General features: G+C 42.0%; 2 long non-coding RNA genes across 2 annotated transcripts; both read right to left on the bottom strand.

Annotated features, from left to right (window-relative positions):
* Window positions 1-35,293: 35,293 nt before the first annotated feature.
* On the bottom strand, window positions 35,294-79,996 carry LOC144587857 (uncharacterized). The gene is made up of 2 exons (XR_013543041.1): window positions 74,865-79,996; window positions 35,294-36,370 (listed from the first exon to the last, which is right to left on the bottom strand). It is a non-coding gene; the product is annotated as an uncharacterized LOC144587857 (long non-coding RNA).
* An 8,784-nt stretch (window positions 79,997-88,780) lies between these two features.
* Window positions 88,781-106,383, bottom strand: LOC140705514 (uncharacterized). The gene is made up of 2 exons (XR_012084909.2): window positions 97,920-106,383; window positions 88,781-96,109 (listed from the first exon to the last, which is right to left on the bottom strand). It is a non-coding gene; the product is annotated as an uncharacterized LOC140705514 (long non-coding RNA).
* Window positions 106,384-144,179: the final 37,796 nt, after the last annotated feature.

Raw genomic sequence — 144,179 nt, 5'->3', positions numbered from 1 at the left:
CTGCAATGTCACATTTGCCTGCAAAATTACTTGAGTTTGTCCCCAGGAAGCAACTGAGTTGTCAAAGCAACAGCAACAGCAGGAGAATAGGGTCCGACTGCAAGGTGCTACTAACGGTGGTTAATTAGGGTGGTCACTGGGCTTCTTGAGTGGAAGATCAACAGTTCAAATCCATGCAATGGGGTGACCTGAGCTCTTGTCCCTTGTTCCTGCGTCTGCCTACCTACTGAGTTAAGCTGCTGCTGAGTCACTAGGCTTGTTGATTGGAAAGTCTGCCAATCTACTCAGGCAACAGCCTGAGTGGACTTTGGAGCACTGTGTTGGCATGAGATGACAGGACAGGCATTGGGTGTCGCAGAACCCAACCCTCTTGGCACAGGGATGCCTGGACAGGCTTGGGGGAGCAGAGGAAAAGGAAGAGGCAGAGGCAAAAGGAAGGAAGCAAAAGGAAAGAAGACTCTTGTCTTCTTTAGTGCAAAGGTAGTTCAGTTTGCCCCCAAGAGGCAACTGCGGTTACACAACTGCAGCAACAACAGCAGATGAATAAGGTCTAAGGTGCTACTAATGTAACGGCCGTTAATCCATGGGGCCGCTGGTGAGCTGAGCTCCCGTAGTTTGTTCCAAGTTCTGCCTACCTACTGAAGCTGTAGAATAGCTAGGAAGCTCGAATGAACAGTGTGCCAGTTTTGGGTAGGTCTGAGACAGGCACTCTTTGGCACAGGGGACACCCTGACAGGCTTGGGGGGCTTGAGACAGGCCTGGTTGGCGCTTGGATGCCCAGACAGGCTTGAAAGCAGACTCTTGACTTCTTTGGGAACATCACATTTGCCTGCATAGTTAAGTTTGCCCCCCAGGAGGCAACTGACGTTGCACAACAACAGGAACAACAGATGAATAGGGTGGTGGTGCTACTAATGTAACAGTGGTTAATCCACAGGGCCACTGGGCTTCTCAAGCAGAAGATCAAATCCATGCAACGGGGTGAGCTGAGCTCCTGTAGTTTGTTCCAGGTTCTTTCTAGATGAGGCAGTAGGAAGCTAGAATGAACAGCCAGGAATTAGGAATGAATTCCAAGTGGACTTTGGAACACTAATGTAGCCCTTTGAATACACAGACAGGCAGGCAGGCCAGAAAGAACTTGGCCCGATGAGCCAACTTCACCCAGTAATCAAGATCTGGAAGGCCCCTGGCCCGATTCTTGGCACAGAATCAGCAGCAGGCAAGCCCAAGGCAGCTGGAGGGGGATGCAGGATTTGGGGACAACATGGCCCAAGGAGGCTGGAATTGATGCCTGTTGTGGGTGGGAACACCCACGCAGATTGCACATAGCAGCAACATAGACTGTGGCACTACAGGTTAAACCGCTGAGCCACTGGGTTTGTCCATCAGAAGATCAGCACTGTAGTTTGAATCTGTGTGACGGGCATGAGCTATGCCCCATTGCTTTTCACCCAGCTCCTGCCAGCCTTCTGGGGCAGTAGAGAAGGCTAGGAGGCTGGAATGAACAGTCATGAATAATTGGAATGAAGCCCAAGGAGGCTGGAATCATGAAATGCATATAAATATGCATTGCTGAGATTTTTCAGAATAAATGAATCAGCGGATACTGATCCTGGAGATAGGGAGGGGCATGGTACACACAGCACATCTCAGGAGGAGGAAGCACATTGATCAGGTTCGGGTAGGGCTGAACCTGGCCCTCTTGGCACAGGGACTCCCGAGGAAGGTCGGATACTGAAGTCAGCAAGCATCAGTTGAGAATCAAGCCTGATGGAATGAGCACGCAGGCCATTTGGAAGCAGAAGGAGCTGCAGGACTTGGAAAGTTGTCACGTAGCCAGCAACGTAGACTTTTGGAGTGGACCCATTGGGCACTGAGGAAGTTGGCAGCAAGGTAGACAGTGGCGCTGTGAGTTAAACTGCAGTGCTGCTGAGCCACTGGGCTTGTTATAGGTGCTGTTGTTGTTGCTGTTGCTGTTGTTGTCCATCTTGGTACGGGGGATGCCTGGACAGGCTTTGGGGGGCAGATCCCGGCTTTTGGGGAATCAGTAGCACCAACAGGAGAAAAGGTTCCAAGCCTGATGGTACTAACGGTAGTTAATCTGCAGGGCCACGGGGCTGTCGGAAACAGATGCTCTGCAATCGGAAGCCGGACGATGGGGTGATGGGGCAACGCCCAGACAGACTTTGGGTGGGTCTGAGAGAGGCCTAGGAAACTCAGCTGTCACAGTCACCAGCAACGTCTAACTAGACTTGCTGAGAATTTTCAAACAAAGATGCTCATTTAGAATTAGAAAGCTTGGGGGTGTATTGCAACTTGGCTGCTGAGACCACCCGGATATGATAAAGATAGCCCTCAGAGGTTTTGGGGGGCTGAGACAGGCTGGCCTTCTTGGCATGTTTGGGATGCCAGGACCGGCTTTGGGTGTGCCAACTGACAAGAGGCCTGGCTCACCCAGCAGGCAGTCAAGGAGGCAGAAGGTGAAACAAACAGCCTGCCAGGGCTGTGTAATCCAGAACACAGTTAGGGAGGCAGAAGATTGAACAAACAGTCCGCTGGGACTATGTAACCCAGCAGGCAGTCAGGGAGGCTGAAGGTGGAACAAACGTAGCCTGCCAGGACTATGTAACCCAGCAGGCAGGCAGGGAGGCAGAAGGTGGAAGAAACAGCCCACCGGGACTCTGTAACTCAGCAGGCAGGCAGGCAGGCAGGCAGGTACAACGTGTTTGGAACTTGGCCTGAGGAGGCGACTGGAATTGGCAGCTGGAGTTCTGGGGCAGGTTTACAGGCCAGCGGGCAAGTAGGCAGATCTTTTTTTTCCCAGGAGGACTGGAGGGTGGGCAGGTGGGCAGGCAGGCGGGCGGTGTGTTAAGGGAAAGACTGTCATTGGAACCCTACCTCTTTGGGTTCAGTGAGGGGAAGCCCAACAAGGGAAGGTTCACCTTGATGAATGACAGTCTCTCCACAGTAACGGGATCCAAATGTGAGCAGTGTGGTCAGAGTATGTCTCCGAGATGGGAAAACATGCGCTCGCTCTGGATGCTGGTGGGGGGGATGGAAAGGAGGTCCATGTCCACATTGGACAATTCTGGCCATATGACTAGTTTCCTAGCCCAGTAATGGAGGGGATCTGACTGGTGGGGGTTAACAGGACTCAGCCAGATACTCCTGCACCATTTGCCAAATCCTCCTCAGCCAGTTGTCTTTCCTCTGAGGCAAGTGCCAAGGTCACCACAGAGCTCCAGTAATGTTGGTGGTGGTGAATTGAGCCTTCACCAGGTGAAGTCTTTCCCTGTGGTTTGGGGAAAACAACCTTGCCCCTCATGGCCTGACATTCCCATTGCCCCATGCAAGCGTTGTGCCCTCAATGCCCTGCAGACCTCAGTGGACAGCGCCATTCCCCACTCCTTGAGGTCTGAGGTGTGTGCTGCCAAGCCCCCCTTGATTCGAGGAACACACCGGCAGGCCATGCGGTAACCTCTGTCCCTGTGGACAGGATGGAATCACTTCTGCACGCCTGCCTGCAACCTTTTCACCAAAGCCCTGGTTTGTGGAAGGAGGGAGGATCCTGGTGCCACAGCAGTTTCCAGGGACCAATCGAGGGCATGAATCAGGGGGATGACCCACTCCAGGCTTGCCGTATAATCACACAATATGTCCATGGTTTCCAGGAAGGGCTTGAGCACCTCCACCATCTGGGAGCGGACCAGCCAATCCATGGCACTGATGCCCATCTTTTTCCCCCCAGGCAGAATGGACATGGAGGACATGATGTCCTCCAAAATGGCCTTCTACACCACCAGGTGTATGTGGAGTTCCACCTGGTGGGCAGGTCTGTCAGTAGAATGTGGATCTCCTGACCAAACCCCTCCTGCCTCTCACGCAGCTGGCAGGCAGCTTTCAGGCTGTGGGAGAAGTGGCCCACCAGTTGGCAGCATTGCTCCAGGAGTGTCCACATCTCCTGGGTGCCTGCGTCCCACTTGGATTTGACGTGGCTGCCCAGGCTTGGGATTCCATGATGGACAGTGGAAGTCTGAGCAGGGTGATTGTCTCATCAATGAGACAAGTGGCTGCCTGATGGGCCTTGCCCTTTGACCACCAGCTGAGGGTCATGGCGGACCCAACAGATGCCACTTTGTAGAGCGTGGCTTGCCTCATGCTCCTGGCCACAGAAACCCCTGTGGCTGCCCTTTTAAAAGGAGGCACCTCCTCCTGCCTCCCCTGGAGCTGCTCTTTTCCTTCTCCCAGATGGTGTGTATGAAGTGCCTTCCCTGGACAGAAGCCTTGGGTGGTGCCTCTCCAGATGTTGGTGGAGGGCGGTGGAGGACAGATGCCTGGGGTCTGACCCCCTCTGGACCACCCCAAGGCAGGTATTGCAGCATGCCAGCCGTGGGTCATCACTGAGCACCATGAAATGATCCCACATGGCCCCTCTGCCAGGTTTTCCCAAACGAGGACCCACTGCCTGCCCCTGACTGCTGGCCTAGGAAGAACTCTGTGTCCCAGGGTTGGTGCTAGTCTGGGAGGAGGGAACAGATGACTCTGGGGGCGGGGAGGGGTCTGTGAAGCCTGCCCTGGCATTACTGGTTCCAAATCGGACTGGGGATCTTTGGAAACCAGTAACTCCTCAGATTCCTCTAGGAAGAAGAGCGGCAGTTCTTTTGGCACCTCTGGAAGCTTTGGTTCCCTGCCTGCCTGCATGGCCACCGGAGGAGGGACAGTAGCAGCACTGGTTATCATAGACATGGTTGTGCATGTGGTGGTCATGATGATGGTGTTGCTACCTAGCCTGCGTAGCTTCACAGCCTTTCTTCAGATTGCCCCTGAAGAAATTCCTTCATTTTCTACTGCCTGCCTAGCAAACCAACTAAACAAATAAAGCAATGGAGACTGAGGAAGGAAATAAGTACTTTGGAAGAAAAAGGATTGATGGATCCAGCCACCCACCAAATTCCCTGAGAGACAGAAGCCTCTCTAAAATGAACATTTGAAAACTGAATATAAAGGAAAAGAGATTCCACAGTCACCCGACGACAGTTCCCACCCCCCACCGGACGTTACACACACACATACACAAGCCTTCAGGGGAAAAAATGTCAAAGTATTGTAAATTTTATAGGACTGAACAGGTCCAGGCTGTAGTATTGATGAACTGCCATAATGATCACCTGTGTAAACTGCTGAGTCACAGTGACTAAGAAGAAGATGATGCAACATCTGGGAATGATGCAACACCCATGTAAAGGAAGGTGATGCAACCCTTGAAGTGATTGGGCAGAAACATCAGTTCAACTGTATATAAGGAAACATTGTGAACATGAATGTATCTCCTTCTTTCCTCTATGCTACTATCCTCTATGTACTTTACCTCTATTTTTGCTGCCACGCCGAAGGTCTGCTGCTTTGTATATTTGTATATATTTTGTTAATACATGAGTCTTTTTGTAGAAGAAGAGCGTGTGTGTTTTTCTTCAATCAGAGAACTCTGCACATTAGACAGCAAGAAGCTGACAAAAAAAGGTTTGATTGATTTGGAAATAAAATTAAGCCCATTCTGAAGAAGTAGCTTAAGCTACCTGAAATCCCTCCCCAAATTCCCAGTAAAGTTGTTGATGATTGATGAATGATGATGATGAAAAAGAAAAATATAAGTCTTTGATTTGCTGCCACAAAAGCGAAACTGCAAGAGCACCAGCAAGCCAGCGAGCAGCAACTGTTCTCACTCTGGAGAGCATGAACAGAAGTGGGGGATGGCCAGACAGGAAAAGCTTACATGAAGTGTCTGTAAAAAGTAGATACACCTTTCAGCAGTGCTATTGGCTGCTGGACATGCCAATCCAGGATTTCTGTCCTGATTGGCCAGAGCTTCGAATTGGCGCCAGCAAACTCAGAGAGGCACCCCAAAGGGGTAACGAATATAGACGAATATGAACAGATTGACGAATAAAACTGAGGAAATATTCGTCAAGCCATATTTGTCCTGATTTAAAATTTTACAAATACGGATCAACAAACATATGACGAATTGGCTATATTCATCAGAAAAACTGATCCGTTTTTATATTCATCCCCATCTCTAATAAAGACTCATTAAGCTGAAATCCATTTGCGTTCATTGACCATTTCATAGACTCTGAACAATAGCATGTTCTCAGAGCATCCACAAAAAGAGCTCACATGCCTACATTAGTTGGCCTGGTTAATAAGATTAGAGCAGTGGCAGGTGAACCCATTAAGTCAAGAACAGGCATAACTCTGGAGATGCAGAGATGTGGATGGTTGCAGCAAAACACTTAAACATGGTGAAAATGTGCCAGGGACCTCATCCAAAGAATGCCCAGGGCTGAAATCACTTTGGGGAAAACTTTTGGTACCATAGGTAAAGGTAAAGATTCCCCTTGACAATTTTTGTCCAGTCGTGTTCAACTCTAGGGGGCGGTGCTCATCCCCGTTTCCAAGCCATAGAGCCAGCGTTTTTGTCCAAAGACAATCTTCTGTGGTCACATGGCCAGTGTGACTTAGACACGGAACGCTGTTACTTTTCCACCGAGGTGGTCCCTATTTACTGTATCTACTCGCATTTGCATGCTTTTGAACCGCTAAGTTGGCGGGAGCTGGGACAAGCGACGGGCACTCACTCTATCATGTGGATTCGATCTTACGACTGCTTGGTCTTCTGACCCTGCAGCACAGACTTCTGTGGTTTAGCCCGCAGCGCCACCACGTCCCTTTTTTCCACCACGTCCCTTTTGTACCATAGGAATAGGTAATAAAGGAGTACTGAGTCTGGCAGAACACACACGTGACAAAACAAGCAAGATGCACCCTGAGTATATAGTGCATGCTTGTGTGCATGCCTACATATGAAAAATATATGTACACTCAGCATAGATAAATTGCATTTCTTCATCTTTGCCTGTGAAGATGAAACAAGCAGGATTTACATCTTTAACCAATACAGTGATTAGTTTTATTTGCTAATTGTCTTTTTCTATGGCACATAATACAGGCATAGAGACAATTATGTTTCCTTTAAGTCTGTCTTGGCCCTTCCTTCACAGCCTTAATAGACGGTTCAGTAGCATTTCTAACAACAGTGGTTTGCTGTGCCTTTCCTGCAGTCATGTCTAACCAATGGAACAGCAGTTCATCATCACTACTTTTTGAAAAATACCAAACTAAGAATATTGCCCATTATATGGACACATTTTATGGACTTGTCTACTTGCCTCACAGGTTATTCTTTTTCTCATGTTTTCTTGCTACAGTGAATCATAGAAATGTACATTCCTGGTATACTAAAGCAAACTAATAGCACCAGCCAACGTTGTGGATTTGTACAACTGTCCATGAGCAAACTAGTAAACAAAATCCAGCCAACTAGAACAGCCCACAGAAAATGAAGGATATGAAACATCTTGGAGATGCAGTTGTTCTTTGTGCCATACTGGAGGTGAAAATATGTTACACTCACCTATCAGCTTCTGTTAACTTTCAAATAAATTACAAAATTAGTTACTTTAATAGCTGCTAACACACGATTAGCACTTTAGTTTTATTGTTTTTCAAAATCAGCTTAAAGTTTTTGGCTATCAGATATAGCCAAAAATGGGCAGTTTCTTTTCCAAGCATCAGTCTGTTGAATAATGACATAAATTAATGCAAAATGTTAATTGTTGCTGGAATACTATCACTGATATTTAACAACAATTATAATTAATATTAAATTATTTGAAAACTGTGTATCAGGCAAAATGTGTAAAATATTGACTGTATGTGGGATTGCTGCCTCAGTAAGTTTTAAAAAGTGTGAAAAGGTAAAAGGTTAAATATTGATGTTTTGATTATAATCATTATAGATCCGCTTTAGCTAATCAGTTACAGTTGTAAAGCACTTAGCATACTATCTAAAGATCCAAAACTGCTGGGTCTTAGCACACTAAGTCAACACTGTAAGTGCAAAATTCCATCCAGTAGAAGATGTTGGTTGAAATCCAATGGTAACATTATGGCCCATAATGTTATGACTACTGGGCTGATTTCCTTCACAACCGACATGTGATCATGTATACCTGATAACTCAATTGAAAGGCAGTGAAGTTCCAGCAGAGGAGTTAATTTGTTTAATTTGTTTTATTCCTAGATATGTTCTTTCTTACAGATTTTTTTAATGTTATGGCTAGAATTATTAAGGTAATCACCCCCTGTATTGATTAGCAATGTCTTGCCTTTGCTCCAGCAACCTTTCCCAGGACATTTTGCCCCTGTGAACGCAAATGTTAATGCACCTGAATAGCCTTCAGGTTATTATTTTCTACACTGATTCTAGTAGAGCCAGTTCCATATACTGTATGTGGTAAATATCAGGGCTTGTTTAGATGGAGCACAGCACCAGTAACCAAGAAAATGACTCCCACTTCCTGGCTAAAATGAGAACTGGAATCTCACACATCTCTTCATATGGAGATATGGAGATATGAACAAATGCATGGTGGGTTTGCATGTCTCAGTACAAGGGGAGGGTTAAAGTTCTTTCTGCACATATCAAGCAATGCTCAGGATGAAGCAAAGCAAAAGCAAAGTGTGATGTTTATATACCGCCCCATAACACTTCAAGCACTCTCTGGGCAGTTTACAAGTTAATTATGTAGGCTACATATTGCCCCCCCCCCCCCCCAGTGAGCTGGGTACTCATTTTACCAACCTCGGAAGGGTAGAAGGCTGAGTCAACCTTGAGCCGCTACCCAGGATTGAACCCCAGGTCGTCAGCACAGTTTTGGCTGCAGTACAGTATTTTAATATATTTTATTTCATAGATTTTCCATTTCAAGAATCATACCTATGTACTCTTAGTCCTTTTTCCTTGAGAAACAACCAAGTTAGTCTTTATCCACACTCTTTTAGATTGTGTTTCAAAATTCATGGTTACCTAATTTTTGGAATATTATACTGGGAGCTGCATGATGGTGGTGATGACAACAATAATACTAATTGTAAAATATGACATATTTTTACATGAAATGCTGTCTTGACACATCTCAGTTTGACCTATCTTGGGCTTTCTTTCTTTCTTTCTTTCTTTCTTTCTTTCTTTCTTTCTTTCTTTCTTTCTTTCTTTCTTTCTTTCTTTCTTTCTTTCTTTCTTTCTTTCTTTCTTTCTTTCTTTCTTCCTTCCTTCCTTCCTTCCTTCCTTCCTTCCTTCCTTCCTTCCTTCCTTCCTTCATTCATTCATTCATTCATTCATTCATTCATTCATTCATTACTTTAGGGTAAAAGTGAGATTAAAAGTTTAAGTAAGGCTTCTGAAGAACCAGAGCAACAAATCCTATTAAGTCCCAATTTATCATCCAGGGCCTTTTATGGACATGACCCATAATGGCAGACCACAAAACCCATGGTTCAGTTAGTCTTTGAGGGAAATGTGCATGCACAAAACCATCCAGAATGAAATGTGTAATGAAATGAGGAAACACAGCTTAATGAACTGCACTGGAATCTGTTTGCACAGATGAGTTGGGGTTTAAATCCAGAGGCTATCTTGAAGATACAAACTTTTATTTCCAAGAGGTTGCATGCAGGAGAAATTTGTCAGGATGGGTTTTTTTTGCCACACTTGATCTTAGCCAAAAGGCCAAAAAGTGATGAGTTTTTTAAATGAATGTTTCAAATTCAGATTTGCCTAATCTTAATCTATAAATAAAACATAATGTTCCCACGTATAATAATTTGCACCTTTCAGATTTCCAAAATCTTCTTTGCAACTCAAATGTTGGCACATTGGGATATACATATTATATTAGCAAGAAAAATATAACAAGCATACAAACTAGGAGAGTTGTGTTCAAAATGTGTATATTGTGAAAAATGCACATTAAAATGTGCATCTTTTGCTGCGGTGAAGGGGAGAAAACTTTGACCTGTTCACAAATGAGTGTGAACAGGGATTGAAAAGGACTTCCAGCCAGTGAGGAAGATGAAAAATCTGGTAAAGTGAAATACATATATCCACCTATCCTTACTTTCAAATCCCTCATTTTTTTTCTCTCACATGAAAAAATGTTAGGCCTTGGTCACACGAGGGGAATATTTTCTAGTTCTTCCAATACTTTCCATACCTCTGTTGTACTGAATCATGGTCACATGGTTTATATCCTGGGACGAACATCCCATGAACTTTTAGCAGTATTGATTTATTTCCTCCTATTTGAACTGTTATGGCCGGCTACACCATGGTACTGGTTTATTTTCTCTCTTGCTTCAAGGGGCAACTTATATTTATAAGGCCCTGGATGATATATATATCTCCCATGCACTCACAGCTATAGTTTCCAGCCCCTTTCATTCTGCTCACAATGGAACCCCATGAGGGGCAGGACAGACTCGAACAAGGGGGGTGGAATTAGAGGGAACATTGATCAGGAAAGTGGTTCTGTTTAGGAAAATGTCCGTCTGTTGCACTGGCTGCTCCTGCAGAAATGCATTGCACACGATGGACTTGGGATATCCACTCAGCAGTACTGGCAATCACCCTCCACCCTATAACATTGGCATACCAATGTTTCAATGCATTTTCCCACAGGAAAGAAAAAAAATGATTACCTGCCAGTAATGTAATGGTGGCAGCCCCCCCCCCCCAGTGACAGATTTTTACGAACATATTGATGTATCGGGCACAAAATATAATAATAACATCTGCACTGCAATAATGGCATACACCTTCCTGGCTTCGATTCTCAAAAGACGCAGGGCAGGTTGTGCACACAGGCAATCCCAGTAAGGAATGCACCAGTACAACAAAGGTACAAAATCACACAACCCTCCTGGTGATAGGGAAATGTTCCTCAGTAACACTGCCAGCCAGAAACATGTCTGGGTCTTGACTTTGTGTCATGTGACCAGGAAAAAAATACCTACATAACTGGTGGATAACTACATAACATTTCCCAGAAGTGACCATGGTCTCATACAAGAGAAACTAAAGGACAGTCAAAAGTCTATTTCTAATTTTTCTTATTATTTGTATCAGAGCACTGCAGAGTTCAAAATCATGGATGCACATGAAAGATAGACAAAATCAGAAACCAATTAAATGTCAAGACAATCAAACTATTGGACCAGAAGTGGTCAGAGCCTGAGAGGTGTGTAGAAATTTCTCCTTGACTGCAGCTGTCATCCAGGGAATGGGTTCCAGTGGGTGGGTTCCAGTGCAATACTTCTGGAAGTGAAGGATTTTCTGGCTGCACACTATTGCCCAGGAATGCCCGAAAATACTAAAAAAAACCCCACCCTTTCCCCCTCTTTCAGGAAGCTCCTTCCATGTCCTCTATTTCTAATTTGAGAAGCTAATTCAGAACTGTGGGAAACTTCTGCCTAAATGTTGCAGCTGCATTCTGTTCCAGTGCCATGCACATACTCCTAGCAGGAGCAGGAGCTGCCAGCAGGCAGGGTAACTCCTCATTCTGCCCTTTTGCTTAGAGGTAGAACATTAGATCAAAGAGTTTCCTCAACCAATCCTGGTTACAATTAGGTAACTAGTATCCTATCTGAATTCTCACAACATACTATGTAACTCATTCTAAGTCAATAAAGGGAGCTCTCAGGGCATTGCCTGGAGGCTCTGCTGGCTCAGAAATCTGCTTCTTGACTCCTTTGTACTTTCTCTAAGGCTAATTGCTTTCCTTTGTTCCGTGATCACCCACACAGAACCACAATGGTTGTCAGGTCTTGGCACTCCAGCCAATGTCTCAGGAAATCGTTTTGTTTCCCTAGATCTCCAGATAGGTTGACAAATCTGAGATGAAGCAATGCTGCAAGGGAGAGAGTTTCATTTTTGTGTGTGAGGTGCCTTTATAGCCTGGGCAGCCATTTCCCACCATTCTAAACTGTTGACAAGATTCACTAGCTCAGAACATAGATGTTTATATGTGTGTTGCATTTGCTCAATGTAAGTACCTTGGGTGCAATAGGTGACAATCGCAGGTACAGTGGTGCCTCACATTATGATGTTAATTCGTTCCAGCGAAATCGCTGTAGAACAAAAACATCGTAAAGCGAAATTTAAAAGCCCATAGAAACACATTAAAACCCAATTAATGCATTCCTATGGGCTTGAAACTCACCGTCCAGCGAAGATCCTCCATAGCGCACCCATTTTTGCTGCCCGTGCAGCAAGGAATCCGTCCCAGAAAACACCGGGGAGCCATTTTTTTTAACCCGGCGGCCATTTTGAAATCACCAATCAGCTGTAGGAAAATCGTCATTTTGCGAGAATCGGTTCCCAAAGCAGGGAACCGATCATCGCAAAATGAAATTCCCCCACAGGAAACATCATTTTGCAACTGCTTTTGTGATCGCAAAAACTTCATCGTTATGCGATTTCATCATAAAACGGAGCGCTTGTCTTGCGAGGCACCACTGTAGTTGGGTTCATGGTGCCCTTTGGATCAAGGTGGGGTTTGAGCACCCATACTGCAACTTGTGAGCTTTCTTGTTGCACATGTCCTGGCACCAATGTGGCAGGACCTGGAAAAAATCCACAGGTCATGTGTGCTGTAGATATGGCCATATGAGATGGGTGCATTAGCCGAAATGGCAGTACTATTGGCACTGCTGGGTGCCTTTTGCCAGATAGCTGGCTGCTGAAACATGCTTTTCTCCTTTTTGTTCTGGTTTGCCATTTTTTCCTCATTAGCTGAGTTTTATCTGGATTCTGGGTTCATTTATTGGAATTCCTTTGTGCCCCTTTCAACTGTCAGTTGGCCCAGTTGGCCCAGTAGTTCTCTTCTGACACTTGCCTGCCCTCCCTCTGTGATATCACAAGGGCCCACCTTATAATCTCAGGTTTGGGCTCTGAATTCTTAAGGAATAGGATGCTGCTGATGTGTCAACTCAGTGTTTTAGGCATCTGGCTGTGGAGCCAGGGGTAGGGAATTCAATTCCCCACTGTGTCTCTTTGATAGGGGCTGGACTCAATGATCCATAGGGTCTCTTTCAGCTCTGTGGTTCTAAAAATGACCACTAATAATATTATATAATACTATCTTTTAACTGACTTCATACTTTCCAAAGTATAACTTGGAATAAAGAGAATAAAGAGTTTTAAATCTATGAAAGTTGCTGTGTTTCTGTGAAGGAATCAGATATATAAAAATGTGAAACAAATGCACCCAAATAATTTCACCCAGGATATGATTACAGAGGGAGGGTATTCTGTGTAGATTTGGGTGGATTCAAAGTATCCTATGGAAGTTAAATTGCTTTTGTAGTGCACATAGTCTATTTAATCATCCTAGGCAATTGGGAGGTAAGAGTCCATAGAACACCTCAAATTGCTACAATTCTCACTGTCGTCACAGGTTGCCCACCTTCCTCTGTCATTAACCCCACCCTCCCCACTGCGTCTTTAAAAAAATTAAAAAGCAAGTGACATAGCACTGAACTCATATAACAGCTTAAGGAGCTGTAGCACTTACTTGACATAGCACTAAACTGAACAAGCATATACAATTTTGTTTGAAGGAAACACAAGACATGCATACAGCGGGAATATCTTCCTCAAGTTAGTGTTGCTTTCTCCTCCTCTGAACATTTTTTAATTATGCCTGCCCAGTTTGTTCCTCTGTCAGATAAGGTTTGCAGTTCTGTAAGTTGTTATATATCAATTTAGTGCTATATCACTGCTTTTTTTAAAAAAGGCACCCTACCCTCAGTATCACCATAGGATACACCTATTACTGTCCCTTTGGACCAATATAGACAACAACACATTCCAGAAACTGGTGAAAATGAATGCAAGTGAAATTTCTTCAAAAAACAAACACACAAAAACATTAGACCCTGCCAGCAGAACAAAAAAGGAATAAGTGGCCATTAAAAAAGGCCAGGCTAACCTGTGAATAGCTTTATGTCATGTAGCTAACAGGACATACAGTATATTTAATTTAACCATGTCAGCTTTGGCACAAACTACAGGGTAAAAATTACAGTGTAGTCACACCCGCTTTAGAATAGAAAATGCAAAGTTAGTTTCACAGCCAATTTAGGTGAACTTTTTGAACTTTTTGAATTAATTGAGTCAATATCCTGTGGTTCAAGTGGCAGAATTTCACAGTAAAGGCCTGGAGCAAGCTGTGTTCAAACCTGCATTTTGATGCTGTAATATAAAGAGGTATGTCAATGAATACTTTCCTAGATACAGTTTCTTTTAAAATAAAATATGATTAGCATTAAAAAGGCAGTTAGAACACATGGGAGGAGAAACATTAGCTTGGTTCAATTTGGCTGAAGTATTTTCTTAAGGCAGCTTGCTTGACCTGAAAATGATTTTAAACAACAACAACAATATTCTTTGAATAATCTGAAATGACTAAAATCAGACTGTGGCCTAATTGTGTGTCCACAACAGAAAATATTCAACAATTTTGTGTGTTATGTTTGAGCAGCCTAGCAGATGAATGCAACACGCAGATTTGCAAATGAAAGGAGCAATGGGGCTGCACGCATCACAAACTAACTATGAGGCTTTGGGTTTTAATTTTGTGTTGTTTTTCCCCCCACTTTTGTATTCTTTGCCTTGGCACAATGACTGGTCATCCATTTTGATAGCCTGTGTCAGCGCTTCAAGGGATGTGAATCGCAAAGTAATGACAAGCATTAGTGTCCTATAATTAGAACCATAGCAAACAGATTGTGAAATAAAAGGGATTTGATCATAGCAGGCATCCAGATGGGATTCGTTGGGCTGCATTTTCGCTTCTGCTACACCAAGTTCACGTTACTTAAATGAGAGTGTTATTAGCATAATTCTGAACTGACACCAGAGCAATCTATCTACCTTTCTTTAGACTGTTGCCAACAGCATTAAACCAATGGGCTTTATTTTGTGGAAAGCAGGAAGAAGATCTTTGGTTGACACCAGAGCAGGATATGAGCCATTTAAATTGCAGTGGAGTAACCTCACTCCATCACTAGATGCAATTCAGTGTTCATATCCCCAATTTAAATGCCAATCGTCTGCATTTAGTCAATTTCTGGAACAAATTCCCACCTGGGAGCAATTTTATTCAGTGCAACATCTCATTTCCTATGTAGACTAGGGATGGGTAATATTTGTGGGTCTGGCACAGTGGTTATGGGACACTCCTCCCACACACATTTCTCTTTAAGAATAAGGTATACAAGAAACATACAACTTGCCTTAAAGCACAATAATCCTTCTGGGAATGCATCAACTGTGCTTCAAAATAAGACACATGCTCCCCATTCACCTTGTTCTTGAAGGGAAGTCAAGTTGTGGTTGTTGTGGGTTTTTCGGGCTCTTTGGCCATGTTCTGAAGGTTGTTCTTCCTAATGTTTCACCAGTCTCTGTGGCCAGCATCTTCAGAGGACAGCACTCTGTGCTCTGGTGAAGTCAAGTTTTTGCTGTTGTTTTGTGTTAGCATTGTGCTGCCAAGTGATGGTGACAGTTTTGGCAGCAAAGGGACCCTACCCTAGGGAGCACAAGAGCAAGAGGGAGGTGTAAACAGCTGCACAGTATGTGTTGACCACCTCAATGGAGGCTGTGAAGTTAGCCCTGTCTGAAGTGTTTCTTTTTTTTAAATTCAGCTTATTGGCTCAGTGTCCTGGGTACCAGATTGCAGAGCCAGCACGTTGCAAGTTCACTTTCCCACTGTGCCTCCTGGAAGTAGTTCCAGCCTGGTTATCTTTGGGCAAGGTAGGCTGTTTACCTTGAGGCCCTGGCAGAGTTGCTATTGTTTGGACTTGACTTGAAAGCATGTAATAATTATTATTAAGAATAATCCTTTTTTTATCCATCAGTATTGCAAATGAATCATACTTGTAAAAATCTTATTCTTATTCTACGAGCCCTTAGGTCTCTTTCTTGTCTCTGCAAACCAGGTAACACAGAGGTTAGGAAAACCTGTGTTTTTCTATACAGATACATATCACATCACACCAACTGGCACTAACAAGTACTGTAGGTTGATGTAGTGCATATACTGTATGTAAAAGACAAACCTACACAGAGTACTGAACGTTAATTGTATAGTACTTTCACACATGGAAGATGAATGGAGTTCCTGAGGTGGCCAGACTTGACTTGAATTAAAAGATTTCAGATAGGGTGAAAATTCATCCAGGGTTTGTGTATCTGCTACCGGTACAGAAGCCATGACACACAAAGCTGGCAGCTTCCCATTTTTGCTGCACAAGAAAATAGATTGAACAAAAATAAAATGAGATGGGGAACAAAGAACAGGAATGAGTGGCTTAACCCAGAAGTGGGCAGAATGTGACCCTTCTGCTGTTGTTGGATTACAACACTTCTATTTTTTTTCTTTTATTCTTTTGGAAAGTAATCATTGTTTTTTTTTTAATTGTGTTCAATACAGCTATGAATGGGCAATCTTTTATAACACTTTTAAATTCTTCAGATGACACTAGCTTGTGTGTTTTCAGATAAGATAAGTCAAGTTTTCAAAGCAAAAAATGAATCTTTCCTTTATTTTGTTTTACCAATCTATCTTCTTTAGCTTGTTCCTAAGATTGCCCATTATTTATTTTCAGGGAGAAAGATAAGTTATTATAATGTGTGTGTGTGTGCGTGTGTGCGTGTGTGCATGTGTGTGTGTGTGTGTGTGTGTATTCATATATATATATATATTTAAAAAATTGTACTTCGTAGAGCAATATATTTTCTCCTCAGTTCCTTGCAAATATCAATACATGGAATGTACATTTTGCTTTACCTGAGATGACATTATTTATCCAGAGTAATTGAGTATTTTCATAAATGGACAATGAATTGAGTTACTGAAGTAGCTAGGTTTGGAATGAATCAAAGGATTTCAGATGGGGTGAAAAACACCCATGAACTCTGGTGGAGTTCATGTATCTGCTACAGGAACAGGAGTCCTTTCATTCAGACCTGGAAGTTTCTCATCTTTACTGCCCAATACTAATCCTTATTTTGTAGGAGGATACTGGAGTAGGATGGAAAACAAACAAGAGTATGTAAAATGTGACTCTTCAGATACCATTAGGCTGCAGCTCCATTCAACCCAACCCAGCATAACCAAGGCTAAGAACTACATATAAGGAGCTTCCCCAAAGAAAAGCATTGCGAGTACACTTGGGCATCCCCAGGGTAATGGTGTGCAGCCAGCAAATCTTTCACTTTCAGAAGACATGCACTGGAACAGCACGAAATCCACAAATCTAAGGGATGCCAACCCTTTGGATGTCAAATCAAGCTTGGGAATTTGTTGCATGGTATTCAACTCCAGTCTGCAGGGTGGGAAGGTCTTGCATGGAATAGATCTCTAGTCTGCAGTCTGGGAGGCTGCTGCATGCAGTGGAACTGTGTGCAACAGAGCAAGAAGCTGTTGTTCACAGGGTCTTACTGCTCTATGGAGAGGTACAGAATGCAATTGTGCTTTGGAACCTGGGAACCTGTCAGATCAGGGTGCATTTTATCTCCCTGTCGGTTTAATCTACATGCAGAGCACATCATGCAGAAAAGTGGACTAGATTCAGAGAAAAGAGAAGGAAAAACTGGTGGAAGAAACATCACAAATTCAAGCTACGCAGATGATATGCTGCTGGAAGGAAGCAGCAATGATTTGGAACAAGTATATAGATAGAAAAGAAGAAAAAATGCAAAAGCAGGCTTAAAGTTGAATATTGAGCAGACAAAAATCATGACTGCAGCTGAATTGTGTAACTGTAACATTGAAAATGAAGCAATCAAAACTGTTAAAGACTTTCTATACCTTGATCCAAACATTGGCCCATAATTAGCTCTTGTGTAAAGGAAGTCTCTCATTGACTGTGCAAAAGCCTTTGACTGTGTGGACCACAGCAAACTATGGCAAGTTCTTAAAGAAATGGGAGTGCCTCACCACCTTATCTATCTCCTGAGAAATCTATATGTGGGACAGGAAGCAACAGTTAGAACTCAATATGGAATAACTGATGGATTCAAAATTGGGAAAGGAGTACAACAAGGCCATATATTGTCTTCCTGCTTAAGTAACTTATATGCAGAATTCATCATGTGAAAGGCAGGACTGGATGAATCCCAAGCCAGAATTAAGATTGCCAGAAGAAATATCAACAACCTCAGATATGCAGATGATATCACTCTGATGGCAGAAAGTGAGAGGGAATTAAAAAACCTCTTAATGGGGGTGAAAGAGGAGAGCACAAAAAATGGTCTGAAGCTCAACATGAAACAAACGAAGATCATGGTCACTGGTCCCATCACCTACTGGCAAACAGAAGAGGAATATATGGAGGCAGTGACAGATTTTAATTTCTTGGGCTCCATGATCCCTGCAGATGCTGACAGCAGCCACAAAATTAAAAGACACCTGCTTCTTGGAAGGAAAGAGATGACAAACCTAGACAGCATCTTAAAAAGCAGAGACATCACCTTGCCGAAAAAGGTCCACATAGTCAAAGCTATGGTTTTTTCAGCATCAATGTATGGAAGTGAGAGCTGGACTATAAAGGCTGACCACCGAAGAACTGATGCTTTTGAATTGTGGTGCTGGAGGAGACTCTTGAGAATCCCCTGGACTGCAAGGAGATCAAACCTATCCATTCTGAAGGAAATCAAGCCTGAGTGCTCACTGGAAGGACAGATCCCGAAGCTCAGGCTCCAATACTTTGGCCATCTCATGAGAAGAGAAGACTCCCTGGAAAAGCCCCTAATGTTGGGAAAATGTGAAGGCAAGTGGAGAAGGGGAAAACAGAAGATGAGATGGTTGGACAGTGTCATTGAAGCAACCAACATGAATTTGACCCAAGTCCAGCAGGCAGTGGAATACAGGAGGGCCTGGCGCGCTCTAGTCCATGGGGTCATGAAGAGTCGAACATGACTTAATGGCTAAACAACAACAAAAGGAAGTCTCAGATAAATATCTGTTATTTTCACACCTTTATGCCAAGACAGCTACCCAGAATGCTCTTGTGGGCAGTGTGATGAACTAGGACTTAGGGGCTGCTGCTGGGTATAAATAAATAAATAAATGAATAAATGAATAAATGAATGAATGAATGAATGAATGAATAAATAAATAAATAAATAAATAAATAAATAAATAAATAAATAAATACTGAGCCATGGGTACTCAGTAAATATCTTACTTACCTTGAAAGCTCTATTAGCATTGCTATATGTCCATTCTAATTTGGTGGCACATAACAATATAACATACTTTCCGCGTTGACTTCAAAGTGTTAATGATTACATATAAAGCCCTAAACGGTTTGGGACCTCAATATCTGGCAGATTGTCTTCTCCCACCCAGATCTACCCGAATCACCTGACATAGCCAGCAGGAACGGCTGAGGGGTCTGACGCCGAGGGAGGCCCGGAAGGAAAAAACAAGAAACTGGGCCTTCTCGGCAGTGGCCCCTCGGCTGTGGAACACCCTCCCTACCGAAATTCGGCTGGCACCCTCGCTGGGTGTCTTCAAAAGCCAGTTGAAAACTTGGCTATTCAAGCAGGCCTTCCCTTCAGTCAATTAAGTGACTCTTATTTTTTTTCCTTTTGATCTATGCCATCTTGGAACTGTTTACTTTAAATTAATTGTTAAATTGTAAACTTATGATTTATAACTTATATTGCCTTGTTTTTATCTATGTAAAATTGTGTATATTTTAAATTGTTTTTATTGTATATGTTGTGAGCCGTCCAAAGTAGACTATGTCTAGATGGGCAGCATATAAATAAATAAATAAATAAATAAATAAATAAATAAATAAATAAATAAATAAATAAATAAATAAATAAATAAATAAATAAATAAATAAATAAATAAATAAATACCAAGACAGCATAGCATTTGTTTAAAATTAGCGGGTGAAGGCAAAATTACCATTTTATGAGTGTAAGATGAATAAAAGTTGGGTTTGGGCTATACAAAACTTCAAAGCTATTTTGAACTGAAACAATGGAAGGGTATCAACAAACATAAGTATGTCTACTAAAGCAAAGGTTTCCAGTTTGGGGTAATGCAGGTGTTCTTGGGTTGCAACTCCCAGAAATCCCAGCTAGCACAGCTAGTGGTGAAGACTTCTAGGAGTTACAGCCCAAGAAGCACCTGGGTCACACAAGATTGGGAACCACTGTGCTAGAGGAAATAATGGCTCCATGAACATTTGCCAGCATCCCTGTCAAAAATAAATAAATAAATAAATCCAGATGTTGCATTAGTTTATCTGTGCTCTCTTCTCACAACAATGATCTGCTGATTTAGAAGAACTTTCTGATACTCAAAGGAAAAGAGAAAGACCTGAAGCTAGTTAGAGATGGAGGTCTGTTCAGGGTTCCTCTCTGGGGAGCTCATTAAGTTGTAGTTCGCCAATCCCTTTTGATATATGAGCCCTCTTGCTTTCTGAAAGTTATCCTTCCTGTTGAGATCTCTCAGTCTGGGACTTCTAGTAGTTGCTTGGCTTTGTCAGAAGCTGCCAATTTCTTAATATATGCTGAAGTCATGGATGGAAGGTGCTCTCTTGACTCTTGCTCATGAGCTGATGAGTGTATAGTAGAAATGTCTTCCAAAGCTGCCTCCATCGCAAGTGCACAGCCTTTATAGAGGCTTGCTCCTGAACAAGTTGACAGCTTACTTGCAATCAGTCACAGCTGCTGCCAAGGGAGTAGTTGTGGTGTCTCCACTTGGCTGCAACGCAAGTCCTACTTGCTAAACTTTGAAAGCTATATCCCTGGTCTATGACGAATGCCTGCTTGAACTAGATTTAAGTTTGACCTGTGTTATATAAAGGGCAGCAGTTATATCTCTGGAGCTCCACATCAAAGTCAGCCATCCGTATCAACAATTTTCTTCATGCTGAAGCACTTCCCTGGGCAGAAAGGGGGGATAAGTAGTGATTTCAGCTTTCAAGAAAAATAATCTTGCTATGTTTAATAGAAGCTGCTGCATGGGATACAATTCTCTGCAAAATCCCACTGCCCCAAGTCATTTACATCACCTTCCACTGATTCAGCACATAAGAGGTTCCAGTCTCATCACCTCTTTCTGCCAATAGCCCCCCAAACCATTATTTTTATGTAAGTCATGTTTTCAGCATGGAAATTCAGATGTGTTTTAAGGACCACAATGTTCTTGTTGTAAAAAAATCTGTTTTTCATCATCATAGTAGGTGTTCTCATGTACAGAACTGTTCCGTATTACACATAATGTTACAGTTTGCAAGCTGGAAAAGCTCTCCCGCAGAGAACAGAGCAAATTAGGTAAATACTGTTATAGTTAATCATCACCACTATTTTAAAATTCAGATTTGTAGACAAATTTACCAATCTGTGTGTTTACTCTCTCAAAATAGAACCTTAATGACCTACCCACAGTTTATATTCAGTTTGTCTGTAAAATTATATACAATGCTGCCTTTTTTTTAAAAAAAAAACCATCCTTTTTTACTTTCAACAATTTATTATCCTAATTATTATAATTAGATTTACATTCCAAAGATAAGACTGTCTTTGCAACAGTAATCATACTTGTGTGCCTAAGGCCTGGTCCACAGGAATAAAACACACTGCACACTTTGATTGGAAGGAAAAGGCCATAACTTTATTGGTTACAATAGCAGGTTACCTGGCCTAGCATTAGGAGTACATCCAGTTCATTGGGAGACCCAAACGCCACCCACTGCACACCACCATTTCATCCAGAATGGTAGTCACTTGGAAACCACAAAGCATATGCTATTCTATGGCTCCATGCCATCCAAGGGCACGGCTGATCTCCTGGATTGCTGTCAGGCCATTTCATGGCCCACCTCTGGCTCTGGTAAAGTACCCCAGTATCAACATTCCAGCAGCTCCTATCTGAACCACGTATTCAAGCCACTTCCTGCAATTTTGGAAGAGGTAACCTTTACAGTTTATTGACTAGAGGTTATCCCTTGAATTTTGGGAACACTTGATCAGGAGTCTCCTGGATTTTGCTGCAGGTATAAAAACACAAAGGATGGATATTAAGAAGGAAAATGAATACTAGTAAACCCTTGATCATATAAAGAATAAACCTATGACTCCTAGGAGGGCATTTCAAGTGGCATGGGATGGTTTTTCAAGTGGAGAAGGAGGAGCACTCACTGAAAGGGAATTGAGGTGTTTTGAGTGGATGGGGGATCTCTCTTGACTTGATTGACAACAAAAAAAATCCATCACTAAAGGCCAGGTGCAGATCAGCGACATCTTAGTTCTTGTATTTTCAGGGCCAAACCTGAAACCTGGAGATAAATTGTTGTGATATCAAAGGGGAGGATCCTTTTGTTGTCACAGACATGATGTAGGCAAGGATTGAGAGGAGGCCAGTGCCTGTTAGTGAATAGATTGTGGAAATATGCATGAGGAGAATCCAAGTAAATGGGCCCAGAAATCTCCTGTGTTATGTAGTGGATAGAGTGATGGACTAGGACTGGGTTTAAATCCCTCTTTGGCCGTTGAAACTCACTGAGAGAGTAGAATTGGTAAAACCACTCTTTAAATACCTCATTTACCTTGAAAGCCCTATTAGGGTCACTATAAGTCAGTTCCAACTTGACAGCACAGAACACACACACACAGGATAAGCAAGCAATATGACCATTTATGGCAAATTGTGCCCTACTGTTAGATAATGGTGGAAATGAAAGCTCAAACTAACCAGCTATACAGGTGAAGAAGAGCCTGCACATTTCCACAATTTGTAGAGATTCCAGAATGCTTTACAATCTGGTCAGGTTTCTGGGTCACTGCAAGGAGTGACGTTCCTCACTCAGAAATGGATTCCATGCTTGGTACCAGAAGCCAGGGAGGCATGGACTGAAGTATTTGGCTCTTCCAATTTTTTGTGAGAAAATATTCAAACAATTATGCTCATCTTCATAAAAGGCTCCTATCTGCCAAAATCATGTGGGATAACGAAATCCTAATAAGGGGGGGGAAAGGGATTAAATTTTTTCAAGAGCAAAAGATAAAAGATATAAAAAGTAACAAATATTTCTAATAAATATGAAAAGAAATATAAGAGAATATGCTTCTCACTTTCACTGTGTGAACAATCAGTTTGCTTCATGAATATTTTAGAAACAGAAAGGTTGGCTCTGACCTATTGTATAAATTTGCACAGTTCTTCCCTTTAGAAATATTACATTTTCTTCTCAGAAAACAAAATGAAGAAACATGACATAGAAGGTTTCCCAAACCTTTCCATGTCCTCTTCTGTATTGGTTCATTTTGGACTGTAAATGATACATGTGACTGCATAATGAAGATGTTTTGCTTCTCTGATCTTATCAGATTTTCAAAGTTGAATGATGTGGGACTGGAAAAGAAGCAACATCATAAATATTTCACATTCATCACTATAGAAGGAAGCGTAAGTGAAAAGAAGCAAAAATGAAATATCAAAGGTATATATGTCTTAGTATTCAAACATTTCAACCTTCTTCCTCCCAAACAGTGCTTTTAGAAATTAAAGGAATTGAATTTTTAAGTCTATTACAGGGCAGGTGTGAAATTGAAAAGCAATGTTTTAAGATAAAACCCCAAACAGGGTATGATGCACAATATGGGTCTTGTGCTTCTGAAACATTACAGTAGTTTCACAGTTATTTTCCATTATATTGCCCTCCTGAAAATGCTAGTTATGATGGTGCCAAATTCAGAATTAAGGTGGAGACAGAAATAGGTAGCTGAAGAAAAGCACAAGCAATTAGTTGTTCTGACACTCAAGCATGGAAATGAGAGGTGGGTAAATCTCCAGGGATCTGAGGGCTCCACACCCCCATCTCTGGACTTAACTCACTCCCATGATTCCCACCCCAAATTATTTTTCTTAAAAAATTGTTTTTAACTTTTAAAAGCCCTCCTGCGTTCTCTCATGAACAAAAGTATATTTTTGTTTTTTAAAGGAAGATGAGAGCAGGGCTACTCTCAAATATGCAAAATTATCCTCAGGCACACCAGAGCCCACCAGAGAAGCCTCCAGAAATAAGCAGTGTAATGACCATTTCATTCAGGCTTGAGGCATGAGACACAAAGAATGAAGGAAAGAAGAAAGGAGGAGAAGTAACATTTTAGGATTCACAAAGATAGCTACAAAATCAAGCAGAAAAACCCCACAATAACACTTTACTCTGCAGAGCTTCCAGAACATTCCCATACACAGTCATAACTGTGTTCCAAATGTTCAGAGTTATAGCTTAAATTACACTCCTTGACACTAATTGAGTGTCAACAAATTACCAATAGTAATCATTTTAGTTCTTATAATGATCTCATCTAGGTTAAGACAGATCACATAGCCTGTGGGAATGACTATCAGTACGTGAAAGCTGAGGGAAACCCAGAGCAACTAATTGTAGTGTAGTATTGCTTCTATTTTGTCTTTCCGCTCTGCAGAGTACTGTGAAGTGTACCAGCATGTGTCTGTCTGTCTGTCTGTCATGTTCATCCACATAGTGATATTCTGTTGCATCCTTTACAATATTCACCAAATGTTCACTCTTAATTCATACTGCTTGTGTTGGGTTGATAAACAGGATCCATTATATCATTTCCTTTTGTCTCTCAGTATATTTGCCAAAAATCCTGATTTCTTAATCTTGCAGGACTAGAGAAAAGATATTATGTTCTGGCCTGAATGCAGTTGAATTCCTTGACACTGAAATCTTGAAGGAAACACAGATGACAAGCATTTTTACAATTTTTAAATGATGACAACTTTAGTGCACTGGACATGTTGTCAGGATGTCAAACTACCATCTCCCCAAACATTATGTTCTACGGAGAGCTTGTTGCGGATGCTCAATTGTCTCGTAGGCACAAGAAATTATTCAAGGATACTGAAGATGATATCGAAAGAATTTAATATTGACCATGTCAGTTGGGAAGCTCTCACTCCAAACTGAAATGCCTGGTGAGGTACTGTTGAAAAATGCGCTAAAGGATTTGAAATAAAAATAGTCAAAGGTGGATAAAGAAAGAGAGAAAGCAAGGATGTAATGTATTGACAGCCCACCAAGCTCATAATCAGCTAACCTACTCCCACTGTTCTCATATCTTCTGGGCTCATATAGGGCTAGTTAGTCACTTGTATATCATTCAATATGCCCCTGCAAACCTTAACTGGTCACTTCCTCTTTCCCTAGAGGGTGAATCTGAAGGCGATGGTCTTCTTTGAAAATGAAGGATAAACTATTATAGACTCCCTGCCAATGAATCAATGGGATTTATATTTAGTATTGACTCACTATTCAGCAATTGAGTCAGTGTTTGGGACTATCAATTAGATTTAGGCCAATTTCTTTCTTTCTTTCCTACCTGTTCTTTAAATAGCTGATGAAAGTACCAGGTGATTTGGCCTACCTACCATTTCAGTTTCCCACAGTGTGCTGGAGCACAAGGATAGCATGTTTAAAAAGTCCTAAGGCAGGCATCAGCTATGAGCCCTGTTGGCTGATAGGTCATTGGCAGTTGCCCACACAAAGTATTGGCACCATATTTTAACATGCACAAGATCAGAGTGTCCATGTTTCATATGAACCAAACTAATTAAATAGCAAAAAGGCAGGGATTTGGCTATTTCTTTCAAAAACGCTTGAGGCAGAGATGTCAAATAAGGAAGAGAGACCTTATTTGAGTTTATGGCTTCCCCAGTCAACCTACAGAAAATTTAATACTCCTTAAACAAATATCATCTTTGGACGGAAGACTCTCCTCTGCAAATTAGGACACAAGATACAACCACTTTGCTCCTCATGGGAAGAAAACACCATTCCATTGCTACAGAAGCTGAACCTGAGTGACATTCTCAACTCACTTTTGCCAGCTCTCTTTCCATCCACTTGCTTATGCTATGTGTCAATGGCTTAACTTGGCTTTATCCAATCCCTGTTCCTGTGTTTGTAATGACTGTGCCACTACAAACTCCTATCACAGAGTATGCAAGAGTGAGGTTTGCCACTGTGTTCAAATGCACCTTTTCACAAAAAGACACAGGAAAATCCCTCATGGTTGATTTGGTTCCTCAAAATATTTCAGCTTGAGGGGAGGAAAGGGTCTACTTTGAATCAACTCAACTATTTATCAAAATCTGTTCAAGTCTTTTCGAGGACTTCAGGTTTCCTCTCCCTTTTTGTCTGTCTGGTTCATTAGAGAGGAGAGGAACTTTTGCTTCTCCAAATGTTTTGCACTAAGTCTTCACAGTACATTGGACTAATGGTTATGCTGGATGGAGTAGCATAAAAACAAAACAAAATAGTATAATATAATATAATATAATATAATATAATATAATATAATATAATATAATATAATATAATATAATATAATATAAAATTCATTCATTCATTCTGCAAGGCACTCTTCTGGCCAGTAAAAAAGTCAAGAAGAAATAACAGTAAATCGAACTGGAACAAAAACAAACAACAAATCAACTGAACTCAAGACATCACAAACAAGGACTCTGTAAACAGTAATCCATAACACGAGAAAGTTTCACCCAAGCAAGGAGAAATTTTGGCAATTGGTTTTGCCAATTGTGTATAGGGAAGTCTAGTATATAACTATCCATGATCTTACATGTAAATTCACCTTTGCCTGTTTTTCCCCTCTCAACTTTTACGTTACATGTAAGTTAAGAGGGGAAAAAGCAGGCAAAGGTGAATTTATAGATATATGAGGAACAATGTACCCTCTAATTTTCAGCCCTTCTAGGCAGGTCTCCACCTCTCTCGCTTGTGACTCCACTCCTCCGTGCGTGTGCGACTTCGCTCCCCATGTGCTGGGTTCAGTTACAACTGGAACCTAACATGATGGCTGTGTGGAGGAGGAAGACAGCTGCACAGAGAGAAGTAGAGTCATGTGTATGTGCGTGTGCAGCTTAGTGGAAACCTTGATGTGGAGAATTTATCAATTTTGTATTAATATTTTTTTAAAAAAATTATTTCAAGGATAAAGGGAAATAGCTCGGGGTAACAGGGAATATATCATGCTATATGATAGAAGTAAATGTTTTGACTTATTCAATTAAGGCAATTGCCTCATAAAAGATTGTTCTTACTTGAAAAAGAAAAACAAGTTGTTTGGTGTGTGTGTGTATTCAGAAGAGATTAGCCAGCCTTGTAAAAACAGGCTGGACCCCCCCTTCTCCTTGCTTCCTTTCTTCATAGCTCAAGGCTAAAAGCTAGATAAGCATGGAATGTTGAGACAAAGGGCCAATTTAGGGAAAGTGAATTGTTCTGCGCATGTCTAAAATGTGTTTTCACTAATCCAATGAATTGTTGCTAACTAACTTAATGACCTCAAAGGCCCACCCCTCTCGCCCTGAGGGGACAGCTATAAGATTGTACCAACTCCTTTGTTCTTTGAAGAAATCCTAATCACCCACAATTAAGGTGAAATTGGTTTTTCTTCCCGCCAACTGCAGTGGCGTATTGTTTTTGTTTTTCCTTCTCATGTAAATAAAATGAACTTCAATAGAAAAGCCTTCGTGTCTCAGTCTTCTGTTTAAGGTAAATTGTTTAGTATAACAATTTGGGGGCTCGTCCGGGATGCTCTAAACGCCCCGATTGGGGCTGGATTTTGATCCAGTTGAGGTCAGGCAGAACAGGCGGTGGTGAAGTGAATCGGAAGGCGCCCCTGCCTTCTTTTAAGGCAGCCGCTTCCTTGCCGACGCTTTGGCTGCTTGGCATCAAGAACTCGGAAAGAGGCACGAACGCGAGAGTTTTTTTAAGCCGGCCGGCCAACGAATCAACGAGCCAGCAGACCAACGGACCTGGTAAGTCGTAGTGGGAAACTCTGAAAGGGTTGGTTGTTGTTGTGTGAATGAAGAGTGAGAGACCTTGCGGTTCCCAGAGGTGGCCGTTGAAGTAGTCCGGGGCCCTGGGCCAAGGTGTGCGACTGTTGTCTGTACCCTCCTTGTGTCTGCGTCAGAGAGACCCCTTACTCTCTACGCAACCTCCCTATCCTTGTGTCTTTGTCTCCCGTGGGATGGGAATACAGACTTCCAAAACGGGCCCGCGGGGGGGTCCAGAAGGTCCGGTGGGGACCATGGAAGGTCCGGTGGGGACCATAGAAATTCCGAGGGGGACGCCCCGACTCCAGGCCCTTGTGGGGGTGGTAATGAGTTAGGAATTCCTGGCAACAGTGCGGTGGGCAAGCTGTTGCTGCATTGGGAGTCTGTAAAAAGGTACAGGAGTTTCAGACAGAGAAGGAAATGGTCCATGTGCTCTGAAGATTAGACACAATTTGATATTCGTTCTAAAGGGCCAAAATTTGGCCCATCCGCCCCGCGTCCCTTATGTAGATTTTTGGATATGGTACCTAATCAAATTTGGAGAAGAAATAAAACTGGCAGTAAGTAGAGACTTGATAGGTTCTAAGTTACAAGATGAGGAAATGACAAAATTGGAGTTTGTAAATTGGACTGCTCCACCTCAGTAAAAGAAAAGGAGGGGGATGGCGAAAATAAAGACGGGACGCTGTCCGAGGGACTAGTGACCCGCTCTAAGGCACGACAGATGAAAGAGCAGGGAGTTAGTGCCCAGTATCCACTCAGAGAAGTCTCAGAGATGCTTTAGGGACTATGATTTACAAACCCACAGAGCTGCTGCACATTTGTAAGCAGCTGGCCGGAGTCACATAGGAGACTCTGGCAATTGCCGCTCGAACAGAACAGGCGGCCGGGGAATCCCTTCCAGAAGTAACCCCTGGAGATTGGGATTTCCAGGATGAAAATATCAGAGGGCGAAGTGCAGAAATGAAAGAGTTCTTGTTGAAAGGGTTGGAGGCAACAGTCCCTAAGACTGTTAGCATGAAATTGGCTTTTTGGTTAACCCTAAGGAAAAGAATGAAAGTTCAGTTGAATATCTGGAAAGGCTAAAACGCAATGTGCGAAGGAACACTGGGCTGGACCCAGAAGATTCAGGAAATGAAAATATTCTGAGATTGGAATTTGTGTCAGGGTGTTACCCAGATATAAAGTCCAAGTTACAGAAAATGGATGACATGACAACCAAACCCATAGGACAGTTGCTAGCGAAAAGCTCAAAGGTGGTAGCAAGAAGAGAAAACAGGAGGAGTTTTTCTCTGCCCTACCCGCTCAGAAGAGAAGGGAATGAAGAAGCGGGGGGAAGAGAAAGGAGGGGCAAGGGGCCCTGATTGTGTTCACTTTTAAGGTGGCTCAGGAAATACTTAGATGAAGCTAGGCAAATAGAGAGAGAGTAAGGAAAGGAGGGAGTAATTGGAAATATTGTAAAGAAGGCAAGGAAAGTTGTTGCAAGATCAGGTAAAGAGTTTTGAGGGGAAATGGGAAAGGAAAGGCTAGAAAGGAGGGAAAAATAAGCGTGTATCAACAAGCGATGCAGCTAGAGGAGGAAGGAGATTCAGGAAAGGAGTCCTTAACAAAACTAATAGTGCATGCCAGCTCGGACAGCAGAACTGTTTACTCTAAACTGAGCACTATAGTTAGCTGAAAGGAAAAAGGATTAAAAGAGAAGAAGGAACGTAACTTTCTCAAAGTTCAGGAAAAACACAGAGAATGTTATCCAAAAGTGTATATGAAATGGAATCCTCAGGAGGAGTCCTAAGAGAAATAGGAGCGAATGGAGAACAGGGAATGAGAAAAAGCTCTTTTGGCTTGTTAAACTTACTGGGGTATAAAGGGTTAAGAGTAAGAGTAGGCACAGAGTTAGAAAAAAAAAATTGCCTGGTGTTGAGGGAGGGAGATCCCGGCCAGCGTTAGGACTCAAATGAATCTTTGTTCTGACTTTAGTGATTAACAGGGTAATTCTTTTCCATCTAAAGGGACTGTAAAAGCCTACTGGAAAGCTAAGGGAATGGGTTAAAAAAAAAAAAAAGGGAAAATCACGCACACACACACACACAAGACACTAGGGGAATTGTTGACTATGGAATCCCACAGAAAAACATGCGGGAAAATGACAGATGCGGTATGTGGATTGATTGGCAGAAGTACGTGTTTAAAAAGCCTTTATTGAAAAGGAGGCTTTGGAGGTGTGAAGGGCAAAGCGCAAGTTATATAGAGAGTTTGGAGACAGGAGAAAGTGGGAGCTAAAAAAAAAAAGGGGGGGGGTTATTTTGCACCGGGAATGGTTTGCCTGTTTTACATAGGCACTTTCTGTGGGAATTCCTTAGAAGTCACTTTTGCATTCAGGGGTCACTACCAGTTCTAAGAGGTTAATATGTGTGGTATTTTTATTAAGAGTGAATTATCCAGAAGCCACAGAGGATCTAATCATTGGCATGGATGCCTTGCAAACTATGGGTTATGGTTTAATTCCTATAACAAACAACTACATTGAGCCTAAATCCGGAAATCGTTAGGAGAATATATTTCAGTTTTAAGGTGAAGAATTTGAGAACAGGAGTAAATGCAACATAGGAACAAAGGAAGCGATTGTCCTGCATTCTTCACACCAGCATAGGACTATCCTTGGCGGTGGATGATGGTCAGTAGGCTGCTACAGATCGAGGCTATTCTCCTTGAAAAACTCGATCTAATACTGAGGGTTTATCGGAAACTGTCAGGAAGGAACTGTGTAATGAACATGATTGTATTGCCCTGACTGGTCTACAGATAAAGTTTAGGGAAGACCTACAGGAAGAGGCAATAGAGGGAACATGGAACTTGTACACTGACGGTTCCTCTAGAGTAGTGAATGGGAAAAGAATAACGGGATATGCGGTGATAGAGGATGGGGGGTTCGAAGTTGAATCTGGACCCCTTCCCCCGTCCATGTCAGCTTAGACAGCAGAATTATATGCCCTAAAAGAGCTTTAGAAATAAGCACAGGAAAATCTGTAAATATCTGGACAGACTCTAAGTATGTATGTGGAGTAGTCCACGTTTTTGGAAAAATTTGGAGTGAAAGAGGACTACTTACATCCCAGGGAAAGAATCTGGCCCACCATCAGTTGGTACTGGACACTCTAGAAGCGTTGAGCCTCCAGTCCGAGGTAGCTATTATCCACATTTCAGGGCACCAGAAGGGAAACTCCCCGGAGGTAGTAGGAAACCGGCTGGCTGACAAGGTAGCAAGAAAGGCGGCAGGAAAAGAATTGAATCCCGCCCTCTTAGCAGCCCTTATTCCTACCAGTAAAGAGATCATTGCCCCTTTGGTGTATTCACAAAAGGAGCTTGAATTAGCAGAGGAGCAGGGAGCTACAATGGTGAACGGCACACTAAAGTTGAGAGATGGAAGACAATGGCTGCCCGAGGGGGTGGTCAGGGAAGTCCTCAAGGTATTGCACGAGGGAGGACACTGGGGAGTTAAGGCTCTGGTCTCTGCCTTTCTGCAAAAATATACAGGGAAGAAAAGTGTGGTCACACGCCAACACCATTTTAGCCCACTGCATTCCTTGCCAGAGAGTAAATAAGAATAACCTGAGAAAAACAGAAATGGGAGGACGACTTCTGGCCATCCACCCCTTTGAACATTTGCAATGTGATTTTATTGATATGCCAAAGTCAGGACTTTGGAATCAGTGTTTGATAATAACTGATCAGCTCACTGGCTGGGTAGAAGCATACCCTATGGCTCGGGCAACGACAGGGACAGTTTGTAAAATCTTATTGGAACAAATTATTTGTAGATATGGGTTAATCCAATCAATGGTTAGCAACAGGGGTAAAAACTGAAGGGATGAACCAGACTTTGAAAGAGCAAATTAATAAGTTGATGCAACAAGCGCAGTTGCCCTGACCGAAGGGTTTGCCCCTAGCAGCTGCATAGCATTACAGGACTCTCGCCCTTTGAAGCCTGTGCAGAATGGAAATTTGGGATGTTAATACACAGAGAGTGAGCCTTAATAGATTTGTTCAAGGATGCCTTTATAAGAAAGTATTTGCTGGCTCTGTTCTCTATTCTTTCCGATGACAGGGAGCAAGGCATCTCAGTGTAACGAACGAACGCCATTGGAGGTAGCAGTGCATTCCTTCCACCCCGGGGATTGGGCTTATATCAAGGCATGGGAGAGTGAACCGCTCGCCCCAAGATGGCTTGGTCCGTTCCAGATACTGTTGACAACAGAGACTGCCATCCAAACTGAGGAAGCTGGTTGGACTCACTATACCAGAGCCAAGTGCGCAGTCGACCCTGAGGGACGGTGAAAAGTTGTGCCTGTGTCCAAGGACGCACTAAAAGACTATTTTTAAACGACATATGTAATGTCCATTAGTCAGTTGGCGCATAAATATTGTCCTTTCTTTAGTGTGTATATAGAAGTAAGAAAAGTTAATAATCTGGTCCAAACTCGGAAGGTGAATTTAAAAGTAGACAGAAACAGGTAGGGGACTCTATTTCTTTAAAGGATATTCAATTGGTGATCAAGTAGTGTTGGAGGACGAGGGGACCACTGATTGGGAGGAGGAAAGGAAAATCTTTAACGGAGTTTTTACAGATTTGTGGGATTCTCGGTGGTAATGAGGATTGTCGGATTTCATTGTCCTGCCCAGGTTACCACTATTTGGGTAATTGCTGTCAGAGTAATGTCTATAACTCCCTATATAACAGGTAGAATTTGTCCCTGGTTTTCCTGTTCAATTAGTCGAACACCAAAAGGGGAGGTGGAAGAGTGGAAGGTACAAATACAAACCACTTCCTATTGGGACACTGAATACAAAGGGTTGGCCTGTGGTAACCAATTGATGGTACGCAAAGAGGTACGAGGTAAGGGCCGTGGAACTTTGTATACTAGCACTGAGTTGGCTTCAAGTCTAGAGTTCTGGCATAACCGAGATTGCAAGCAGTGCCCCCTCATTAAAATCAGAGATAGCAACATCAGCCCTGGATCAGAGTCAGACTCCGACTAGGTCATTTCCCCAGGAAAGTGATCTTTCTGCTCTCATACTTTCACCTCCCGGCAGTTTACTCAGAGTATCAGGTGATATCTGAAACTTAAAAGACCCCCTGATAGGATTGGATCCTTTTGAGTCTTACTGTTATTTGTATTGCCATTTTTGCCCTCACCATTGGAGTGCCAGAATAACTAAATTTGACGAAAACCCGGCTTTGAGGTGGTATGTGCTTAAGCTTGTAGGCTGTAAAAACGCCAATTGCAAGCTGTCCGTGGAGAATTCAATCTGATAGCTCGGCGCAGGCAGAGACCAATTTCCAAGGGATGACTCCGTTACGCATCTTCGGTGCACCACGAAACGTGTTGGAAGTGCAAAAACGCAAACCCCTGGTCAGTACCCAGTCCGGACGAAGAATGGAATTCCCACTACAAGCGGAGGTAAAGCCCACCCCTCTAATGTCTTGGAGAAATATCAGGCAAATGTTTATTGGCAGACCACGGGTTGATGGCAAATTAATGATAGTGTTAGGGCTCTTCTTGAGCCTTGTGCTACAAGCTACAGGATCCACCTGCCCCTGTGTAATAACGACAAGGCAGGGAAGCAGGGAACAGCAGACCTTAACCTATAAGTCTATCTTCAATTGTGTTGATAATATTGCTTCCTGTGCATTTGGCAAGGTAGAGTACAAAATTTGTCAGAACTCCCTGGGAACTCAAACTTGTTATGACCCTAGAGAAAACCCCGAGAGAATTTGGATTGAATTCCGTGTTACAGTAATTAGTAATGGAGGCTGGACTAGAATTAAATGTGGTGGAATAGGCTGGGTTCAGCACCACATGGTATGGAGAATAGCAGCAAGTGCAGTTTAGAAACTCACCTGTTTGTTTCTGTATGAAACTGTGTGAAGTTAGCCACCTGATCTACCACGCCCTGCAAGCCTCAGGAAGGTGCCTGTAAAGTTCGATTGTACCTGGGGCTCCTATGAAAATTGTCCAAGTGAAAGACACCTCAGGTTGGTTTGGGGGGGGGGGGAAATTTTCATAATTGTGAATAAGTCAAAAGAAATTATAAAAAGAAAAACGGGGGAATTGATAGAAGTAAATGTTTTGACTTATTCAATTAAGGCAATTGCCTCATAAAAGATTGTTCTTACTTGAAAAAGAAAAACAAGTTGTTTGGTGTGTGTGTGTATTCAGAAGAGATTAGCCAGCCTTGTAAAAACAGGCTGGACCCCCCCTTCTCCTTGCTTCCTTTCTTCATAGCTCAAGGCTAAAAGCTAGATAAGCATGGAATGTTGAGACAAAGGGCCAATTTAGGGAAAGTGAATTGTTCTGCGCATGTCTAAAATGTGTTTTCACTAATCCAATGAATTGTTGCTAACTAACTTAATGACCTCAAAGGCCCACCCCTCTCGCCCTGAGGGGACAGCTATAAGATTGTACCAACTCCTTTGTTCTTTGAAGAAATCCTAATCACCCACAATTAAGGTGAAATTGGTTTTTCTTCCCGCCAACTGCAGTGGCGTATTGTTTTTGTTTTTCCTTCTCATGTAAATAAAATGAACTTCAATAGAAAAGCCTTCGTGTCTCAGTCTTCTGTTTAAGGTAAATTGTTTAGTATAACATATACATTATCACATATTATCTGTACTTAAACATATCACTAAGTTAAAGACTTTTGTATCTGTTAGTTGCCTATATAATTCCAACTAGAATTATTCAACTGTTTTGTATTAAAATTATCACATTTGGCTTTCAGGTTATAGAACGGATCCAGTTATATATATGGTCCCATTTTTCAGTTGCTTCTTGGATTGAATAGTCTTGCAAAGCTTCTGTTAATATGTGCATCTCTGCCACTTCCATAATCTTTTCCACAAGTTCTTGACAATTTGGTATTTTGGTTTTCTTCCATTTCTGTGCATATAGTATTCTGGCCGCAGTTATTATATGTATCACCAAATGGCTCTCTCTCCTATCCAACTCTCTGGCAACGTATTTAATAATTCTGGTTTAAATAGTATATTACATAGCAGAATTTTCTGTAAACATTCATGTATTAGTACTGAATATATATTGCTTTTCTACATGTCCACTACATGTGATACAAGGTCCCCTCTTGTGCCTTGACTTACGAACTTAATCCGTCCCAGAAGATGTTCTTAAATCAAAAAGTTCATAAGTTTTTAATTCACAATTTCCTTTTGGTAATTCTTTATATCCAAGCAGTCTGTTTATGGACATAAGGTTGGGTTGTATAAAAGCTTCTAATGAAGAATAATCAATTTTGTATTAATAAAGGGAAAGCAGCAAATCCCATTGCAATTCTGGAAGAGAGATGGGGCTCCAAAAGGGAAAATTGTATTGGCTGTTACTCCAAATAGTCTGGGTGTGAGGGAAGTACTATCTGTTGAGATTTTTTCCTTTTTTTTTGTTTAAATAAAAATAAACCAATTATTTTTACAGTTATACATAAAGACTGTGAAGTTGTCCACCCAGTGGGGACCGGACAGTAGACGTAACAGGCACAATGTTCCCTATTTTATTCCCATTTGATTTTTTAATCACATCTAATTTTGATCTGTACAGGTTCATAGAAATCAGTGTCCTCTTTTCCCCTTGTGTGTGTGTGTGTGTGGGGGGGGACAATGATGCGTAAGTGACCACCCTGTTTCAAATTGAGACTAGATAATTCTGTCCTGTACCCAGGTTCCAATACTGTACATGGCTATGGGCAGAAGGGTATTCATACGATGGCTCCACTATCAAACGGGATATAATCTTGAGATAATGAGAGATCTTTCTGTATTTTTCTATTTGAACCTCTGATTCAAGGACGCAAGCACTGGAAACTGAAATATCAGAACAAGAATTATTCATTTGCAAGTAAATTTCTGGTCTTGTAAAGCATACTTGCTTTCTGCTAGAATTGTGGAGGAAATGAATATTAAAATGGCACCAGATGAAACAGGTTGTCCTTTTGTTCTAGGCATGTATTTTTGCAAATACACAGATGATCTTCATTCCAGTGGAGCACAAAATGGAATTACATACCCAAACTGGTGCAAAATAGCTGCCTTTTAAATTTTTTTTTTTAAAAAACAACAACAATACAGTCTAATCCAGACAAATCCATTTCACAACTATGGCTTCTCCATGTTCCTGTAATCCTTGCTTGAGAGAAAATCATATCTAGAAAGTTTATTAGAAACATCTGTTGAAGATACTGCTAATCCTCTGTTCTGAAATAGGTGGCTGGATATAAATGAAACAGACTTCCTTGTTTTAAATGTGTAAAAAATGAGGACGAAATTAAACAGAGTCTTACTTGAAAAGCTTTTAAAAATACAGGAACATTGCTAAGATCTTGCTGCCTTGTTTGGTCTCCCTTCCTTCCTTTTTCTTTCAGGGGTGGGAGTCCTTTATTCCTGTTTTCCTTCTTGAGACTGCAGGTGGTGCAAGCAAATTATCCACTTTAATCTCAGACTTCAAAATCCACACCACGTGCCTGGATTTTACTGATTCAACATCAAGCTGTAACACATGGCATAGAAAAGAAGAGGAAATAAGTTGATTATGCAGCATGTTTCCATCCTGAAGCTGCCCCCCCTTCTGTAAATCAGCAATATCAAATTAACTTTATTTTCACATTTCTTCCTCCAGCAATCTGAATTGCCATCACCTTAAGTATATCTGCATACACTAGCAAGTATTGCTCATAGGGGAAGGAAGCAGATGATTTAGCAGAAATAGCAAGCAGGGATGTGTCTCTTGAGTGCTGAGTCATTGATTCTTCCTGCCGCCTATATAGTCTGTTCTTTATATTACTGTGGAAATTGACATCTTTAAAGATAGTCTCAAGCAGCATCCAACAACTGCATTCTACTTATTTCCAAAGCTGGAACGTGAACTAATAAAAAAAATACAATACAATAAATGTGAATTAAAGGGTAATTATTAGCATCGTACAATTCACAGATATTCTGTGGAAATTCTACTATAGTAATGAAGCTCATTGGTTTTTGTAATATTGGTTCTTGAGCAAAAGCAACAATATGAAATAACTCCAAATCACCCAAAGGAAGTTAGGGAACATTCATCTATTTTACCAATAGATTTAGTCATTCATCATGACTGATATGTACTAGATGCAAGGGAATTTCCCCCCCCTATTTTATTAAAAGTGAGAAAGGAATTGAAAAACAGTTCTCATTTCAAAGGCTGTTGTGTTAGATGCCGATCCTGTGGCTGCAGAAGCTGCAGCAGATAATTCTTGCAGGCTTCAAACAAGAGTTGGAGAGTTATTTATTTATTAATTTATTTAAATATTTTTATCCCACCTTTCTCTTTTGTAATCTCAGGATGAAACCCTGATTCTACTGAGGTTAGTACTTTAGGGCAGTCATTCTCGACAGGGGGCATATGCCCTCCGGGAGGACCTGGTACATTTGAAGGGGGCCACAGACTACAAACAATTCTTCACACACCAACTGGTTTGTTATGCGACCTATAGAATCTTGATTCAACCAATGTTTCTTTCCTATTGTGTTCATGGCTGTGGCAAAAATTTAAAATAAAAAAATGGTGGAAATGGCTGCCTTAAAGCATTGCATGACAGCAAAGGTGAAACTTATGCTTTGTGTCAGAGAAACTATCACATATTCCTTTCTTCTCAGTTTGGACATCCCCTTCTTTAACAGAAAATGGAACATGCAGATATGTCAGGGAGAGATTAATTAGCAATATGTGAACCAGAGCAGAAAAACAATCACTCTGATTGGATTTGGTTGTTGTATACCTTCTAATTGTCACATGACATAATTTGAGCCTCAGATGAGGGGGGTGTCCCGTTGTTTACCAAAGATAGTTCTTTATTTGGAGGCTCTCTATTTAATGGGCTGGAAAGCTAAGTCTGTTTTAAAGATACAGAACCATAAGAAAGGAGAGCAGAGGCCTTGACATTCTCCATCCATGTTAATGCCTGGACAGCAAATTGAGGATCAAACTGGACAACACATTTGGCTCATATTTAGAAGTCAAGAGCCTCCTCCCCACACACACACACATAATGTGATTTCTTCTCAGTCTTGAGAATCAGACTTGCAAATAAAACCCTTGTTTGTCTTCCAGTGACCAATCATAAAACAAAGCTTTGCCCACCCAGCTCAGAATAAACTCAGGTTAAACTGGGGCCACAACTCTATTAACTATTTAACTTTTAATTCCCCTTTCACAAGGGGGGCTACCATAGTGCGAAACTTATCTGAATCTGGTGTACCTTTTATCTGGACCAGACCACCCAGTGGTGGGTTTTCTGGCACTGAAGTGTGATGTCATCTGAACAGCATGCCTTCAACTGCCCAACTGTAGGAAACCCCTGAAGTCTCAGCCCACCTGAACTTCCTGACCCATAGGTGCACTGTTGCCTGGGAGAATCCCTTAAATCTCACCTCCCATTACATGAATTTATGGTCCTAAATTCAGGAATGTGGGCTGTCTGGAACCCTCCTTGGGTGCCCCTGTAACTCGCTTCCCTCTCTTACCTTTGCACTACCCATCACAGCACAGAGCTACTTGTATGCCCCATGCCCGCCACCACTGCTGAAAGTTTTGGCCCTAAGGCCCCCTGGCAGATCCCACAAGAATATGGCAAGGCCCCAGTCTGACAAATGTACTCCATCTGGTCTATATAACTTGGGCTGGCTCACTTGTATATCAGGATGCTTGACTACTGACCCCAGGCCAACCTTGATGGCTCTGCTCACTTCCCAGTTCACTTTGCTCCTTGCACAGTCAATACATCTGGGGTCACACTCAGCTCACCATACCCTTCTGGGTATTCGGCCAAACAATCCATGTCCTTGGAAACACAGCTCCAATGGCTCTCAGATCATTAATCACCTGTATAATCAGCAGCTTGGCAAACCTTAGGATCAAGTCATTTCTTCCCAGGTGAACCACCAAAATGTCAGGGGGCACATCCAGAGTACACTGGGATGCCAGTTCTCTGAACCTGTCCCAGAGCATGCCTCTCCGTCCCCTCCATTCAAGCATAGCATGACTACCCATGCCCAAATTACGAACCCATCCAGTCCTGGGGGCAAATTTGGCTGCCCAGAATATGAAACTATGTCCAACCAGTAGAACTCACATCTGGGTCAAAAGGAACTCCAAACTTTGCAGGGTAAGAAACAAATGGCAGCCCCTACTGTATAAGGGAGTTAACGCAAGTCTGAAACCTTTGCAAAGACCACCTTTCCACCCTTTTAATTTGCTCCTCACCATAGCCCAACACTGCCACCATAGATGCAGTGCCTATATGAAAAGAGTGGGTGCCAAGCTTCCAGCCCACTATGCCCACTGCTCGTAATGCCCATGAGGTAACCATTCAGAACTGGTACTTTGTCAGTGGAGACCCATTCTCGTGGCAAAACAATGTCCCAAGGGCTGCTTCCTGGGTCTGCAAGAAGGCCTGGATAGCCTGCACTGGACACAGGTCTACCCCTGAACTCCATCCCAGTGATGTCACCTGTCTCTTAAGCAATTGATTGGTCTTGGACTTCTATAGATGGATAATGACTTGGTTTTTTGGAGATAATTGCATCATCCACCTGCAAAGCTGTTCTAGACACATCTGCCCTATATGCAGTAACCAGTTCACTCACTCACAATGCACTGAAAAATGCAAGTAGCATTGCTGCTCTAAACAGCAAGACCTCATAAGGATCTTTGTAAACCTCCACCCACTTCTTATCTAATTGAACTAAAATATTTGGTGAAATTGGGATGCGCTTATCTTCCAATCTACCCCTCTCTTTGTTCCAACCCTCTATCATCTTGCTAATGCAAAAATCCTTTGTAGGATTTCTGCAATCTTAAGCCTTTGCATAAAACGCTATTGCTCAGATTCTTCCTTGAATAGGCGCTAATCCCTTGTGAGGCAGATGTATGCCAAATTGTTGGAGGTGCTCCACTGTAATGGGCCATGACCTACCTAGCCCCTCTTGCACAAAAAAGGTGAACAATTTCTTGCAGGCTGTTGCACAGTGACACCTGGTGATGGGTGCCACAGCTAAACTGCTAGCCCTATTGGCTTCAACCTGCCAAGGCTCCATATCTCCTTTGGAAGAACATCTGGTTGCACCAGAGCACCCGGCACCAATGCTCTGAACCGGTCCATCTGTTGATGGAACAGGGCATCAGTGAGAATCTTTTTTTTATCCCTGACATATGTCATGCTTGAAATACAATATTATAGTGCAGGCAATGCAGGGTAAAGGCCCTGACCAACTGCATCACCCTTGCAGATCTAGATGACAGGGAATTAACAACATGCACCACCACAAGGTTGTCACACCAAAATGTGACAGTGAAATTGGCCCAAATGTCAGCCCATAGCCATAGTGCCCTTACTCTTGGGAAGAATTCCAAAAAAGTAAGATCTCATATGATCCCTAATCACTTCTACTCCTCAGGCCATACCCTGCACATCACCTTCCTTTGAAGTAAATGCCATAACCTAACGAACCTACAGAATCTGAATTAAGCTGGAATTCTGCACCTAGGCAAACTTCATCCCACCAGAATAATACCATTAAAGTCTAGAAATTTTAACCAGACCATCAAATCATCTTTCAGTGGACAGATTCCACCAATGATGTAGCTTTGATAAACCCCTCATAGTGTCACACAACCATCTCAGGAAGGCCCTACTTGATGCATCTACCTTGCATGGGAAATTAAGTTGCCCTACCACCTCCTGAAGGTCCTTAAGCCTCACTCTGGTGCAAAGTAACATGGAATGTATTTGCTGCCTAAGGTCTTTCAACTAATTCGCTGGCAGCCTACTAAATTGCTGATTGGTTTCAGGCTCCACCCCGAAATAAATCAGGGCAGTGCATGGGCCCTCTGTTTTTTCCTCTGTCAGGGGAACACTTAGCTCCCCCACTAGTTCTTGAAAAATTTGCAATGTGAAGTCCTACATTTTGCACAAAAAAAGATGATCATTCAAATAGTGCGCCACATGAGGTATCCCTGCCCTGCACCTTGAACACCCGCTCCAGAAAGAAACTGAAGCATTCAAAAGCTGCATGAGAGATGGAGCATCCCATAGGCAATGCTCTATCCATATAGTAGAACCTGTCAAAAACAAAACCAAACAACTCAAAGTCAGCAGGATGCACGGGTAATAGATGAAATGCTGACTTAATGTCACATTTCATCATCTCCGCACCATGTCCACAGGCTCTGACCATGCACACTGCTGCATCAAAGGACATGTACCACACAGTACAAAGCTCTTGTGGAATCCTACCATTAACTGATTCACCTGCTGGGTAGGACAGGTGGTGAATCAATCTAAATTCACACAGTGGCTTCCGGGACACAATTCCCAACAGTGAAACCCTCAAACTTGGCACTGATGGGTCACTGAATAGACCCACCACTCGCCCTGCTACCACCTCCTTCCTAATTTTCTCTTGCACTACATCTTCCATTCCCTGAACTGATTTCAAATGTCCTGTCATGGTTGGTTCCCTTTTTCTTTGTACTAGGATTCTAAAGCCAAAATGGAAACCTGCACTCAAATAATTAGCAGCTACCCTTCACAGATTGCTGTCCTGTCGTGGCAAAGGGGCTTGAGTGATTCAGAGAATCTATGGGCTATGCCGTGCAGGGACACCCACGATAGACAGGTCATAGTGGAGAGTTCTGACTAAACACAATCCACCTGGAGCAGGAACTGGCAAGCCACTCCAGTATCTTTGCCAAGAAAACTTCATGGAGAGAAACAAAAGGCTAAAAGATATGATGCTGGAAGATGAGCCCCTCAGGTCGGAAGGCATCCAACATGCTACTGAGGAAGAGTGGAGGACAAGTACAAGTAGCTCCAGAGCTAATGAAGTGGTTGGGCCAAAGCTGAAAGGACGCTCAGCTCTGGACATGCCTGGAAGTGATGCTGCAAAGAAAAATATGCATAGGAACCTGGAATGTAAGATCTATGAACCTTGAGAAGCTGGATGTGGTCAAACAGGAGATGGCAACAATAAACATTGACATCCTGGGCGTCAGGGAACTAAAATGGATGGGAATGGGTAAATTTAATTCAGACGATTATCATTTCTACTGTTGTGGGCAAGAATTCCGTAGAAGAAATGGAGTAGCCCTCATAGTCAACAAAAGAATGGGATATAATCTCAAAAATGACAGAATGATTTCAATGTGAATCTGAGGCAGACCTTTCAACATCACAGTAATCCACATTTATGCACCAGCCACCGATGCTGAAGAGGCTGAAATTGACCAGTTCTATGAAGACTTACAACACCTTCTAGAATGGACACCAAATAAAGATGTTCTTTTCATTATAGAGGGCCTGGAATGCTAAAGTAGGGAGTCAAGAGATAAAAGGAACAACAGGTAAGTTTAGCCTTGGAGTTCAAAATGAAGCAGGGCAAAGGCTAATAGAGTTTTGTCAAGAGAGCAAACTGATCATCACAAACACTCTTTTCCAACAACACAAGAGGCGACTTTACACATGGACATCACCAGATGGGCAATACTGAAATCAAATTTATTATGTTATCAGCAGCCAAAGATAGAGAAGTTCTATACAGTTAGCAAAAACAAGACCTGGAGCTGACTGTGGCTCTGATCATCAGCTTCTTATAGCAAAACTGAAGCTTAAACTGAAGTAGGAAAAACCACTGGGCTAGCCTAAATCCCTTCTGGATACACAGTGGAAGTGAAGAACAGATTTAAGGAACTAGATTTGGTGGACAGAGTAAAGAACTATGGATGGAGGCTCATAACATTGTTCAGGAGGCAGCAACAAAAACCATCCCAAAGAAAAGGAAATGCAAGAAAGCAAAGTGGCTGTCCAACGAGGCCTTACAAATAGCAGAGAAGAGAAGGGAAACAAAATGCAAGGGAGATAGGGAAACTTACAGTCCAGGGGACTCTCAAGAGTCTCCTCCAGCACAACAATTCAAAAGCATCATTATTTGCTACTGAATTCTTTTTCTGAAACCTACCTGGATGTGACTTAGAGTGGACTTAAAGTGCCCCATATAATGCAGCTTCCATTATTTCATTTCCTATGCTTCCCGGACACAGTTTCTCATGCCCTTGGATGCATTTGGAACCGAATGGAAGTCATACGATGATGAAAGCCACATGAAGTTAAGTCTGGGAAAGCAAAAATGCAACTGCGAGGGGTTGTAACAGTGAAACATTTTCATTAGGGGGTTGGCTGAAAGTTTAGGGAGGGGTAGAGAATGTGTGGTCCTCCATAGGTTGCCAGCTTACAACCACATAATCCTTCGGGCTAAACTGGCCAGAACTGATCAGCATTACAGTCGAACAATATCTGGAGGGCCACACATTTCCCACTCCTTTTGTAAGGATTTCATCTAAAATAATCTAGGTATAAACCCATAAAACTCAGCATCTGAATCCCTTGATTTTTCAGGGTCCACCACATTACCTGCTTAAATGCACATGTCACTGCATTCTTGGCAAACTCATTGCCCTATCTATTTGTGTTTTCAGTCATAATCAAATAAAAACAACAACAACAACAAAACCCAATAGTGGGTTTTGTGTTTTTTTAGGCCAAAACCAATTCATAGCAAATACAGTGGGGGCTTGACTTGAGAACTTAATCCATATTGGAAGGCGGTTCTCAAGTCAAAAAGTCTGTAAGTCAAGTCTCCATTGACCTACAGTGCATTGAAAACCGATTAAACCCGTAACAGGCCGTTTTTGTTCCATTTTGGTTTTTTTCTGGTCTGTAAGTCAAATCTCAGTCTGCAAGTCAAACCTAAATTTTGCGGCCAGAGAAGTCTGTAACTCAAAAAGTCTGTAAGTCAAGCCGTCTGTAAGTCAAGGGTCCACTGTACTAACAAAAGAGCCTGGATACAGGAAATATGGGTTCTGCTACCCTCCTTCTTCCCAAAATACATCTGAAATACTTGCATATATTGTACACTACAGTTACTGCTGAAATCTGAGCTGAATCTGATGGTTCCTATAAGGCAAACCAATTGAGGAATTTCAAATGAAAACAGCAATTATGATAGGGCTCATAAAATTGGGGGTTAGTTCTGGCTTTAGCACAACATATGGTGAATTTTGTGGGAAGCTAAAAGAAGAGTAATGACACTTCTGTGGGGGGGTTGCAGATGCCTATTCATGTTAATCCCCTTAAACATTTGTTATATAGGTAACATTCACCCATCACCTGTGGAAACCAAAGAGTAGAAAAATGAGTGTATGTTACCACCAAAAATTAATGTCATGAACACTCTGCAGATGAAGACATGTTTGGGTTTAGTCAAATCAGTGCAACAGACTTTGGTGACCACAGAAAAATCTAAGTTTCCTTTAATTGTGCATGTATGGAAAGGTTTGAGAACTCCTAAAAGAATAAATGTGGGATGCTCTTTGAATTCATTGCTGGATATAAACTGCAGAAAACATTAGAACAAAGCCTGAAAACCTAACATTAAAACAAAATCCAAGCTATGACTTCTCTCTCTCTCTCTCTGTGCATCTGAAATGTGTTATCGCTTACTGATCGGATATATAAAGACTTTCATCTCTGTCTTTTACTCTGCTGGAAGGATCTTTGAAAATTCTTATGAGATAAATGAAAGAACTTCAGTAGAGAAATTAATATCTGAAAAACACATATATTTGCCACATCTTTGAGTATTTATCTATTCAAATGCCATTTGATTGCTTTGAAACTGTTTTCAGTAGCAAACTTTTGAAGAATTTAAAGAGACTCATTCTTAAATAAGGAAGATGTAGGTGGGTGGACTCAGGGCCTAAAGAAAAGGTTATCAAATTATTTTAAATGGGTGAGTAATATGATAGGAGTTAGAATGGATAGGGGGAATGCCCCACTTTCCCAGTGTCAAGGGTCAAGGTTTGGAAAGTCCTTGTTTCTGGACTATAAATCCCAATACTTCTTTGTTCTTGATATCCAAATAATTATCAGAGTTGAAGTCCAAAAAATTATTTTAAAAAGGATCTTGTTTAACCTTTGTGACAGGGCTAGGGGTTGCCATATATTTGATCTTACTTAGCCTAGTTGCCAGTTGTGTGCTTCTGCCAAAATTGGCCTGTGTACCACACACCCTGCTGCTCCCGAAATACTCTAAAAACTGAGGAATTAGAAACCCAAGGACACAGATTTTTGGCACCATGGAGCTTACAGTGGTGAGGATGAGAAGAAGAAAGTCCTGGTTCCTCTGGCACAGGATGCTGAAACTGGATACTGTCCACTAAGACCAGTCTGGGCCTTTTGTTTACAGTGATAGAAAGGAATAGGAGAATGCTAAGATGGTAGAAAGGATTGTACTATTTCACCCTTGCTTGCTGGATAGCTCAGTGAGATGGGTACCTGACTGCAAAGCAAGAAGTCAAGAGTTTGATTCCCCACTGCAACCCCTGGGAAAAGAGGCACCTGTGTAGCCTTGGGCAAGCTGCATAGTCCTAGAGCACCCTCAGAAGAAGGGAATGGTGAACTAGTTCTGAATATGCTATACCCCAAAAGTTCTTGGAATGGTCTTTGTAACTCAGAATTGACTTGGCAGCATGTAATCTTTATTACAATTATCATTATTTCACAGGGGAGGGAGGTTAACTTCTGGTGCTGTGTTTCATTTCATTAACTCACACCTCACATTTTAAAATGGAATTGCATTTTTCAGTATGATATATACTAATCTAAGTCTTCTGCTACCAATTTTCTCCTGTTCCTGACATAACCATAATATTGTTAATCATTAAGATCCCTTTTAGGAAATATTAATCCCTGCTAATAAAATATTGATCTGTACATTTTCTTGATGCCCACTAATTAGCATTTCCCAACTCTTTAAAAAAATCTGCAGCTTGGAATTCACCACAGTGGACTGTTCAAGCAGCTGCCTTTTTGTACTTAGGCTAAGGATTCAGACCTTCAGCCTTCAGACTCTGACTCTTGTTCACTTCCTGGTGATTTGGAAATCCTTCATCAGAGTCCTCTGTATCTCACTGAAATCCATACTGCCACTGTCCCTCACAACTCATGGTTCTGTGTTAAAGGCAGATGATGTTGCAGCTCTTTAACACCTTCAAATTAATAATTCTTCTTGAGCCAGTCCAGGGAGTCATCTGTTTCTTTTCTTCCATTTCCTTCATTTATAATTGGATCTGCCACAGGTGCAAATGCTGTCCTATTAAAACAGCCCTCTAAAGCAACAGACAGCAATTAGCAGCTAAAGCCATACACTAGTTAAAGCTAGATTACCTGAATTAAAACTGATCTGCATTCTAATTTTAGGCACATAATGTCAAACTAGACATTAAAGCACATATTGTACATATTCCCTGTTATTAACTATCTTTCCTGTCACAGCAGGATTTCCTCAGAATACTGCTTCAGCAATCAGACTTGCAAAGTAAACCTGAGTCTAGCATCCAATGACCGATCAGGAAGACATTAAAGGTAAGTTAAGAAAGGTGAGTAAAATAATATGTTGTAAGAAACAGATATCCTTCTCCACTTGAGGGAGCACCTCTTCTAAAAACATATTTAGCATGTCATCCAGTTTAATTTTTGGAGGCAAGAATAACTGAGGTAAGTATAGCTTAGTTTTGCAACTTGGAAGTAACTGTATAAATGACCAATTAATTCCTTTCTCCATTAATCAAGCTGAAACCAAATGATATTATGACTGTAGCTCCATGAAAGGTAGCATCAATCCTTTTGATATCCCCTTGTAACTTTTTAGCAATTGCTATAGTCATAGGGAACATGGTCCCACTTAATGGTGGACAGACAGCATCACAGAATTCAAGGACTGATTCATTTCGTATCATTTCATACTGCTGTGTCTTGTTCTGTGGCAGTCTTGAGATGGTGATGAGATTGGTTGCAAAGGCAACACATTTCTACAAAAGAAATGTGTGTAAACTGCCCCGAGTAGACTTTGTCTACGGGGGTGGGGTTAAAAAAATCTAATAAAGTAAAGTAAAGTTACAGCTTTCAGGAATTTTTGAGCAATAAGTAAATGGTAACTTGTTCCTGTTTTGAGAAATGGGGGGGGGGGATAGTTACTTTTAAAATTGATACTATAAGTCTAATTACTTTTGAGGCCCTTGGAACTACAACTGTGCCTTGAACTGTAACTTTCAGCCAGGTTCATATGCACATTATTGCATTACAGCCTGAACTTGTACAATGGTGGTGCTGTCTGAGTTGGCAGCTAGTAAGCCTATTAGGTAGGGAAATCACTAATGATGCCCCTTGTAAAGATTCCTTCCCTAGGAAACAGAAGTGGAGGCAAAATTTTACCATGCCAATGCATAGTTTCTGAGTGGATAGCTGACACTGTTGATGTCAGCATACTGGAGGTGGCTACAACCATTTGATTGCACTTTGTTGACTAAGGCATTCCCTACCTCCCTTCTGGAGTGTATAGGTATGAATGGGAGTTCACCACCTCCTTTTGCCCTACATTGAAAGTCTACATAGCTGAGCCTATACAGATTTAGGTCCTGTGGAATATGGTGGGGATTGCACCTATGTGTGTATGTCAGATTGCAGCTGCACAAGGTGATTCAATACATGTTTACTTAGAACTGAGTGCCACTGAATGAAATAGATCGTAATTGCAGGTAGGTAAACACAGATTTATGTTTAATCCTATGGACTAACTTCTACTCATCAATGCTGTATATTGTGGATAGAACTGAAAAGCAGTTTCAAAGGACATTCCATATCAAAGCAAATGTGTACAGTATACAGTTGTGTCAAGCTTAACGATTGCCTCGCTTAATGAGGAAATCGCTATACGATTAGGTTTTTGCAATCGCTTTTGCAATCGCAAAACGATGTTGTAAATGGTTTTTTTCGTTTAATGATGATCAGTTCCCTGCTTCGGGAACCGATTTTCGCTTTATGACGATCAGCAAACAGCTGATCATTGGGTTTGAAAATGGCCGCCGGCTGAAGAAAATGCCCCCCCCCCTGTTTTCTAGGATGGATTCCTCGCTTTACAGGCACTGAAAATGGCCACCCCTATGGAGGATCTTCACTGGATGAGCAAGTATTCAGCCCATTGGAACGTATTGAATGGTTTTCAATGGGTTTTTTGTTTCGTTTGACGATGTTTTCACTCTACAGCGATTTCGCTGGAACGAATTAACATCATCAAGCGAGGCACCACTGTATTGGATTTTAGAAGATGACACTTTGTACCTTCTTAGAAATGAACTGTATATCCTTATATGTACATTCTAACACTGATTTCCTCCTACAAACATGTAGGAGGAAATCAACTAGCAGAAGGAAATACTTCAATATATTAACCATTATGAACAAAAATATTTGGAAGGTGTCATATTCAGAAGCCAGAAAGTTTAAATATTAGTCAATATGAAGAAAATAAAACCTACCTAAGAATCAAACAACAGCCAGCGTTATCTGTTCCCACCTCCATTTCTTTGATTCTGCTCAGTTTTTCTTTTGAATATGGAATCTCATGTGTAGAATATGCTCATTTAGGTGTATAATAGGACCCAACTGTGCAGAAATGTCATGCGTGCAAAATCTATGCAAAGCTCTGACAACGCTGATGCCTGAATCAATTTAAAGAAGATGCTCCATCAAATAGGATAAAGCCAGATTAAGCATATACAAATGAAACTGTGTGGGGGCATGGAGCTTATCAGAATGTGTTGGCATGTGTGTGGAATATAAATGGAGGAAAAGATTGCACTGGGTCTTATATCGAAACTCATTTAACAAATACATCTGAAGAGGTCAGAGGTAAGTACAGAAATACCCAAAGTGGAGCGTTCTACTGAAAAGGTCATGAGCAAATGCAAGGCAACTGTGTCAGGCAATGCCATCTGAGCTTACACTGTACCGGGCTTTGATGGCATAGCAAGCTCACTGCACTCACAGACTCTGCAGTCTTGCAGTTTCTGTAAGACAACTATCAAGACTGCCATTATTATAGCCCATAGAAAATATCCATTACAATCTGCACAGTAGCTTCCTTGCCATTTAATATCCAGGCACGAAACAGATTGCTACATCTCCTCCTCTCCTCCCCTTCTGCCCATTTCATTGTGCTTCTGATATCTGGGTTGACAGTTTCTTCCAGCTGTTAAACTCCACTCCACTGTGCTTTATGTTAAACGAGTCCTGGTCCCACCCCAGATTCTGTATCTTCCCAGCCATTTCTGGTCATGTATGACAGGAGAGAGAGAGAGAGAGAGAGAGAGAGAGATTTATCTGTTAGATGTGACTGTGTTTGTCTAGAACCTAGACAAACCCTGAGCTTTCGGAGGCCTTTGCCTGAGCTTTTTACCCAGACCTTTGCAAGCATCACCCCTTTGTGATATTAATTTTGTAGCAATTTTGCATCAGCCCATAACTTGCCATCCTGAGTATTGGAATATTGGCTAGACTGGAGGTTTTATGAAGTTTTTTTTTAGTTTTATACATCTATTATCTTAATTCTGTTTGTATATTTATGTTGTTTTCATGGAAGCTGCCCAAAGTAGCAGCTTGTCGGATGGATGGATGGATGGATGGATGGATGGATGGATGGATGGATGGATGGATGGATGGATGGATGGATGGATGGATGGATGGATAGATAGATAGATAGATAGATAGATAGATAGATAGATAGATAGATAGATAGATAGATAGATAGATAGATAGATAGATAGATAGATAGATAGAATCGGAATCACGACAGAGCTTCCTATTTCTTTCCCCAACACACCTGTCAACTTTGGTGAAGACTGGATATCGGACATCCGAGTTATTCACCCACAAATTGGGTCCCCCCAGGAGAGTTTACCACATGGTGCAGAAGCCCATTCTGCCTACCAGCTGCCAATCAGCTGATCAAAAGTGATAGGCAGCCATCATCCCACACAGCCAGCCACCCCAACAGTCTACCCCCCACACCCCCTTTCTTTCCCTACCTTAGCCACCACCCCACTCCCACTGATACCCCCTTACCTTAAGAGCTGCTGCCGAGGTCTCCATCAGGCCTTTGCAGCCAACGTGTGAAAAAAGGGAGACTGGCTGCCCTTTGCAAAGACGGTGGCTGTGGCTTCATTTAGGGTAGGGAAGCTGCAGCTGCCATCTTTGCAAAGGGCAGCCTGGATTCCCTTAAGATATCCTGCCCGTGAACCAACAAACCACAAGTCAGTTTTATGGGTTTGTCGAGTTGTTTCTTAGACAGTCCAAGACTGTCTAAAAAGCAAAAAAGCTGAGTCTCCCACCCCCACAGCCTGCCCCCTGCCCCCTTCCAACTGACCCTGTCATCTCTCTACTTTTCCCACTGTTGTCCACGCCTGCTGTCTGCACCCACCATCTGCACCGCTGCCCGTGCTGCCACCACCACCACCACTGCCACTACCTTCACTACTGTCACTATTCATGCAAGTATTTTTCAATGGAGAGTTATGGCTCAAGTGCCCACAGAGAGGGCTCCGTGCGCCGGCAGTGGCACGCATGCCATAGGTTCGCCATCATTGCTCTAAGGTCTTTGAATATAAAGTTTGCTTCAATATTGCATGGAAATAAGCAAGCAAAAATTGTTACAAGGGAACAGTACCATCTGTCATATGGATTATTCAGCAACAGGGAATAGGGTTGAAGCCTGTGCTGGATGAGGTTACACTCCCTCTGAAAACACAGGTGTGCAACTTGGTGGGGGTTCTGAATTCATCTCTGAGCCTAGATGCCCAGGTTTCAGCGGTGGCCAGGAGTATCTTTGCACATTAAAACTAGTGCACCACTGCAGCTGTTTCTTGAGAGGGCTGATCGGCCACAGTGACACATGCCTTAGTTACATCTCAGTTGGATTACTGTAACATGCTCTATGTGGGGCTGTCTTTGGAAAGTGTTTGGAAACTCCGTATGGTCCAAAATGCAGCAGCCAGACTACTGACTGGGGCTAGTTACAGAGATCATGTGACTGACCCCCACCCCTGTTACAGCAGCTCCATTGGCTGCTGATCTGTTTCCAGGCACAATTCAAAATGCTGGTCTTAACCTATAAAGCTCTAAGCAGCTTGGATCCAAGCTATCCCTCTGTGAAGCTGCCCAGGCTTTAAGATCATCAGGGAGGCCTTTTTCTCAGTCTTGCCACCCTCATAGGTGTGCTTGATGGGGATGCAGGACAGGGCCTTCTCTGATGTTGCTCCCATAATCTGGAACTCCCTCCCATGGGAAGCTAGGCTGGCCCCATCATTGCTCTCTGTCCGCAAGCAGGCAAAGACCTTCCTTCAGGTCTGAGAGGGCATTTTAAATGATTTGTTGTGCTCTGTTTTTTATGTGTTTTAGTATTTATTTAATTACTGTTTTAATGTATATTTGTTTAATTCTTTTTAAGTATTTGTATATCTATTGTTTTTAGCTTCTACATATTGCCTTTTTAATGATGTAATCTCCCTTGGGTTCTTTTTAAGGAAAGAAGTGGGATAAAAACATTTTAAATAAATGAAATAAAATAAAAAATTCCATGAGCAGAAGTGAGCAATGCCTAGATGCTTAACCTCCAAAAAATCCACATGGGTAATCAGTTCTTAAATGTGAGTGGCTGTGGTAACCAATGTACAAAGAAAATATGATATAGAAATAATCATTTTTGAATTAATTATGTGTGCAAGTTCATATAAAGGAGGACACAGATCCATTTCTCCCCCAAGAGAAGATGAAGAACTGTCGCCACAAGCTGGAATTAGGTGAGTTGCCAGAACTCATAAACTCTTTGGTCCCTTTTAAATAAATAAAAATAGATAAACAACAAAAGCCAAAAATTATTTATCACTAGACAGTATGTAATACTGCAACATTTTTATTGGTATTGAAAATCACTTTAGAAGCACATCCATTTACGGATAGGATATTTTGTATGTGAATAAGAGCAAGATCAGATCATCTTTAAAGTTACAACCCAATACAGACTTACCGGTGAGTAAGTTCCATTGAACTCAGTGGGAGAGTATACTATCAAACTGTTAAGAAACATAAATGTGGAAATATTCTGGAAATAGTCACAAACAAGACAACAGTGTAAAAATAGAAAGCATTTTCTCCCTTAATGAGGTGTGACAGCTCTCACTAATGTATTCCACTTGTAGGCTGAATTACATTTATTGTTAAATATATTGAGGGCTGAGAACATTCAAACCGATATAGCTGGTAGATAGGAAATATAATTCAAATTAAGTCTAGCCAAAATGGGCATGTATTTATTATTTCTTTGAAACAAAGTGTAATTAGTCACAAAGAGATACTGTTGTTTGAGTAGGTGTTGCAGCTGTATTGAAATGGCTTGAGTTATACTCCATTTCAAGAAGACATGGATTTGTCTATGAACTACAATGAGGAATGCTATGAAAGTTAGTGATCATGGAAAAATGGTTCTGTAATATGGTCAATAAGTATACGGGCATTCTTCCCCCTCACTAGAGAAACACAGTGCAAACCCACCAGCTTCTTAATTTTCAACTCTCCAGTTTTTCAATATTCTTTCTGCAAGACTAAATTATTTTCAGTATTTCTTTGCAAAATCTTGCTTCTCCAAAAAGAAGAAAAGGAAGGGGAAAGATGGGATGCTTAATTCTGCATCATAAATAAGATTCTGTACAAGATGCACTTGTACAGAAGCCTTTTAGATGTATATACCCCAATCTAATATAAGAAAAATTATTCAAAATAATGCACACCTCACAGTTTATTTTATTCTATTTATTAAATTTATATTCCACCCATTTAGACCAAATCTGCACTACTCAGTTAGTGTAGGAACTCTGTAGTCACCACCAAGGAAATTCACTTTGTCCCTGAGAGACAGAGCGGCCTTCCCAAAGCTGGTGCCTTCAAGATCTATTGGACAGTAACGCTCATCATCTTGAGCTAGTGAGGGGAAGAAGCATAATTAGTAATAATGGCCATGTTGTCAGGGCATAATGGAAATTTTAGTCTGGTCATCTGCAGAGCAATGGGTTGAAGAAGCTCATATATCAACAACATGATCACTTTGATTGATTTTATTTCTCTGCCACCCTTCTTCAATAAAGGAAATAAAGGCGGCTTACAATAATGAAGTAAAAATAATACTGAAAAGGATGGTAAATTGACAATTAAGAAACAATTAAACACAGGGTAATATATATAAAAAGGTAATAATAAAAACCAAATCAAAAGCACACTTGAAAGATTATAATTAGCATCTTGTGGACGGTCTATTTCTGATGGCCAATGTGACTTTAAAAGCATATATAAATCACACCACCTTTCTGCACATACTCATTCCAGTAGTGGTGAAAATTCAGTCTCTCTTATGTGTAGGCTGCATCTGTAAAGAGCAAATATGAGATGGGGGCATGCTAGCTCTGATACTCAGTGCAATGTAGTGGATAGAGTTATGTACCAGGACTTAGAAGGACTGAATTTGAATCCTCCTCAGCTATGAAAACTCACTGGGGGTGAGGAACTGGTATAACTATTTGTGACAGAACCCTCACCAGTTATAACTAGCAATAGCAGAGAGAAGGTGATTGGCTGGAAGAAGGCAGGAGATGATCCAACTGAGGAGAGTGTACAGAAGGTGAAGTGAAGGAGAGCTGAAGAGAATGAGAGAGAGGTTAATTGTATATTGAGGAGGGAGGTCATATTTTAAGAGTGGGCTAGAACTTGAGAGTTATTTTTTATCTGGGAGAGGAAATTGTATGTTTGAGAGATGTCCTGTAACTCAGTATAACCTTACGTAAGTTGCACTCAGTTTAGTTTTACCAGTTGCTATGTTATAATAAAGATAATATTTTATGTTTCATTCCTAAAACACTTGGGCGCATGTGTTTTGGGGTGAAGGTAAGAATCTTAAAAGTAAAAGCAGTTTAAATGTGATTAGCCTGGGTGAAGGCTGGTTATACTCTTCCTTAAATATCTCATTTACCTTGAAAGCCCAATTAGGGTCCTTATAAGTCATTTATGATTTGATGGCCCATAGCAACAACAAATGCTAGTTTTACCCTCACTATTACTCTTGCCATATCCTAAATATACAGGATTACTTTCCTCCATAGAGGCTCTTATTGAGGTTTTTTGAACCCAGGAGGATCTGATACTAAAATCTTGAAGAAAACTTGCATAGAGGTGCATCTCCTCTGCAGAGAGTCCCAAAATGGTCATGAGAACAGTAAGAAAGGAAAATCTGCTCCTTCTCATCACTCCTGAAGTGCTCCTTGTGTGACATCTGAAGTTTTTTCCCCATTGCACAGAAAGGACCAACAGGGACATGGGGAAGTGGAATGGGTGAGTTCCAGTCCTGCTCCTTAGAACTTCACCAGACCAATGAAGGATTGCTTTCCTCAAGAAGCTTGGAGGAAAAAGGATCAGTTGATTTCTTAAAAGTCGGACAGAAATACATTTATGTCTGATGAAACACTGCATTAATGTTCAATACAGTGGTGCCTCGCTTAACAAGTGCACCGTTTAATGACGAATCCGCATAGCGATCTGTTTTTTCAGATCGCTAATGTGATCGCATTGCGATGTTTTCAATGGCAAAACATCGCATTGCGATGATCAGTAAGCGTTTCGCGATGTTTTTTTAAACAGCTGATCGGTGGTTCCAAAATGGCCACCGGATGCCCATTTTCACGCCCTGCCCTCACTTACCAAGGGCGCAAAATGGCGGCGCTATGGAGGAACTTCGCTGAACGGTGAGTTTGGGGCCCCATAGGAATGCATTAAACAAAGTTTAATGTGTTCCTATGGGGATTTTTGATCCGTTTTGCGATGTTTTTGCATCACAACGATTAATCCAGAATGGATTAACGTCGCTATGCGGGGCAGCACTGTACTGCTGTACCTGTGGTACGTATATTTGGAGGGGGAGGAGAATTAGTTGAATTTTTGACATATTTACACCCTTCACCTTAGATGTTTAATTTCAAGTCATTAGCTTGATATCATTTTTTAGTCATTAACCTCATACCATTTTTGAAAGCAAGAGAATGTTGAGGCTTACAGTAGCAGAATGTATGTAGGGGAGTGACCTGTCTAAGTTAAATGTACATTCTTGTATTTGCTTAATACAGATATGTTCTACAGTATTTCAGCCAGCAAGCTCAATTTATCATCTTGATTTTCTCAAGCAAATCTGGTCAACGGCATCTTTACAGAGTTTGGACTACAGTTCCCAGAATCCCCAACCAGCATGGCTGTTGTTTTGCCTTTGTAGTATAAATGATCTCATGATTGCCTGCCTGAGGTAGGGGGAAGTTCTGCTGCTTCCACCTTGAGACAGATAACTGCATGCATTTGATTTCTCTCATTCCCTTCTCCACCTCAAATCAGGTTTGTTTCATCTTGATTCCACGTGAGTTTGTATTTTTTTTTAAAAAAAATCTGTGTGAAGGACCCATCTGCACCCCCCATTACTGCTGACAAAACTTTCCTTCTTCTTCCGTGCTCCAGTATCTGAGGTGAAAGCAGTGAAATGTTCTTGTCTCAAGCAACTCTGAACATTCCCACACAGAGACAGAGGTAACAGCCACAAGGTCAGCCAACCAGCAGGGGATTGGATTAAGACACGGGAAGACCATAATTCACATTTTTAAGTAGATTCACTATCCTGAGATCTTGATTGCAATTTCTTTTCCTATGGTGTGCTTGAGCTCCAGTTTCTAGGAATAAGAACTGCAAAGAATAGGAAATCCTAGGAATTTTGTTCTTGATCAAGTTTGTTTTGTCCTGGTTCCACATGAATTTGAGATATTCTAAAGTTTGCATGAACATTCATACAGATATTCAGATGTCTTTTTTTTTTAATACAGGCAACCTCTGCACACAATTTTGCCCAATGTATGCAGTTTTATCTATAACAGCAATATGCTCATTTTTGTACTTTACATTCTGTTCACAGTTTTGTATTGGAGAACTGCACTCTAAAGAAGGGTAAATTTTAGTCCTTTAAGAAGTTTGTATTTGAAAGGTTTGCACCGAATTGCGAATCCCATGAATTTCTCCCCTATTTCCATCTATTTCTCCAGCCAGCCACAAAATGTATTGAAAAATTCTCAACCAGATGTGTTTGAATCAATTCATGATGAATGTCATTCTTGCTTTTGAACCTCACAGGTTGCAGATGAATGGGCTCGTTTTTCCTCATGCACATCACTTCTCCTGCATTTTCTCCCTTAAATGGTCATTTAAAAGAAGCAAAATATAAGTGGAGACCTATGGCCTCTGTCTTTAGTTAATGATATATCCGCTCTCTTGCCCTTAAGGAAATGGAATCCTTCAGTGTGATGGTTCCTCATACTTGGAAAGCTCACGGCAAGGCATTCTTGTTTAGCCAAAAGAAGCCTGCAGTGCCCCCATTCATTTCTATAATGAGTTGGTTGACCTTCATGAAAAGAAAGTTACATTAAGGATAGAAAGCATTTTAGCAAAAGAAGGATAATAGTATTTCATTCACCATAGAAGCTTTCCTCTATTACCATATCAGCAATTCACTTAGAATCTTTCAGGAGATGGAGAATTGTGTTCATCGGAAGTAGGGAGGGATGACTTGACTGAAGTTTCTCAGCTAACAAACTTGATTCTGAGTTTGCAACTTACATTTGATGACCCAGAATGAATCTACTGAAATCCAAAAGGCAGAGTAATAGGAAGTAAGCTCTGAAAGAAGAAAGTGTCTCTTTGTTGTTTGGAAGAATGGTCTCAAAATGTTGGTTCTACTTGAAGTAGTGAATAAATAAGCAATAACTGCTCTAACATAATAACATGATATTATGATTGTTGTGGGTTTTTTGGGCTCTCAGGCCATGTTCTGAAGGTTGTTCTTCCTAACGTTTCACCAGTCTCTGTGGCCGGCAGAGGACAGCTAAGACAATAATAAAAACTGATTTAAGACAATAATATCTAAGAGACTTTATTCCCCTCGCATGGTGTGAAGAGGCAGTCATGGTATACAGCAGAAGTAGAGAATATGTGGCCACCTAGATATGGCTGGACTGTATGTCTCATCACCAGTTACTGCTGGCTGTGTGAGTAGAGTTGAAGGGAACTGCAATCGAGTAACATTTGGAGGGATCCCCTGTTCCCTGTCATGGTTACCTATCCTGACCTACTTTATAGAAGTTTCAAGCAGATGTCTTCCCAAGTTCTGCTAGGTGGAAATATCAATGTTTAGGAACATAGAAAACTACTTTAAACAAAGGGCCTGTCTACACAGGCTCATTGGAGCAGGCTGGAGCAGGCTAAATAGGGTTGCTAGAGGTCACAGAGAAGTGAGCTATGTCATTTGGTGGGATCCCAGTGTTCAAATGGCATATGCACCGCAAGCAGCCCTATTTGATCTGGCCCCTTCCTCTTTGAATTCCTCGTATTAGGAAGTAGGTTAAGAAGACAGCCATTTCACAATAGTGGGAAATTAAGCATTTCTTCTGCTCCTCCATGGAGGGACAGAGGAAGCATTTTTTTTCTTGTACGAGTACTATATTAGGGCATCAATGGTACACAAAAAATTTTTTAAATAAAATTTAAAAAATTGAAAACTTCTGCTCCGAACCTGATGTCAGCAGAATCAACTGCCAGCTGATAGGGACCCAGGAAGATGTGGGTCGAAACACTCTGTGGGGTAGGCTGGTTCACTTCAGCAAAAACATTGCCTGATCACTGGCTTTAGGGGTGAACCAGCCCATCCTTGCAGTGGACCCAACAGCACCCTAAATGCCATGTAGTCACCCTCCTTGTCAAACCACGGATGCATATAGCCCCATATTGCCACCTCTGACTAGCAGTATTTAGCAGTATCAACCTGGAGAGGTTGCAGGCCAGATTCCTGATATTTCTTGATAATCTCCCATTCATGGGACCAGTCCTTCTTGTCTTCAAAAATTAGATGAGATTGGTATATTTTAAGGTGTGTCTAGTTCCATCCATCAGAATAGTAAAGTATTGTCACTGATCTGGAAGAGGCTCATCGTTCATTGCAAAGACGTATTAAATTTCTAATAGCCTCATGCTTAGGAATCCTTCAGCCAATATTGGTCTTCCCTCCTCGCTGACCAATCTGGCTGATACTGCCTTAGGACAAAACATTGTCATGAAGCCTTGCAGAAAACCCAGCTCTGCTAGGAGAGCTTAGGAAAGTTGCTGAGCCTAAGGAACAGTGAAAAGATTTCCGGCAGTTCTTTTTGTTCTTTTCGTTGTCTCTCCTCCTTCCCCCCTCCCCCACTCCCATTCTGGAAACAAAAGAGAGACTGGAGAGAGTCTGTTTAATTTGTGAATTTCACAGATCCAGCTTTGCAAGGCGACATCTCTCCACAACAACAGGCATGGAAAGAGCACCGAGTATTAATGGTGGCTGATCAATAACTAATCCGCAGTGTCCCAGTTACCAGCTTGATGGAGAAAATTCACGGTGCTTAAGTAATTCTAACTAATCTTAATGACTGCTGCTGTACCCACATGCCTGCTGAGCAGTGTGAAATTTATAGAAAAATGTCATTTTGCTTCTCTGTATATTTTTCTCTCACTCATCAAAGCAGCATAAAAATGTTCTTAGAAATCTGCTATCTCTGGCTGCCAGATGAGGGCTTCAAAAGGCAAGCACTCATTTTTGTCTATGTTGTAAGCAGCGGCTTTTATGAATACATTATCTATTTAACTTTATTTTTTAAAATCAAAATACCTAATTTTACATTTGCATTTATTCATCCCATGCCCATAACCTCGTTAGTCTTCTGTCACCTCTAACCTATTATTTTCTAAATAAAGAATGTAAAGGCCATAATGCAGATCAGCTACATCCAAGATATATTGACACATGTTTAGACTCTATTACATGATGCTGTTTTATTGGGGGGGGGGGATGGATTTGAAGCCAAGGAAGGACCAAACTGCTATTTGCAAGAATGGTTCTTCTATTTGTTTTGTTTGCTTTTCTGCTTGCTTATTTGGCAGTTTGGATCAGAAGTAATACCTGCTTGCTGAAAGCCTTGATATACAGTTGGAGAAATATACTGGAAGACATCCATGTCCTGAGTGGCAATGGAAGAAAAAGGTCCAGGGAGAGTGTTGATCAATTAGCTGAAGTCTAAGTAGATTTTTGTGGGGTGTTCTTTGCACAGTACGCGTTCTCATTTTTCAAAACTGGCCACATTCCAGGTATGAAGTGCACAAAAAGCAACTCTATTTTTGGCCTTTGGTTTTTAAAAAGCTAATAGAATGCCAAACTTAAAACCAAGCAGAGTCGTGGCTTTAGGCTGGATGAGGTGTTGGTGGTGGAATTCTGGGGCCCATTTTCCACACTATTCCCATCATTCAAAGAAGGCCTGTGCAGGTGTGGACGTGAAGCAAAGGTAGCCGCTATTTTCCCACCCATACTGGAAGTGAAAGGGAGAAAAGAAAAGATGGTGGCAAGCTTCCCCACCTCCCACCCCCAGAAAAAGATGAAGAGGTATACTGGAGAAAGCTGATCACACTGGGAGAAAAAAGGCCAGTGGCAGCTGCAACAGTAGCAATGATAACTGATGCCAGGCAGAGGTAATGGCGTACTGCTTGCTCTTGCTCCTGGAGATGGAGCTGACGCCACACTTCTGGCCATCTATTTCTTTAAGGCCTCTCTGATTCTCAGAGGTCCTCTTTGAAGTGAAGGCACTAGGCTAGAGATGGCCAGGAAAACTGCCTATCTGAATAAATGGCCAACGGCAAACATGGAAGCACCTCCAGTGGCCTTAGCTGGTTGTAGAGTGGGATAGTCCCATTCTTCCCACCCTAAGCAGGAGGAGAACTTAGGTCAGTATCCAGTGGTGTCATTCTTCTAACATGAACAGTGTTGTTCTCATGGACACCTAGTTCCAGACTGCACAAAGCAGAGAATCCAAAGCTGTTTCTAATTCCACAACTGGTTGTGCAGATAGTTGCAGAGCAGCCTTCCCATTATTTCTACATTCTCCTTATACATGAACCGGACAAAGATTATTCATCTCTTTTTCTTTTGAATAATCTGCATATCTCTGCTAGGATGTCCTTGTTACTTCTTAATGACTTTTTAATTATTTCTGATAAGATCATCATTGGCTCACGTGTTTTGTATTTCTCTTTTACTGCATCCTCCCTCCTCAACATGTGCGTAAATGTTTGCCAATGGCTGCTACTCTCCATGCACTTGATGAAGCAGGCTGCAGACCCACAAGTGCATGTGTCCAATAAAATTTGTCAGTCTTTAAGGTGCCACAAGACTCTTTGCTGCAACGGGTCAGTTCAGTGACCCATCCTTTGACATTCTATATATGGTTCATGCATATTCCAAAGGTATCATACTCTTAATATAATCCAGCAGGTGGTTGTAGACAAAGCAGGGTGGGCACATCAACCCAGAATTTCCAGGAACATCCTACTTTGCAATGGTCACAAGCTATTTATATCTATGAGGGCTAAGATGACAATATTTTGTTGAAGGAAATCTTATTTTACTATTTATGCTTCAAAATAGAGTTTGTTTCTTTGTGTCTCACACAGTGTGGCAGAAAGAGTTAGGTCCTGGCAGAAAGCACCTGGTTATCTAAAGGCTGAATATCATAATGGGCAAAATTTGGCATCTTGCAGATGGTGTAGGCAAAATTATTTTCAATTGTGGATCCAACGCAGGAAAGAAGTCTGCTTTCCTAAAGTTGAAAGAATCCTACCAACCTTTGTAGGATTGTAGCAGATTTTTAACAAACCGAAACAGCACTTTTGCCAGAAAGTAATGTGGAGTGACCCTAAATGAGTCTTCTCCATCTTCATACTCTCAGCTCAGAAAGCTAAAGAGTGGCCTGACATGCTGAGAAGTGTGTAACAATTAATTAACTTCAATTTCTCAATCTACCCCAGGCAATAACAAGATTCTGCTCTCCTGCCATCCTTGCAGGCTTCTCTCCCTGGACTCCCTGTCTCTGAAACTCTTATTACTCTTGGTGACACCTCACTTCAAAAGCTTGCTTCTTTCTCCTTGGATGCCTTCCGGGCCTGACTTTGGTGGTACAAAATATGAGCAGGGTTATTTTCTTCAGTAATCATTGTAGTTCATAACTAGGCAGGCTAGCCGCCCCACTCTTTTCTTTTAAATTTTAACTGCATTGTTCTCCTTATGAAATATTCATCCCACAGGATTTCTGCACACATGACAATTTTTTAAAAAAAGAAATTGATCTGCAATGCAGTCGCTCTCTTAATAGAACCATGGCTTTATTATCTCTTCATTTCAGTGATACTGTATAGGCAAGTGGGAGCTGATTAAGTGTGCAATCAATCTTGTGAAACCAGATAGATCTGTTTTTAATTGTGAACTAATAACTCACTTCCTAGGAGAGTGAATTCCAGGGAACACCAGGTAGTATTGAGTCCTGTGGCTTTATATGCTCATGCTGGGCCCATTCAGCAGTGCTGTATTTGCACATGTTCATCCTTTGTGGCTGAGCTGAAGCATAGGAAGTGGTCTTCTATGAGTCAGACCATTGGTTTCTACATCCTGGCACTGATCCCTCTAGTTCAGGATCTGTCATCCTTGAGTGGCAGTGGCTCTCCAGGGTTTCAGGCAGGATCCAGCTGGAATCCAGTTTACACATGCAGGGGGCTGAACCTCAACTCTTTGCCTGAAAAATAGATTTTCTGTGGCTCTTTCCCTGATACAGCCAAGATGCCTCTCTAGTACAACACCTGGCAGTCCCCATCCAAGATTAACCAGGGGTGGCCTTGTTGAGTCCCCAAAATCAAATGAAATTGGATGTGTTAAGGGTGGTGCATTGGTGACATTGTCTCCTGTAAATTAGCCTATAGGTGCTTCAGGATAATAGTGTCATTGTGCAATCACCCTCCTGCATTCACTGGCATTCACACATGGAAAAAGAAATTCATATGACATTGTCTTCCCTTTGCAGTCCTCCTGTGTTTTCCTACTTCTTCTTACAGCTTTTTAACCCACCATACAAAACAGATTGTGAAGTGGGGGAAGGAGTAGTCATGGCACAATGGCCTTTGATTGATAGGAATTAGAATTGTCTACCTGAAAGCATCATGTGCTGTAAGCTGATGAAGCTACATACATAGAAGCAGGACTCCTGCCTCTCAATGATGGCTATTGGTGAAAGGGCAAGATGAATGGTTGCTGGTAGCGAGTTCCAAAACCTGGGCTTAGCAATAGAAATGGCTTCATCACATCCTGTATCTCCAACAAATAAATCTGGTAGGATACAAAATATCATGCAATGATAGAGTGAGGGAAAGGATGCACAACATTTTCTCACTGTAGATCTTAATTTCTAAGCAGGTTCACCTCAGATAAGACTATAAAGGACACTTTGCTGGTGAGCAACACTACAGATGAGCAGAGAAGACAATGTTTTAGTTTTATATGAAAATGACAGAGGTGTTCCTATTTTGGGTATTCAAAGAACAGGGCAGTCCTCACCCTCCCCATCCTAAATTCATTTGTTATTTTAATGTACACAGAAAGACACATTGTGCTGTAATGGCGAGCTCTAGGTGTATGAATGATGCTCACCCACCACTCTGCAACTTTGACCCCCTTTGTGAAAAAACACCAATCCTGTAGATACTTTTGGCCTCTGTGTAAATAATGTACAGAATCTCAGAAGAATAAGTACAACAAAAGGACTGTGCAAGGGATGCTTTTAATCATGAGAAGTAAAGGAATTCCACTCTTTTCATGCTCATACACATGTTGGTATGGGAGCAAAAGGTTAGTATAGATCATATAGGTGCCCCTACATCTTCAGTGATCCAGAAGGCCAGATGTAGAGTTTTGGGGGTTACGAGTGGTTTGGGAGAGTCAGCTCAGTTGACCACCAAAGCCACATACACTTTCAGACCAAGTTGGACAATACCAATTGAGAATAGAGATGAGCACAAACTGCCAAAATGGTAGTTCATCTTGGTTCATAGTTCATCAAGGTTGACGAACCATGAATTTCCAAATGCTTTACTGACGAACCACAAATCAGTTTGTTCGTGGTTTTTATTATTATTATTATTATTATTATTATTATTATTATTATTATTATTATTATTATTATTATTATTATTATTATTATTATTATTATTATTATTATTATTATTATTATTATTATTATTATTATTATTATTAAACAGCCCATGGCAGGAAGTTGATAAATTATGCCAACATTCATTGCTTTAGGAAAGTACAGGTTCTCCAGTTTGGATAAACCTGAACTGATCTGAAGCAACAAACTGGCAATTTTTCATGAATTTCCTGATTCATTTTGGGCTTCGTGCCCATCTCTAACTGAAATTTTTTTCCGGCACTCCCCGCCAACCGGTGCACACTGAATTCATCAGCAAATCACCAATGCACCAATGCAATAAATCTCATTGTTTTCATAAAAACGAGAGGATTGTGGTGTAGCCACCTTATTGTCAGAAAAGCATTGTGTCCCCCAAAACCAGGAAGCAGAATTCTAATAAGAAACAAGGTGCCTGGACTTCTGACTTACTGAGTTCAATGTCTTCTTTGTATGCACTTTTAACAATGTCAAAGCATCAGACAGATCATTCATGTCTTTGTGAGCAATCAGGCAGCCCCTTGTGTGTGCGTGTGCATATGCGCTGAACTCCTGAGGGACATTTTGTACAAATTGTGCAAACACAGTTTTTGCAGCAGTTGTGATATCCCCTGCTGGCTCTGTCACCACATCTGGACAGCCAACCTAAATCATGAAGGAGACATTAGCAAGAATTATTCACATCCCTTCTATTCATAAAGGGCAGACCTGCTCCCATTCCTGTTAATACTCCGGCTTTTGCACTCTGAGATTTGCAAGTGCACTTCTAAGGCAGACCTAAAAAGAGCCAGCTGTAGACTCCTAAATAACATTTAACTGAGGCACATGTCACCCATAGCATATGTTGCAGTATTTGTGTCATTATAATCAGAATCATGAATATTCTCCAGACAAGCTCAGTATCCTAGGTCTCTGTCTGTGCCTATGTTTGTGCATTGGTTGCACACAATAGAGTGCCTCCAGAAATAGTGCATAACATATCTGCCTCTCGACTTTTGATTTAAATGAAATGATTTGTAAGAACTGGCTTAATGTAACTTAATGGCTGCCCTTATCATTTCTCCAGCAGTGGGCAGATTGTGTGTAAAGTTCTAATTTCCTTCTTAGCTACGCTGACCTCTGGACAATTTAAGATATAGGCTACTATGGATAACTGACCTCGTAGCAGTTATTTCTGTGTTGCATACATTTGTTATTGATTTTCATTATGCCTCAAAATAGAACGTTTCAAAGGCTAAATGGAAGAAAAATACATGGTTTGTTTCATGCCTTCTGTGGATATTTTTGTATAGGTCACCCTGTACTTCTAATTTGGATTTAGTTGCCGAAGTGTCATTGTTTATGTGCTCTGAACAATCAGGTCAGGCCCAAGGTTTGAAGATGTAGAAATAAAACTTTGGGAGGGACGAGAGTGTAAGATGTGCCCCTTCCCTCAGTGGGGACCACTGGTTAGAAGGAATGCGCTATAATTAACCTATAGTGAGGAACTGTAAGGGAGATAAGGGATGTCATGGACACACATTTCAAAAGTAATGTAATAAAGTGGAATGAAATTACCATATTATATAATATTTTCCAGTTACTTATAAGGTTATTTTATGGCATTTTAAAAAGTGTTTTGATAGACATTTTTCAGGGATATGTCTGCTTTAGGCATGGCATGAAATAAGGTCACATGCATAGAATTGTGCTGGACAGCTCAGTGGTTAAGGTATCTTGCTGTGGAGCCAAAGGTTGGGAGTTCAAATCCCCACTGTGTCTCCTTGACAGGGACTGGACTCAGTGATCTGTAAGTTCCCTTCCAGCTCTGCAGCTCTAGGACTATTATTTTTATTATAGAACTTACACCCTAGGTTCAGAGACAGCTCACCGATCAAGTTGTCTGACAAATTGTATAGTCTATGGTCCATTTTGCATGAGCAGAAAAATGCATAATTTTCTTGTATTTTGCGGATTTGCTGGCAGCCTAAGGGCCACATTCCAAAAATGGATGGCAGAAAGAGAGAAGAGCATCGGCAAAGAGGCTCATTTGTCTATTTGATTTTTAAATTACTTTTTTTTTTTTTAAAAAAAAGAAGTTTAATGCTGCAATTATGCACTATAAGGGTTGTTACAATGTGGGTTGTTGTTGTTTTAACTGAAAAGATTGGTTTAATAAAAAAAAGAGAGGGGTTTTAAAGAAAAGGTACCTTCATTTGTCTCTAGTGGCCAGTTTCTTTAAATATACAACTTTATTTTTATTTTGAGGCATGAGGAATTTCAGGGGGTGCTTAGAAATTCTCAGAACAGGTCAAAATCGACCTAAGAGGCAAAGGAAAATTTTGAGATAAAAAAATGTATGCATTGGGGCTATGGAAGCCTAGTATCTCCAAGAGTACTGATGGTCACAAAAAAAATTCCCATGTAGCCACAAGGAATAGTTTCTTCTGCCACTGATCCCGTATTTTTCATAAATGGAGATGATTATAGTAGTCTCTTTGGCTCATCAAAGGTCATACCCCTCAGAAATCTTATTTCCTAGTAGAGATGGGCACAAAACAAGCCACAAATCAAAAAAACACAACAAAATGGGTTGGGTTGTTGTTTGTTTCATGACCCCAGTTTGGGATCCCTGTTTTGCTGAAGCAAAGTGAAGTGCCAAGCTTCTTTCCCTTAGGTGTTATTTTTTGCTTTGGCAAAAGGGAATGTTCGCCTGTCTGCCTCCTTTCCACTGCCCCCTTTGCCTCTGCCTAGCTGCTCCTGGCATCACAGATGCTATCCTCAGAGGCAGCCGGCCTGGCTTCCCTAGCAGGAGCTGGGCACTACCTCTGAGCATCTTCCCACCTATCAGCTGGGAGACAGGCACATGCTCAGAGGCAACGCCAGGCTCCAAGAAGCTTCCCTGCCAGGAGTCTGCCCCTGTCTCCGAGCATGGGCCTGCGGTGGAGGTGAAGGGAGCAGGAGCAGGTAGCCCCCACAGGCATGAACCAGAAAAATGAATCACGATCCATAACGAACCACCGGTTTTCTGGTTCATGCCCATCTCCGTTTCCTGGTCTTGGAACATGAATGCAAATAGAGAAGAAAATAGTCTGTAACAGGGTGGAACCTCCAAATAAGAATAAATGTAACTTGAGGTAAATGGATTATTCTGCTCATGTACACAGATGGGCATGCATTAAGGTGCTAGTTATATGAATCAATGGCTTAAATATTGCTGCTGCCAAAATGACTTTACCAGCAGTGATTTTCAGTAATTGAAGTCTTCCTTCTCCCACCCTGAAGGACCTACAACTTCCAGCAATGAAAAGGTAAGGTATTACTCAGGAGTTGTGGGAGCCTCAAGACCTAATTAGGAAATGCTTTCTTCCCCAAAATGTGTCCCACTGATGACATCATCTGTTTTATATGGGTATGAAGTGAACCACAAACCAGAACAATTGATAAATTGGGTTGTGGTTCATTTCACAAACCAGTTCACAAGCCATTTTGCTGAAGTAATGTTTTTTCACCTCACTCCTTCATTTTGTTCAGAAAAAGGAGATGCCCACCCACCCCCTTCATCTTCCTACCTGGTTCTGCGGCCACCACTGCCATCCTCAGAGGCAGTGGGTCCAGCCTCCCTCCCCAGAGCTGGTCTGCTGTCTCTGTGCATGTGTCCGCCTATCAGCTGATAAGCAGGTGCATGCACAGAGTTGCCAGGCCCAGCTTTGAGCAGCCAGCCTGCTGTCTCAGCACATGAGGCTGTCTATCAGCTGGGTGGCGGGCCCATGCACAGAGGCAGCAGGGCCTGAGCTGACCCGATTTATCATTTTTCTAGTTTGTGCCCATCTCTGTTCTCCACCAGTGTTGGAGTCCCAAGTACCTTCTCTTGTTTTGAAAGGCAAAATGGAACCAATACGATTGGAATGTTCTGCTGTTCCATTTTGTATTTCTGAATTTTGCACAGTAGTTTCAGGGCAATTCCATTAAGTCAAAGCACTGAGTCACAGAGTTGGAGGGCATCTTATAGACCAGCTAATCCAGCTCTCTGCTTAATGCAGGAAATCCAGCTCCAATAAGTATAGAAAGGAAAGCTATTACACCGCTCCCTTTTCTGAGAAACTGATCTCTAACCCTGAGCATACAGTATGTTAAATATATTAATAAGACATTTCATTTTCTCTGTAGCAAAAGACAAGTAGGGCTCCTGGTGGATGCAAAATGTAAGTCAGTATTTGATATGTTTCATATCTTCATTGAATTTCCTTGACTGTTTCAGATGCTTTTATAGACGATTACTATCACCACTAGTTTCAGTCCCCTCCCTGAGGTCTGTTCTCTATTTTTGTTTGCCCTGGGAATGCCCTTTAGTGGATTGGCACCATTTTACAGAGCACTGCAATTGGATTAACTGAAGCAAGGATTACACGACATGGCAAGAAAAGAGGAAATGAAATTGCTTCAAAAACAGTTGTGGTTTTAGAAGGAACTCAAGTTCTGCCTCTGAGCTGAGAAATCTTGTAGCTACAATCTATTGATTAAACAGAATTAAACATGTCACATCTCAGCAACGACTGCGTACTCTTCAATACTCTGAGCATCTTTTCCCTCGGCGTGCAGCACTTATCTCAATGAATCACAGAATAAAGGAGTTGGAAGGGACCTAAAAGGCCATAGAGTCTAACTGCCTGTTCAACGCAGGAATCCAAATTCCTGACAGATGATTGTCTAAATTTCTCTTGAATACCTCCAGCACTGGAGTGTTCACCACCTCCCAAGGTAATTGGTTCCATCGTCATAGGAACAGTTAGGAAGTTGTTCCTGGTATTCAACAGAAATCTGGATTTCTGTAAATTGAGCCATTTTTATGTGTTCTGCACTCTGGGGTGGTTGAGAACAGATTCTGCCCCTCCTCTTTATGACTGTCTTTCAAGTATTTGAAAAGTGCTATCAAATATCCCCTTGGTCTTCTTTTCTCAAAGCTAAACGTGGTTGGGCTTGGTTTCCAATCTCCTGATCATCCTTGTTGCCCTCCTCTGAACTTATTCCAGTTTGTCTGCATCCTTTTTAATGTGCAGTGTCCAAAACTGGACACAGTACTCAAGATGCCTAACCAGTGATGAACAGAGGTGGATATAATACTTCACATGATTTTGGGGACTATATTTCTGTTAATGCAACCTAAAACAGCATTTGCTCTTTTTTTGGCAGCTACATCACATTGTTGGCTCATATTCAGTTTGCGATCTATGACAGTTCCACAATCCTTCTAGCATATAGTATTGCTGACCCAAATACCCCCCCCCCGTCTTGTAACTGTGCATGTGGGCTTTTCCCTAGCTGTAAAATTTTGTATGTATCCCTGTTAAATTTCCTTCCAATATTTTCAGCCTAGTGCTTCAACCTATCAAAATATTTGAATTTTGTTTCTGTCTTCCAGGATAGTAGCTATTCTATCCAATGTTGTGTCATCTGAAAATCTGAGAAGCATTCACTGCACCTCCTTATCCATGTGATTAATAAAAATGTTGAAGAGCACCAGGCTCAGGACTGAATCTTGTGGTAAGCCACTTGCTAGCTCTTTCCAGTTTGAGAAGGAGCCCCAAATAAACACACACTGAGTACAATTCTGTAACCAACTGTGTATTCACCTGATAGTTTTTCTATCCCGCCTACACTTAATGGGTCATGCTAGTTGATATCCATAGCCCATATTTAGACAATATGCTCTGTTAAATAGCGAGAAAGCACTGTTTGACACAAGATTCTGCCACCTCTGTACTTTGCATTGCAGAGGATTTTGTTCTGTGATTGCCCACTGATAAGTAAACTTCAGCTTAATTTGCAGCTCTAATTGCTAAACCACCTGTCTCTGAGGAAATCACATCATGGGAGGGAAAAAATGGATAATAAGAGAATATACATTTCTCTTAAGCTTCTAGTACACTGGAAAGAATATATAGAGCTAACCATCTAAAAGCTCTCCAGGCTTCTCAACTGAATCTGCAGAAGAGAAGGTGGAAATTACTTTTCATCCAATGTAATGGGCCACAGCTCTTTAGATAGGGAGAATGGCTTTCCAAAGTCATCCCCTCATTGTAAATAATGATGGGAAGAGTCCAGTAGGTGTGTCAAAGTCCATCTACACCATGCACACTGGTCCCCTGGTCCTGTGCATCAAAGATCAAAAAAAGATGAATCATGATGAAGGTGCCCCGGTATGGTCACCTAATGGTGTACCTTCCTTACCCACCTTAGTCATCCCTGAGAAATACAGGGATAGGTAAAATTAATTTATTTATCTACCAACTACACTGACATTCCTCCTCAAAAACCCTTGGATATTTGTACAGAGAAGGTGAAAAGGTCACCAACTGGGAGCCAGCAATTCCTATTGGGCTAAGGTGATCAGCTGGTCCTGCACAGAAATTTGGGGTGGGTGCATGAATGCACTTGGGTGAGAAAGAACATTAAAGCACAGTGGAGATGGTTTATAGAGCTCAAGTTCTGCTTCCTGGGTACTGTTTAAAAGTTAAAAATTAAAAAGAAACATGCAGTCCTCTGCTTTCACAGTACAAGTGGTAGATCTGAAACTTGATCATAATATTGTGGAAATTCATTCTTTCTCCCTTAACTTGGGAATCAGTGAGCCATGAGGAATTCTGGGAGTTGTAGTCTATAATATTTGTATTTCAAGCTTTCTCTTTCTCTGTGGTTGGAGGAATGGAGTGATATAAACAGTGACAATGACAACATGAACAATTGTGGTTTAGTACCTATTCTTCAAAGGTTTGTGACTGCAGCAAAAGCAGCGAAAGGAGCCTTCTTGACCCTCCAGCTGTCAAGGATATAATGGAGGGGAAATGCACAACATGAACAAAAAGCTTCATTTTGTGGGGTTGTGAAGAATGGTTTTCAGGCATGCCTGTCTCCAGGAATAGAATGTTTTGTGATGGTTCCCTTTTCTGATTATGTAATTGATTCACTGTATGGGTGGATATGAACATTCAGGAAAGGGAGGGATGCTTAGTGTTGCTCTACAAATGACTAGCAATCATGTTAAAAGGATTACTATAAAATATATCACCACCACCACCAATGTCTAACCTTAGTCTTCACATTGCATTTTACTTTGGAAATAGACCAACAGATGCTCAATGATTCATATTATGTTAAAGAAAACAAAAAACAACCCCCCATTCTGTCCAAATGCTGGGATAGCACACCAAAATTAATGTATTTCACTCTACTCTAATAGATCCAGAAATGACAGATATATAGGTACGAAATAATTTATTAGATGAATCTTGCAACCTTCTAAGATAAATTATTCAGTGCCTTCTCTCTCTCCATGATTTGCCCTTTTTTTAAACCTAAAGACTAATAATTCACAAATATATTCAATAATATATTTGACAAATTTCACAAAATGACTCAAATATTACACTCAAATAATATTGCCTTTCATTTATATATGTTAGTAGTTTTGGAGCCATCATTAGATGTGATGAAGCATAGATAACCATTAGATAGCCCGAAAATCTACCAGAACCCATGATGAGACTAACACCATAAACCAGCAGCATTTGAAACTTTCTAGGACCACATTAATATATACAAACTTGTTGCAACAAAAGTTTTAGCTAGAAAAGTTACCACTGAGATCACTTGGGTATAGTTTCAAAAAGATGGACAAATATAGTGTCAATTGAATGTTAGTTCTAGGTTATCTCTGTATCTAACAGAACCCTTGTAAGACGGCCAGAAAGATAACCGACGAGCGTGGAGTGAAATATAGGATTATTTGGTGTTTTATTTGCAGAGTATAGGAGCCTAGTGCAGAATTGGTGGCTACTGAGAAGGTACAATCATTTGGATAATAAGGCAAAGGATTATTCATTACTTCAGAAAATCCAGTTATGAATAGTGCAAGAGCACAAAAGGATAAGCAGCCATAGAGCGACACAAAAAAGCTACTAGGGATGGCTTTTATGCACTGAGATCTGCTGGCAACCATGTCTCTGTCCAAAAAATGAAGGAGCAAGAAGTGATCTCAGAGAGAAATGGAGGAAGAGGGAAAAGCCCAATAGTGCTATTCCACAAAAGACAAGACAAGAGAACCTCTGGGCTATCTGTCAATCTCTGTATATACATATATCTGTATACAGATCATCTGTGATATGCTTTAGTGCTCCTTTCCAGCAGAAGATATGTGAGAAGAGCAAGGAAATGGTGTTCCCTGAGTCCCACAAATTGGCTGTTTTATTTGATCAGATTTTTTTAAAAAAATTAAGCACAGTAGCTCAGGGGACCTTCTTTAAATTATGTTTATCAAGTCAAGAGCAGGGCCTGGAGTGTTTTATACACAGCCAATCAAGACTTGAGGGCCAAAGGGCTGTACTCTTGGCCTGTCCCCAATGTCCTCCTCCTTAATGGTGGCATATTAAATGATAATGGCTCCATTGGGAAGTGGCAACTCACAGAAGTGAGCTAAGCCATCAAACTTGAACAACAGAATTTTCAAAGCCCTCTCTGTCACCTCTAGCAGAAAGCTTTTCACAGCATGCCTTCAGACCCGAGTCGTCCCGAATAAAGAAATCACCTAAAGAAAAAGCATATGATACACATTTCTATGCAAACTGACCCCATGTCACGTTTTGAGGAAGAAGCACCTAGTTCAGGGGTGAAGTACCATTCTGAGGTGCCAACCTAGGGCTGGGTGCACCCCATTGAACCTAGTAGCATCCATTTAAGCGGAGCCAGAAGAAACTTTATGAGCTGGATGAAAAACCATATTGCAGGGGCATTCTCACTGGTAATTCAGGAGGTCATAAGCATCCATCTCTTTATTGAAATTTACTTGTTTCTGAGTTTTGGAGTAAAGGAAGATGGTAACAGGAATTCTCAGGATAGCCCCCTCCCGGGATCTGCGGCAATCTTTAAGGGGCACTGTGATCAGCTGGCTGGTAAGTCTTCTTGTAGGAGTGATGGCCTTGCTGGTAGCCCCTGCAGCAATGATTGCAACACCACTGTGTGTGTGTGTTTAGTCGTTTAGTCGTGTCCGACTCTTCGTGACCCCATGGACCAGAGCACGCCAGGCCCTCCTGTCTTCCACTGCCTCCCGGAGTTGTGTCAAATTCATGTTGGTTGCTTTGATGACACAGTCCAACCATCTCATCCTCTGTCGTCCCCTTCTCCTCTTGCCATCACACCTTCCTAACATCAAGATTTTTTCCAAGGACTCTTTTCTTCTCATGAGATGGCCAAAGTACTGGAGCCTCAGCTTCAGGATCTGTCCTTCCAGTGAGCACTCAGGGTTGATTTCCTTTAGAACTGATAGGTTTGTTCTCCTTGCAGTCCAGGGGATTCTCAAGAGCCTCCTCCAGCAGCACAATTCAAAGGCATCAATTCTTCGGCGGTCTGCTTTCTTTATGGTCCAGCTCTCACTTCCATACATCACAACAGGAAAAACCATAGCTTTGACTATTCGGACTTTTGTTGGCAAGGTGATGTCTCTGCTTTTCAAGATGCTGTCAAGATTTGTCATCGCTTTCCTCCCAAGAAGAAGGCGTCTTTTAATTTCAGGGCTGCTGTCTCCATCTGCAGTGATCATGGAGCCCAGGAAGATAAAATTTGACACTGCCTCCATATCTTCCCCTTCTATGTCCCAGGAGGTGATGGGACCAGTGGCCATGATCTTAGTTTTTTTGATGTTGAGTTTCAGACCGTTTTTTTGCACTCTCCTCTTTCACTCTCATTACAAGGTTCTTTAATTCCTCCTCACTTTCTGCCATCAGAGTGGTATCATCTGCATATCGGAGGTTGTTGATATTTCTTCCGGCAATCTTAATTCCGGCTTGGGTTTCTTCCAGTCCAGCCTTCCGCATGATGTATTCTGCATATAAGTTAAATAAGCTGGGGGACAGTATACAGCCTTGCCGTTCAACTGGAATGCCATCACCTCCACTGGCCTTGTTGTTAGCCAGGCTTTCAAAGGCCCACTTGACTTTGCTCTCCAGGAAGTCTGGCTCAAGGTCAGCAACGACATTGTCTGGGTTGTCCGGGATATCCAAATCTTTCTGATATAATTCCTCTGTGTATTCTTGCCACCTCTTCTTGACGTCTTCTGCTTCTGTTAGGTCCCTCCCATTTTTGTCTTTTACCATGTTCATCTTTGTGCAGAATGTTCCTCTAGTATCTCCAGTTTTCCTGAACAGATCTCTGGTCTTTCCTTTTCTGTTATCTTCCTCTATTTCTTTGCATTGTTCATTTAAGAAGGCCCTCTTGTCTCTCCTTGCTATTCTTTGGAAGTCTGCTCTCAATTTTCTGTAACTTTCCCTATCTCCCTTGCATTTTGCTTCCCTTCTCCTCTCTGCTATTTGTAAGGCCTCCTTGGACAGCCACTTTCTTGCATTTCCTTTTCTTTGGGATGGTTTTTGTTGCTGCCTCCTGGACAATGTTACGAGCCTCTATCCAAAGTTCTTCAGGCACTCTGTCCACCAAATCGAGTTCCTTAAATCTGTTCTTTACTTCCACTGTGTATTCATAAGGGATTTGGTTTAGATTATACCTGAGTGGCCCAGTGGTTTTTTCTAATCTCTTCAGTCTAAGCTTGAATTTTGCTATGAGAAGCTGATGATCAGAGCCGCAATCAGCTCCAGGTCTTGTTTTTGCTGACTGTATAGAGCTTCTCCATCTTTGGCTGCAGAGAATATAATCAATCTGATTTCGATATTGCCCATCTAGTGATTTCCATGTGTAGAGTCGCCTCTTGTGTTGTTGGAAAAGAGTGTTTGTGATGACCAGCTTATTCTCTTGACAAAATTCTATTAGCCTTTGTCCTGCTTCATTCTGAACTCCAAGGCCATACTTCCCTGTTGTTCCTTTTATCTCTTGGCTCCCTACTTTAGCATTCCAGTCCCCTAGAATGAGAAGAACATCTTTCTTTGGTGTCAGTTCTAGAAGGTGTTGTAAATCTTCATAGAATTGGTCAATTTCAGTCTCCTCAGCAATGCTGGTTGGTGCATAAACTTGGATTATTGTGATGTTGAATGGTCTGCCTTGGATTCGTATTGACATTATTCTATCATTTTTGAGATTGCATCCCATTACAGCTTTTCCCACTCTTTTGTTGACTATGAGGGCTACTCCATTCCTTCTACGGGATTCTTGTCCACAATAGTAGATATGATAATCATCTGAGTTGAATTCGCCCATTCCTGTCCATTTTAGTTCACTGATGCCCAGGATGTCGATGTTTATTCTTGCCATCTCCTGTTTGACCACCTCCAGCTTCCCAAGGCTCATAGATCTTACATTACAGGTTCTTATGCAGTATTTTTCTTTACAGCATTGGACTTTCCTTTCACTTCCAGGCACGTCCACAGCTGTGCGTCCTTTCGGCTTTGGCCCAACCACTTCATTAGCTCTTGAGCTACTTGTACTTGTCCTCCACTCTTCCCCAGTAGCATGTTGGATGCCTTCCGACCTGAGGGGCCAATCTTCCAGCGTCATATCTTTTAGCCTTTTGTTTCTGATCATGGGGCATTCTTGGCAAAGATGCTGGAGTGGCATTGCCATTTCCTACTCCAGGTGGATTGCGTTTAGTCGGAACTCTCCACTAAGTCCTGCAACACCACTAACAGGCATTATTTGGCTAAATTCAGTTCTTGTTAGGGTGGACACTCTGAATGAATGGGACTCAAACCAGCAGTTATGTTAGTCTCATTTTAATTTGGACTTACCATTGGATTTAGCATATTATCTGTTTTGGAGAGATTAAAGAGGTGAGCATGGTCTGATGTTCCATTTATAATCAATTAGGTTTTGTCCTATAGGGAACATCGCAATGCGATCGCAAAATCTTCATCGCTATGCGGATTCATCGTTAAACGGGGCACCCGTTAAGCGAGGCACTGTAGTTCTTTCCCTCACTTACTTCACCAGAGCTGCAGTGGTGTCCAGACTAACATAGCCTTGTACAAGCACATGAGTGGAATCTCTGGTGTCTGACTCCTGTTGCAAGTGCACAAATCAGGTGAGTGTAGACAGGATCCAGCATTCTCCTCTCTTGCATTCTCCCACTCATCCTCTTCTTCAGAAATAAAAAAACAACTCTCTGCCTTCCCAGTCCTGCCCTTTTATTCTCGGATGTTTCTCATCAGGACACTGTCTCTCCTTCAGCTGCTTTGGTCTTATCCTGAGAAAACTTGCCTTCCCACTGGCCTTATCCTGAGAAATGGTACCCTCCTCTTGGCTACCTGATACCTGTGTGTTGGGGACAGATGGCTTTCTAGGAATATGCACCTGCACCCCCTTGCAATGCTTGATCCTCCCCCATCTAAGGAAAGAGTTTGAAGAATATTGTGATGTACATCTCTGGTTTGCATTCAAAATGAAGTCACACCATGTTGTGCTTTATGTTCAACTAATCTAAGATGATGCAATCTTTTTTTCTTCCATGGCTATTTGTCACCAAGAGCTCCAGGTCAGGGGTTCAGCTGTTTTCTTGTATTTAGTTACCACCACACGAGCTGCCAAGAACACAGACCAATTCTAACACTACAAACACTGGGCTGTTTTGAGATTTACTTTGGAGACGGCCTGCATGTGCATAGTCACTCCTAAGTATCCAAATCATTTTGGTAAGCGCAGGCCATTCCTTGCTTTCCCAGTGATCTCTGGTTTGCTCTTACACAAGCCAGAAATCACCCTGTTGAAAACCAAGGGGGTGGGTCGTTTAAGACCCTCTTGATGCAACAGGCACCAGAAAGACAACTATGTGCGCACGGGACAGTGTACACTTGGAGAAACTGAAGCCTTCTGGCTAAGAGGTTTAGTCTAAATGCCCCCAAATATGAAGCAAATGAAAGTAGCAAATGTATCACATAAACAGCTGTGTAGTACAGACATATGCGCCAGGAAGCAGTGATCGGCTGCTGGTTTGTGTTGAGTTGGCTATAGCCTCTTGGCAACCTGCTACATACATAATGTGTGGAATGGTCTTTTACAATGATCAAGACTGCTGAAGGTTGAGCTTTTCATTGGAGCTGGTGCAATGGGTGATGCTGCTCAGCATTTAAGGTTTCTGCTGTTATTTCTGGTCTGCATTTCTCCTGCCTTTTGTTGTTTTTGCTACACAGCCGTTAGGTATCATTTTCTACTTGGTGTGCTGGTATGTGAAATACCTGTCAGGCTGCCTTTTTTTTTTTTTTAAAGCAAAGTGGGCTTTTCATGTCTGCTGTTCATGGTTAAGTGTGAAATGACAAATTAATGTTTTGAATTAAAAACAATTTTCGCAGTTTTGATTGCAGAGTGAAGGGGGGGGGGCGGTGAACTCCATTACAGAGCTGCTATGTAGCTTGAGGGTATTTTTAGTCTCAGTCTTGATCAGAGAAGGCCAAGCTAGGATGATGTAATGCAGCTGCTATATTTTATTTACTGTGCCTCTGGGATTGTGTTTACTTGTTCTGAGGTTTCAAGCTATACGTGCCTGTAGCAATACATATGTTTTATAGGTATCTCATTTAAAAGAAAAAAATCTTAGCTCTTTTATTCATCTGGGTTGAATTTTTGATTGAAAGAGGTTGTTTATTTTGGCAATAAACACAGATTATGGGAATTCTTTAGGCAGCACACACTTCTTTTCAGTACCTTGGCTTGTTGCCCTAATTAAATGTGAACATTTGCAATATGGTAATGTAACATACTGGCCTATATAGCTAAACAGAGGTGCATATGCCTCAAATTACTGTTTGCTATGATGATGTTTCTCACATCCTGTTTGTGCTTCATTGGAGCCACACCATTCATTACAGGCCCTGTTTGTTCCATTCGCCAGTCACCAAATACTCATTTGCTTATTAATACTCCCTAATAAATACTGCACGATCATCAAATTGTTGTCTTTTTTTAAGTAAAAGAAAAAGACAGAACAAAGCCCAAATGCATACAGTTTTAAAGATTATCTATTACATGGTTCAATTTTCTTCATTTCCATTGTTGCGTAATTTCAACATTATGCAGTAGCTAACACAATTCATCTGAATATTTTCTTATTGAAATATGTAATGCAAAACAAAGCCCACTTATTGCCACCCGACGTGATTCACTTCAGTGAACATTTGCACTGTTTCAGTGCTGCTGTGTGTGTTCTGGTCTGTCTTGGTTGGAATTGCTGCCTCCTGAAGCCGTCATCCCCTGTTTTTCATTGCCTTCACTGTCCCCACAGCCATCAATGCAATTGGCTATGATGGCCTGTGTGATTTTGATGGCTAGTACCTATGAAATCATCATATCTGACAAAGTCAGGATGAGACAACCAATCAGTTAAGTGTTGGGTGGGGGAACTGAAATGCACAAGAAAGACCTGACAATAACATGAGCATTAAAATGGTGAAAACAGGAAGCGTATTTTGACACTTAGGAAAGTGAACACACACAAAAAATTCATTTTAGCAGAACCGTAAGAGTTTCCTCTACCTTCTTTTGCTTTTGAAGTTTTCCTACCATTTTCTGGTTTTGCAATTTCAACATGCCGTCATCTTTGTTTCTTCTGCCACATGGGTCATTTACTAAAAGTCTTATGCATTCATTACCATTTAGAAACATTTGCCCCTCATTGATTGCTGCTTGCTATATTTATTGAAAAGAGTTAAATTCAATTTTGGAAAATCTTGCCCGTTTCACACAAGCATATGGAATAACCAATAACGGTCATCTACTGAACTGAACAGTAGGGGGCAGCAAAGAGCTTTTGTTGTTACAACTGAAAATCCTGCAGCAACCTGCATGGTAATTTAGCTCCTTACAAAACCAGCTGAGTGGTAAAACAGAAAATTGTTAGTAGAAAGTGGAAAGGTTATCTTCGAACAATAGGGATGGTCCAGGCTCCCGGTTTCCCTATCTTCTGTTTTTAAGCAGGAAAAATATGTGCCTAAGCAGCTGACATCTCCAAATTATAAGTAAAATCTAGGCAAGGCCCAATGGGGTGTATTGCTGTCAGCCCCAGGAAATAGTATTGCTTTAAAGTGTCATGTCATCACAAAATACTTGTTTATTCTTGTAAACAGATGTATGGAACAACAACAGGTCCTTTTTTTTATGAAGTAAATGACAATGCTTTTTTTCCCTTGGAAAGGAAGATACAGGCATTCCATCTCATCTATCAAAGTTTTCCTCAGCCAGGCCTTTTCCTTCCCTACAATCAGAGCAAAGGTGATTCTCCATATGGTGAATCTGAGGTGCTCCACAGACAAGGGTGAAACCTTTGTTAGACCGGTAATGATCTGTATATATTTCATTATCACCCTTGTCTTACAATACTGTTAAGTAAGTTTCCCATTGCTGACACTTTCAGTCCTGTCCAAGATATTTTTTAATGTAGGTCCATTACCAGTCATGTTCTGGCAACAAAAAGCTAGAAACCCTAACATATTATTGTAGTTGTCTTGCAGAAGGAAAGACTAGGAATCTAGCCATCTATTTTCTCCAAACTCCCTCTTGTGCCCCTTCACATTAATAAAAAGCCTATGGGGAAAAGAACTCCTGAAAAGTAGTGACAACTGCCACATCATCATCCTTCATAGTCCCTGGTGGGTGAGTTCTTGGACCTGCAAAGGATGGCTGAAGGCTAGACCAAAACCGTGGATTATGAAAAACGTCCCTTAGCATTGAAGTTTATCAATGCATTGAAATACAACAGATGCTTTACAAATAAAATCTTCTGATGGTCTAGAACAGTGGTTCCCAACCCAACTTGTGTACTCCTTGACAGCCTATTTGCATAAATTGTACCCTCCATATTAGAGGGTGGGGTTAGGAGAGACTCTACACCATCTTGTCTTCAGGCTGCTTCCTCATCATACTTGGTTGTGTGCATGAGTGTGTCAGCAAATGGGTTAAAACCTGTAAGGAATTTTTTTCCCATACAAATCGCCATTGTTAGGAAAGGAGCAGGCAGCACAAGCCCCCGGGGTGACAGAACAAAAGCAGATAGAGCCTTGGAGTGAAAGCCAATCAACTGGGCCTCTCATGCAGTGGCCAGGGAGAGAAGGAAGAAGCCAAGGCATTTCTCATTGCTCAGGATATAAATGTCTTGCATTATTGATGTATGTGCCTTTTCTTGCTATTCATTTTTCCTCTCATACCCCTAAATGTCCTGATTCATATTCCTGGGGATACACACACCCCAGATTGGGATCATTGGTCTCGAAGATCAACTGTCTAAAGAAAGCCTACGCTACATTTGTTGCAAAACAGAGGTATAATTGCTGGCTAAGCAACACTACATCTTTCTTAATTGCAAGTGGATGTAAGTTAACGAGAAGCTGCTGAGAATTAATTTGGGCAGGAGAAAAAGACTGTCAAAACTAAAGAGTACCGATCACTAGGCAGAAGAATACTGTGTTCATAATCTAACTTTCATCTTTGCTGAGCCGCAGGTGCTTTGATTGTAAAACTACCTGAATACATATGCATCTTTGATGCTGTTATTGAATAGTAGATGTTTCCATAGTTATATCACTGCTAAGTAATCCTCCCTCTTTTGTCATTCTTTAGTTCCTTGGCACAATTCAAGAACCTTGTTTTTACCATAGACTACAGTTGGATACATTCTGCTTCATCAAAAATCAGTGCTGAAATTTTGGGATGCTGAAAAAAACAATCCACTCAGATAGGAATGTAATGAAACCTCTGGTTCATCCTTGTGCTCTAAACTAGAAAAATTAAGAAAATGTTCTTTTTCCTAAAAGATGGCAGGATTTTTGAAGAGAACGTGTATATTTGTGAAGCCAATTGTTTCATACTTTGCAAAAAGCAAAACCCAAGAACAACTGCTTCATTACAGCAGTTCATTAAGCAGAAGCATTGGATGGGTTGTTTGCTTTTTTTCTGAACAATCAACCTTTTTTATGTGTGTGTGTGTGTGTGTGTGTGCAGAAATGGGAGGAAAACTAGATACATTTTATAGGAAGTGTGCAAAGCATGTAGAAAAGGCTTAGTGCCTCCTTGGAGCACTCCTCTCTTTCTTGGGAGTCTCATCTGAGAAATGCAGCATCTGCAAACATTTCTTCACATCCCTATAGTCAGAATTCCGGGCTGTCTTGACATACACTGACATAGTAAAATGTATCACCACCAGACCTCCTCTGTTTTTCTGTTTCAGCAGCCTGGGGAAGGGGAAAGATTATTGTGCATCCATTGCTTTGTGATAAGTAAGGACTCTCAGTGAAAATTGTGATTTAGATCTTTGTCCTGAAATAGCACGCCTCTCCATGGCTCCAGCTAGGTTGGAACAGAAACCTTGAGCATTATTTGGGTCTTGCAGCGGGGTGAGCAAGTGATATTAGGATTATTCAGAGTGCAGGAACCTAACGCATAGTTTGCACCTAATGAATAGAATAGCTATTCCGGAAAGTAATAGTAAGGCCAAAATAAGAAAGGAAGGAAGACCAAATTGTTACTCTTATATATCATCAAGCCATTTCTGAAATAATGAGACTATAGATTAATGGCTTCCAAAAGGTCCTATCATTAACAGTCTCTGCTCAGGTCTTACAAAAGAAGCAGTGGTTTGCTACATATGGTGGTGTGACAAACCCAGACCTACTGGGATCTATCACACAGTTACTAAGCTGCCACCAACCATTCCCTATAATAAGTCACACAGACCAGGGATGGATTTTTAAACAATAAAAGAATAAGGTTTATTTTAAATACAAACAGGGTAAATAAAACAATCAGGTGAATAAAATAAAGTAACGTGGCTTATTCTCACACACACAAGCATACAGTTTGGTTCACCTAGAACCTTTAACTTAAAGCACAGACCCTGAACCCATCAGTTCTGGCTAACCAACAGACCCCTGAACCTTTCAGGCTGGTACTCTGACACACAGTAGTACCCTGTCAGACACCCAGACTCCCACAACAGCTTCTTCTTCCCCAGCTGCTGCTTCGTCCCAACCCAGTGTCTCACAGTCTGTCTCAGCATCTCTTTCTCACCACACACGCATCACATATTTATACAGTACAGCCCCTCCTCCTGATGTCCCGCCTTCCACTCCCCATAGGATGGAACTTTCCCTCCAAACCCATGACAGACAGGTAACATCAGTGCTGTTATGTAACACCTCCCCTCTTTATAAGTTGTTTTGTAGGGGGAAAGCTAAGGTGCTTTTTCCCAAAAAACAACCTGTATAAAACACACAACACCAATTATACCTACCATATTATACTTACTTACATTCTAAGTTAAACATTTCAAATAGGCATTTAAACATTTACCATATACATTACACCAATTTACCTTTATTAATACAAACCAATTTAAAACCAGGTACATTTTAACTTTTTGTTTTCATTATATGCATATAGTCCATGTTCTTTCGCCGTCTTCAGTCTTCAGGTCTTCTTGATAAGGCGTCAGCAACACAGTTCACTGACCCTCTGACCACCTTCACTTCAAAGTCATAGTCCTGTAGGTTTAAAGCCCACCTCATAAGTTTGCTATTGTGGGTTTTCATTGTCTTTAACCATTGCAATGGTGAATGGTCAGTACACAGAACAAAATGTCTTCCCCAGATGTAAGGCTTGGCCTTCTGGATCGCGTAGACTATGGCCAAACACTCCTTCTCCACGGTTGCCAAATGTCTCTCACCTTTTTGAAGTTTCCTACTCAGGTAGGACACCGGATGCTGGTCACCATTCTCATCCTCCTGGCACAGAACTGCTCCTACCCCGCTGTTAGACGCATCGGTGTAGATGATGAACTCCCGGTCGAAGTCTGGAGCACGCAGGACCGGATAGTTGATTAGCGCCTGCTTCAACCTCTGGAACGCCGCCTCACAGTCGCTGGTCCACGGGATGCGGTCATCAGCCGTCTTCCTCGTCAGATCGGTCAGCGGAGCCGCAATCTCGCTAAACCTCGGGATGAACTTTCTGTAGTAGCCCACCAACCCAAGAAATGATTTGACCTTTTTCTTGGTGTTGGGTCTAGGCCAATCACGAACAGCTTCTATTTTGGCCTCCAGGGGTTTTATCATTCCTCCCCCTACCATGTGACCCAAGTATTTTATTTCTGGGCTACCCAGCTGACACTTGCTGGCCTTTACTGTTAGCCCTGCTGCACTTAACCTCTGCAGCACTAACTCCAGGTGTATCAGGTGATCTTCCCAGGTATTACTGAAGATCCCTATGTCATCAATGTAGGCCACTGTAAAGTCACTGAGCCCTGCCAAGGTCTGGTCCATCAGCCTTTGGAATGTGGCTGGTGCATTTCTGAGACCAAAGCTCAGGACTCGAAACTCATAGAGACCAAAAGGGCTGCAAAAGGCAGTCTTTTCTTGATCCCTGGGATCAATTCTTAATTGCCAATATCCCTTTACCAGGTCCAATGATGAGATGAACCGACAACCCCCTATGGTTTCAATCAGGTTGTCTAGCCTGGGCATTGGGTAGGCATCAGGAGTGGTTACACGGTTTAATTTCCTGTAATCGACACAAAACCTAATGCTCCCATCAGGCTTGTCCACAAGGACTATCGGAGAGGACCAAGGACTAGAAGAGGGGACGATTATGTTCTCCCTCAGCATCTCGTCCAGCTCCTTCCGCACCTTGTCCCTATAGGGTCCCGTTACTCGGTATGGGGATACTGCCTGCGGGGGTGCATCCCCTGTGTGGATCCGATGCATCACTCCCTTCACTATCCCCGGCTTGTTGGAAAACACCTGTTGATATTTACTAAGCAGCATTTTTAGTTCTTGCTGCTGGTCTTGGGTGAGTGCAGGACTGATCTTTACCTCCTCTGGGTTGTATTTTACTTCCCCTCTACCCTCCCAGAAGGGTAATTCCGCTTCCTCACTCTCAGCTGCTTTTATCGCGAATAAAACCCTCTGTTCCCCTCTGTAGTAGGGTTTTAGGGCATTCACATGAACCACCCTCCTTGCTTGGTTCTCCTCCTGCTCTATTAGGTAGTTCAGGTCTGACATCTTGGAAATGACCCTATATGGTCCTGCCCATTTGAGCTGCAGTTTATTCTCTCTGCAGGGCCTAAGCCAAAGCACTTCCTCCCCTGGGTCAAAGTGCCTCTCTCTAGCTTTGCGGTCATACCATGTTTTCTGTCTGACCTTCTGAGCTTGCAGGTTGTCTGCTGCCAGCTCTAGATTTCTCCTTAGGTCATTCATCAAGGTGTCTATGTATGTCACAACGTCTTGTGGGTCATCCTGGGTGACCTGCTCCCAAATTTGTTTGATCAAATCAAGGGGCCCTTTCACCCCTAAGTGTGCAGCAAACATGTCAGAGTGACCCCTTTTTAAAATCATGGGGCGATACTTTTCAGGTACCACCAGCTGACTTCTGATCCCATCTCCCCCTTTTGAGATATTCCTCAGGGTTTCTCTATATAAAATCCCCTTTTCCTCCAGAAATCTCACTGGGGTTTCAGGTGTTAGCTGGGCGTCAGTCACCTGTTCAAAACACTTTTGGAGAGTGGCGTCTGCCTTTTGCTCCTGTCCAAATCTGCTGTCTGTGGTTAAGGTTTCCACCACAGCTTCTGAACTCCCCCCACCTGCTTCCGTCTCTGGCTCATCATTACCCCCCTGAACTGTCCCTGTGGTGGCTTGTGAGCGTGTAATCACTAGCACCCGTTTCACATGTTCAGCCAGGTCATTTCCCACGAGCACGGCTGCTGGCAGAGTCGATGAAATCGCTATCCGCCAATCTCCCCTCCAGCCTTGAAAGTTGACAGGTACCTCTGCTACTGGCAGAGAGATTATCTGCCCCTCAATCCCTGCCACCTTCATGCTCTCATTTGGGATTATAAACTCCCTAGGGATGATATCTGGATGGCACAGGGTTACCTGGGAACAAGTGTCCCGCAGTCCCCTATACTGACGGTCAAGTATTCCTACGTCCACCCCTGCTGTCTCAAACAACTGAGAATCTGTTTTTATCAGCAAGCAGCGCTTCACCTCCATAAGAGGACCATTTTCCTCAGCCTGATCAGCAGAGGTAGCTGTTCCAGACTGAGTAGTCATGGCAACAGGCTCCCTCTGTGACAATGAGCTTTGCTCTTTCTGGACACAGAACACAGCTTTTGGCTTGGTCCCACTAGAATTCTGAGGCACCATTCCTTTTAGCTGCTTTAATTTCTCACACTCTGAGATTAGATGACCCTTTCCCTGACAGAAATAGCATTTTCTGGTATATTTTGATTCTCTCTCATCTTGTTTTGGTTTTCCCTCCAAAATCTGAGGTCTTGGTTTCATGTCTGAGGGCTTCCCTTCACCATGGGCCCCTCCCCCTTGCTGGCTTTTCCCTGGTCCCTGAGAGTACTTGCTGTAGGTTTCTTTGGGTTTACCTACAGATTTCCCCTCACCCAAGGGCTTTCTTATTTGGGAGATAAAATCTGCGATCTCTGCGGCTGCTGCCACAGATTTCGGTTTCCTTTCCCTCACCTGGAATTTCAATTCCCCCTGCAGGACTGAATAGAACTGTTCCAGGGCTATCAAGTCTTTAAGCTGCTCATAGGTCTCTATTCCCTCCTGCGATAGCCATTTCTCAAGCAGCCTCACCAATTGGGCCCCCACTTGGGTAAAAGTCTGTTCTGGTTTTTTAGTGAGGGACCTGAACCTTTGTCTCAGCTGCTCTGCATTTATCCCATGTCTTGCAAACACCAGTTTTTTAAACTCTGCAAAATCTTTCATCAATTCCTCAGGCATCTCGGCATAAACCTCAGCCAGGCTACCACTGATTAAAGACCGCATGATGGTCATCTTCTCAGTTTCCCTCACTGAGAAGTCCACAAACGCTCTTTCCACTAAGGAAAAGAACACCTCAGGACAATCTCCCTTGTGGTACACAGGGAATTTCTTCAGGTCAGCCTTAGACAATTGGCCTCCCTCAGAATCCCTATTGTTATTATTGTTCTGGTTCATCAGTTCCAGTTTTCTTAATTCAAACGCCATTCTCTCTCTCTCCATTCTTTCTTCCCTCTCCATTCTCGCTCTCTCTAACCTTTCCTCCATTTCCCTCACCCTCAGTTCATGCTGTTGGGCTAGGATCAATTTTCTGAGTTCTGGGTCCTGCTCTCCTGTGCTGTCACCTTGCACTGAGCCAAATTCATCCTCAGAACCTTGGTCAATCTGGGGGTCTTTCACTTCACTCATTTCTGTTACTTGGCTTCGAGTCAAGGGCATACCCCCCCTCAGAACAGGCTGCTTTAAAAAGTCAAGCCTCAAAATAAAACGACCACTTTTTTCCCTGCTTGCCTCAGAACCAGCTATCCTATAGAGATTGCTGCTGTTCTTCAGCACTACTTGCAACAGTATCGAGTCAGAGCCTACCCCCCTCTGCTGGGCCTCTCAGCTGGCAAGCTAGCTCGCTGTTGCTACGCAGTTTTGCCTCAGCGTTTTCCCGCCAAAACTAGGCTGCCTCAGAGCACCTTAATCTAAGTCTCCCCAGTTGGCACGTTCTTCTACTAGCGCACCTCCCCGTGAGGTACACCTAGAAGATTACCTACGCGCCTCAGACTGTCCCTGACTAGATCCCCCTTGCTCTGGGCACACTTGCCAAGGCTTTGCTGGACCACTGGACAACTGGACCAGTCGTATCCCACACACTGGACACCAATCAATGTGACAAACCCAGACCTACTGGGATCTATCACACAGTTACTAAGCTGCCACCAACCATTCCCTATAATAAGTCACACAGACCAGGGATGGATTTTTAAACAATAAAAGAATAAGGTTTATTTTAAATACAAACAGGGTAAATAAAACAATCAGGTGAATAAAATAAAGTAACGTGGCTTATTCTCACACACACAAGCATACAGTTTGGTTCACCTAGAACCTTTAACTTAAAGCACAGACCCTGAACCCATCAGTTCTGGCTAACCAACAGACCCCTGAACCTTTCAGGCTGGTACTCTGACACACAGTAGTACCCTGTCAGACACCCAGACTCCCACAACAGCTTCTTCTTCCCCAGCTGCTGCTTCGTCCCAACCCAGTGTCTCACAGTCTGTCTCAGCATCTCTTTCTCACCACACACGCATCACATATTTATACAGTACAGCCCCTCCTCCTGATGTCCCGCCTTCCACTCCCCATAGGATGGAACTTTCCCTCCAAACCCATGACAGACAGGTAACATCAGTGCTGTTATGTAACAGGTGGAAGTAGGATTGGCTGGGAATGGGACAAGAGGAAGGACTGTCTCAGTGGGCACATCTAGATTGTGGAATACTAGCCCCACAAGGATGGTTTAGCCTCACTCCTTGCCATCATCCACTATGCATGAAGAGTTTTGTGGTGCAAGAGCACTTTTCTGGGTGGAGAGGAGAATCAGCTGAAGACATGCTGTGAGTTTGGCATCTCAGTCTGCAGCCATTCTACTGCTCTTAGATCCCCAAATTACATAAACCATGAAGTTTCTGAATTGCCAACACTGATAATAGTTTACCATTTTGTTTCGTCTTGGTCAAATACGTTTTTCCAAAGCACCCTGAAATGAACCGTGAAATGGCCCAATTAATTGGGGGGAGGTTTGTGTGTGTGTGTGTGGAGCTTGGCTTTGTGTTACATTTTGTTCCCATCTCTATTTACATACAGTATATCCATACCTGTGGATCTATTATTGTGCAATCCCTCCATCAGGCCCAACTCCCTCTGTCCTCAAAAGAGTCTGCCCCTGGTCTTAGGTTTTAGCCTGGAGATGTTATGGAAGGAGAAACTGCTGACCTGGCAAACCTAGCGATGTTTCTGTAGCAATGGCTTTTGCACACTGTGCAAAATCTGATGGCCAGTTTGAAATCCCTTGTTGCACCATATAATGGCAGTTGTGTATAGAGGTACTGTTGAACCCTTTATATTTCAGGCTTTGAGTAAGTGCTGAATGAGACCAGAGTGAGATGAGTGCCTCAGGCAACAGATATTCATATCAGCAACCTATGAACTCTTCTTTTTGAGCTCACCCTATTCTCCTCTGTTAGAAGACAAAATAAATAAATAAATAAATAAATAAAAGGTGTGGTGGTGGTCGCTATCTAGTAAAATGCATCTCCCAGCCCTGGTTCTACATATATGCAGTTGTCCTCTGCCTTAAACAGAAACCCTGGCTGAACATGTCTTGCAGGTTTTACCAGACAACAAGCAACCTTGGAGAATCTTCTTAAGGTTCTCTGTCTGTCTGTCTGCCCACCTGCCCATCCATCTGTCAGTCTGTCCACCCGCCTGTCACCCGCCTGCCTGCCAGCCTGCTTTTTAAAGGCATGGTACCCAGTGTGATGTACTGGATAGAGTGACAGACTAGAACTCTGGAGACAGGGTTAGAATTCCCACATACCCATGGAAACTCCATAATCATTTTAGTCTCCAGAGTGGAACTGGTAAAACACTCTTTAAATATATCACTTATCTTCAAAAGTCCTATTCGGGTCACTATAAATTGGTTCCAGCTTGACAGCATATAACCAACTAATGAATGCTTTTTAAAAGATAATCTCCTTATTCAGAGCCAGAAAAAACATCGTCAAATTTGTGTATGAATTCAAGTTTTGCAATTTCCAGTTGTCTTTTGCAAGACCATAGGTATATAGATGTGTCTGTTTACATCCCAACCTTAAAGGCAGATATAGCATTCCAATATATTAACAAGTTTTCACACTAGTATATGTCTGTTCCTATCTGTTACTGGTGATTTAAATTCACTGCTTAGGGACTTCCCTCCTTCAGCCTATGTATCAGTCACTGATGTGTGGTGTGCTAGCAGGTGATGGCATATATGACATGAGTCAAATCAGTTCTTGGCAAATGAGTCAAAATACCACATGTCCTGTTTGTCATGTATTCAATTTTAAAACTCCAGCCCTCCCCCCTTTCTTGGTCTTCTCTGGGAAATCTGCTTAATAATGTAAAAAAAGTGTAAATGGCCTAGTTGAGCGTCTGACGATGCAGCCATCCACCCACACACCACTGACGGCAAGATCAAAGCCAAACTCTGCAGACACCAACAGAAAATTGCTAGTGTTGCCTCTCTGTGGCAATGAAAACTGCAAATTATTCCTGCTCAAACAAACGCTGAAATGGCTAATGTCAGTGAATTGTCAAAACAGTGAACTTCAAACATCCTTGCTAATTTATATATCACCAAAGAAGGAAATAATGGGAAAATAATGAGCAATTATTGCTCCCTGCTCTGCAGTGATTTCCAAGTTATTTATAAATACACAATTAATGAAAAGTGCAAAACACAGAATGGGACTCTTTCAATATGTCCACTGCAAAATGAGTATCATGGATGTCTATTTAGACTGTATTCTTGAAGGCTTTCACGGCCGGGATCTGATGGTTGTGGGTTTTTCAGGTTCTTTGGCCATGTTCTGCAGATTGTTCTTCCTCATGTTTCACCAGTCTCTGTGGCCGGCATCTTCAGAGGATAGGAGTCAGAACTCTGTCTGTGCTCTGGTGCAGTTTGTTTGGATAGCTGAGTATTTATAGCTGTGGGATCAGCTTTTGTCCTTTTCAGGAGATGGGTGATTGTGGTGATCAGCATGTTTTTTGTTGTTGGTGTATTGTTGTGATAAGATGAAGAGATTATCTGTCACTGTGATTGATGGGTGTCATTAGCTGGTCTTTTGTGTGCAGTGATCACCGGTCCTTGTGGCTGTGTAGAGTTTGTTGACCTTTTTCAGGCTGTATTTTTCAGTCCTGGGAATCAGGCTTTGTTGGGGTCAGCAAAGGACAAAAGGGACCCCCTCACCATTTTAGGAATATACCGGATACCTTGCAGATGTGGCCAGGTATATAGTGGAACCACAAAATGCAGCAGCCACACCGGAATCAAAGAACATGAGAGACACTGGACATGAAATTCTATTTCAAAATACTGAAGTACTGGAAAACACCAACAATCATTATGTTAGACTGCACAGAAGCCATTGAAATCTACAAATACCAGCAGAGCTTCAACAAAAAAGAAGAAAGTCTAAAACTTGATAAAGCCTGGTTCCCAGCACTGAAAAATACAGCCTGCAAAATGTCGACAAACTCTACCCAGCCACAAGGATTGGTGATCACTGCACACAAAAGACCAGCTAACGGCGCCCATCAATCACAGTGACAGATAATCTCTCCCCCTTATCACAACAATACACCCACACACACACAAAAAAAACACGCTGATCACCATAATCACCCAATCTCTTGAGAAGGAGAAAAACTGATCCCACAGCTATAAATACTCAACTATCCACACAAACTGCACCAGAGCACAGACAGAGTTCTGACTCCTGTTCTCTGAAGATGCCAGCCACAGCGACTGGCAAAATGTTAGGAAGAACAACCATCAGAACATGGCCAAAGAGCCTGAAAAACCCACAACAGCCATCTATTTAGACTGACAGGAACTGGGAGGTCAGGACATGGGAGACGTATGAATGTACAAAACAGTAAGGCTCAGGTGGTTCAGAAAGCAATATAGGTCCAGGGAATGTGGGACATCTTTATGGTCCCAGGCACTCCATTCTCCCTTACCTAGATTTGTTCCTGAAAAAACAAGACAAACTGTAGGTGGACAGATCATTACCTGGTGGGGTTTATACTTGATGGGCCTGGTAACTTCTATAGGAGTGGTGGGCCAATTAAGATGGCCCACCTGGAGACTAATGGCCCCAGAGGGTTTCTGATGGCTCTTCAGAAGTTTGCTGTTACTACAACAGGTGATCCTGACAAAATCTCAGCTGACCTCTGGAATGAGGGATTGACTAGGTCTGTAGAAACCATCACTCCTAAGTGTCTGGTCCTCTGGAACTAAGCTGGCACTCTGAGTTACCTGAGAATTGATGGTGATGAATCAAGTACAATGGAGACTACAATGATGATGGCAAAAAACTCAGTCTGATCAAACACGGGCTAGAACCCATTGGAAGCCTCCTCCATGGTAGTGATGGCAGTGAAGAAAACTTCTATTACTGCACCATTGGAGTGACATTCAGCCCAGTTGTTCTGAATGGACAAGGGAATGATGTTCTGGCTCACATGAAAGGAATATAAACTACTCAATAGTGAAAGATTTGCTAGGAATTTTACTGATAAAGTTACTGGGATTCATTCTGACTTAGATGCTGTTCTTGATACAGGTCATGAATGTATAACTTTGGCTTCTGCTTTGTTTGAGAGAAGGACTCAGAAGGTGATGTTAAGGAGTTCCTGTTCAACTCCTTGACTACTGGCTTCTATAGTCCCTCAGGGTTCAGTTTCATATCTGATGTTTAAAAACCAACATGAATATGGCTAGTGGAGGTGGTCTGAGGTTTGAAGGTTTGGTGCCATTATTATGATGAGTATACTCCCAATTTTTTTTCTTCCAGGGAAACTCGAGGATGCTGTTCTGATCCTAAACCAGATCAGTAATGGTGTCAGTAAGTGACTGGATGAGAGTGAACAAATGGAAAGTTAATCCAGACAAGAAAAAGATACTTCTGTTCATTAGAAATGCATATCAATGAACAGGGACTCAGCCTATGTTAAAGGGGATGAAACTTCCCTTGAAAACATAGATTCACAGCTTGGGTGTACTCCTGGCTTTAATCGTGAGTTTGAATGCCCAGGTTTTAGTACTTGCCAGGAGTGCATTTGCACAGTTAAAGTTTGTGTACTAGCTGCACCTATTTCTTGATAATGCCTGATCTGGTTACAGAGGCACATGCCTTAGTTGCATCTCATTTGGATTACTGTAACACACTCTGTGTGGGAGCTGCCATGCTACAGCCAGGCTCCTAACTGGAGCTGCATACAGACAGCATGTAACTCCCTCTGAAAACAACTACACTGTCCCTCAGGTCATTTCCAGGCCCAGTTCAAATTCCTGGTTTTGACATAAAAAACTCTAGATAGCTTGAGCCAAACTATCAGAAAGACCATATCTCCCCTCGTGCACTCCTTTGAATGTTAAGATAATCAGGGGAGTCCTTTCTCACAGTCCCTGCACCTTCACAAATTCCTCCGATGAGAACACAATAGATGGCTTTTTTAGTGACTGTCCCTAGACTAAGGAATATCTTTCCTTTAGAGTTTTGTTTGGCCCTCTCCTTGCTATCTTTCTACTAGCTGGTAGAAACATTCCTTTTTAAATCTGCATTGGGCATTTAAATTTGGATATAACAGGTTTGGATTCTTATTTGGTTAATCATTTTAATGAGTTATTTATTTGTTGTGGTTTATAAGTTTTAAGTTATAGGTTTGGTTTTAAATGTTGCAAATGGCCTTGAGGATAGGGAGAAGGGCATTAAATCAATCAAATCAATCAACCAATCAAATTAAGATAAAGAGTACACTCTAAGCAAGCGCAGTTTATAACATTGCACACTATCTTCCTGAATACAGGACACAACTATTACAACATCAACTTTCAATTTTCTGGCTGTGTGTCATATGCCAGCAGGGTTTAAAAATTATGGAATACATAGACAAAACACATGGACATTTGGCACACTGAATATATATCATGGAACTGCTTTTGGATTTCCCCATATATTATGGAAATATATGTGTTTGCTGGTCCAGCAGGGTTACTTGATTAGGTGTTATTATAATAACTGTTCAGTAAATAAAGATGAAAGCATACTATGTGCTTCATTTTGACAAAGAGTGGCAACTGCATCTGTTGATCCCAATCATTTCTTCCACTTGTCTGGAAGCCATTTTTTGTCTATTCAAGAGAAACAAGAATGTCTCCCTTAAGGGGAGTGTGAGCAAGGCCACAGATGATAGTGTGGCATTTTGCTCTCAGCTTGGCTGACTGGGATAAAGAAGATTTGGATTTGTTGGGAAGCATGAAGATCCAAAGCAAATTGATGGAGCAGTGGTCATTCTTCCTGTAGAATCCAGAAAAATCATGCCAAGGGCCTTTAAGGAAGAAGGCTTTGAGATGTTCCCACCTTGAGTAATGAGAGGAGTAGTGTGCAATTAGGAGAGAAGGAAAACAGAAGAATTGGTATTGACTGTGTAAGGAGTGCTCTCAGATTTCCTTCTTGAGCTGCGAGCACCACCACCACCCCGAAGAAGGGAAAAGGCACCCTAGAGGCCTGTACATTTTGTAGTAGCCTATAGTGATACTTCACACTTTTTCATGGGTTTCCCACTAAGGATACTAAATTGCTCATTCTAAATGAGGCAGGATGTATCTACACATCCAGACAACCTGTTAAGAAATCACTGGATCTCCTTTGAAATGTATTGCCTTCATCATGGAAATGAGACATGAGCCCATGTTTATATTGAATTTAAAAAAAACAGCTCCAGTTTATGAATGTGGGATATTGTGCTTACTGTATCTGCAATTCAAAATGCCAGGAAATGGCCCAGTTTTGCTGCACAATATTGTGCCCATATTGCCAGCAATAAAAAGAATGCCAGGCATTACAAAACGAAGGGCAGCTTGAATGTTGACAACACCAATGGCAATAGTCAAGATGGTCTGCAGGATACCCTCTTGTGCATGCTACCATTCACAAAGTGACATCAAGCAATACAAAGACCCAGAAGCTGACTCCTTTTTCCATCAGCTAGCCACTTCTCACCCAACATACGAAGCAATAGTCAGGGCTGCTTTTCAACAAGTGTGAATGGAGTGATATTTCAAACTTATAATGCATTGTTTGGACTGACTCATTTTTAGAATTTCCTTATAGAATGTTGACTTTTCTGTGCCAGCACAGTATCATCACATCACACTCATGCAGTGATAATGTACCTCCATCAATGTAATATTTCCTAGGTAGCTTAAGGAACTGAAAAGACAATACGCAACATGATGTAATATTGAAAACAAAACTAACACAACAAAATGTGCACTGGAAAGCTTTATTTAGCTTTTAACAGCAAGCTTTAAAAGAAGGATGAGCAACTTCTGGGGTTCTAGATGTCATTGGAATGCAACTGCGATAACTACTATGCTGGTTACAGCTTCTGGGAGATATTGCTTAACACCCAAAACCCATACATTACCTATTTTTGCCTTAAAAGCAAACCAGACAACATGCTGTTCAGAAAGTTTACGTACATGGAATTATTTTCACTTGGAGACAAATAGGGAAGAGGAGGTTTAGCATGCACTTTTGTATGGAGCCGCAAGTTGCTCTACTCCTGTGCCTCCCTCCCAGGTGGTGAATGTACATCTAAGTGCAGAAAAAGACAGCACACAAATACTTCCTTGACAATATAATAAAGAATAACCATCTAAGTTCTGATACTTTTCTAGTACTTCAAGGTAGTTGTCTTATTCTTTTCTTGACTCTGGAAATGAATAGACTTAGGGTTTATTTATTAGTTGTCCCCTAGGAGGAGCAACATTTGATGGAGGTTTTACAATATCTTTAGAATGGGGATCCTTATAGCAAAATTTCTCTCACCATCCCCTTGTTGTAGTATGGATTCTAATGCATCAAGGTGACTGACAATACTTGAGGTAGTGTGCTGACAGATTCAAGCACTGATATTGTGCCTTTTTGCTCAGAGCTTGCAAAAGTTACTTTTTGGACTACAACCTCCTGAATAGTTCAACTCCCACAAGACTGCTGGTTTGGAAGTTTCAATCATAGAAAGTAACTTTTATGTGCCACAGTCCTACCAGTATTTTTAAAAGGTCATATAGATCCAATCCTGAGTGCTGCCAAACAATTAGCCTCCTCTTGTCTTTAGGCAAACTATATACTCATGGCCTATTAGACTGATTGAAGGAATGGCTAGAGGCCAAGAATATCATGGGTCAAGAACAAATTGGCTTTAGAAGGAATTGCTGTACAGTTGACCAATGCCATGCATTGAAACATTTAGCAGAAAAGTATATAGCTATTCTAGGTGTATGCCTTTTAGTGGCCCTCATGGACCTGAATGGAGCTTTTGAGTCAATTAACCGTGATAAACTATGGCAGAAATTAGACATCTCTACAATCTATAAATGCTTGCTAGGACTGATTCTAACCTATTTTTCCCATCTAACTACTCCAAATCACTGCAGAGTCTTTTTATATGCAAGACTGAATATTTTCCCTTTGAAAGAGATGCAATGAAGATAGTCAGGATAAGCTTACTCCAAGAGAGTTTTTCCATGTGACAGCACTAGGCTGGGTACTTTTTCACATATTGTGCATAATTGCTCTTTTTATGCAATTGTGAGAGAGCAGTTTATGAGACTTTTATTTGATTTATTGGAAATAGCATTCTCTAAAGATGGTTGTTGTATGTTTTTCGGGCTGTTTGGCCGTGTTCTGAGGGTTTTCTGTCCTAACGAAATTTCATCCTAATGGATCCCACAAATTGCACCAGAGCACAGACAGAGTTCTGACTCCTGCCCTCTGAAGATGCCGGCCACAGAGACTGGCAAAACTTTAGGAAGAAAAACCCTCAGAACATGGCCAAACAGCCTGAAAAATCTACAACAACTATCGGATCCTGGCCATGAAAGCCTTCGAGAATACATTCTCTAAAGACCTTGTCCCTACACTACTAAAAGATAAAAATCCTCATTGCTATGTAGCACTTGCTAAATTTGTTGCTGCTATTCAGTCCTCCAAGACAATTGAAACTTATGTTGTTTAAATATTTTGTTTTTTTGCTGCTCAAGAGTTTTTCATGAGCTTCTAAGGAAGGAAAGAAAAAGAAAAATTTTGAGCTTTATGCTGAAAATCACACAAAACATGAGAGTTATCGTTTATATGGTCATATAATAAGAGGGGAGTTGTCAACTACATTTAGAGTCCCGGGCCTCTTTATCTATGGAGGATGGATCTATAATTCCAAATGGATCTATAGTTTCCAAATTAATTTGCTTTGATTTGCAACTGGTGTTTAGGAACTAAGCATTGGTTTATTTGCAAGTCTAATTTTTCAGACACAGAAGTCTGCTAGAATCATGTCTTAAGAACACTGATGTGATTTCTGCTCTACTAACAGGTTCTCTGCAATGAATAGTTCACTCCCAGATGCCATCTATGCTTAGTCTGCATAATTAACTTGTAAACCACCCAGAGAGCGCTTGAAGCACTATGGGGTGGTATATAAGCAGCACACTTTGCATTTGCTTTGCTTTGTTGTTTCATTTATTAGATCTGAATCAGATGAACCTGTAAGAATATTCATCTTCTTCAGTCCTGTTAGATACTATTGTTTCTTCCATGCTATGTGATTTCAAATTGTTTCTGCTGTATGGTAACCCTATAAATTAATGACCTCCGAAAGTTTCTATAAATAACACCTCTGCTTTGGTTTTGCAAACTAAAGTTGGTGGCTTCTTTTACTAAATCAATCTATATCATGTTAGGTTCTGTTTTCTTGCTGCTTTTCACTTTTCCTATCATTATTAGCTTTTCCAGTGATCCCTCTTTACTCATGCTCAAAGTACAACATTCTCATTTTAATCATCATAGCATCTAATGAGAGCTGAAACTGGATTTGCTCTAGAACCCACTTGTTTTGTCTTTCTATTGCTTCATGGTGTCAGTGAAACTCTTCTCCAACAGCACATTTCAAGTAAATTAATGTTTTATTTGCTACTTTTCTTCATCTGTCAGATATAGTTTGATTTGGCTTTCTGCACAGACCAGAAGACTGGACTTGATGGCCTTATAGTTCCCTTCCAGTTTAATCACTTTGATTAAAATTTAACAATATGTTTTTAACTCTCTGTGTAGTGCCTATTGAGAACCTGCCTGCAGCTGTGATTTCAATCAGCAATACACAGATAGGCAAATATTTTTAAAAAAATTAATTGAAGTGATTCATTATATCAGTGATGATCTAGCAGATGCAATAAAAATAATTTCACTTCCCCTGACCCTCTACAGAAGATCAATGGAAGTGTTCAATTTCTGATATCCTGAAGTGCTCATAAGCTGCTTTAGAATACTGGAAATTAGAGCAAGTTGTTCCACTCCAATAATGTCCCAGAAAAAAAGCAGACCAACTCATCAGCACACCAAATAGTGGGACAAAGGCTCATGTGGACGGGTGATAAGTCTCAGTCCTTTTGTGATTTCTTAGTGATCATTCCATTTTGATTGATAATTGTTCTTTTAACTTTGCTTCATCTATCAGCTTCTATTTTTTACTTTTTCTTCCTCCAGTCACTTTTTCTTTCTTCATTCTTCATGTGGGGAGTCTCAGCCATCTAGGGCACCTGTAGTTAGTAGACTCATGTTATGACATTACATATCAGATCAGATTGGATGCTTGCCCACCCAACCCCAGAAGAAAGACACGAGACATTGATATGGATTAAATACGGGCCACACTTTATTTAATTCAAATTCAAATTGGATTTGCCATCCATGGCAAAAACAGGGGGCCTGCTGTAGTGCAGAAACAGGTGAATATTAGGGGTATCCAAATATCCCTTGGTCCATAAATGGGTGAGATCCCAGCCCCAGGTCCCAGAGGTCTCAACAACAGCTAGGACCTGGCCTGCCGCTAATTAAACAACCCCAGACCTCAAGGCATCTTTAGTTGATGACTGTTGGCCTGGAAGTAGCCCAGCGCATCTCCCCCGCACCGGCCCTTGTAATTGCACGATCCGCAGAGCCGGGAGGTCGGATGCGCTGTTGGCTTACCTGAGATTACAATTGGGACACTCTGAAAATAACTGTTATTTCCACACTACCCACCAGTGTGACCGAACATTGCCACCAAAAATGGCAACAACCCTTTTCCAGTGTGGGATAGGCAAAAAAATTCCCCCACCCAAAGGCCAATCAAGGTGAAGGTCAGAAATTCCTATCTGGCTCCCTAGGATGACCAGAAAAAATTCATACTAAAAAAGGGCAGGCGGGCGGGTGCCCGAAAAGGAAAGAGGGCGAAGTGAGGGGAGCGCTTGTTAAATATCTGTGCTCCCCTTTCAAACACCAGTCACATGTGACTGCAACTGTCTCGCTTCCTCTGGGGTGTTGGGCAAACGGCAGCCACGCTGTTCAAGGTTGGTAAACCATCCAGCGGCTGGAACCTTTGATCTTTGATCAGTAAACACCTCTTTTTAAAATATTTTTTTGTAATCATAAGATACCTCAATAAGATTTCTTTAATGAAAAAAAAACCCACATCAATTTCTTGAGAGTTCTCAGCCAGCTTGCAACCTTCATGAACATATGCTGATATTTCTGCATGCAGGTATCTTTACTGTTTTCCCTGTGGAAATAATATTTTCCAGTACAAGCCACCACAATAGAGCAGTTTTGAAATTTGATCCTCTCCTCCTCCCAAGACAGCCCAACCTACCACAACCATCCCCAAAACAAAGGAGGTTTTTCAACACAACAACAGCCACATTTTTAAAAAAATGACCCAAGTAAAGCAGACAGTAACCAAACAAAAGGCTACTTAATCTGTCGGTCTGGTCACAGAGTTCAGAGCAATCAATGAGCGTTTCATCAGGAGTGAGTGTTAAACATGAAAGAACTTTGTAGTTCTACAAAGCAGCTGGCTTTATGGTTCAAGTAATTTCAAGCATTCAAAGGGAGTTTCAGCCAAAAGGTATTTTATCATTGCAATCAAACTTCCTTTACTATAGTTTCTTGCTGTGTGAAGAACAGTAGGACCTGGACTTCTTTCTAAGGCTGTAGCCAGTTACAGGATTATTCCATAGCCGTAAATTCTGGATGTTTCCTCCAAGCTTTGACCCCCCACATTGTTACAAAGATACAGGATAAAACTGGTAGGCAACTTAATAAAACGGTGAAACAACAGGACTAAGGGCTCAAGTGTAATCTTATTTTTATTTTGGAAAAAAGAACTTAATGGAAATAGGGCCAGTCCAAGACACGTTACTGCCTGAAACACAAAATAAAATACCTGCCCCACTAAGGTGCACATCATTATTATAGAGTCTTAGATGCCTTCCCAGATGTGTGCAAAGGTGGAAGAATTCCTTCCGCAGTTTTGAAGGAGAGGTTGATGCAATCCATTACTGGTAAAGCCCCATCTTTTTGACAACTTACCGAGCAGTGACTTATTTTTCTCTCTTGCTTTATCATCTTTTAAAAACCTTCTTCATCATCTTTAGGGCTGAAGGGAACTATTTCTGTTCCCTTATGGATCCACATGCATTCATTTGTATATCAACTCTTGTCCTGTGTCTACATTCATTTACATTTTTTTAAAAAAGAAAATCTGTATTAGAAATTTCTGCAACATGGCATAGTAGGGAAGGCCAAAAAATCCTGACTCCTATAACAAGTCACTCTGGAATTTATCAATAGCAACTGTTTGGGCTCAGCCCCAATTTCATGTGTTTTTATGGGCTGGCTGATGAGAGATGTTGGCCTCTCCATAAGCATAGAAAACAGTGTCATGTTAACAACCACCTCCCATTTCCTGCTTATCTGCCAGTTAGCTTCTTCCTTGTGAGCCCCACCTGCTGGGTAGCTGCAGGATGAGGCACATTGATTGGAATGGCCTGTAACTGCTCAGCAATACAGATTAGATAGCTAGCAAAATCTTTTTGCCTCCCATCACTGACTGTGTTTTCTCCTGGCTTGATGTACAACATCAGAACAGACTTCACAGGGCTCCCAACAGCAGCCCGGCCATTAAAGTGACATTTTCTCTTAATCAGGGATTTCTTCCTACTAAGAACAGAGAAACAGTTATGTTGTTGTCCTGATTACAGCTGTGATCCAAAGCCTCACTTCCTGAAACAGAGTTTTTGGATCAAGGCTGCAGAACATTTGATTGCATTGTTTGCAGGCAGCTCAGCTGGGGCCTCATTGTACTCATTTCCATTGTTTATGTTGGCCACTTTAAGTGCTTTATGGGCTTAACAAACAGGCAAACAAAAAAAAATACAGTCATTTAAATTGGATTATTTCATGGGGATATGCACAGGCATGAAAAGAAGTTGGTTTGATTGGCTTCATATTCTGTAGAGCAAGATGGGAATACATGAAATGTAATAATCCTGGAATTTAAAGGCACAAGAGAACTGTTACATGGTGCACCAAACAATCCACAATATTGTCCAGAATCATACAAGTACATCCATTTACCTTGCTGACCTATACACACAAAACAAAACTCCGGTTTGTATCTTTGCCCACAATAGGACAAGACTTGTTCCCATAGGGAAGAGACAGAAGCAAAGGTTAAGTGTTGCCCTGGCTAAAATGATCATTCATAACAGGCCAAATGACATTATGTGAGAAAATTGGGATTGAACCACTTGACTTTTTCAATAGCGTGAGAGAGGGGAGGTGCCATTTTGCTCACAATGGGGCCTCAGACCCTTTTCACATCTACATTCATTTTAAACCACCTCTCTCACCTGATATTTGCACTGCAGTGTGTGTTGGGGGCACATGTATCTAAAACTTCTCTCCCCCTGAGTAAACCAAAGCTCATTATGTGTATTTCCATTTAGACTGAAACATTGGCATAGAGGAGACTCTACTTCAACTGTAAATAAATCATTAGTCCCCCAGTTATTATTCTATATGTTCAGCTCCTTGACACTAAAGCACAGCTGCATTTCAATAAACAGCCGTGAAACTTTGGTATCACCTGCAGTTTGAACTTTAGGTGCTGATTTTAAGGTGGAACCTGACATTCTTTGGGGGCTAATTATGTGGGAGGAAGTTAGTGGCTTTGCAATGATGCCCAATTCCATGAGAGATAACTCTTTTCTGACTACTTGAATAACTCTTTATCTGTATGTTTGGTGGAGTATGTAACAAAGTAGTCATAACAGAGACAGTCGATAACATCTTCTTTGCTGATTTAGGGTGTAGGAAAAACCAACATTAATTCATACCAGGAGGTCTGTTTTTCCCAGGTGAATTCACTTTAGCCAACTGACAGAAGTCAGCAAAAAGACAGGAGGAGATTGCCAATCAGCCCTTGTTTGCAGTTTTTAAAGACAGCTTTTGCTGTAGTCATTTAGATTTGCAGAAGGTACAGCTACAACAGAGCTACCTCAACTCATTCTCTCTCACTCACTCATTCTCACCGCTAGGTACCCTGGTGCTCTTTTGGTGCAGTGCAGTGCAGTGCAGTGCAGTGCAGTGCAGTGCAGTGCAGTGCAGTGCAGTGCAGTGCAGAAAGAAAGAAAGAAAGAAAGAAAGAAAGAAAGAAAGAAAGAAAGAAAGAAAGAAAGAAATACTAGCAAAGATTCAAAATCTCTTTGGTTGTGTATTAAAACATATGAGGGGAACTGACCCCTTCAAGTACTCTTATGCTACCTGTCTCCCTGTCCTCTCAACCAGCAACAATCCTGTGTATGTTTTTCTGCACTGACTCAACTGATCACACTGTCTGAACCAATATGAATGCATTCATCACAAAAAGGAAATAGAAGCCACAGGAAAATTTGGAGGAAAAAGACATTGGGCTGTTTCACATTGACTTGTATTTTATGTATTCAATGGAAAATAATATGAATCTGGCCATCCCCATCCTGGGGCACTTCCCATATTATTTGCCAATGTAATTGCTTCCTTAATTAAAATATATAAACTTCACCTTTCTGCCTGATAGCAGTGCAACTATCATTATTACAGTATTTCTGAACACTAGACATAGGAGCAGCAACCCATGCCACCCATTAAAGTTCAACTCTAATGGACCCCCCCAGTTTGAAGGTACTACATTTGGTTTGCTGACTATGGGCTGCTTGGTCAGCTGTTGTTATGCTGATAGAAAAGGATAATGCAGTAATATTTATAGTACTGTAATACTTATCATTTATATAGTACTTCAGAGTGTTCAGAAAGCACTTCACAAGAATTATCCCATATGCTTTATTGATTCTGCATTAGGATTATTGCTGCTTTATGAATTTTATTATGATTATTTAACAAAACATACAAATATGGGCAAAACTGTTTGACACTTGAGCAGGAAGGATTGGATGCTTACACAGTACTTTAATATCTGGCTGAGTTTGTAAGGCCTTGTGTCATTTAGATTACCAAATAAACAAACAATTTGAAATGGCCAGCACCTCAAAGAGAGACTGAACAATTACTTGAATTTTCTGATTTAATAATCAGAGTTTTGAAGACTGTAGTTACATTTGGCTTTGGTTCACGTAATAAGGTTAGACTGTAAAGTTGTAAATATGCTTATGGTGCTTTAACCCATACATCCCTGTAGAGAAACCTCAGAAGGAATCAGGGAAAAGGATTGGAAAGATGGCATGATGATCTGAAGATTTTCACCATGTAGTGTCTATGGTAGTCAATGACTCTCAAATTGGTTTCCAAGGGACACTGGTGTGTTTTATTCAAGAAGGGCTAGTGTGTGATCTGAAATTTTAAGTAACCATATTAGAGGAATTCATTGTGTTGTGCCCTTCAAAGCTGGGAAGCTCTATGCAATGTGGATTCCTTCATTTCTTGCCATCAATACATTAGCAGAGATTACCTCCTTAGGCAACCGTTGGCAAGAATTACTTTCTTCCCCTAATGCAAATTACCTCATAGATGCATAGGATATGGATGAATCAGCCTATTTCCAATTGGTGTCAATGCCACATGTATTCAGGTTGTAAATCTCCTCTTTTAATTTTCAACAATATTTTGGAATTAATTAAAAATACACCAAAATTACATTCATTTTTTCATGCAACTTTCCCTAACATACACATTCTGTGCACATTTTCCACTTAATGTATACATTTTGGTAGCCACTTTTCCTTAAATATTTTTCCAGACAAATGTCTACATGCTTTCCACACCAAGATCTATATCCTAATCTTCAGAGAAGAGCAGAATCAGAAGGGTAACCATATGATTTCTGTATTAGTCTAGAATATGCAAACTAGGCCTGCTTCATTAAAAATGTAAGCTGAGTGGCCAGAATCCTGTTTCCTACACAACTGTGTACAAGCTATTTGCAAATAGAAAGAGGAATTTTGTTAGCATCAAGTCATCCTATGGTTGTTATGTTCATCACATAGCCAGATGGATGGCATGGTGCTCAACTGACTGTAAGCAAAGTGCAAAGCCACTTATGTGATTGCTTTTATGAGCACAATTTTCCTTAGAAGAGTTTTGGTCAATGAAAGCAACCCTCTGTGTTACAGCTGAAATGTGCTACGTTCTCCTCTTGTTCCATGATTGAATGAATGGGAGGGGGGAGGGAGGATGCAGGGAACAGTATTAAGAGAGATCTTGCAGTTACAAGAATTCATCTCCATTGTTCTAGAAGCTGGGATGTGTGTGTGTATTTGTGTGAGCATATTTGTGCATTTGTGAGTGTAGAATGTAAAGTGCCTTTTACTCTCCTGATTTTAAACTGAAAAAAAAATACAACCCATTCTGTGTCAGAGATAGCAAAACTTTACACTAGCCAAAAACACTAGGAATACAGATGTGCTTCTGAATTAGCATGTACACCCATGGGTGATGTTGTGTACTCTTGGTTCTATGTGTGTAATCCTTAAGAGGGATTTTATTAAATTCTAGACTAGTGAACTGAAGATGGTTGAAATCAATGAAGAAAGGAACACAATATGAATTGGCTGATGTCACTGACAGTTATTACTAGTAATTGCTCTCCCTGATTGATTTTGAAAGAACCTGTAATGATGATCTGTATGTGGAAAAGAAATGTTTTCTCTAGGATTAAACAATGAAATAAAATTGCATTCCTGCCCATGCAATGTTGTATTTGACTATTATTTTCTTCTGAATCATAATATGTCGAAGTTAAAATATTACCCACATAATAATAACATGTTCACATCCTGTTTTCACTCTAACATTTAAATGTATTTGTTCCTATTTATAAATAAGTTTCAGTACCTTTTAATCTAAGAATTTAACAATTTCCCTCATTTAGCACAAATTTCTTTCTGAACTGCGATTTTATTGCAAATTTCAGGATCCTTTTAACTAAACAATGGCCAGCACCCTGCTGGTATTCACATAATATTTGTGTGATTTGCTACAGCTAAATGCAACTAATGGATGAAGTACTTGTTGAGATTTTGATATGAAAATGTATTAAATATTAATGTTAAATGTAAAATGGTTGCTTATACCTGAGTCACTGTACTGATTGTATTCAGGTGTGGGTATCAAGGATTAAGACTTAATGTTGCACAGCTGTGGTACATGATGAAACTTTGTGTAATAGAAAATGAAGTGGTGTATTTTCAGATTGGTCACAGAACTGCACATACGTCATGTATAAAATGAACATCTTTATCTGCTGTAAGTCAGATCACTTTTTACTATGGTGTGTGTTGCTTCATATCATGTTATGCTGCCAGAGGAATGTCTATTCTCTATGTACATATGTAAATAGACTAAGTTGCTGGTTTTGCTCTCTGTGTCATAGTGTCATAAGTATCTCTGCTAACCAATATCTCCTCACTCTGCTGTTGTTATGAGAATACATATTATAATCAAAATTCTCAACAGGGTTATGGGCCCAGAGGAGATTGCTTTTTAAGCAAATAAGGAGGAGATTGTTTTTTTAAGCAAGTAAGTGCTGAATGTCTGGGAGGAAGAAACACGTAAAAGCCAAGGTTGAAGTTGGAACGGAACTGAGGTCTGACTGTGCTGAATTAAGTGAGAGTGGAAGTACTTCAGAGAACAAGGAGCAGACTGTAACAGCAAATTCCATGATGCAGCAAGCAACTGGAATAATTTGTACAAAATTAAATGACACTAATTACATGTCCTGGTATTTTAAGATGGGAATGTTCTTGAGGAGAGAGTAACTGTGGCAATATGTTGAATTTCCTCCTGATGATGATGAGGGATGTGCAAACGATAAAGCGAGAGCCACAATAATATTGTGCTTGGAAGATTCGCAACTGACTTATGTGAGGAATCTGAAAACAATCCAGAAGTGTTGGCTGGCACTCAGGAATGTTTATGTATGAGATACAGCTGGTGCAAAATGTCTGTGGCTTGTAAGCTATATTGCAAATGTTTAATGCCTGGAGAAGATGTGTCTAACCATATTAAAGAGATGTTAGATTTATTTCTCCAGCTGCAGGAGTGAGGGATGGAGTTTGACCACTCACACCAGTGTTTCATGATTCTGAGCAGCCTAGATGACAGCTGGGAGAATCTGGTGATAAGCTTGGAATACATGCCAGAGAAAGACCTGACAGTACAATATTTGTCCAGGAGACTCGTAGAGGAGGACCAGAGATTGCCGTTTATCAGCGTAAACTGAGAGGGTCCATGGATGATGACTTCAAAGCCAGCCAAGAAAAAAAGTTTTAGCTGTTATATGTTATAATTGCGGCCATACTGAGCATATTGCTAAAAACTGTCCCAGACGTGACGGAGTGGAGAAAAGAAAAAAGTTGTTTAAAGAGCAAACACGGAAGGGCGAAGGTCATTTGGCTATCATTAAAGCTTGTGAAAACATGGAAAGTAATTTATGGCTTTTAGATAGCGGAGCTTCTCAGAATGTGTGCCAGAGAAAAGAGTAACCCCTTCAGCTCAAAAGGCAGTGAAGCTAGCAGATGGAAAGTCAGAATCTGTAATTGGAACAGATTCAGTGTATGTAAACTGTTTAAAGCAAACTCTAAAAAATGTCTTGTTTGTGCCAAGCTTAGAGAATAATTTATTAAGTGTATCAAGTCTAGATAAAGATGGCTACACTATAATTTTCGATAAAGGCAAATTCAAAGTAATGAAAAATGGTGCACAGGTGGCAAATGGTAATTTAAAAGATCTTCTATATATGATGAATCAGAGCCAAATGAATGAAGCCATAAATGTGGTTAACAACTCAGAACCACATGAAAAGTGTATACATAGCCTACATAGAAAGTTAGGTCATGTAAGCTTTGGAGTTTTAAACAAAACTAAAGAAGTTGTGTCTGATCTAAATATTAAAAACTTAGAGAAATATTTGGATTGTTCAGACAGATCGAGGGGGAGAATTTTTAGATTGGCTTAAGAAAAAAGGCATTGTCACAGGTGTACAAATGTAGCCACACCTCCTGAGAATGGAGTTGCAGAAAGAAGAAATGGAGTTTTGCAAACTGTGTTAGACTCATTACTTGCTGATGCCAAGTTGCCCAGAAGTTTTTGGAATGAAGCCATAAAATGTGCTACTTATATTATGAGCAGAGTGTGGAACTCTGCAGTAGAAAATACACCCTATTTTCTATTACATGGGAGACAACCTTTTTTGAAACATATGAAAAATTTTGATTGTCATGCTTGGGTTCATATACCCAAAACATGCAGGAAAAAAGGTAGCCCTAAGGCAAGGAAGTTGATTTTCTTAGGCTATCAAACAGGAAGCAAAAGTTATAGCTTTTGTTATCAGTGCGGAAATGTGATAATTAGCAGGTCAGCTAATTTTTGTGAAAATGAGAATTGGTCACAAATTCATGCAAATAGAATACTTTTGTCATTGTCTCTGCTGATGTTATGAGAACACACATTATAATCAAAGTTCTCAACAGTACTGGGGTGTGCCTCAGGATAGATTACACTCCTTTGGAATGCATGCATTTTCTCCCTCCTTTTTTCTTTTAATTAAGTGATATAGTGACATTACTTTGGAAAACAGCAAACGCCTACAAAGGTAGCATTTAATATGATGGGCATTCACTTTCCCCAAAGTGATTAATAAAGTGTTGACTTCACAAGTATCTTAAATTTTAAGACCCCTGCCGGCCACACACACACACACACACAAATTGCTTTACAGGCAGAAAAAGTAGGCTTCACCTGATGTCATGTAATCAGGATTTTTCAGACTGATTTTAATCAGACAAAGCCCATTTCAAATGTTCTTATTGTCAGAGTAACTGCACCCTCAGTTGTATGACTAATCATTCAGCCAACTGCACAAACAATACAGTGGATAACCTTGTCAGTTATCCACTCATTCCTTCGAGTTATCCAGATCTTATGCAAACACTGATGGTTCCAATCACTCATACATTCATTAATGGTTTGCAACATTCAAGACTATACCAAAGGTAAGGTTATTTTTGTAGCATTTGTTCTCCTTCTGGCATGTTTTTCTTTTATGCTGAATTTCTCTTGCATGTCCATTTGGATTTGTGTGTTTCACCAAATCTTCTTGCTGTATCTAACACGTCCCCTTCCCCATTTTTTCACATGTTCAATTGCAGTTTGCAAAAAGTAAAAATGGAAAGAAAACACACATTTATTCTTCCCCTTCCCCACATCCATATTCCAGCTGCAGGAAATTAGATGGACAGTGCAATTGCATTATTGTAATCCAAAGAAAATGGAAACCTATCACTTTCTGATTTGTGAAGTCAAACAACTTGCGTAGGGCTTCTTTATGCAGTCAATGTGCTGGCTGGGAGACTACATGTTATGCATAGTAATTTCTACTGCTTTTCAAAGTTTTGGCTTTAAATGCATCTTACAATACAGTGAAAAGCATGCATTGCTTTCCCCCTCACTATCTGACCCAATTCCAGTACTGTTAAATCACATTAAGTGACACCTAGCTTCTGAAGGTGTCTTGTTGACCTGAGGGATACCAAAGTCTTGTGAAAAATCTTTCTTGCAAGGCAGTTGTGGGGAGGGGTGGTAAAATAAATAGGTTTGCATTTCATAATCATTTGTTTCCTTCCAAACTAAGAAGCTTCAGAAGTTATGGAAGAAAACCACTTTTAACTGCAGAGTGACATATCTAGCATGTGGATCTTGATTGCCCGTGCACAATTGCTCAGTTGTCAACATTGAGCCAGGATACAAGGAATAAGACTTGCTTCAGCTAATATACTTTACTTGGATTGGACATATTGTAGTGCAAGATATTAAGAGATGAAAAAGAGAGCTTGGCTGCAAAGAACATCACAGCAAAATAAAAGTGTCCCTGATGTACAAGGACTGTGTGTGTGTTTAGTCGTTTAGTCGTGTCCGACTCTTCGTGACCCCATGGACCAGAGCACGCCAGGCCCTCCTGTCTTCTACTGCCTCCCGGAGTTGTGTCAGGTTCATGTTGGTTGCTTCGCAGACACTGTCCAACCATCTCATCCTCGTACAAGGACTAAAATTGTGAAAGTGTGTGGCTTATTTGGCAAAAAAAAACAAACTTGCACTTTGTGCAAACACATTGTATTTTGTGCAAAAACAGAAATGTTGTGGAAAAAAAAGTTTTTTTGTGTTCCTCCCAACTTTATTGCTAATGCTGCTGCTCATGAAAAAAGCACTCATCCTTTTGTTTTCATGCTAACTCTGAAAAATCTTACACCAAATGACAGTTTTTCTAGTGAGAGGTGTGCCGAGACCTTTAGTTGAGACCTTAATGTGTCAAGACCCCATTTCCTTTTGAGGACAAGAAAATGTTTTAATGTTCATTACATCCTTAGATGGGTTTCTGGGTAAAAACAAAATAGCAGTCATCAAGTTGCTATTTGGTCTACTTCTTGTTTTTGTTTTTCTATGGAAATCCATGGCTGAGTGATGCACATCCCATAATGTTTAGGTGGGTGGTGAGTGGGTAAAATAGTCCTCCACATAATTACATATATTTTATTCAGCTGAAATAAATGTAATTAACATTGTGTGGGAGAAAACTGCAGACTGGAATATTGTGCAGATACAAAGCTGGATAAGTGTTTTGCCTTTTGAACAGACACCAATTTATTGAAAAGGCACAGCAGATTGCTTTCCTGCACACAGTATAGTCACATCATGGTTAGACTACTGCAAACATAGTGCATGGGGCTACCCAAAGAATTCTATAGCCAGAATGCTGACAGAGCCCGAGTTATTGTGTAATTCAATCTTCAGTGGCTCTTACTTTGTTTCCAAATATAATTAAATCTGCTAATTATGGCCTTTAATGCTCAAAATAGTTTGGAACCATTATTTAAAGGACTACTCTTTCCCTATGTATAGATAAGAGTTTTCCTCAGATTAAAAAAAGAATTTAGCAAACCTTTCAAATTTTTACTTATCCAGTGAAGCCTATTCCACATCCTGATATCAGCAGAAGCATGGCTGAAGGGTACCCTGGACCACCTTGGTTATAATCTATAGACAATGAAACTTACTGTCAGAATTTAGTAGAGATAGTTAATTCAGAAAGACCTTCAGTATTGATTGGCTAGGTCCCTCAACCCAATACAAGGAGTTGTTTTGTTAATACTACTGACTTTTGTTGTTGTTGTTGAACAAAAAGGTAAAGGTTCCCCTTGACATTTAGTCCAGTAGTGTCTGACTCTAGGGAGCAGTGCTCATCCCCATCTCCAAGCCGTAGAGCCAGCATTTGTTTGTAGACAGTTTCTGTGGTCACGTGGTCAGCGTGACTAGACACGGAACACTATTGCCTTCCCACTGTGGTGGTACCTATTTAACTACTTGCATTTTTACATGCTTTCAAACTGCTAGATTGGCAGGAGCTGGGACAAGCAACGGGAGCTCACTCCGTCATGTGGATTCGATCTTACGACTGCTGGTCTTCTGACCTTGCAGCATAGAGGCTTCTGTGGTTTAACCCACAGCACCACCACGTCCCTGACTGTTCTTGAATGACTCTTGGTTTTTGTGGCCTTTAATGTTTATTTTTATTGTGTTGATGTTTGTGTTTATGTCATAAAATAAACAGAGATGAATGGGGAAGGTCTCATTACTTTTCAGCAAAAGGATAAAGAAAGTATGTTTTGGGTCAAGATTGTAACAAGTGTGATAAAATCCATACGTCTAACAAATGTGCCGCTTATGCTTGGACTTGTTGCACTTATAATAAATCAAACCATTTTGCAAGGATAAGCAGGCAAAACAAAGGAAGAAAGGCAATGAAAAGAAACAAGAACATCCATCTTATGAAGCATACCAATTCTTCTCTGACATACAAACTAATAAAAGATGGCACAGAGGAACTGGATGAAGAAGTGTTAGGAGCCCTGGATATTTCACAGAAGATTATAAATATATATTTTAGTTAGATGGTTTTATGCCACTTTGGTCTTGGAATTCAAACTGAAAATTAATGATCCACTTATCAAGGGCATTAGATCATAGACTAACAGTATTATATGGATAATTTAACAAAAGAACTCCTAAGGTAATATTAATTAGTAAAACTGAGGAAAATGGGAAAGTGAGGCTGAATGGATGAACACATTTCTGGTGAAGCACAAAGGCACACCTGCAAGACAGACGATAATAGCAGCATTCTAAGAGAAGTACAGGCTTATGTTACATGGACTATAAACACATGAGGTACTTGTGAATTGCAGGTACTTTTTAAACATTTGGGCTAGAAAGAAACCTTTCCAAGTCATTCTCTCTGTGTGTACACATAAAGCCAAGGGAGAGGGGACGTATTTCTCCTGTGCTTTGTATGGACAGCTGAAAGTCTACAAAGGAGCACATACACAGAAGTATGACTGTAAGTGCTCCTTTTCATCATGTTGTCTTTTGTACAAGTTCCCAGTGAGGTCCACAGAACACACAAGGTTTGTGGGTAAGTCCTGTCACAGTCCCACCCTCCCTTCTCCATAAAATCATAATATCTGTGGAAAATGGCTCAAGATTTGTGAGCTTCAGGCATCTGGTCCAAATTGACATTTTTTAAAATGATCTATTTTTCTGTCTATTTAAAAATAAGGTTTTCCCTCCTCAAAAATTAAAAAAGGCTCACCGTCACCCGTTTAGTTCCTGTACAAGACCACAGGTTTGTATAGCTGCTGCTGCTTCGGTTCCATTTTCTCCCACTGCCTGTTTTGGCTTTTTCTTTTTGAATTAATAGCATAGGCGATCCCACTCAGTAAAGGATTATGTAAGAACTGAACTAATGCTTATCTTTGATTTGATAACACCAAATAAAATAAAATTATATGTGAGTCAGATTTGGCTAGATGATTATGATGTCTGTGAAGTTAACTTAGAGTGAGGGCACATGAGGGCAGGTTCAGGGAACATTAGATCATTTTGCAGCTAAAAGACTGTTTTAAAAAAGGCTTTAGATTGAATAAGAGTCAGCAGCATCCTTTGTCTCCTACTAACAGTGAAGTGTATTCAATAAGTATTTCTGGAGTTCTGTGATTATATAAACCAATATTAGGTGTGAATATAGTTTTCAGTATTGCAGCAGAGCACATTCTTCAGGACAATGCAAAAAGTTATCTTTTGAAAAATGTTGGTACAATCATTAACTGAGGGGTTGGGTATTCCTGAATTCCTTCATAATAAGCAATATGCTAAGATAAATGAGTTGGGTATAGCAGGCTTTTTAAAAAATAGTAATAAAAAGATATCCTGATAAAGGATCTAGTATATTACCCAAGATAACACCTAAAGATTCAATTTCTATCCAAGCAATAGTTTTAAAGCTGTGGCTCTTTTGATGTTAGAAGAGAAAGGCTATTATAGATAATGTTTTCAATTTAATACATCAAAAAAAGGGGGACTTGGATTGTGAAAATAACATTGAATACAATTGCCAACAAATTTGAAGGAAAAACTGGTACAAAGAGTGCCGAACACTGTAGATAATTTTTAGCCATACCACACTAAAGACCCTCGACAAAGAAGACACAGAACAAATAATCACATTTCTTTTGTTTGTAATATAAAGATACTAGTTAACATAGTTTCAAGACTGTGCTAGACTCTTGAGGGGTTCTTCTCTGTAGTTGGGTCTCCTGCCATGTATGTTAAAATATAAATTATCTTCATTTATTTATATATTTTAGCTTGTCTCTTTCATATAGTCAGGGTATGTGATACACACCCCAGATTTTTATTTTTTACATGAAAATGACTTCCAAGATGGAAACTGCTGACATATCATGTGTCATGTATTCATGCTGAAATTGTCTTTGGCAGCCTGTCCTGGTCTTTATCCCATAAATCCAATGACAACTCCTGAGGTCTTAGACATAAAAGGGAGGGGGAAGCAACTCACCTTTGTCCTCCCTCTGTCTAGCTCTGGCTCCCAGAAGACCCAAGCTACTTCTTCCATAGCCTCCTAAACCCCTTTCTCCAGTCCAACTATAAATAGGAGCAGTTTTATATATTCTCCATTGCCTTTCCCAAGTTATCCCAGTCTTGCCATGCCTGTATCACTGTGGGCACCTTGGAAGACAGGCATTGTCTGGGCCACTCTAAATTTCCAGATAGTCTCCAGAGTCCAGAAAGAGATTTATGTGTATTTGGCTTGTTATACACGGGATTCATTCAGAGATTTTCAAATATTTTCAAATATCTGAAGGGTTGTTGCAGATAATATGGAGCAAACTTGTGTTTTGCTACTCTAGAGGATAGGACTGAAATTACTGATTTAAAAGACAAGAAAGGAGAGTCTGACTAAATGTTAGGAAGAACTTACTGGGGAAAAAAGATGCTCATCTGTGTAAGATAATGCTCTGGGGAGTGGTGGATTCTTCTTCAGTCAAAGTTTCAAAGAAAGATTGGATGGCCATCTGTCAGGGATGCTATAGTTCTGGAGGGATGTGACTTGTAAGATAAATAATTCAGATTGAATTGAAGCACTTCATACTCCTGACTGAAACCTAGGGCAGAATCCATTATAAGAACATATTTAAGTAAAGTTCCATTTTATGTACCGTGTAGTTCAGCAATTTATTCTCCTGCGGTACAACTTTGCACTGTTTGAAGCAACAAATAAATTTAGGCATCGGATGAAAAGCATTTAGTTTTCATATTAAAATGAACAAACATCATTCATATGTCCCAAGCATTTATTAAACTTAAGGTTTTGTACTTAATATTTTTCAGTATACTTTTCCAATTTAAAAATGCATGGAAAAGTGCAAGACTTACATAACATTGGATAGAACCATGAGTAAATTGGGAGGAAAATATATATTAGTGGAAAGGGCTTGCAAAAATGTGTATACTGGGGGAAATTGCTTGCAGATTCTCACAAATTTTCATGCACATAAGAATTTTAATACACCATTTCATATGAATTTTCATATAGACTTGAAACATTTGCAGATATGTCCATTCCTAAGCACAAGGTGATGTCCAAAGAGAAAGTGAGAGTAAAACAGTAAAACCAAAAATGGCTGGCTCAGCCTCCAGGGAGTTGGATGTTTAAACGAAATACTGCAGAGAACCGGACAAGAGAAAATAAGGATCTGAATTGTACTGCATTTCAATTGGATCAGATAAGATGGATGAGAGACTTCAGTCAGCACTATTTTTCTTGTGGCAAACAAAGGAAGCAAGGACAGTATTTAATACGTTTCCATTTGTTGAAAATATAGATAAGGAAAGAATTCAAGTTTTGATTAATATATTTGAAGCATACTGTGTAACCCTAAGAAGCACTACATTTGAAAGACACACATCTTTTCTCTAGAATTTAGAGTGATGGGAAAAAGCAGAGACCTTTATGTGAACGATGAAAGCTTTCAGTACAAACTTGTGAGTAAGGGGAGTTGTGTGACTCACTTATTAAAAATTGCATTGTGGAATAAATTCAGATAGATTTTCAGTCAGATTACTGAAACTCATTTAAACCTGTAAACATAGTTACTTTAACTATAACCTGTAGGTTGTGGTGAGTGGATGAAGAGCAGAGGAAGTGGCTACAGGACAATATAGGTCTGGAAACAACAGCAAAATAAATGTGTGCATCTGTTGGGAAGAATACATTTACAGTGCTAAATGATGTTTAGACCCAGAGTTCTGGATAGACAACCTAATGTTCTTCTGATGTTGTGGTTTATAAATCTTAGCACCCTCAGCCATTAGACATGGTCACAAAGGATTATGGCAGCTGTAATCAAAACCTTGTGGAGGGCATGAGATTGCCTACACTTCTCTTGGATCAAAAGAATGAAATACCCATATAGAAGCATCATAGATGCACATAACAATGGCAATGGCCTTCTATAGATGTGGCATCAGCTACAGAACCCCTTATGTAGCCTATACTAGGAAGTCTGTGGAAAGTGTGCCAATTGTACTCATTTTGACAGAATGAATACAGAAAGAAAATTACAAGTCAGAAATATCTTCATACGAGAAAAAAATAGATGAAACATTCATTTGTACACTAAAATTTGTCAGCTCTGGGAAAGGACTGGAATTTCTCATAAATGAGTGCAAAAACAGTGAATTTTAACACTGTTAAAATAGGAGTGTGACACTGGCTGAAATCCTCTTTGCCAAGCTGCACAGTTGTAAATGATGATGACAAAGAGAGATATAGGATTACCTTCAGGTTGCACACTTGATCTTTCTGAGTGGAGGCCCATCCAGAAACAGATAGTGTACTCACTCCTGCACTTGGGAACTGCTCATCCACGAAGTCATCTTGTAAGGATATAACTTCAGTTTATTGGTGTTCGTCAGCTGCATGCAATTCAAATGTAGAAGAGGAATAAAGATAGGCACATGGATCACACTTTGCTCCAGATCAATCTTAGTGTCCCATCTTCAAGGATGGACAAAAAAGAGGAGCAAAATGAATAATAATGTTTAAAGATGACTGCTTCAAATGGCTTCGTGTAGATATAAAACACTTCATTATAAAGCTGCCAGCAGGCTGACAGGCAATATTCCATAGCCTAATGACTCTGGAATCTGCCTTGTAGGTAAGAGTGGAACTACTAAAATACAGTGTCCCCAACTCCCAATGCACAGAACCAATCCAGAAAGATACCATGGTCAAAAGTCAGGATACTATGGTCAGGATCAAAGAAAATCAACAGGATTGCACTCCTATGGCTATTTTTCTTTATAAAGGTTGTCCATCCAAGTGGCCAAGACTGAATCTGGTACCCCATAGACATGATGATAGCCATCGACCTGGTGGATTAGACAAATTCATGGAGTCTATCAATGGCTAGTAGTCATGATGGCCTTATCCAAGTTTCATTATTAGAGATAGTATGCTTCTCAATACCGTTTGCTAATGAACAAGGGTGGTGTGATGTGTTTATGTGTTGCTTCAATTAAGTCCTTCAGTGGGCTTCTCATAAGCATTTGGTTGGCCATTGAGAGAAAAGAATTTTCAGCTAGGTCTGATCCAGCATAGCTTCCATTATTATGTTTAAATGTTTGGGATTGTGAGGGATTAAGGACTCATTTTTAAATATGCATTTTTAATTCTAGTAACATGCAATAAGAGTAATCAGGGAATTGAGCTACATAAAAAAAGAGCCCGAGGAGCTCTTTTATTGACTAGGGATGCATGGTCACTTTAGTACACTCATGTACCAGATGTCAAGTGTTGAGGACTAAAAGAAAAAAGAAAAAGAAAAAAAAGAAATATAACCAGTCCCCGTCTGTAAATTAGAGTGTGGAAACTTGCATAAGTTACTGGGAACATTTGACCTCAAAGTCACATTTGGTTCAGACTGATGATGCAGCTGTCTTTAGAAAGAACAAAAGAGATCAGCTACTCTCTCTCTCTCTCTCTCTCTCTCTCTCTCTCTCTCTCACACACACACACACACACACACACACACACACACACACACACACATACACACAAAATTGAGCCAGTGATTGATGAGACAACTGAGAATGCAGATGTACCTACATCATACACAGGCAAGTTAGGGCCTGAGGACAGAGTAAATGGCATCCCTGCAGCATGAACTGCCAGTAAGACTTCATGGAGAGTTTTCGACATTGAAATACCTGTGACTGACTCACACAGGTAGAATTATTGGAAAATACATTGGATATAGAGACCCATGTTTCCAATAAAAAAGGAGATGCAATAATAATAGAAATTAACATTTTCCATGTGTGCACATGCAGAAAAGCACTTCTAGACAATGCAGCAGACTAATCAGATCAGTGGTACAGTCATTTTGGGTTACTGTAGTAAGAGTTATGCACTGGCAAGTAAAGTATCTTGTTCTACACATTAATCTACATCAACACTGTTGTATAAATGTTGGGTGTTAAATATTATAGGGCAAAATTTTCATGGCCTGCCCTAACCCAGAATAAAGATGCAAGACCAAATTATGGATTAAACACGGGCCACACTTTATTAAATTAATCGTTGTTGCCATCCTTTGGCAAATGGGGTCCTGCCATTGTGCGGAATCAGGTTTAAGCATAGAGGTTGCAACAGACCCCTTAACCAACTAATGGGCGAGTCCCTGGCCCCAGGTTTTTGCAGTTGTAAAGACAGCGAGAACCTGTCTGGCCCCAATTTGACCACCCCCAGACCTCAGGCCACCTTCTCCTTGTTGACTGTTGGTCTGGGTGTGGCCCTGGTGCATATTTCCCCACCAGCACTGTAATCACATGATCCACAGTGCTGGGAGTTCAGAATCTTGAGGGTGAACTGGCAAAATATGGAAAGCTGATTTTATGTTGCATTTTGCCAACTCCGCCCCCATGCCACACTTATGCACTGTGCAAACCGCCTTGTCAAAGGAGGTGTAATGAACAGTGCAAAGTTCATGAAGGATAGCATCATTACCTGATGCCCTTCTGGGTAGGACAGGTGATGTATTAGTCTAAAGTCCTCTTGTGCCTTTTTTGGAACTATCCTTAATGGTGATACCCCTAAATACTCTAATGGAGATGTCGTGAAGTGCCCCAACACTCTCCCTTCCTTCACTTCCTTAGCTATCTTTTCCTGGACAATGCTTTCTATTCCTTCAACAGATTTCAAGTTCTGAGCAAAAAAATGCCTCACGCTCGCCAACTGCCGGTATGCAAAAGCCATACCTAAAACCCTCCAACAAGTAGCTAGCATCCTCTCTAATTAGATAATTGTGCAGCCAGGCTTCTAAGACTTGCACCTTAATTGGTCTAGGGCCCTTTTTCCAGATTATTCCCAGCACTACTGTGTTTTATATTGCTTCATGGGCCCTTAGTCTGTCAATGAGCCCCGGCTCTAAAACATGAGATGTTGGGGATGCTGTCCACCACGCGCTGAGCAATCATGTCTGAAATGGCATGGCTTCCTAGCACAGAGACCCTTGACATTGTACTCCCAACAGAACCACCCGCCCTACTCCTAGATGGGGATTCTGAGTCAGGGCCATTTTCCAATTAAGATGTCCGCTATCGAACCTGTCACCAAGGTTGGGCCTGGCAGGTGTCATATTCAGTAGCCAGAGACCAGGCAGGGGCTCATCCCAAAGAAGATTTGGGTGAATCACACTCCACATATAGAACGATTCATCATAATGAAGCCACCCTTGTCCCGTGAAATCTACATAAGCCCCATAGATCAAGTCTAAATACTGAAAAAGTTCACCAGTGTTGGGCTTTCACTAACATGTCAGCATAAATCACAAACCCAGGCAACCAGTTTGCCCATGTCCTACCTGGTTTCTTTCTCCTACGTCTTTCTTTTTCTTTCTCGTCATCCTTATCCATGTGCTTCTGTTCCACATTTCTATTTAGCAGATCAAATAAATCTATGTATTTATCCTATTTGTCACTGGTGTGAGGTGATCACCTAGGGGCATCGCATGATCACCGAATGTATTTATTTATTTATTTATTTATTTGATTTATATCCCACCCATCTGGTAGATTCTACCACTCTGGGCGGCTTCCAACATAAAATATGTACATTAAGTCAGTACAAACATTAAACATAGTTCATAACAGATACAGTGCCAAGATATATAGGGGAAAGAGAAAGAATCAAGAGCTGGTAGGAGGGAAGGCCTAGATGAACATCCAGTTGGTTTTTAAAAGTACCCAGTGTAGGGGCCTCATGAATCTCTGGTGGGAGGTTATTCCAGAGGCGAGGAGCCACCACCGAGAAGGCCCAGTTTCGTGTCTTTTCCCTCTGGGCCTCCCTCGGTGTCAAGCTCCTCAGCCTTACCTCCTGGGTTGCACGGGTGATCCGGGTAGATCTTGGTGGGAGCAGGCGTTCCATCAGGTATCGAGGTCCTAAACCGTTCAAGTATTACTAAAAGTAATCAATTAGGTCACATAATCAACCACAATCAATTAAGCACATGTGCACGCCCAGTGATTCAATTATGATTAAACAAAGATTGACCGTTAATCCTATTATTATTAATTGGTTAATATTATATCTAAGTAACTTGCCAATTGACTTATAAAATTATTATTATTATTATTATTATTATTATTATTATTATTATTATTATTATTATTATTATTATTATTATTAATTGACTAAGTTGAGAAGGCAGATATTAATTGAAAATGGTGCCTCCTATAATGCGCCTCTTCCAACCGTCAGGCATGTGGCACAGTTCAAATCTGGGCCCCGCCCAACTCTAAACCCCACTCTATGAATGGAAAGAACATTGAAGGTGGGATTGGAACGAAGTGCCAAACAGCAGCTAGGCCAAGCGGCAGGGCAGCTCCGCAACCGCTTCTAATCACCCAGTCCTAGCCAACGGTGAAATGTTGGGCAGGCTCACTCTATTCTCAGGTCTCTGCCTTCCTTCCAACTTTGCCAGAATTGTGTGTGTGTGTGTGTGTGTGTGTGTGTGTGTGTGTGTGTGTGTACATATATACATGTATATATACATATACATATACATGTATATATACATATACATGTGTAAAACAAATACTAACCGAAAATAAAATCAGCTGCACAAGCTGCTTTCGCGCCGGAGCATGATCCACGATACTCTCACAGTCATGACAACCCCCCTTCGCACTGTTATCTAATTTAAATTAAGTTAATTAACAACTAGTAAATCAAGACAAATTAATTAAAACTAAATTCAAATTGAGCAAAAGCAAAGCAAAAGCAAAGCATGCTGCTTATATACCACCCTATAGCGCTTCAAGCACTCTCTGGGTGGTTTACAAGTTAATTAAGCAGGCTACACATTGCGAAAGCCAAGCAAACTGTGGAAGGGAGCCGATGCTACCCCCCAATTCCCGATCACTGAACTGTGCAGGCCTATGATCTAGCACAGTGTTTCTTAACCTTTGTTACTCGGATGCTTTTGAACTGCAACTCCCAGAAACCCCAGTCAGGACAGCTGGTGGTGAAGGCTTCTGGGAGTTGCAGTCCAAAACTCCTGAGTAACCCAAGGTTAAGAACCAGTGATCTAGCACACAGCTAAACCAGTGCCGACTCTGTCCTGAACTGATGCCAGCAAAGGAAGAGGGAGGCACAAGGGGGGAACAGTCCTTAAATAGCCTATTGTTCCCCACTCTACTCCCGAGTTGTCCTCAAGGAACTTAGAAGACTCGCAACATCCGGGGAGGTAGGCAAAGACAAGCTGCACTGCTGAAACATGGCTCAGCAGCAGCTCCAACAAAATACATGACAGAGTTTTGGAAATAACACACCAATCTATAGTTATGCTTAGAGGAAAACCACTGGAATCAATGGTGCTTAATGTAGTCATGATTAATTTAATTCTCAATGAATGCAGTGGCCAGTATCCCATTCAAAATTTATGTGTGCAGAAATCCAGTTATGGAAACTGCCATGGCAATCCAGCATGGTGCTGATTGTGTTCCTGGTTGCATATGACCAGCACTTTATCAAGATAGTGACAGCAGATTCTCCAGTCAGAACACTGTGCATGGTTACATATTGAACAGGATACTGGCTAATGAGTCTGTTCTGAGCATGACAACATCTTAGTCCAACCCACAGGATTGTTTTAAGAATATAAAAATATGTCTTTCTTCGTGTCAGAAGCAGTACAGTTTAATTAACATATCAGATATTTTTTGCCCAATAATGGACAACCCCAGAAGCAACAGTAAATGAGAATATGAAAATGCCATTGAAATATTCACATTTATAATTGATCTTGGTTTGTGCTTTGTTTTCCTAAGTTGGTTGAAGAAGAAGAAAAAAAGGAGGGAGGACAAGAGAGCAAGACTGGCATGCATTAGTTAGTCTTAGTATCACATCTTCAAGGACTGTTGAAACAGAGGAGCAAAGTAAATAGTAATGTTTAACGACTGAAGCATCAAGTCAGGCTAAAGCTGTTTTTATGTGAGGTTGGAGGAAAGAGTGGTGGAACACCTCAATTTGTTTCTCAGCGTGGTGCTGTTTTGCCTGAAAGGTTGTTGACAGCTGTCATCAGTGATGGATGCATTTCTGTGACTTTTTGTCATATTGATGATTGCTCATAGAAGTCTCCTTTATTATTTTATCAGTGGAAGTTATATGCCACTTACCCAAGGTGAAGTTTCAATGATGGGACCAGAAAGGGGGAGGAGAAGGATGAAGATGGAAGGGCTGTTACCATTTTAAAGCAGGAAAATGGGTTATAAAATAAACACTCATTTTCCTGAACATGAATTCCAGGCACATGAGATTTGACGCCTCTGAACGCTCAAAGAGGAGCCATGTCCAAGGCTAAATGGGTGGCAAGGATAGCGGTGTGCAGGTAAGTAAGTGCATTCCTGGACCTACTCTAAGTGTGTTCAGCATAATCCATTTCAGGCTGCTTCATGTTAAATGCACACAAAGGTCTTGCTTCCCACCGCACAGTGCAGGCAAGAGGCTATGTTCTATTTTGGAATGCTTCCAAAGCCCTCTAAAAAGAAAATTTCCAGCCAGCTTCAGTAACCTGAAATGGAATACCTGCAGGGCATACTGAAAATGGTAGAAATTTTACACAGTACCTCGGGAAAGAATTTTACAACCAGTGTGTATTCTGAGGCCCTCTGCCCTGAGTTCGTCTTACTGAGATGAACTGATATTGGCAGCTGATGTCCTGCACACACAACAGAGTGTCTGCCTGACTCCTGTTTGTTTCCTATTCTCCCAGCATTGCAATACACCACCCAGCCACCATGTGGTTGCACTCCACAGAAGCTGTGGCCATTGTTATATGCTGCCCAGTTGTTTCTTACTTACGGCAACCCTATGAGTTAATGGCCTCCAAAAGGTCCTACACTTAACGGACTTGCTCATGTCTTGCAACACTGACCTGATAGTAGGAAACCTTCTAACTCTGAAAGAGGGATAATGCCAGAAAAACAAAATGACCATCCTCTTATGCTAATTGAGGCAGGAAATCTTTTCAAAAGCTATGAGACACAATGTCTCTGAAATGAGACTTAATTTACATTCAAGTCGGATATTTCCCAAGCATCTAGGTTCCTGGAGGCCTACAATGCACCAAAGAGAATTAAAATGCATTGCTCACATTGGCGACTCTAATTAGCATGGTGTATAGGAGGGGAAAAGCCAAACCAGAATTATTATGAAGATTGTTGATTTTAAAGACCTTTTCCAGTCAGTACAGAGCATCCCCAAGCCTTCTTGGGATCAATAGCACACATTAACATGGGCAGCACAGAGCGTAGGCGGCTGCATAGCTTGGCTGAGTTGTGCATAACAAATGAGGACTTCAAAGAGAAACACATTTGCTAACCTCGAATTAAGGAATAAGAAACACTAATTTGCAAAAAGGCAGTAATAAAAAAACCCCTTATCTTCAATATTTGTGACCTTGGCGACATGCTCCGGTGATCTACATATTTCAAAATTTGGTTCTTCTACAGGTGAACATGGACATAATATGTGGACAATATAGCCAGAATGGAGCAGAAGGAGGAGGAAGAGCTTTCAAGGGAATAGGCTTCATTGAGATTCAACACTGGATGATTAGTGCTGCTCAACAGAAGCAATATTTTTTGGTGAAAATAAATGCATGTTATTCAGATCTTATGCATGTGTACGTGCCTACTTCAGACTTAAGATAAATACAGTTTCTCACAATGTATTTCCCTACAAGCTGTTTAGTAATGTTGGTGGAAAAACTGTACACATAGGTATACACCATCAAAATTCTGCAACTGGTTCTTTTTTAGGGTTTGAAAGCATTAAATTGTACAAGATTCCTGCCTGGCACAATAGAACATGCATGGCTGACACATATATTGCACACCAGTGAGTGTTAGCTTTTCTTCCCCTTCTTACATCTGCATATACCATGTCAGAGACAATGTGAAACAGACAAGCTTCATGAGTGGAATATCACATGGTGTGTGTATCATTTTTTGTAAACAGATATTTATTTTGTAGTGAGACTTTGTTCCACAGCGATCAGGTATTCCAAACACAAACAACTACTGTACTTTTCAAAAAAAGTCATTACCACAGTCAATCCCTGGCTCCCACCATTATGATTTTTCATTAACATTAATTTACAAAAATACCTCTGCATATGAAAGCCAAACAGTGTCTGGCTGTGTGTGTGTTTAAATCTAATAGGGCAAGGTGAGCAGGAAAAAAAAGTCATATAGATGCACAAAGAAGGGGGTTGTGCAAAGTACAACTTTAATTGCCCACAGGAAAAAGAGACCACTGACGGCCACAGCTTTGTGCCTGTGGTGTAATATCTCAAAGAAACTTATGATTATTCACAGAGTGATATCACCAAGACAAAATTGTTATACTGGATGCAGTTCTTCTGCATTCCAAATTTTTAATACCTTCACAAAAACATCAATGTAAAGGGAGGGTCTGTGCATCATATCAGTTGGGATGAGCTCCTATGTTGGGATATTTGACTGACGAAATCTTCTATGAGTAGACAATATGCCTATGCACTTATATATTTTCTTTAGAGTCATTCCACTGGTCACTTCAAAACTATGACAAAAGATTCATTCAGGAATTAAAGAGAAGGATGCTAGAGCTTCATAATGTTTTGTTCATATGTATGTTGTGACATGGTGACGCTGCGGGTTAAACCACAGAAGTCTCTGTGCTGCAAGGTCAGAAGACCTGCAGTCGTAAGATTGAATCCACGCGACGGAGTGAGCTCTCGTTGCTTTGTCCCAGCTCCCGCCAACCTAGCAGTTTGAAAGCATGCAAAATGCAAGTAGATAAATAGGTACCACCATGGTGGGAAGGTAACGGTGTTCTGTGTCTAGTCGCACTGGCCACGTGGCCACTGAAGACTCTCTTCGGACAAACGCTAGCTCTATGGGTTAGAAACGGAGATGAGCACTGCCCCCTAGAGTCAGACACGACTGGACAAATTGTCAAGGAGAACCTTTACCTATGTTGTCATTGTTATGTGCCATCAAGTCAGAACCAACATAAAGCAACGTCCCCAGTGAGTTTTCACAGATGAGGGTGTCTTTGTACCCAGGTCTCTTATGTCCTAGTCCATCAGTGTATCCACTACACCACACTGGGTATCACATGACTGTGAAACAAATAGATGACTTCCTACCGGTATTCAAAATGCTAGAGGAAAACAAATCAACATCAGAAAAGACAAGCAGTAAGGTTAATAGATGACCTAAAAGGTACTAGACAGACATAAATATACTAGATTTGGATAAATTCAATATCTGGACTATTTAAACTGTGGATATTTTTAAAGCATGTTCACATCATTTGCTCTGGAAATGCTCGATTGTGAATCCCCTACTATGTTGGAATGTATTTATTTATTTATTTATTTAATTTATTTATTTAATTTATATGCCGCCCACTCTACCCAAAGGTCTCTGGGCGGCTTACAACTGTCACTGCTGCTCTGGAAATATTGAGGGAATCCTGGACCACCCACCCACCCTTTTTTGAGGTCTTAGGTGCAATGGAAGGCTGGTGTTGATGTTGGTGAGGCTCAGTTTTGATTGAAGCAAGGAATCTACTGCAAGACTAACAGTTGATTTTGGGTCAAAACTGCCTTCTTTCTTCCTGCTAATGGATGACTTTAGGTTAGAGATAGGTAAAATGTGGCCCAGGCACATTTTATGACACCCCCCCCAGGTCACCTTATGCCCCACCACCCATTTAAAAGAATAATACATTGGAGGATGTAAAGAATCCCCATTTTCTCTCCTACAGTATTCTGGAAATAGTGGGTTTTGCCCTGGGGATCTGAGAGAACTTCTCCTCCCAATACCAAAAGTAAAACCAAAAGTGCTCATCCAGTCACTAGCTCTCAGATTTTTTAAAAAATTCAAAATGGCAATTTGCATGTCTACTGTGGCCCACAATAAGGTCTGGAAGCTCACTGAGGTTGCCCACCCCTCCTTTAAAATGTGTATGAGTTGTTCTATTTTTTTTTCAGCCATTCCAAATCGGGGCATACAACTTGGTGTCAGGAGAATAATATTCAGAAGCACATGCAAATAATATCTCCCAAATTCTTAATCCCAACTGTCGTTGCTTTATATATATATATATATATATGTTAGGCATCCTTCAGTCTCGAAAGACTATGGTAGCGTGCTCTGTATGGAGGGCTTGGAACAGCGCCTAGTGTGGCTGACAAGGCCAATTCGAGAGTGACAGTCCCTTCCACACTGAAGACAAATCCAGTCTGTCCCCTGTCCGGCTCCCTGGTTTTGCTGCTTTTGTGACTTCCTCCTTGCCTCGGCCTGCTGGGCAAGGGTCTCTTCAAATTGGGAGAGGCCGTAATGCACCGCCTGCCTCCAGGCTGAACGCTCAGATGTCAGGGTTTCCCATCTGTTGAGGTCTATTCCTAAGGCCTTCAGATCTCGCTTGCAGATGTCCTTGTATCGCAGTTGTGGTCTCCCTCTGGGGCGCTTTCCCTGCACTAATTCTCCATACAGGAGATCCTTTGGAATCCGACCATCAGCCATTCTCACGACGTGCCCAAGCCAATGTAGACGTCGCTGTTTCAGTAATGTATTCATGCTGAAAATTCCAGCTCGTTCTAGGACTGCTCAGTTTGGAACTTTGTCCTGCCAGGTGATGCCAAAAATCCATCGGAGGCAATGCATATGGAAGGTGTTCAGCTTCCTCTCCTGCCGTGCACAAAGGGTCCAGGACTCACTGCAGTACAGGAGTGTGCTTAGAACACAGGCTCTATAAACCTGGATCTTTGTATGTGTAGTCAGCTTCTTATTGAGCCATACTCTCTTTGTGAGTCTAGAGAACATGGTGGCTGCTTTGCCAACAACAGCTGGGATTTATATATATATATATATATATATATATATATATATATATATATATATATATATATATATATATATATATATATATATATATATATATATATATATATATATATATATATATATATATATATATATATATATATATATATATATATATATATATATATATATATATATATATATATATATATATATATATATATATATATATATATATATATATATATATATCAAGGCTGGAATTTCAAATACCAAAATGGTCTGTGAATAGCTGCGAGTGTAGGAAAACAAAAACAAAAGCACTGCTGCCTTTCTATCTTCTAGAAGTTAGCAGTTGCTCTTGTTAGAGAATCACATGGGGATGAGTGTTTACATTTACATTTATTAAGAGCCAAAGTTTCCAAACAAATTTATGTAAGACAGACCATGAATAAGATGCTCAGTAAAGCAGTCTACTTCCAACACTGGAAGAAATGGTGGCCTTTCCAAGTTAGTGAGAAGTTATAGGAATAGCATGTTATTTTGGTAACATGTTACTTTTTGCAATACTGTATTGAGATGGCGCAGAGTAATTTTCAGGATTGCAGTGACCATGACTGCAATACGCTACTTTTTCAGTATAACGAAAATGGGTCTTTCTCTGTTAACTGATTACTTCCCTGAGCAGTAGGCAGGGATAGGGCTACACCCTACTGAGTTTTTTGAAAGAAACTCACTGTAAATTGAGCAAGAAGGAAAACATACCAGGAAAAAAAATAGAGGGATCCGTGCTAAAGAAAGAAAAGCAATAGGATGCAAATGAACTGCAGAGATGTAGGGGGGGTCATACACTTGACCTGGTTTTTTCTACACGTGGGGGGGTCATACACTTGACCTGGTTTTTTCTACCAATGGGAGTGAGAGTGGTCCGATGGTGACTGACCTTGAGTCGGTACCCTTGTCATGGTCGGATCACCACCTAATAAAGTGTACCATTAAAATGGCTCTCCCCCCCCGCAGGGAGCAGGGATCTATTGTTATGGTCCGCCCTCGAAGGCTATTGGATCCTGTTGGATTCCAGGATGCCATGAGAGGTGTTACGGCTGACCTGGCTGGCGCTCCTGTCGAGGCTCTGGTGGATGGCTGGTTTGCTGCCGCGACTAGGGCTGCTGACATGATCGCACCTAAACGCCCTCTCCGCCGCAGAGATCGCCCGGCACCCTGGTTTAACCGGGACCTCCGGGCGAGGAAGCAGATCAGGAGACGGCTAGAGCGCAGATGGAGAAGGGCCCCGACGGATTTTAATAAGATAGCTGTCAGGGTCGCTACTAACCTTTATCTAGCTAAGGTAAAGGCTGCTACTAGATCATACCTCGCTAACCGGATAAGCGAGGCGTCCAACCAGCAGGCGGAGTTATTCCGTATAGTACGCGACCTCTCCGGAGTTGGCCCGGGCGATGGGCCTCCCCCTAGTTTTTCACCGGACCAATTTGCAGCATTTATTAAATCAAAAGTGGAGGCCATCCGCCGGGACCTCTCTCCTTTTTTGAGCACAGTGAGTCGAGCTGAGATGTCCAGCGCTCCATCTTGCCCGGTGATTTTGGACACCTTTCAGCCTGTTACGCCTGACACTGTCTCCAGGGCGCTTGATCGCTGTCGTGCCACCACCTCCTCTTTGGACCCTTGCCCGGCCTGGCTAATCAAAGCAGCCAGGCCGTTAACAACGGAGTGGGCCACGGCTATTATAAATGGGTATCTCCTTGAGGGCAGATTTCCATCTGCCCTGAAGGACACACTCATTAGGCCCATTAGGAAGAAACCCAGTTTGGCGGCAGACGAAATTGGCAACTACAGGCCCGTCGCCAATGTTTCCTTCCTTAGCAAGGTAGTCGAGAGGGTGGTGGCCGACCAGCTTCAGGTGCTCCTGGAAGAAACAGATGCCCTGGATCCGTTCCAGTCGGGCTTCACGCCGCGCCATGGCACAGAAACGGCTTTGGTCGCCCTGTGTGATGACCTACTGAGGGAGGCCGATAGGGGCAAAGTGTCCCTGTTGGTGTTACATACAGCACTGATGTTACCTGTCTGTCACGGGTTTGGAGGGAAAGTTCCATCCTATGGGGAGTGGAAGGCGGGACATCAGGAGGAGGGGCTGTATTGTATATATATGTGGAGCGTGTGTGGAGAAGCTGGAGAAGCTGGAGAAGAGCTGAGAGAAGAAGCTTGAGTGGGAGTCTGTGTGTCAGACAGGGTACTACTGTGTGTCAGTCAGTACCAACCTGATAGGTTCAGGTGTCTGTATGGTTAGCCAGAACTGATAGGTTCAGGGTCTGTGCTTCAAGTTAAGTGTTCTGTGTGAACCAAACTGTGTGTATGCATGATTAAGACTAAGCCACGTTACTGTATCTTATTCACCTGATCATTTTATTTTCCCTGTGTGTTGTTTAAATAAACCTTGTTCTTTTATTTGTTAAAAATCCATCCCTGGTCTGTGTGACTTCTTATAGGGAATGGTTGGTGGCAGCTTAGTGAAACTGTGGCATATCCCAGTAGGTCTGGGTTTGTCACATTGATTGGTGTCCAGCGTGTGGGATACGACTGGTCCAGTTGTCCAGCGGTCCAGCAAAGCCTTGGCAAGTGTGCCCAGAGCAAGGGGGGTCTAGTCAGGGACAATCTGAGGCGCGTAGGTAATCTTCTAGGTGTACCTCACAGGGAGGTGCGCTAGTGGAAGAACGTGCCAGCTGGGGAGACTAGATTAGGGTGCTCTGAGGCAGCCTGTTTTTGGCGGGAAAAAAGCTGAGGCAAAACTGTGTAGTAGCAGTGATCTAGCCTGCCTGCTGAGAGGCCCAGCAGAGGGGGGTAGACTCTAACTCGCTACAGTTGCAAGTAGTGCTGAAAGGACAGCAGCAATCTATAGAGAAAGCTGGTTCTGAGGCAAAAGAAAAAAAAAAGTGGTCGCTTTATTTTGAGGCTTGACTTTTTAAAGCAGCTTGTTCTGGGGGGGGAGTATGCCCTTGACTCGAAGCCAAATGGCAGAAATGGGTGAAGTGAAAGACCCCCAGGTTGACCAAGGTTCTGAGGAAGAATTTGGCTCAGTGCAGGGTGACAGCACGGGAGAACAGAACCCAGAGCTCAGAAAAATACTCCTAGCCCAACAGCATGAACTGAGGGTGAGGGAAATGGAGGAAAGATTAGAGAGAGAAAGAAGGGAGGAAAGGGAGAAACAGAGACAATTTGAATTGGCATTGGAGAGAGAGAAAATAGCGTTTGAGCTAAGAAAATTGGAACTGATGAATCAGAACAATAATAACAATAGGGATTCTGAGGGAGGCCAATTGTCTAAAGCTGACCTGAAGAAATTCCCTGTGTACCACAAGGGAGATTGTCCTGAGGTGTTCTTTTCCTTAGTGGAAAGGGCGTTTGTGGACTTCTCAGTGAGGGAAACTGAGAAGATGACCATCATGCGATCTTTAATCAGTGGTAGCCTGGCTGAGGTCTATGCCGAGATGCCTGAGGAACTGATGAAAGATTTTGCAGAGTTTAAAAAACTGGTGTTTGCAAGACATGGGATAAATGCGGAACAGCTGAGGCAAAGATTCAGGTCCCTCACAAAGAAACCAGAGCAGACTTTTACCCAAGTGGGGGCCCAACTGGTGAGGCTGCTAGAAAAATGGCTATCTCAGGAGGGGACAGAGACCTTTCAGCAGCTCAAAGACTTGATAGCGCTGGAACAGTTCTATTCAGTCCTGCATGGGGAACTGAAATTCCAGGTGAGGGAAAGGAAACCAAAATCTGTGGCAGAAGCCGCCGAGATTGCAGATTTTATTTCCCAAATAAGAAAGCCCTTAGGTGAGGAGAAATCTGTAGGAAAACCCAAAGAAACCTACAGCAAGTACTCTCAGGGACCAGGGAAAAACCAGCAAGGGGGAGGGGCCCATGGTGAAGGGAAGCCCTCAGACATGAAACCAAGACCTCAGATTTTGGAGGGAAAACCAAAACAAGATGAGAAAGACTCAAAATATAGCAGAAAATGTTATTTCTGTCAGGGAAAGGGCCATCTAATCTCAGAGTGTGAGAAATTAAAGCAGCTAAAAGGAATTGTGCCTCAGGAATCGAGTGGAACCAAGCCAAAAGCTGTGTTCTGTGTCCAGAAAGAGCAAAGCCCCTTGTCACTGAGGGAGCCTGTTGCCATGGCTACTCAATCTGGAACAGTTACATCTGCTGATCAGGCTGAGGAAAATGGTCCTCTTGTGGAGGTCAAGCGCTGCTTGCTCGTGAGAACAGATTCTCAGTTGTTTGAAACAGCAGGGGTGGACGTAGGAATACTTGACCATCAGTATCGGGGGTTGAGGGACACTTGTTCCCAGGTGACCCTGTGCCATCCAGATATTATTCCTAGGGAATATGTAATCCCAAATGAGAGCATGAAGGTGGCAGGGATTGAGGGGCAGGTGATCTCACTGCCAGTAGCGGAGGTACCTGTGAACTTTCAAGGCTGGAGGGGAGTTTGGCGGCTAGCGATTTCATCGACTCTGCCAGCAGCCGTGCTCGTGGGAAATGACCTGGCTGAACATGTGAAACGGGTGCTAGTGATTACACGTTCACAAGCCACCACGGGGACAGTTCAGGGGGGTACTGATGAGCCAGAGACGGAAGCAGGGGGGAGTTCAGAAGCTGTGGTGGAAACCTTAACCACAGACAGCAGATTTGGACAAGAGCAAAAGGCAGACGCCACTCTCCAAAAGTGTTTTGAACAGGTGACTGACGCCCAGCTAACACCTGAAACCCCAGTGAGATTTCTAGAGAAAAAGGGGATTTTGTATAGAGAGACCCTGAGGAATACCTCAAAAGGGGGAGATGGAATCAGAAGTCAGCTAGTGGTGCCTGAAAAGTATCGCCCCATGATCTTACAAAGGGGGCACTCTGACATGTTTGCTGCGCACTTAGGGGTGAACAAAACACAGCAGAGAATCACACAGAATTTCTACTGGCCTGACATAGGGAAGCAGATCAGGGAGTTCTGTAAACAATGTGATGTGTGTCAAAGGCAGGGGAATAGCCGCGACAGGACCAAAGCAAAGTTGTGCCCTTTGCCTGTGATTGACACTCCGTTCAAATGCATAGGGGTGGATATTGTGGGACCTTTGCCCAAGGCCACAAAGAGGGGGAACAGGTTCATTCTCACCATTGTGGACCATGCCACGAGGTACCCTGAAGCCATACCCTTGACTAACATTGAAACTAACACAGTGGCAGATGCCTTGGTGGGGTATATGTCCAGGATGGGATTTGCCTCAGAAATAATCACAGATTTGGGAGCATCGTTCACATCGAAGCTCATGAAACGGTTATGGCAAATCTGTGGAATTAAGCACAAGGAAACCACTGCCTATCATCCTGAAAGTAATGGGTTAACTGAGAAGTTCAATGGGACTCTAATGCGCATGATTAGGGCTTACTTGGCAGAGAATCCAAACAATTGGGACCAGAAGCTGCAATCCCTTTTGTTTGCTTATCGATCAGTGCCACAAGCCAGTACCGGGTTCAGTCCATTTGAACTTTTATTTGGGAGAAGGGTGAAAGGGCCCCTTGATTTGATCAAGCAAGATTGGGAGCAGATCACCCAGGATGATCCACAAGACGTTGTGACATACATAGACACCTTGATGAATGACCTAAAGAGAAATCTAGAGCTGGCAGCAGAAAACCTGCAAGCTCAGAAGGTCAGACAGAAAACATGGTATGACCACAAAGCTAGAGAGAGGCACTTTGACCCAGGGGAGGAAGTGCTTTGGCTTAGGCCCTGCAGAGAGAATAAACTGCAGCTCAAATGGGCAGGACCATATAGGGTCATTTCCAAGATGTCAGACCTGAACTACCTAATAGAGCAGGAGGAGAACCAAGCAAGGAGGGTGGTTCATGTGAATGCCCTAAAACCCTACTACAGAGGGGAACAGAGGGTTTTATTTGCGATAAAAGCAGCTGAGAGTGAGGAAGCTGAGTTACCCTTCTGGGAGGGTAGAGGGGAAGTAAAATACAACCCAGAGGAGGTAAAGATCAGTCCTGCACTCACCCAAGACCAGCAGCAAGAACTAAAAATGCTGCTCATTAAATATCAACAGGTGTTTTCCAACAAGCCGGGGATAGTGAAGGGAGTGATGCATCGGATCCACACAGGGGATGCACCCCCGCAGGCAGTATCCCCATACCGAGTAACGGGACCCTATAGGGACAAGGTGCGGAAGGAGCTGGACGAGATGCTGAGGGAGAACATAATCGTCCCCTCTTCTAGTCCTTGGTCCTCTCCGATAGTCCTTGTGGACAAGCCTGATGGGAGCATTAGGTTTTGTGTTGATTACAGGAAATTAAACCGTGTAACCACTCCTGATGCCTACCCAATGCCCAGGCTAGACAACCTGATTGAAACCATAGGGGGTTGTCGGTTCATCTCATCATTGGACCTGGTAAAGGGATATTGGCAATTAAGAATTGATCCCAGGGATCAAGAAAAGACTGCCTTTTGCAGCCCTTTTGGTCTCTATGAGTTTCGAGTCCTGAGCTTTGGTCTCAGAAATGCACCAGCCACATTCCAAAGGCTGATGGACCAGACCTTGGCAGGGCTCAGTGACTTTACAGTGGCCTACATTGACGACATAGGGATCTTCAGTAATACCTGGGAAGATCACCTGATACACCTGGAGTTAGTGCTGCAGAGGTTAAGTGCAGCAGGGCTAACAGTAAAGGCCAGCAAGTGTCAGCTGGGTAGCCCAGAAATAAAATACTTGGGTCACATGGTAGGGGGAGGAGTGATAAAACCCCTGGAGGCCAAAATAGAAGCTGTTCGTGATTGGCCCAGACCCAACACCAAGAAAAAAGTCAAATCATTTCTTGGGTTGGTGGGCTACTACAGAAAGTTCATCCCGAGGTTTAGCGAGATTGCGGCTCCGCTGACCGATCTGACGAGGAAGAAGGCTGATGACCGCATCCCGTGGACCAGCGACTGTGAGGCGGCGTTCCAGAGGTTGAAGGAGGCGCTCGTCCAGTATCCAGTGCTGCGTGCTCCAGACTTCGACTGGGAGTTCATCATCTACACCGATGCGTCTAACAGCGGGGTAGGAGCAGTTCTGTGCCAGGAGGATGAGAATGGTGACCAGCATCCAGTGTCCTACCTGAGTAGGAAACTTCAAAAAGGTGAGAGACATTTGGCAACCGTGGAGAAGGAGTGTTTGGCCATAGTCTACGCGATCCAGAAGGCCAAGCCTTACATCTGGGGAAGACATTTTATTCTGTGCACTGACCATTCACCATTGCAATGGTTAAAGACAATGAAAACCCACAATAGCAAACTTATGAGGTGGGCTTTAAACTTGCAGGACTATGACTTTGAAGTGAAGGTGGTCAGAGGGTCAGTGAACTGTGTTGCTGACGCCTTGTCAAGAAGACCTGAAGAATGAAGACGGCGAAAGAAACATGGACTATGTATATATTTTGGTGACAAAAGGTTAAATGTACTTGTTTATTAAACATGTTTGGTTTGTATGAATAAAGGTAACTGGATGTATTGTTAATGGTAAATGTTTAAATGCCTAATAGAGTGTAAGTATAAGTAAGTATGGTATTGTATGTTATTATATGACTGTTTTTGTTTGTTTTGGGTCCAGGTTGTTTTTTGGTGAAAAGCACCTTAGCTTTCCCCCTACAAAACAACTTATAAAGAGGGGAGGTGTTACATACAGCACTGATGTTACCTGTCTGTCACGGGTTTGGAGGGAAAGTTCCATCCTATGGGGAGTGGAAGGCGGGACATCAGGAGGAGGGGCTGTATTGTATATATATGTGGAGCGTGTGTGGAGAAGCTGGAGAAGCTGGAGAAGAGCTGAGAGAAGAAGCTTGAGTGGGAGTCTGTGTGTCAGACAGGGTACTACTGTGTGTCAGTCAGTACCAACCTGATAGGTTCAGGTGTCTGTATGGTTAGCCAGAACTGATAGGTTCAGGGTCTGTGCTTCAAGTTAAGTGTTCTGTGTGAACCAAACTGTGTGTATGCATGATTAAGACTAAGCCACGTTACTGTATCTTATTCACCTGATCATTTTATTTTCCCTGTGTGTTGTTTAAATAAACCTTGTTCTTTTATTTGTTAAAAATCCATCCCTGGTCTGTGTGACTTCTTATAGGGAATGGTTGGTGGCAGCTTAGTGAAACTGTGGCATATCCCAGTAGGTCTGGGTTTGTCACAGTTGGTCCTCCTCGACATCTCAGCGGCCTTTGATACCATTGACCACGGTATCCTCCTGGGGAGGCTCTCCGAGTTGGGAATAGGTGGCCTGGCATTGTCCTGGCTCCGCTCCTTCTTGGAGGACCGCCCCCAGAGAGTGCAGCTTGGGGAGAGGGTCTCGGCCCCGTGGAGCCTCAACTGTGGGGTTCCACAGGGGTCGATTATCTCCCCAATGCTATTTAACATCTATATGAGGCCGCTGGGTGGGGTCATCAGGAGGTGTGGTGCTTCGTGTCACCAGTATGCGGACGACACGCAGCTCTACATCTCCTTTTTGCCAACCGCAGGAGAAGCCGTCCTGTGCCTTCAGCGCTGCCTGGGGACTATACTGGAATGGATGCAGGAGAACGGACTTAGGCTGAACCCGGACAAGACGGAAGTACAGTCGGGGATTTGGGAAACTCCCTCTCTTTTGGGGGGGTGACTCTCCCTGCAAAGGATGGGGTACGCAGCTTGGGGATCCATCTGGACCCGGTGCTCTCCATGGAGTCACAGGTGGCGTCGGTGGTCCGCACCGCCTTTTTTCATCTCAGGTGGATAGCCCAGCTGCGGCCCTACCTGGAAGTGGGGGCGCTCACCATCTTAGTACACGCGCTCGTAATCTCGAGATTAGACCACTGTAATGCGCTCTACGTGGGGCTTCCTTTGAGGTTGCTGCGGAAATTACAGGTGGTGCAGAATGCGGCGGCCAGATTACTCAGTGGAGTGAAAAAATTCCAACATATTTCGCCCACTCTGGCCGCATTGCATTGGCTGCCCATCAGGTTCCGCATTGACTTCAAAGTGTTAACGCTTACGTATAAAGCCCTAAACGGTTTAGGGCCTCGATATCTGGCGGAACGCCTTCTCCCACCAAGTTCTACCCGGGTCACACGGGCGAGCCAGGAGGTGAGGCTGAGGAGCCTAATGCCGAGGGAGGCCCGAAAAGAGAAAACAAGAAATAGGGCCTTCTCGGCGGTGGCTCCTCGCCTGTGGAATAATTTACCTCCTGGTATTCGCGGAGCTCCCTCGCTGGGCACTTTTAAGAATCTACTAAAGACCTGGATGTTTCGGCAGGCCTTCTCACCAGATTACTTTTGATTTTCTTATCTTTTATTGTTTTTTACTTTTACCTGTTTTGTAATTTGTTGTTTTATTTTTATAGTATTTTTTCCCTGTTGTAAGCCGCCTAGAGTAGTCCTTCGCGACTAGATAGGCGGGATATAAATAAAATAAATAAATAAATAAATAAATAGTTGGAGATGAGGGGGAATTTTTTTAAAAGGCTAATTTTCTTTGGAGATTGGGTCATAGAAAAGAGGTTGCTCAGCAGAATAATGAGGTACATAAATAATTAAAGAGGCTGGTTTGTTCTATGACAATTCAGTTTATGCTAAATTAATTCTCAGAAGAATACTTGTCGATAGAATTTCAACCAACCAGGAACCTGGTAGGTAGGGCTGCAAAACCCATCCCATCTCCGGTTAGAATGGACATGCTGGGGGCTGCATTTCACGGCCTCTGGGAAGAAAGCACCAAGGATAGCTTTGTTTTTTTAAAGTCTTTTGTGCAAGAAACAGAATTAGTGGGCATTTTCATGTTTCCCAGTGGTTGCCCTGTGATAAGGAACAATAACATTGTTTATAAATCCAGCTTAGAGGTTACTAGGCGCTCCTCGGTGGTAAAGCCAGGTCTAGAGGCACTCCACATATCGATTGGGGCCAGGGATGGTTTTGGGATTTTGCTGGGTTACCGCGCTCCCTGCAATCCAGTCACTTCCCTTCCGGAGTTGACTGACTTTGTCTCCGCAGCACTATTGGGATCCCCGAGGCTTTTGGTCTTGGGTGATTTCAATGTGCACGTGGGGGCAGAGCCATCTGGGTCAGCTCTTGGGTTCTTGGAAACCATGGCTTCCTTGAACATGTCCCAACATGTCAACGGCCCCACCCACGTGGGTGGTCACACACTGGACCTGGTCTTTTCCTCCAGTTGGAGCGAGTGTGATCTGGTGGTGACAGACCTCACGTCAATCCCCTTGTCATGGTCAGATCACCACCTAATAAAATGTAACCTCACAGTGGCTCTCCCCCCTAGCAGGGAGCAGGGACCTATTTCTATGGTCCGCCCTCGAAGGCTACTGGATCCGGCTGGATTCCAGGACGTCATGAGAGGGGTCATGGCGGACCTGGCTAGCACTCCTGTCGACACTCTGGTTGATAATTGGTCCACCTTCCTAACCAGGGCTATAGACACAATCGCACCTAAACACCCTCTCCGTCGTAGAGCTCGTCCAGCGCCCTGGTTTAACCAGGAGCTTCGAGTGCTGAAGCGACATGGGAGAAGGCTAGAGCGTAGATGGAGGAAGAACCCAACGGATTATAATAGGATAGCTGTCAAGGTCGCAACTAACCTTTACCTGTCTAAGGTAAAGGCTGCTTGTCGAACTTACTTCGCTAACCGGATAAGCAAAGCGTCCAACCAGCAGGCGGAGTTATTCCATATAGTGCGCGACCTATCCGGAACTGGTCTGGATGATAGGCCTCCCCTTAATTTTTCACCTGACCAGTTTGCAGCCTTTTTTAAATCTAAAGTCGAGGCCATCCGACGGGACCTCTCTCCTTTTTTGAACACAATAAGTCGAGCAGAGATGTCCAGCGCTCCGTCTTGCCTGGTAACCCTTGACTCCTTTCAACCTATCACGCCTGATTCTGTGGCCAGAGTGCTTCACTGCTGTCGAGCCACCACCTCCTCCTTGGACCCTTGCCCGGCCTGGCTAATCAAAGCAGCCTGGCCGATAACAACAGAATGGGCCACTGCAATAATAAATGGGTCTTTCCTTGAGGACAGGTTTCCCTCTGCCCTCAAGGAGACACTCATTAGGCCCATAAGAAAGAAACCTAATTTGGCGGTGGACGAAATTGGCAACTATAGGCCCGTCGCCAATATTTCTTTCATGAGCAAAGTAGTCGAGAGGGTGGTGGCTGACCAGCTTCAGGCACATCTGGATGAAACAGATGCCCTGGATCCTTTTCAGTCGGGCTTCAGGCCGTGCCATGGTACAGAGACGGCATTGGTCGCCCTATACGATGACTTGTTGAGGGAGGCCGACAGCAGTAAAATTTCTTTGTTGGTCCTCCTCGACATCTCAGCGGCCTTCGATACCGTCGACCACAATATCCTCCTGGGGAGGCTCTCTGAGTTGGGTATCGGTGGCTTAGCTCTGGCCTGGTTCCGTTCCTTCTTGGAGGATCGCCCCCAGAGAGTGCAGCTTGGGGAGAGTATTTCGGCCCTGTGGAGTCTCAATTGTGGGGTTCCACAGGGGTCGATCATCTCCCCAATGCTGTTTAACATCTATATGAGGCCGCTGAGTGGGGTCATCAGGGGGTGTGCAGCATCGTGTCATCAATATGCTGATGACACCCAGCTCTATATTTCCTTTTCACCAACTGCAGGTGATGCCGTCCTGTCCCTCCAGCACTGCCTGGGGGCCGTACAGCAGTGGATGCAGGAGAACGGGCTGAGGTTGAACCCGGACAAGATGGAAGTTCTGAGGGTGGGTGGCCCTGTGGATGGTGGCTTGGGAAACTCCCTCATGTTTGGGGGGGGGTGGCCCTGGCCGCGAAGAGTGGGGTCCGCAGCCTGGGGGTACACCTGGACCCGATGCTCACCATGGAAACGCAGGTGGCATCGGTAGCCCGCACCACCTTTTTCCACCTTTGGCGGATTGCCCGGCTGCGACCTTATCTAGACACGGAGGCACTCACTACCTTAGTACTTGCGCTCGTAATTTCTAGATTAGACCACTGTAACGCGCTCTACGTGGGGCTTCCTTTGAAGCTGCTGCGGAAACTTCAAGTGGTGCAGAGTGCGGCGGCCAGACTCCTTACTGGAGTGAGAAAATACCAGCATATCTCTCCTACTCTGGCCATGCTGCACTGGCTGCCCATCCATTTCCGCATTGACTTCAAAGTGTTAATGCTTACATATGAAGCCCTAAATGGTTTAGAACCTCGATACTTGGCGGAACGCTTACTCCCAACTAGTTCTACCCGTGTCACCCATGCGAGCCAAGAGGTGAGGCTGAGGAGCCTGACACCAAGGGAGGCCCGGAAAGAAAGAACTAGAAACCGGGCCTTCTCAGCGGTGGCTCCTCGTCTCTGGAATAACCTACCTCCGGAGATTCGCGCTGCACCCTCGCTGGGTACTTTTAAGAACCAACTAAAAACATGGATGTTTAGGCAGGCCTTCCCTTCCAGTTAATTCCTGTCCTCTTTCCTTCTTCTTTCTCTATTTGATTTATTTTTATTTTCCCATCTTATAGAATCATCTAATTAATTAATTGTTACAAATTTTTTAGAACTTGTTATCATTTGTTGTAAGCCACCTAGAGTGGTCGAAATGACTAGATAGGCGGGGTATAAATACAATAAATAAATAAATAAATAAATAAATAAATAAATAAATAAATAAATAAATGACAGCAATGAGAAATGGGTAAACCTTTACAGCCAGGGTAACAGTAACTGTAACAACTTTTTGCTGGCTCAAAGTAGTAAGTAATGGAACTTTTAAAACAATTACATTAATTTTGGGGAGAAATTTCTCAAGCAAATTCAATCACACAAAGCTGTCCCATTTAGCCACATCAATCCAAACTGTTTATTCTACAGGTGATTTTTGATAAAAGCCCTATTCTAACATTTTCAAGTATGACATATCAACCCTACCCTCTTCTTCTTGACATGGAAATTCCGAAGAGGTCTTTTAATTGCATTGAGCTAAAAGTTCTTCCAGGTCTCCATGTGGTCAGAAGATTTCATAAGGAAATACTTCCAATTGGGTGGATCTCTATAAGCATCTGAAGCTCATGGATAGAGATCCTGTACAGATTTCCCCAACAATACAGGGAAGTAACTAGTGGGGTTAGGACTGGGATGTGTATCCCCAGCTCCCTCTCCATCCTTACCATCTAGAACAGGCTTGTCTAACCTGCGGCCCGTGGGCCGCATGCGGCCCAGGTCGGCTCGTAAAGCTGCCCAGTGAAATTTTTTTATTTTTAAAGAAATTCCAAAGTTCCAAGTTATACTGCCAGCGTTTGCAGCCGGAATGCAACTGGGGCACATCACAATGGTGGGGGGGGGGAGAGAGGGAAGGAAGGAAGGAGCGGGAGTGGAGGGGAGCTGCGTGACTGCATTTCACTGTCTCCGTCAATAGGTGGACCCCCTCCTGGCCTCATAAAGCCACCGGAGTTGAAGCTGGCAGCCTCTGCTGTCTGAGATCGCAGCTGCTGGTAAGCGCGCTTGGAGCGGTGCTGTGGAGGACGGCTAGGGCTGCCCCCCCATGCAGCCCAAACCAAATTTATGTGCGGCCCAAACCAAATTTTCATCTTCTAATGTGGTCCAGGGAAGGTGAAAGGTTGGACACCCCTGATTTAGAACATCTGAAAATAAGCCTTCTGATCCACAAGTGGTTATTAATAAGTAGAAAATAGTTATATGCTACCAGTTATCCAGCTATCAATATAATAACCATGTGCTATTAAATCAATTCTGACTTATGACAACCCTTTCCAGGGTTTTTCAGGTAGACAATATTCAGAAGTGGTTAACCCTTCCCTTTGGCAGAAGAGGGAGCTGGGGCATTTCAGGAGGCTCACGGGGCTTCATGTGGCCCATAGGCTGTAAAATTCCCAGCCCTGCATTTACACCTTCCAATATGTTCAAAAGAACATCCTTGATTGCTGCTGGACAGTTTAGCTATGCCATTGGAAAATCAATAAAAAAGTTTTGCCTGTCCATTTATAGATTTGAAGCTCTTATGGCAGGGTTGAGAGTTGGCCCAACTACCTTCCACTGTCCCATTGGCTGCTAGTGGAGATGGGACCATGTTTTTGTGGCAAAAAATTCCTAAGACCATCTTGGCCTGTCCTTTTTTAACATGAATCAAAGAAACATAACACCCCCACAGTGTTGTTGTTATTTGTTTTCTCCGTATAAAGAAAAGAACACGGGTACAATAATAACTATGAACTTTAAAGGCTAGTAATACAAGACTTCATTGATGAAGTTCATTGACAAAATCATATATAAGGAAAGGGACATAGTATAAAAATTACAGAACAAATCCTATAACACATAGTAGTGTACGGTGAGTATGTATGTCTAAACTTACCATAGGGAGATTATTTTCCCTTTCCCTTTGGTGTGTGGGGGAGAAAAGGAGCTTGCTGTTCACATATATTGTAGCCCCTGCCTCACCAGTTTTACCTAAAGCACTGGTTCTTAACCTTGGGTTACTCAGGAGTTTTGGACTGCAACTCCCAGAAGCCTTCACCACTAGCTGTACTGGCTGGGGTTTCTGGGAGTTGCAGTTCAAAAGCATCTGAGTAACGAAGGTTAAGAACCACTGACCTAAAGCATGACCTTGTGATTTAAGGGAAGTGGCAAAATAAAACTGTTGTACTATGAAGGACACACTTCACATACTTCCATTCTATGTTTTCAGAAGCCCTTGTATGGGAATCAATTGACTCCCTCCCTCCCTTGCAGGCTTTAACTGGAGAACAGAAGATAGTGCTTCATTCACATTCAGATGGAGGACTTTTTCACAAGGGCAAGGTTGCCAAGAGGAGGAAGTGCCTGCTTTTCCTAAGCTTTTAGAAAGGAATCCAGGACGTTTTAACGTAAAACTTAAATTCATTCCCCACCCATTAGATCGAGTAGTTCTACTGCTATGTTTGCTTTCTAAATCTTTCAGAAGCTGATTTATTTACCAAGAATTCCATTTTCTCCTAAGACAAACGTGATCCTAACCATTGTATTTCAGTGAATAAGCAATTTTGTTTCTCCTTTATAAATCTCATTAAGGCTGGGCCAAAAGAGGAGGCATTTTCATGACAACATTTTCCCACAACAAATACCTTCCCTTTACAATTATTCCTGAGGGCAACAAGAAAACAACGTGAGGATGTTTGCCCTTTCTGAATGAGCAGCAGAAGAATTGCCCTCAGTTTGATTTGGCTTTGTGGCATTTCCACATAATAATATCCAATTAGCTACAGAGGTCATTAAGCAGGATATTCATAGTGAGGCCAGAGCTGCCACCCTCTTACTTGGCTTCAGGATAAAACTAATCAGCTCAGTGGTGATATTATCATTGCATGAGAGTGCAGGGATACTATTGTGCAGCACAGCAAATCAACATTCTACAAGGCAATTCTAAAAATAGTTGCAGCCCAAATAAAAAATGATAACTTTGAAACTGGACTTGGGATCAGCATAATGTTTGACCCACTTGTAGCAGAGAGCCTGCTCTTGCCCTGTGCCATATTTGGGGAAGCTTGGGTGAAGAATTTTTGAGTTATGATTTTTAGAAGGTAAAACTGATTTATGCCCCATGCAGAAACAAGCAATCTTCAACAAAGTCTCAATTTCCGAGCTCTACAGATAACCCTGTGGCAAAATGGCAGCTGGAAAGATCCAGAGAGAGAGAGAATTTGGACAGAAAGGTGGAGAACATAGTTAGGGCTTAGAAAAGTTACTTTGTGGCAGTAGAGCTCCCAAAACATGGGTGAACAGCTGAATAGCTCAGTGGTTTCAGTATCTGGCTGTGGAGACAGAGGCTGGGAGTTTGATTCACCATCCTTGACAGAGGTTGGCATTACTGTTTAAACTTGTTTAAAAAACAATCCTGACAATTGCTTTGTGTTTTTATGAGAACTGGTTATCTGGTGAAAAAAGGAGTCAGGTTCTGGGATTTTCCCTTGCTTAGTGTCACTTTGTGAATGGTAGTGAGGGCAAGAGGGTATTCTGTAGACCATCTTAACAGCTGCTATTGGTGTTGTTAACATTCAGGCCGCCATTTGCTTTATAGAGTTTGGTATCTTTTTCCTGCTGGCAACCCAGACGAGATATTGCACAGCGTTTTGAATTGGGGATACAGAAGCACAATATCCCACAATTTTGAGCTGGAGCTTTTTTGAAGAATTGAATCATTTTTTTTATTTATTTATATCCCGCCTATCTAGTCAATAGACCACTCTAGGTGGCTCACAACAGGGGTACAACAATGACTAAAAACGAATTTACAAAGAAGAAAACTTTCAACCATAAAATTATAAACTAAGAAAAAGAAAAAAGGAAAATCAGGATTAGCTAAGGGGGGGTGGGGGGGAAGGCCTGCCGAAACATCATTGTCTTTAATTGCTTTTTAAAAATACCCAGCGAGGGGGCCGCGCGAATGTCCGGGGGAAGGTTGTTCCAGAGGCGAGGAGCCACCGCCGAGAAGGCCCGATTTCTTGTCTTCTCCTTCTGGGCCTCCCTCGGCGTTAGGCTCCTCAACCTCACCTCCTGGCTCACGCGAGTGACACGGGTAGAACTTGGTGGTAGAAGGCGTTCCGCCAAATATCGAGGCCCTAAACCGTTTAGGGCTTTGTACGTGAGCATCAACACCTTGAAGTCGATGCGGAATCGGATGGGCAGCCAGTGCAATGCGGCCAGAGTGGGTGAGATATGTTGGAATTTTTTCACCCCACTAAGGAGTCTGGCCGCCGCGTTCTGCACCACCTGAAGTTTCCGCAGCAGCCTCAAAGGTAGCCCCACGTAGAGCGCATTACAGTAGTCTAATCTTGAGATTACGAGCGCGTGCACCAAAGTGGTGAGCGCCCCAACATCAAGATAGGGCCGCAGCTGGGCCACCCGCCTGAGATGGTAAAAGGCGGTTCGGACCACCGACGTCACCTGGAATTCCATAGTGAGCACCGGGTCAAGATGGATTCCCAAGCTGCGGACCCCATCCTTAGCGGGAAGGGTCACCCCCCCAAAAGAGAGGGAGTTTCCCAAGTTCCCGACTGTGGGGGCACCCACCCTTAGTACCTCCGTCTTGTCCGGGTTCAGCCTCAGCCCGTTCTCCTGCATCCATTGCAGTACGGTCCCCAGGCAGCGCTGAAGGGACAGAACGGCTTCTCCTGCAGTAGGTGGAAAGGAGATGTAGAGCTGAGTATCATCGGCATACTGATGACACCGGGCTCCACACCCCCTGATGACCCCACTCAGCGGCCTCATATAGATGTTAAACAGCATTGGGGAGATGATCGACCCCTGTGGGACCCCACAATTGAGATTCCACGGGGCCGAGACGCTCTCCCCAAGCTGCACTCTCTGGGGGCGGTCCTCCAAGAAGGAACGGAGCCAAGCCAATGCGAGGCCACCAATTCCCAACTCGGAGAGCCTCCCCAGGAGGATACCGTGGTCAATGGTATCAAAGGCCACTGAGATGTCGAGGAGGACCAGCAGGGACACTTTGCCCCTGTCAGCCTCCCTCAGTAGGTCATCACACAGGGCGACCAATGCTGTTTCTGTGCCATGGCGCGGCCTGAAGCCCGACTGAAATGGATCCAGGGCATCTGTTTCATCCAGGTGCGCTTGAAGCTGATCGGCCACCACCCTCTCCACCACCTTACTTAGGAAAGAAACATTGGCGACGGGCCTGTAATTGCCAATTTCGTCCGCCGCCAAACTTGGTTTCTTCCTGATGGGCCTAATGAGTGTCTCCTTGAGGGCAGATGGGAAGACTCATTAATTATTAATTATTAAGACCCATTATGTGGTCTACATTAATGGGAACATCTCAGGAAGAAGTCCATGTTTACAAGATCAAATTGACAAGCAACTTCACATAGGTTGCAAACAGCTAAACAAGTGTTCTTTTTCAATTAAGCTTTTCCTACTCCCAAACCCCTTCTTTCACCTTGACAATGTTTGTGGGTGAAAATGCAGTGCAGTCCATTATCATTTAATTTGGTTCATTGTGGGTTTCCTAATGACTCTGTTAAGTTTTCTAAGGATAATGAAGTATTTTAAAGATTTTAATAGTTCAGTTTCTCTCCTTTGCATAGATATGAGGGGGGTGTTAAAATGAGGATCCACCTTCTTTTTAATATGTTGGAGTCAACACAGTCCATTACTAAATTAAAATATCAATAGTCTTGCTCAAGTCTTGCAAACTCACGCCAATGATTTCCTTTAGGGAGTCAGTCCATATTGTATTCAGTTTTCCTCTTCTCCTGCTGCATTTTACATTCCCCAGCACTATTTGTAATTATTCCCCATTTTTTTTGTAACAAATGTACAGTTCTAGCCTGACTCTCATCTAGGTAGTGTATTTTTTGTGCTGAGACTTGCTCATTAGCCAGTTTGGGCATTATGTGTTGTCCTTGATTAATAAATTAAATGTTACTGGCCCCTAGTCAGGTAAAACAATAAAGTTAGCAGGGCTTTCTGGTTCATGTTGCCATTGACATTTTCTGGCATATATAGTGCGGCTGCTTTGCCTCTCAAAGAACATCCTGGCTTTTATTCTCTAACAAATCCCAATGTCTAAACTGAAGTCTCTCTGACTGCATCAAACTAAGAAGTGGTGTGTTCACCCAACGTCTTTGGTTATTGACTTCCTGTTTCAAGTTTGGCTAGAAGTTTAGCTGAGGGTGTTAAGGGGGGATTATCACAGCCTTTCAACATTTAAAAAGTGAAATAAAAGGGATCAGGACTTTCTTCTTCCCTTTTATTCCTAACATAAAAGATAGGCTAAAATGTAATAATGTTTTTCAGTACTGCAAAAAGCAAAGCACACACAAACACACACAGAGGGAGAGAGTGAATCCATAAATTGTCTTGTAATCAACTTTTATCCAAGTAACTCCCTTTACATCTTGAAACTTGACTTTGGTCACAAAGTCTGAAAGACAAGAGATAGAGTTGACTTGAACAGAACCAAAACAAAAACTTAGAGGGGCCCTTTCAGAAATACTGTAAATGATTAAATGTGGTAATGAATAAACAATTTAAAATATACACCTTTAAAGAAGTGGATCATAAAACATTCATCTCCTATATATTTTTACATATGGCACATACACTGAGCCAGCAGAAAATAGTTGTCAGAAATCAACCAGTTTTGTCATAATGATTAACATTTTGACCTTCTCGAGATGTCACTAGTCCATTTTCTCGTGTATTTAAATCTAGTTTTAGCATACTTCATACCAATAAACTGCCATTAATCAAGGAAACATGAAATATGTTAAAACTCAGCTATTAATGTCTTTACCTGCTAATGCCCTTACTGTCAAAGGCAGGCTTTACTTTACTTTCTGAAGAATCATAAATTGGGTCCTAGTCAGAAGCTGTTATGCCATGTATATTCGCTGAAACATATTGCAAATATTTAATCAGATAGGAATTGCATAGTAGATGGCAACGAGACTGGAGATGGTTCTTTTTCAAGAGCTAATAGCAGCTAATCCTCATTCTTTCTCATATGCATGGCACCAAATCAATGAGTCCTGAAGGGCTACCTGACGTCATCAGTGATTAACTTAGAATATTAAATCTGAAGATTAATGTGCTGATGCTAATTGTCAGAAAAAGGGAAATCAATTCCTCGCCTTCAGTGTTTAAACCTGAAAATATTTAATAATTGAATTGGCATTATTAATTTTTTAGTTAGGTTATTAGTTTTAAAATAAATGGTGATATTCAGAAAGAATGACATGTAGGTTGTCACTGTTCTTCCTGGTAACACTGGTTATTATTATTTTTTTCAAAAGCATGTGTGTAAAATATGTAATTCAATTTAGAATTGCTTTGCAAATAAGATTGTTGTTTTTTCCACCCATGTGGGTCTATAAATCTAATAGTACATTTAACTAGGTGGTGGTGATAATTCCAATATATGTTAAAATTATTATATTATGGAAATAGCTATCATCTGAATGATGGAATCTCATCTTTCACCCCCTTCCTTCCTTCACCTAAAGAAAGACAAAACAGTACACCTTTAATTCAACAGAGAACCAATAATTTATTTGAGAGCTTTCAAATGCACTTCCTTGACAGAAAGTCCACAACAGTTTTGCTGAAAGTACTATCCTCAAAAAGATGACCTAGGTCTCTCCTACTTTAGTGTTCAACAGACTATATATGTCACAGCAGCCTGTTCCTACTACATCCAAAACACTTAGTGGAGACTCACACAATTGAAAATTATTGCCCTCCAGTGTCCCATACCTTTTTCAATTTGGGAAGCATGCTTCAAGTTTTCATTTAGAACAAAACCAACAACTGGATGAGTAAATAACCTGGGATGATTTGCATGACTGCCTCCATGTACACTGAATTGGCTGCTCTACCCAGGAGCTAGATGGACCAGTTTTATGGAGATGAGAAGGTGCAGGTTGTGGGGAGGTGGCGGCC

Source organism: Pogona vitticeps, chromosome 3, assembly GCF_051106095.1.
Source record: "Pogona vitticeps strain Pit_001003342236 chromosome 3, PviZW2.1, whole genome shotgun sequence".
Classification (NCBI taxonomy): Eukaryota; Metazoa; Chordata; class Lepidosauria; order Squamata; family Agamidae; genus Pogona; species Pogona vitticeps.
The sequence above is the reverse complement of the archived record's forward strand: the minus strand, read 5'-3'. Positions and strand labels throughout refer to the sequence as shown.